This window comes from Bos taurus, chromosome 6 (genome assembly GCF_002263795.3).
Source record: "Bos taurus isolate L1 Dominette 01449 registration number 42190680 breed Hereford chromosome 6, ARS-UCD2.0, whole genome shotgun sequence".
Taxonomy (NCBI): Eukaryota; Metazoa; Chordata; class Mammalia; order Artiodactyla; family Bovidae; genus Bos; species Bos taurus.
The window spans coordinates 110986227-111111773 of NC_037333.1; the positions used below are offsets into that span (position 1 = coordinate 110986227).

The window sequence follows — 125547 nt, forward strand, 5'->3', positions numbered from 1 at the left end:
GAATCTATTTGTCACTTTCACTGTATAATTGTAGGGGTCTTGACTTAGGTCATACCTGAATGGTTTAGTGGTTTTCCCTACTTTTTTCAAGTTAAGTCTGAATTTTGAAATGAGTTCATGATATGAGCCACAGTCAGCTCCGGGTCTTGTTTTTGCTGACTGTATAGAGCTTCTCCATCTTTGGCTGCAAAGAATATAATCCATCAGATCCAGTCCATTTTAGTTCGTTGATTCCTAAAATGTCAATATTCACTCTTGCCATCTAGGAAGTGAACGGCTCTAGGCTTTTTAAGACCTTGAGATCCTTACTAGTCTAGCGATCGCCACTGAGGGACTTCGAAGGAGGGGGGAGGAGTAGGAAAGGAAGCGAGAGAAAAGGCGAGCGAGCGCTAAAGGGGAAGTGCAGTTTGAGAAACGGGCTAGCGCTCTCCTCCCCGGCCGCTCAGACTCCAGCGGCCGCTTCTACAAATTGGTCCGGGAGACCCTCATCGGACCCCATGGCCGACTGCTGCACGCCGAGAAAGAAGCTTTGCTGGTGCGTTCTTCTGTTCTTCCTGGTGGCGGGGATCACCGGGGGGGCGATCGGAATCTACAAGTGGCACTACTCCGGGCTCAACAGGTGGCACGGGGCAGGCAGCACCGCCGATTTTCAGAAAATCATCCAGGAGCGATGCGACACCTACACCCAGACGATCCGGCCGGGTTCCAGGTGAGTGGGAGTCTTAGGCGCCCTACGGGGCCCCACGCGCGGTGGGGACGGCACTCGGCGGGGCGCGCTGGACACAGCTGGGCACAGCTGGATGCCGCGCGCCGCACAGCAGCCGTCTGGATTTGCTGGCAACAAGGCATCTACTGTCCCGAGTCAGCTGAGAGCCCGCCGGGCGGTGCCGAGTAGGCAGTGCAGGCGCGCGTTTGCGCGCGCCACTCGCAAGAGGTGCGGGCGGCCGGTGGTCTCAGGGAGCCCGCCGACAGCGCGCGGCTACTGGCGCGTCCGCTCGGCGGGTGGAAGTTGTCCGAGACGCCCTGGGCTTCCATTTGGGGCCGCAGCTCCCCTGGGCGCCCACCGCCCGGCGACTGGTTCGGAAAGTCAACGGGAGGCCGGTGAGTTGCGCGGGGTTTCTGTTCGCCATGTCTTGCCTCCCAAGTCCCCAGTAGTGTTGCAGATGACACTGGATTAAATGGTTTGCGGAGCCTGGGGTCGGGGAGGACAGTGTCTGGGGGGCCGGATCACCGACATTCATTTCATTCATTAATATACCAGCCTCGAGATTCTTGTGCGCCCTGAAATAAATGTGACCAGAGCTCCCAGTAACGACAGAAAACAAAGTAACAGCAAGGTTAAAAATTAAGATTCTAACAGCCGCAAAAGTGCATCTGCTTTATGAATCTGTAGGGACCCTGGGAACACCCAGTCTATGGAGACTTTTGTGAAGGTTTCTCCGTCCCTATCCCAGCTAGCCACTAATCTCTCCCCAAAGTGAACAGATTTCCTGACTTCCATTACCAGGGCTTAGTTTCACCCGGAAAACTCAGTTTTGAAAGTGTACATGAAGTAGAATAAGTTGGGAAGTGAAAAGGTGCTGGCTGGCTGGCTTGCTGCCTTTTCCAGGCTGCCAAGGGCGGGCAGGCTAGCCGCGATGTTCACCTGTGTGATTCAAATCAGTTCTGCCTCCAAACACACTTGACCCCGGGCTGGGGAGAGAGGAAGTGGGCAGAGAGACTCCCCCCCTTCCTGCCCCCCAGCCTCCCTGCGGGTGCCCATGAGTTCAGGTTCTAGCGCAGCGACTGAAGTTTCTTATTTGCAAATTGTTCTAGTCCAAAGATTGCCATGGTGTCAAATGTTTTGCTTACAATTAGTTAATTGAGAGAAAATGTAGAAGTTGAGCCATTCCTTTAGATTTCAATTAATGTATCAATTAAATCAAGTGATGTGCTGTGCTTAGTCGCTCATTCATGTCCGACCTTTTGCAACCCCATGGACTGTAGCCCACCAGGCTCCCCTGTCCATGGGGATTCTCCAAATAAGAATACTGGAGTGGGTTGCCATGCCCTCCTCCAGAGGATCTTCCCAACCCAGGGATTGAACCCAGGTCTCCCACGTTGCAGGCAGATTCTTTACCATCTGAGCCATCAGGAAAGCCCATGAACACAGGAGGGGGTAGCCTATCCCTTCTCCAGGGGATCTTTCCCACCCAAGAATCAAACGAGGGTCTCCTGCATTGCAGGCAGATTCTTTACCAGCTAAGCTACCCTGGAAGCTCAAATCAAGTGATATGCAATCTGAAATGGTAATGATAAAAGCGATCATTTTATTTTCACTTAATTTAATAGTCTTTAAATTGCTGTTGTTTGATCATCTTTGGGGCGTTCATATCCATATAGCAAGCAAGATGCCATAGAGACCAGGTGGCTTTTTAGTGCTTGTCAGGACACCTAGTCAATGTTAAATACACACTCAGTATTCAAAACACACAATATCAAAAAGACATATCCGTTGGCGAATGTGTATGTGTATATATATATATACTTAAAATATTAATGGGGATATCTCCTGTTACTATTTTTTGAACATCTTTCGAGATATCTCACAATACACATACACTCACACTTTGCATAAACAGGTTAATAATTAATCTGGTACTTCCTGTGTGCCAGGCACTTAAAAAATGGCAAACCATTTAGCCCTTTCACAGCAATCTGAGGCATTACCAGTGCTATCTCCATGTTACATATAAGCAAACTGAACTGGAGAGTTTGAGCAAACTGCCCCAAATTTAGCTCCAGAAACTGAACTCTTAACACTCTGCTACCTATGTACGTTCTGTAGGTAGAGGGACCATAATGCACTGACTGTGTCTGGAACTTTTTGGAAAGAAAGGGGATACTACCACTATGAGGTACCATTTCACGCCAGTCAGAATGGCTGCAATCCATAAGTCTACAAGCAATAAATGCTGGAGAGGGTGTGGAGAAAAGGGAACTCTCTTACACTGTTGGTGGGAATGCAAACTAGTACAGCCACTATGGAGAACAGTGTGGAGATTCCTTAAAAAACTGGAAACAGAACTGCCTTATGATCCAGCAATCCCACTGCTGGGCATACACACTGAGGAAACCAGAAGAGAAAGAGACAAGTGTACCCCAATGTTCATCGCAGCACTGTTTATAATAGCCAGGACATGGAAGCAACCTAGATGCCCATCAGCAGATGAATGGATAAGAAAGCTGTGGTACATATACACAATGGAGTATTACTCAGCCGTTAAAAAGAATACATTTGAATCAGTTCTAATGAGATGGATGAAACTGGAACCTATTATACAGACTGAAGTAAGCCAGAAAGAAAAACACCAATACAGTATACTAACACATATATATGGAATTTAGAAAGATGGTAACAATAACCCTGTGTACGAGACAGCAAAAGAGACACTGATGTATAGAACAGTCTTATGGACTCTATGGGAGAGGGAAAGGGTGGGAAGATTTGGGAGAATGTCATTGAAACATGTATAATATCATGTATGAAAAAGGGGATACTATTAATAATTATGCTGGGCTTAAACAGAACATACGGTCACTTTATCCTTGGGTAGTTTAAGAGCAGGAACTCTGCACACTGGGTTCAAATCCCAGCTCTGTCACAGCGTAACTCTGGGCAAATTACTTTCTTTGAGCTTCAATGTTCTCAGCTGTGGAACGGAATGGCAGTACTTACCACATGGGGGGAATGATGAGAATAAGGAGGAAAGATCCTGAAGTATTCTAAACGTTCAACATGCTATTTTTGAGGGAAGTGCAATATCACAGGCATCTTTCAGTGATAATAAACATGGACCAAGGCCAGCATCAAAACAGATGTTCCTTTGCCGTAATCAGCCTAAAGGTGACCTCTAAAAACCATTTGCTGCTGGTGCAGGACTTGCAGAGCTCATGGTCAGATCAACCCGTACATGAGTTCTCCCGGCCACACTGAGATGATCTTCACTGAAAAAGAACAGATTATTCCTAAATCAGAAGAGGAGGTTGCACGAAAGAAAAAGATATCCCAGAAGAAACAAAAACTTATGGCCTGGGAATAAATGCCGCCAAAAAAAAAATCCAAATAAAAGTAAAAGCAGAAAACAAAAAAAGAGGTGCCTAAGATTACATTTATTTAAATCACAATCCACTAAATCGGTCCTCCAATGATGAAAAAGCTTTTCTACTGTAATTATCATTATTATTATTTTTAATTTATAATTGGTCCTGGAGATCTCTCAGTGTCATTCACTACACAGGTTGTGCAGGTTAAGTCGCTTCAGTCGTATCCGACTCTTTTGAGACCCCGTGGACTGTAGCCCGCCTGGCTCCTTCGTCCATGGGATTCTTCAGGCAAGAATAGTGGAGTGGATTGCCATGCCCTCCTCTAGGGGCTCTTAAGGACACAGGGATCAAACCCCCATCTCTTATGTCTCCTGCATTGGAAGGCAGGTTCTTTACTACTAGCACCATCTAACAGCTAACATCTAACAGCTAACAGTATTCTGTAGAGTGGATGTAAATATTTCCTGTATGTGTGTGTGTGTGTGTGTGTTAGTCACTCAGTTGTGTCTGACTTTGTGACCCCATGGACTATAGCCTGCCAGGCTCCACTGTCCATGGGATTTTCCAGGGAAGAATACTGGAGTGGGTTGCCATTTCCTTCTCCAGGGGATCTTCCCAATCAAGGAATCAAACCTAGGTCTCCTGCATTGCAGGCAGATTCTTTACTCTCTGAGCCACTGGGGAAACCACCCTTCTGTAGGATGGATGTGGATATTTCCTACTGATAGAAAATTAGTTTCCAGTGCTCATTCAATAAATATTTGTTGAGCATCTTCTATGTTTCAGAAAGTGATCTAGTTCTGACAATACAGGATTGAAGGATAAAGTGCCCACTCTCATGAAGCTACCATGCTGGTTGGGGAGAAACATGCTGCAATGAATATTTTTGTCAAATATATAATTTTTGTTTATATATATATATATATATATATATATATATAGTTGTTATATGTATATGTAGCTACCCAGGTGTCTCAGTGATAAAGAATCTATCTGCAATGCAGGAGACACAGGAGACAAAGTTTCGATCCCTGGGTCAGAAAGATCTCTGCGAGGAGAAAATGGCAACCCAATATCTACCTGGAGCATCACAAGAACAGAGGAACCTGGGGCCCTACAGTCCATAGGGTTGTAAAGAGTTGGACACAACTTAGAGACTAAACAACAACATATATTTGTGTACATATGGGAGTGTTTCTATAGGATAGATTTCTACTGGGCCAAAGGGAGAATTAGGCATATTTTAAAATTTGATAAATATTTCTGAATTCTCTCCAAAGTAACTGTATCATTGTATACCCCCATCACCATCCATCAGAGGTCATACTTCCCCACAATCTTGTCATTGCTAACTAGAACAACAATAGCAACTAGAAAAACAATGGCAACTAATTGTTCCCTGACTGTTGATGATTCTCAGCATATTGTGTATGGTTATTGGCCGTTTATATTTTTTCCTGTGAGTTTCCTATTCAGATCCTTGTTAATTTCTACTGAGTTGCTTGTTTATTTCTTTCTGTGAGAATTCTCCATATATTGTAGATTATATATGTGATGTTTTCTTTCTCTCTTCCTGTTGTTCTTGTAGCTCTTCTACCTTCTGTTCCCCCAGAGACTTTAACTTCAAGGTCATGGTTCTTTGATTAATAACTTCCTCCTTCTATGTTGTCGAAAGTCTAGCAGGCTATTTCCCTGGTAGTCATACCCTCTTCTCCCTGATGAAAGCTGAGACCATTTCTGCGATCCTCCTTTGCACCCATCTCTTGCCTAGACTGCTCTCTCCTGCCTTGGTCATTGATAGTGGGCCGAAGCAGCGATTTATGCCAACTGTTCACCTTGGGATTTCTACTCTGATCTAGCTCTTCCTACCCCTGCAGTACTTTATTCAAACTATGTCTAACATACAAAAATGTGATAAGTAATATCATGCAAAACAAAACCATCATAAAAATTATGAGTATAATAATTGCAGCTATGTAAAATTGAGTGTCGAGGAAGAAAGAATGTGGCAGTGCTAGGTAAAGGGACTTGTTAGCCACTGGTAATTATCACTCCACTGCCATCAGTAGGTTTATGGTAGGTCTCTTGCCTTACAACTCTTCAGTTTCAAATGATCTGTAATTGGTATCTTGCTTATCTATTACCATGTAACAAACCACCCCCAAACTTCATGTCTTAAAACATAAGCCATTTTACTATTTTGCATGACTCTGAGGATTGATGGGGCTTAGCTAGGTGGTTCTTCTGTTCCTTGTGATGTCAGCTAGAGCTGAAGTCACTGGGGGGCTTAGCTAAGCTGGAGCACCCCAAACAGCTCAGACATCACTTCCATGAATGGCACAGCGGAGGGGTCAGCTGAAAGGCTGGTGTCACCTGGGATGCTGGAAATGCTGAGTTTCTTCTTCTCCATGACGTCTCAGAGCCTTCCAGTCACACCTCTGACGTCTTGACCCTGTGAAGGTGTTTTATTGGCAGCACCCTGGGCGTGATCATTGCCTTGAGGCCATTTCTTGCTTTGAAATTCTTTTACTAGGAAAGACTGGGAATCAAAGCAGTTTTATTTCAAACCTAACAAATCTTGACTTGGAAATGCTTGCTCTTGAATCTGCTTAGAAATGAACAGTTCTCTTTTGGTTTATTTCTTTCTCCCTGAATCTTTCTCACAGACAGCTAGAAGAAATGAGTTGGCACTTCCAACATTCTGCCTGGAAATCTCCTTAGCCAAAACCCGAAGTTCACTAGGTCTGCTTCTATTAGCTCCATTATGGCAGATGACAGGTCTTCAGAGCACAGATTTCATTTTCCCAGCCTCCAATAACAATTTCTGTCCTGTCTGTTCAGCCTTCACAAATAGTCTTCTTGAGGCCTTTCTATTAATAACTGTAGCTTGTCACCCAGCGCTAAATGCTAAAGCTATGTTGTAATCAGGAAGAGAGAAAGACAGAGATAGAGAGATAGCGACAGAGGGAGAGAAAGAGAGAAAGTGCTCATTTAACCTATTATTGACTGGAGACGTGGCAATGTGCTTTTAAGAGTGATACAATTTACATCACCGTGCAAAGTTGTTAGAGCTAAAAATTGATCAAGGGTTCATCATACACCCTGTGTTTGTTATCATTCACATTTTGCTCCATTAAGCTTTTGTTCCAACCTTATGTATGTCATAAGCAAGTGTATTACCATAAAATTTTAAAAAAAGACACATCATGAAATTTTAAGTGAAGAGGCATTTTTTGGTGAATTTTATGCAGATACTTTCTCTGATTGTCCAAGCAACATAAATACTAGGATCTCAGAAGATGATAGTTCTTCAGAATATACTTCTGATTCAGACGATGTGACTATTAGGCCAACAAAAAAGAATAAAATCCTTCGTGATTCAGTATTCACTTACATAACAAATCGCTGGCCATAGGCATTAGTTTCTGCAAAAATCCTCCAGTCAATAATGTTTGAGGAATTGGCTCACGTGATTTGGCGTCTGACAAGGCAAAATCTTCAGGGTGGGCAGGCAGGCTAGAGATCCAGGGAAGAGTTGATGCTGCAGCTCTAATCTGAAGGCCTCTGCTGGCAGAATTCCCTTTTCCCTGGGGGAAGTCAGTCTTTTTCTTAAGGCTTTCAGCTCACTGAATGAGGCCCACCTAGACCGTGGATGGTCACCTGCTTTACTCAGAGTGCATCCATTTAAATGCAACACATATCCAGATGCATCTGACTCAATCTCTGGGCACCATGGGCTAGCCAAGCTGACACAGAAAAGGAACCATTGTACACATGGTGGACTACAAGGAGGTCCAACCAGTCCATCCTAAAGGAAATCAGTCCCGAATATTCATTGGAAGGACTGATGTTGAAGCTGAAACTCCAATACTTTGGCCACCTCATGTGAAGAGCTGACTCATTTGAAAAGATCCTGATGCTGGGAAAGATTGAAGGTAGGAGAAGGGGATGACAGAGGGTGAGGTGGTTGGATGGCATTACTGACTCAATGGACATGGGTTTGGGTGGACTCTGGGAGTTGGTGATGGACAGGGAGGCCTGGTGAGCTGCAGTTCATGGGGTCGCAAAGAGTCGGACAGACTGAGCGACTGAACTGAACTGAACTGAACGTGTGTTCTAGGTTTCCGTCAGGCCATGCCTCGCTTCCAGGTGCGTTTTCTGTTTTGGTTATCTTTTGCTGCATCAAAAATTACTCTAACACATAGGGGCTTAAAGCCTCAGCCATTTGTTATCTTTCCCAATTGAGTGGCTTGTCTGGGATCAGCTGGATGGCCTGCTTCACACGGTGCCAGCTAGGGCTGTAGTCAGGAGCGACTGACTTGGAGGGAACGTCCAAAACGTGGCGCTTACAAGATGGCGCCATGGCACGTGGTGTTAGCTGGGGTGGTGGCCTCGCTTTCTCTCTCTATTCTTCTCAGGGCCCCTCTTCACCTCGTGGTGTCACCATACGATCTTTTTGTGGTGTGGCTGGAGTTCTTCCAAGTTCCCAAACTTTCAGAAGAGCCCTTCCTAAAGCTTTAGACCTGTAACCAGCACAGCATCACTTCTACATTGGTTAGGTCACCCCTTCAACCCAGATTCGGGAGGCAGAGAAACAACACCGCCCACTCCATGCGAGGAGCGACAGAGGTATTGTGGGCAGCTGCACCCTTTGTGTATCTTTGTGTTAGCTTTTAAATGTTCGTTTCGTTATCATCTTTTTGTTCTTCTGTTACATCTCTTTCTACTTTATTGCTTTTTTTTTAAAAAAAACTAGATTTTAAAATGTTAAAAATCTAGCAGATGCTTCATGAAATATACGGTCATTTAGTCTAGAGACATTCTGTTGAGGGATATATCTCGAGGATCTAAAAGAGTGCCTGTTATATAATAAGCAAAAGTATTTAGCTGGATTAAATGAGTGACGTACAAGCTATCAAGGGCTACTCAGGTGGCTCAGTGGCGAAGAATCTGCCTGGAATGCAGAAGACATAGGTTGGATCCTGGTCCGGGAAGATTCCCCTGGGGAAGAAAATAGCACCCTTTCCAGGATTCCTGCCTGGGAAATCCCATGGACAGAGGAGCCTGGTGGGCTACAGTCCATGGGGTTGCAAAAGAGTCAGACATGACTTAGTGACTAAATAACAACAATATACAAGCCAGTATATTACAAATAATAGAAATGAACAAAATCGTAATAAATGCCTTTTTTTGTCCCTGTCCCGAGACAAGCTAGGGTCCTGGCTGGAGGCTTGTTTGCTTGCTCATGCTGTCGTGTCCAACTTTTTGCAACCCTGTGGACTGTAGCCCACCAGGTTCCTCTGTCCATGGGATTTTTCAGGCAAGAATACTGGAGTGGGTTGCCATTCCCCTTGGATGGAGCTGTTACTGTTAAGTCGCTTCAGTCGTGTCCGACTCTGTGCGACCCCATAGATGGCAGCCCACCAGGCTCCCCCGTCCCTGGGATTCTCCAGGCAAGAACACTGGAGTGGTTTGCCATTTCCTTCTCCAATGCAGGAAAGTGAAAGTGAAGTCGCTCAGTTGTGTCCAAGTCTTCAGGACCCCATGGACTGCAGCCCACCAGGCTCCTCTGCCCATGGGATTTTCCAGGCAAGGGCACTGGAGTGGGGTGCCATTCCCCATGGATGGAGAGGGGCTGTTTAATTCATCTCTGCATTCCCTGTGGTCCAGCACATCCTTCATCCCTTTACAGAGTCTTAGTCCGTGCTTGCTGAATTGAACCTGCTTAAGTCCACACTGTGCTTGTTGATACAGAAGCAATGAGAGCCTTAGTCAGAGAAGATTCTTCTTTGATCTTTTCCCAGCTGCTAATGATCCCTTCTGTGACCGCATCCACTGTCTTTTCTGATACCTTTATCTCTAGTTCATCATTTGTTTTGGCTTCTCTTTCCTTTTCAAAATTTCCAATAAGATTTCTCAGGGCCAGCGCTTCATTTTTACTTCCCCATGCCTCCCATTTTAATGACTTTAGCATTTCTTTAACTTCCACTTCCCATAAAATGTATGACAAAAAATTGTACCCAATAGCAGATTCATACAAACTCTTAGTCAAGGCTTTCATGTATGTGTGTGTATACCTGGGGCGAGACGTGGAGGATTCAGGGAGGAAGAAAACATGGGTCCTGCTCTCTGGGTCCTACAAGGCAGGTTTAGGACGACTGGCCTGGAAACAGTAACGCAAGACAGGTACAGCAGCTAAGAGGATTGTACCCAGACGAGAGGGGCCCTGAGCAGGGAGGGGCCGCTTCTCTGCTATTAGCCATTTGCTGGATTCTCCAGGGCCATGTGGAATGTACTCAGGTGCCCATCAAACGAGAAAATATCAGTACATGAATTGCCATGTACCAAGGGTCACAGCAGCACCACCGAGATTCAGCAAACTGAACCCACCTGGAGCGGCTGAATCGGGAAGGGCTTGATGAAAGAGGTCATGCATGAAGTCTTCCTTCAGTGGTAGGGTTTCCACAAAAGGCTGTTCCCAAGAGTGTGTATCAACCCTGTTGAACAAAGTCTGGGAGATAGATAAGATGCTACTGCTTGCAGCAGATTGGTCAATCCGTGGACCAAAACTCTTTGACGGCTGTGGGCCCTCTGGAGGATCTTGCTGGTTAGAGGGTCATATTGGCCCGTGTACAACCTGAACTTTCTCAGCACACGAGACTGTGAGAGGGTGACCGTCCTTGCATGGGCCAGAATGGCAGTGTGGTTTCCCTTTGCAGTGATGGAATGGCCACCTGCTCATCGTCCCTCTTCCCTCTTCAGGTCCAGTTGGACCCTGAACTTCATCAGCACACCGCAGGGCCTTGGGTTCACCCATGTGCTCTCTGTGATTATCAGGTTTCCTTCACGCCTGTCTTTCTTTCTGGGCTTCTGAGGCCGGGACCAGTGGCCAGAGAGTCTCAGGTGAACCCTACTGAATGTGGAAAGTGGAACAAGGATCCAAGCTGCTGCTATGGTTACGAGGAGGGAAGTCAGACCCTGCAGCTGAGTTATCTGTGGAAGGAAGGGTGGAATGGAGTACATATGCAAATAAGCTGAGTGTGGGGCCTGTGGGGCTTGGGGTGCTCCCAGCATATCTGGGGAAAGGTAGCTGGGGGTGGGTAGAATCTTCTAGAAGGAGGGGTTAATTGGATGCTCTGGGAGCCCATTAGATGGCTGAGTGAGAGAGGACAGGAACAGAGGAGAGAGAGAAGGAGAGAGGTCACTTCCAGGCTCTTTGGCCTCAGGCTTTGCTTCTGTTGTTCTCAGAAAGGTCGGTGCTGTTTGTAGCTGCCTGCCGCCCAAGCTCCCGCCCTGGTATTGTTATTAATAACCCAAGGAAGTGGCCATGAAAAAGGAAACCTTTATTCAGTACCACAGTGAGCGCTCACAGCCTCTCTGCTTCCTCCTTTACTCTTTGGAGGGAAAAACCCTTGGAAAACAGCCCAAAAGCCTGTTTAGAAATTTTGATGGGATAAAGGTTGGGAATCCATGTGTATGGGTTGTCTGCGTGCACTAGGAGCTTTATCTCGGGGGTTCTTTCTCAACTTATCAGCATCCTGTCGGGGAAGTCTCAGGACACACATTATAGGGATGGAGCCAAGACAGTTATTACAAACAATCAAGTGATTTCTGACAGTTAGAGCTTGCAAGGTAACTTGTGGGGTCCTCGTACAAATAAAGATGACTTGCTCGTTGTTCAAAAAGCAGGAGGAAGATTTCCTTTTATTCTGTGGTCTTGAGCTTCCTAGGTGGCACTAGTGGTGAGAACTTCCCATCAATGCAGGAGACATAAGAGACATGGATTCCATCCTGGATGGGGAAGATCCTCTGGAGGAGGGCATGGCGACCCACTCCAGTATTCTTGCCTGGAGAATTCCATGGACAGAGGAGCCTGGCAGGGTGCGGTCCATGGAGTCGCACAGAGTCAGACAAGGTGGTTTATCATTATTATTTTATGTGATTTTTCTGGCTGCGCTGGAAAGTGTAGCTTGGTTGCTACACTTGGGCTTTCTCTAGCTGCGGCCAGAGGAGGCTCCTCTCTAGTTGTGGTGTCAGGGCTTCTCGTTGCAGTGGCTCCTCCTGTCAGGGACCATGAGCTCCAGAGTGCTGGCTCAGGAATTGTGGAAAATGAGTTTAGTTGCCCCCAGCGTGTCGGATCTTCCCAGACCAAGGATGGAAGTCATTTCTTCTGCATTGGCAGGCGGATTCTTAACCACTAGACCACCAGGGAAGCCCTGCCAGGTGGTCTTTGCCTGCTCTTGGAAGTCGGGTTGTTACCGAGTCCAAGCTCACCGTGATGAATCCGAGATAAGGCCCTGCAATCAGGACTTTATCTGGGAGGCAGCTGACCGAGAAGATGGCAGGCTAGCTCCTCAAAAGAACCATATTGTGGGGACTGGAAGCCAGGTTCTTTAATGGATCAGAGATGAAGGGAGGTGAGGAAACTAAATAAAAAGACTATTAGTCCTTACAAATGTCCCCCACAATGGCAAGTCTCAGGCAGGGAGATGTGTTAGTTTCACTTCCTTGCAGACCTTCACAGGTGGGTGGCTCAGCTCATCTCCCTGAGGCCGGTCATTGTGCATGCAGATAATAACAAAATGGGCAAGATGCGGGTTCCAGTCACAGAAACAGATCCAGCAGAAATTCAAAATTAACCTTTCCTGGTTGCAGGGTCCCCTTGAGCATAGGGGTTACTGGCAGGGAGAGTTCAGACCCTCACAGGTGCTGGACTGCTCCCCACAACTTGGTACACAGGGAAGGGGCGCCTGACTCCACTGGACACTCCTGCTGGTGGGCAGAGCGAGGAAGGGTCCTCACAGGCAAGATCCTGCCCCAGGGAGGTGGAGAAGCAGCGGATGGGGAACAATATGTGAGCCAAGGCTTCAAGGCCCTGGCGCCCCTTCCAGTGTCCTATCGGGCTTCTCTTGTAGAAACACGAAAGCAAAGGTAAAGTTTTTAAAAGTTTCCAGACAGTGACTTCAGAGCATTAAACTCTAAGTGCAGTCTTTCTGAGCCCCGGGCTCTCTGTGACTGTATCAGTGCATGAAGACAATCTTGAAGTTAGTCCACGGCAGAGTGGGGATCGAAACTCATCTCTTTCTACCCTTGGAATCATCAGGCCCATTCAAACGAAGAGGAAACAGAGACAGAGAGAGCTTTTCCCATGGTCGGAGCTGGCTAAATGGTAGAACTGCTTTTGAACTGACTGCGTTCCCATTCAATGGTTTCCAAAAGAGGCTGTTCTAAGCAAGTCTGAGGCCAGAGGCAACCCGTTCCCAGTGTGTTAGCATTTCTGCTGTCTCTAGACGGAGGTGTTCTCCTCCGTCATCTCAAGGTGAGTCATTAAGCTGCTGGGTGAGGTCACAGGTCTCCATTTAGTGAGGCAAGGTCCTAATGTTTGTGCTTTGGGACATACTGCAAATTTCTGCAGGAAAGGCAGCAGAGTGCCACGCCTGCGCTAGTTATCAGCCGCAGGCTTTGTGGTTTATTTCACGTCTTGAACCATCACCTCTTGGAACTGGGTCAAGAAGGATGTGGTTCACACCAAGCACTCTAATCCTGGGTACCTGGAAGCCACTGCCGACTGATCACAGCACGTTAGGGCGAGCCTGGGTTCAACCTCAGCCTGCCCTGTAGATAGATAGCAATTGGTTAGAATAGTCCGGAGAGATGACGTCTATTTGTGATTCTGCAGCAGAATCACGTTGCTTATAGGTAGATAAGTATAAAATATTATTTATTTCACCTGGGGATATTCTTCCCCTTCACTTTCAGATATGGACTTTCAGATATGGATGCTTAAGTGCACTAGTGAGTAACAAATGAGAGCGGTCCTGGAGTAGGGGCAGCTGGAGGGGACACAGGATAAAGGGCCTAAAGTTGTGCAGTTAAGACAAATCTGATGGGAGGGACCGTAGGTGACCAGATGTCCTCTACCAGTTGAAAAAGAATCTTGAGTGAATGGACTAGATGTGTGTTGTATAGCTCAGCAAGGCAGAATCAGAGCCTCAAGAGGCAAAAAAAAAAAAAAAAAAAGCCAAGAATATCTGCCAAGATTTGCACAGCTCATCACAACCTTTTTGTTGAGCATTTTTTGTTGTTATTGTTGTTGTAGTTGCTGCTACCACATGGCATGAGGGATCTTAGTTCCCCAAGCAGGAATTGAACCTGTGCCCCCTGTAGTAGAAGCCCACGAGTCTTAACCACTGGACCACCTTGGAAGTCCCACAACTTATTTGAACTGAATAATTTATTTGAATTCATTTGTCAAAGCAGGAGTTTCAAAATGCTTAGAGTATGACTTTTATAATGTACAGAATCAACACATGTCAAAGATTTATTTATTCATTTATGAGGGAATCTGCAAAATGATAAAGTCCACTCAGAGAACACTGGGAAGCACTGGATCACTTATAAGTATTTTAAAGGAAATATTAGAATAGATTGGCAGGTTAGATATAAACTGATCAATGTTCTGCAAGGCAATAAGAAGCCATAACCTTTGGGAATATCTTTTCTATCAGACAGAAATTATTTGCAACTCTAACGGACAAGATCTATAAGTTACCATCAAACTTCATAAGATTTGAGAGTCAGTAGAAAGGACAAAGACACAACCTGCTAGATAATTAACTCATTCTGGAGTAAACGTGTCAAGAAAGAGGAAAGTGAGAAAGCTGGTTCAAAACTCAACATTAATAAATTAAGATCATGGTATCTGGTCCCATCACTTCATGGCAAATAGAAGGGAAAAAAGTAAAAGCAGTGGCAGATTTTATTTTCTTGGGCTCCAAAATCACTGCAGATGGTGACTGCAGCCATGAAATTAAAAGACGCTTGCTCTTTGGAAGGAAAGCTATGACAAACCTAGACAGCCTATTAAAAAGCAGAGACATTACTTTGCCAACAAAGGTCCGTATAGTCAAAGCTGTGGTTTTTCCAGTAGTCATGTACGAATGTGAGATTTGGTCCATTAAGAAGGCTGAGTACTGAAGAAATGATGCTTTCAAATTGTGATGCCAAAGAAGACTCTTCAGAGTCTCTTGGACTGCAAGAGATCAAACCAGTCAATCCTAAAGGATATCAACCCTGAATATTCATTGGAAGGACTGATGCTGAAGCTCCAACACTTTGGCCACCTGATGCAAAAAGCCAATTAATTGGAAAAGACCCTGATGCTGGGAAGGATTGAGGGCAGGGGGAGAAGGGAGAGGCAGAGGATGAGATGGTCGGATAGCATCACCAATGTAATGGATGTGAATTTGAGCAAACTCTGGGAGATGGTGGAAGACAGATGAGCCTGGCTCCAGAGGGTTGCAAAAAGTTGGATATGACTTAGCAACTGAATAACAACAAGCTTGTTGAACAGTGACCCCAAAGGACAATGAAAGGATGTGTGCCCACCTTTTGGCTTTATTTCCAAATTGTGTCTACTTTTCGTAACACAGTTATTCAGTAAGTTTTTATTGAGATTCTGTTATGTCTCATAAACTCTGCTAGGTCCTGGGGATATAGCAGTGAACAAAACAGACTAAATTCTTGCTCAGATGCAACAGATATTGTAGTGGGAGGTGGGGCACAGACTAGAAAGCAAAAAATATGTCGTGGGACGGGTGGTGACAAGTGCTGGAAGGAGTGCTTAGAGTTTTAAGTACGGTAATAAAATAAGGAAGGCTTTGGTGAAAGATGACAGGTTTGTAAAGACCTGAAGAAAGAGGGACAGCAAAAACTAGAAATGTCTGCAGAAGAACATTCTAGGCAAAAGAAAGGACATGTGCAAAGGCACTGAGGCAGCAAGGACATGCATAGGATCAGAACTTTTTGTTACAGAAATCTTTAAACATTTATAAAACTAGAGAAAATAATAATCAACCCCCTTTTGACCATTCAGTTCAGTTCAGTTCAGTCACTCAGTCGTGTCCGACTCTTTGCAACCCCATGAATTGCAGCACACCAGGCCTCCCTGTCCATCACCATCTCCTGGAGTTCACTCAAACTCATGTCCATTGAGTCAGTGATGCCATCCAGCCATCTCTTCCTCTGTCGTCCCCTTCTCCTCCTGCCCCCAATCCCTCCCAGCATCAGGGTCTTTTCCAATGAGCCAACTCTTCGCATGAGGTGGCCAAAGTATTGGAGTTTCAGCTTCACCATCAGTCCTTCCAATGAACACCCAGGACTGATCTCCTTCAGAATGGACTGGTTGGATCTCCTTGCAGTCCAAGGAACTCTCAAGAGTCTTCTCCAACACCACAGTTCAGAAGCATCAATTCTTCGGTGCTCAGCTTTCTTCACAGTCCAACTCCCACATCCATACCTAACCACAGGAAAAACCATAGCCTTGACTAGATGGACCTTTGTTGGCAAAGTAATGTCTCTGCTTTTGAATATGCTGTCTAGGTTGTTCATAACTTTCCTTCAAAGGAGTAAGCGTCTTTTAATTTCATGGCTGCAACCACCCATTACTCAACCTCAAAAATTATCAACATTCTGCTATTCTTCTTTAATCTGTCTTCTCAAATTTTTTTTTCCCCTAAAGCAGAGGTCCTCAACCTCTGGGATCTAATGCCTGATAATCTGAAGTGGAGCTGATGTAATAATAAAAGACAAAGTGCACAATAAATGTAATTCACTCAAATCATCCTGAAACCACCCCACTTCCACCTGTCCATGGAAAAATTGTCTTCCATGAAACCCATCCCAAGTGCTAAAAAGTTTGGGGACTGCAGCCCTAAAACACTTTCTTTAAAGCAAATTCCAGACTTCACATTACTGTGTCTGTAAATACTTCAGTCTGAATCTTGAATGAAAAATAACATTAAAAAAATTCAAACCAATGTAATACCATACTCTCATGTAACAAAATAAAGAGCATTTTTTCAGTGTTATCCAATATCCAACTTGCATTCAGTTTTCTATGATTTTCTTAAAAATCATGTAGTTTATGATTGATTTGTTCAAGTAAGGATTCACTCATTACATTCAGCTATCTGAAGTATCCTCTAAGTATCTTCAAGAATGGATTATTAGTATCCTTTAATTCATAATCATTTTTAAGAGCCTGTTACTGTGTTGAAGAGATTCGGTGATTTGTCTTGTAGAATTTCCTACCTGCTGGATTTGGCTCCTGGTTTCATTTTATGTTTTCCTCTAGTCCCTGTGGGCTTCCCTAGTGGCTCAGATGGTAAAGCATCTGCCTGAAATGCAGGAGACCCTGATTCAATCCCTGGGTCAGGAAGATCCCCTGGAGAAGGAAATGGCACCCACTCCATTATTCTTGCCCGGAAAATTCCATGGACTGAAAAGCCTGGTAGGCTACAGTCCATGAGGTCGCAAAGCGTTGGACACAACTGAGCAACTTCACTTTTCACTAATCCCTGTGGTGAGTGGGCTCAGTCACTTAGCTGTTTCCAGCTCTTTGTGACCCCATGGACTGTAATCAGGCTCCTCCACCCATGGGATTTTCCAGGCAAGAATACTGGAGTGGGTTGCCATGCCCTCCTCTAGGGGATCTTCTGGACTCAGGGATTGAACCCACGCCTCTTACATCTCCTGTCCCTGTATGACCTGCAGACAGAGTGCTAGATTAGAGTCAGATTACATTTGGGAGTGGTCAGGAATGCTTCATAGAGGGAGCTGTAGAATTCCTTGGGCATCACCTCAGGAGACACATAATGTCACGCTGTCTCTCATTTAGGGGCGTTAACAAGATTGGCCATTAACCGCCTAATTCATTCATTATAAAGTTCCACAACAACTTTTCATTGAATTAGTTTAGCAGCATTTGATGAGTGTTGCCAAGATTGATTATTTCCATAGGAGCTGTAAATGGATGTTTCCTTTTGAGAGAGTCAGTTCCTAGGCAGGTTGATAGGGAGTCTAGGGGTCCCCAAAGAGAGAGGGGTCTGGAATTCTCAAGGAGGAAAAAAGGACAAACTTTTTTTCTTTCTCCACATTCCTTAGGATTATATACCAATAATGTATCCTGCCTAAGGACAGTCTTTGGATTCAACCTTCTGTTATTTTAAAATGTTAATTATGGGAGTATACCTGGTCTTTACAAGGATGTATCTTGCCTGAGGACAGTGTTATCTTAAAATGTAAATTATGGGAGTAGGTCGGAGGAGGTCTTTACAACCTCCAGACATTCTTTGGATTATATAACCTCATTATTAACACTAGCAAGCGGGTACTCTTTCTGCCCCCTTCTGATGCCTATGTCAGAAGCTTTCTCTATCTCCTTTATACTTTAATAAAACTTTACTACACAAAAGCTCTGAGCGATCAAGCCTCGTCTCTGGCCCCGGATTGAATTCTTCTCCTCCGGGGGCCAAGAATCCCGGTGTATTCGCGTGATTCAACAACAACCTTTCACTTTCCTTTCTGTCAAAATGCTTTTACTTAGATCCATAGAAAATGTCCTATTTACTGTTCATCAGTTTCTCAACCTTAAAAAACTTAGCAAGTACAAACTAAACAGAAGAGTCTACAATGATGAATGTAATTTGAACAACAAAAACTAGAAATGGACAGAAAAGAAGATGAAAATTATAAATTTGAAAATACAATGTAATTTTTTGAAATTAAAAAATCTTAGGCTAGATATTATGTATACAATCACCAAGTAGCATTAAAAAATAAAAACATGTGCATTTAATAGTGATGAGTAAAATGGATATTATCCAATTGTAAAATTTCTTCTGCACTTATTCTGATTCTTACAAACAGAAGGCTATCTTTCACCAACCATTTGGTTGTCCTGAAATAGAGTCCATGAAAGAAAAACAGGATAGATGTTTGTTTCTTTACCTTTAAAAAAAAATCAATTTATGGAATAACAAATTGGTTAATGCTCTATCAACTTCTAGAGGTGACCTTTGAGTTTTTTAAAGTATCATTTTGAACTCATGATTTCTTATATGTTTAATGAGTATCATGACAGAAAGTGAAGAAGAACTAAAGAGCCTCATGATGAAAGTGAAAGAGGAGAGTGAAAAATTTGGCTTAAAGCTCAACATTCAGAAAACTAAGATCATGGCATCTGGTCCCATCACTTCATGGCAAATAGATGGGGAAACAGTGAAAACAGTGGCTGACTTTATTTTCCTGGGCTCCAAAATCACTGCAGATGGTGACTGCAGCCATGTAATTAAAAGATGCTTACTCCTTGGAAGGAAAGTTGTGACCAACCTAGACAGCATATTAAAAAGCAGAGACATTATTTTGCCAACAAAGGTCCGTCTAGTCAAGGCTATGGTTTTTCCAGTGGTCATGTATGGATGTGAGAGTTGGACTGTAAAGAAAGCTGAATGCTGAAGAATTGATGGTTTTGAACTGTGGTGTTGGAGAAGACTCTTGAGAGTCCCTTGGACTGCAAGGAGATACAAGCAGTCCATCCTAAAGGAGATCAGTCCTGGGTGTTCATTGGAAGGACTGATGTTGAAGCTGAAACTCCAATACTTTGGCCACGTCATGCGAAGAGCTGACTCATTGGAAAAGACCCTGATGCTGGGAAAGATTGAAGGTGGGAGGAGAAGGGGACAACAGAGGATGAGATGGTTGGATGGCATCACCAACTCAATGGACATGGGTTTGGGTGGACTCTGGGAGTTGGTGATGGACAGGGAGGCCTGGTGTGCTGTGGTTCATAGGGTGGCAAAGAGTTGGACACGACTGAGCGACTGAACTGAACTGAATTGAATGAGTATCAGTTACTTAGATCACTATTCAAACTACATCAGAGTGCTAATTGCCACTGGATAATCATTAACTATTTGGCCTTTTTAATAGATGATGCTAGAAAATATATCCTTTTCAAGAAAGAGAAGTTAAGAGCTCATACTGATTATTCCAATGTAAAGGATGCAAGGTTTTTAATCTAATATTTTTAAATTTATGTTTATATCTTTCTCTGATACTAAAAATCTTGGTTCCTAATAGCATTAACATAATCATGTATTTTCTTTCATATGTATATAAGAAATAATTAAATAATTATATGTGTATTATTATTGTTATTAGCAAAATGTGTAAATATCTTTATGATTCTTTTGGTCCTTAGGATACAGGATGCATCCCACTAGTGATGAATAGTGATGTATAGAATGATGAATAGTGGTGTACAAGTGTCTGACACAGTACTAAAGGGATCCCTCTGGTTGCTGGGTTGAGAATAGATGGTAGGAAGAGTCATGGAAGCCATGGAGAAGTTCATGTAGTTGTTGAAGTGAGAAGTGATTGCGGAGTTGGTCTTGATGGATGGGGGTAAGAAGGGGATATATTCTGAAAACAGATTTCGTGTGATTTGCCATGGACTTGAATATAGGATATTAGAAAAAACGAATAAAAAAAAAAAACAAAAAAACCTCTGAGGTTTGTGGGCTGAGTTACCAGAAAAATGCATTTCCCTATATTAACAAGGGAAAGACTCAGGTGAAGCAAGTTGGGCCAGGAACCACCAGCTTGGTTCTGTATGTATTAGCTTTGCATTGTCCGTTGTCACTGAAGTGCAGACATTGAATAGGATGCTGGTTGCTATGAATGAGGGTACTGGGGAGAGGTCTGGGCGAAGATATGAATGTGAAAGTCAACTGTGCATAGAAATTCAAGCTGATGTTTCATGTGGAGGAAGTGTCACTGGTCTTCTTCAAGTAATTCTGACTGGCTAAACAAGATGAAAACTGAAAATTGACCAATGGATCAATGACTTGACAAGATGGGTTTTAGAGGAGTGGTCATGGTGAAAGCCTGTCATACTGGACTGAAGAAGAAGAAGGGAAAAGAGGAATTGGAAATTGTAACTAGACAGCTCTCCCTAGGAGTCTTGCCGGAAAGGAGAGCAGAAGTGACATGGTGCTTGGATGGATAAGGGGGGGATCCAAGATGGGAGAAATTGGGGCTAGTTTGAGAGACAGCTTCTTTGAAGTGGACGGAGAAATTGTCTAGGTAAAGAATGCGTCTAAATTTCTACGGTTTTCTAAGGTCTTTGACAACTGACCTACCGATATCAAACTCAGCAACATTTTTAAAGTGACTCATCTTGGTCGTTTTTACCCAAAACTTCAACTTAGTTTTCACAGGAAAAAAGTTTTTCTTTTTTCATGCATCCAATTTATTTGCGAACAATTTAATGAAAGGGTATAATTAAAGCAAAAAGAATAGGCATACACCTACTTAAGAATAGGTAAATAAAGAACCAAATGAGTAAAAATGGAAGCTCTTGGGTATCCTAGGAAGTAGCCTAGTAATTGTGTAGAAGGCAAGCAACTTGTATAGAGGGAGTGAAAAATGCTGGTGGGTAACGCAGAGACTCAGTTAAATATGGGTCAGTTAAGAGTTTCTTTTTTCATTTTTGCAATGAATGATTTTAGAAATGGTCAGGCATTGCATTTTTTTTTTTTTTTTTTTGCAATTAAATATCTTTTTCTTGCCTCAGTTCAGAAAACTACCAGGACAAACTTTTCCTTAAATGAATTGTGGTGTAAAGATCTGCCTGCAATGCAGGAGACCTGGGTTCGATCCCTGGATCGGGAAGATCCCCTGGAGAAGGCAAAGGCAACCCACTCCAGTACTCTTGCCTGGAAAACCCCAAGGACAGAGGAGCCTGGCGGGCTACAGTCCATGGGGTCACAAAGAGTCAGACACGACTGAGCGACTGTCACACACACACACACTCACGGTGTAAAGAACAGATGCAAGATGGTGAGACTGAAACATGAAACTCAGTGCTAGATGAAATCAAGAATTGCTTCCGTGTGTGCCTGGAAGGGAACGAGTGATTATATTCACAAGTTTTGTAGTTGATCTGAGTGGAGAGTAGTGACAGCTTATGGTGAACGATGCTGGATTCGTGATCTCTGAAGAAGATTTAGCTTCGGGACCAGGGACCAGGCTTGATCACTCAAGAGCTTTTGTGTAGCAGAGTTTTATTCAAGTTAAGAAAAGGCTCGGAGAAAGCTTCTGACATAGACATCAGAAGGGCGTGGAGGATGCCCCCTTGCTGGTGTTTGCAAGGGAGTCGTATATTTTTTAATTAATTATTACAATAAATCAAAAGAATGTCTCAAGGTTGTAAAAATTTTACTAGACCCACTCCCATAATTTACATTTTAAGATAACAGGATTAGCCAGAAGGTTTTCAGGAAGGAGAAACTGTCCTCAAGCAGGATACATTGTTGTTATATAATCCTTAGGACAGAGTTTAAACTGAGTCGTTTGTTGTGTAATCATCAGTTCCAGGCTTAAAGAAAAAATGTTTTATGTGACTAAGACCAAGGAATGTAGAGGAAAAAAAGTTTGTTCTTTCCTCCTCCTTGAGAATTCCAGACTCTTATCTCCTCCTTGGGAACCCTGAACTTCTTATCAACCTGCCTAGGAATTGACTCTCTCAGTAGGAGATCATGGTTTGTTTGTTTGTTTGGTTTAATATCACCAGTAAATACCTGCTCTGAAACTGGGAGGGATCATGAGAAGGTTGTTTTTAAAGATAAAAGAGAACGTGAAACCTGAGGTCAGAAGCTTGAATAAGTGGTGCATGAGAATGACATTCTTTCTCCTTGCAGTGACTTTTCTTCTAATTTTAAAAATAAAACATGCCCTTTTTAGAACACTTGGAAAAAAAAAAATTTTTTAATGTAGAGAAGAATACAAAATCACTTAACCCCCAAGTGAAGTGAAGTGAAGTCGCTCAGTCGTGTTCGACTCTGTGACCCCATGAACTATAGCCTGCCAGGCTCCTCCATCCATGGAATTTTCCCAGGCAAGAATACTGGAGTGGGTTGCCATTTCCTTCTTCAGGGGATCGTCCCAACCCAGGGATTGAACCCAGGTCTCCTGCATTGTAGGCTTTACCGTCTGAGCCACCAGGGAAGCCCCAAAGTGGAATTCTAAATACTAGTGGGGCATACCAGAAAAATTAAGGAGATTCAGAAAAGGAAGCTGTATACCTGCTTAAATGGGTGGCTTCAGCTAAGTAGTTTTATAGATAAAATTCAAATTTCCCCCATAATATGACATTGAAAAAATTGCTAATCTACATTCTACCTGAATGCATTTATATAGCAGAAAGCTATCTACCTCTTGAGTCTCTGGATGTTTTGAAGCAGTTAGGAAAGCTTGATTTGAAGTGATGTTAACAATTCCGCCCATGCTTTTACTTAGCCATGATCCACACTCGCCTTGCCATGGTTAAGATGTTTCTTTTCTCTTATTGTGACTATCAAACAAAGATTATAAAGTGGTTTCTGTCTTTGGCACCCCACAGTTTAAACATTGTAAAATGCATAATAAAATTTCTTCCTTCATTATCTTGGTTTTTCGGAGTAAAAGTCTGTGTATGAATTAGCTTGTCTACAGCAGTAATAAAATCTCCTTGGGGATTCTTTAAGAGTAAAGAAAGATGGAAAACATGCAGTTTTGTATGGAAACTTGGAGAGATTTAAAACTACAGAGGAATGTGTGAGACTGAGATCAAAGGTAACTGTATTTGGGGGATCTGATTTCATGTTTAAAAACTTCTTGGTAAAAATTTTAAAAGGCTTGCATTTTTTTTTTCTTGTCTAGTGTAACTTCTTTGTTCCCACTCATATTTCATTTTGTGCAGCTTTTTGGAGCTCCTTTCTGTCTGCTAAATTGGGTGCTGTTCCATTCATGAATTGTTGATCTTTAAAATAAAAAATAATTTTAAAGGTTCGGAAACCAAGATTATGAACGTATCTGTTTATGCTGAACGTTGTACGTTTTGCATTTGACAGGTCCAGTTTTCTTCATGCTTCTCTTTGTTCAATATTCCTTACTCCTCGGTTCATATATCCTCTCAAGTCTTTTCTTTTAAACACGTTAAATCATGATAATGTTAAACACACTGAAATATCTGTGGAACAAACATGCAGAATTAACTGACAATAAAACTTTTGTCATACTTCCTTCCGATCTTTCCCCCCTAGTTTTCAAAGAAACAACATGTTAGAGATAAAAATCAAAGTACATCTTCCCTCAGTTTTCTTCTTTCTCAGATGCAAGAAATACTTGATTCACCTATATCTTTCTAGAAATATCTTCTGAATATATGAGCGCATATGCATGTATTCTTTTTTTCTGCACACAGTCTTTCATCTGTGTCTCACTTTTTTTTTCACTTAATAGTGTATCTTGATTATCAATGTAGTTCTGTCTCATTCTATAATAGTGTTCCACTTTATAGATTTACCAAATTCTAGGAGAAGGCAATGGCACCCCACTCCAGTACTCTTGCCTGGAAAATCCCATGGATGGAAGAGCCTGGTAGGCTACAGTCCATGGGGTCGCTAAGAGTCGGACACGACTGAGTGACTTCACTTTCACTTTTCACTTTCATGCATTGGAGAAGGAAATGGCAACCCACTCCAGTGTTCTTTCCTGGAGAATCCCAGGGACAGGGGAGCCTGGTGGGATGCCATCTCTGGGGTCGCACAGAGTCGGACATGACTGAAGCGACTTAGCAGCAGCAGCAGCAGCAACAGACTTGTATTGATGGACATTTAGGTTGTTTTAAAACTTCCCTGGTGGCTCAGATGGTAAAGCGTCTGCCTCCAATGCGGGAGACCTGGGTTCAATTCCTGGGTCGGGAAGATCTCCTGGAGAAAGAAATGGCAACCCACTCCAGTATTTTTGCCTGAAAAATCTCATGGACGGAGGAGCCTGGTAGGCTATAGTCCATGGGGTCGCAAAGAGTCGGACACAGCCGAGCGACTTCACTTTAAACTTTTTAAACTTTTGCAATAGATTGCAAACTATGCTGCAATAAAATCCTTGGGTTTGTGAGACAGAATCCTAGAAGTCAAAATATTTACCACGCTACATTTTGAAAACATGGACACACTTCTCTTGATGAAGCAATCCTCTTCATGAGGCAGAAAGCTTTATTTCCCCATATGCCAACTACGCAGGATGTTTTAAAAACTTTCTGATTTTTGTCAATCTGATAAGGCAAGATGATACTACATTTGAAATCTAGTTTGTATTTGTTTTGTGTTTTTGCCCTGTAGAATGAACTCTGCTTTTTTCCACTTACCAATATGTTTTGGTGATTTCAATTACATTATTTTAATGATTTATTCATGTTGCTATATGAACACTAGTTCATTCATTTTAACTGTTGCATAGTAGCCTAGTGAATGACTGTATCCTACATTTATGAATAGATTTCCTTTTTCTAAAGGTATACATTTAATATATTTATTTTAAAATTTTTTCTTTCTTTTTTAACTATCACAGATTGTAATTGTACAGCATTGAGAAGTGTAGAACAAAATACAGTTATTGGAGGAGAGTTGCTCTACGGTGTTTTGTGTTGGTCTCTGCCCCAGATCAACATGAGTCAGCACAGGTACACACACGCCTTCCTCTGAGCCTGCCTCGGACTTCTCTTCCCATCCCGCCGCTCTAGGTGGTCGCAGAACACTGGGTTGAGCGCTCTGTTTTACACAGCAAATTCTCCCTTATTCTCAGTTTTCGCTGACCTAAACCATGCTGAAACACTCACGTCTACTTGTGCCTGTGTTTTTTCTCAGATGTTTAGCTAGAGACAGAGTTCCTAAGCCACAGACTGCCGTTTTCCCCCTTCCTGGGTGCATTAGCTTGCTAGAGCCACCCTAACAAACCACCACAAGCTGGGTGGCTTGAACAATGGGAATTTCTTGCCCCACAGTTCTGGAGGCCAGAAGTCCGAAGTCAGAGTGTTAGAAGGCTTGGCTCTTTCCGAGGACCATGAGGAAGCCTCTGTTCCGGGCTTCTCTCCAGTTTCTAGACGCCTCAGGCATTCCTTGTCTAGCAGATGGCATTCTCCCTGTGTCTCCACATTTTCTTTCTTCTGTGTGTGTCTGTTTCTAGGTCCAAATTTTCCACCCTCTCTGAGGACCCTGGTCATACTGAGTAAAGGATCACCCTTATTCTCACCTCTACTTGATCATCTGCAAAGATCCTATTTCCAAATAAGGTCACCTTCTGAGGGACTGGCAGTTAGAACTTAAACATCTTTTAGGGAACACAGTTTAGCTCATAACAGTGGGTGTATCAGTGAAGATACTTTTGGTGACAAGAAAAAGCATACTCAACTATAAGAGGTCTAAAACAAGAGGTTTTTAATAGACACACATAACAGGACATACAGAAGTGGGGTGGTCCTTGGGTAGGTTCAGCAGCTCACGCATCACTTGGGACCTTCCATTCCTCCATCTCCCTAGGGTGGCTTTCATCCTTGTGCTTCTTGTCACAAGACGGCTGCTGCGGTTCCAGGCATTATGTCCTTATACCATGATGCCCAGGAGAAGAGAGCAGGGGGATGGCAAGTCTGCCTTCCTTGCAAGTCTCCTTATCAAGGAATAGCATCCTTCCCAGAGCCCTCCTTCAATTGCCTCTGTGCTTCCTTCTTGAACTTCATTAGCCAGAATTGGTGTACATGTCTCCCCAAACTGCAGAGGAGGCTTGCAAAGTGAGTGTTTGATATTTGGAATCTCTATGATAGGAGACACGCTTTGTCAGTAGGGAAGAAGAGTGAAGGATATCTATTCGGGTTGGAAAGCAAAGTTGTCTGCTACATCACATATGGTCAAACTGGCCTCCAAATTTGTGGTATCAATTTCCCTTCACAAAAGTAGTGTGAATTTGCTTGTTACCGGTGCATCCTCACCAGCACTTGGAAACTGTCAAAATGTTTTGCTCATCTTTTGTGGCTCTAATTTTTGTTCCCCTGATTACTAACACAATTGATCACTTTCCAATGTGTGTATCAGTCATTCTGGTTTCTTCTGTGAAATGCCTATTTTTATCTTTTGCCTGTTTTTCATATTGAATTTTTCCCTTCATACTGAATGTATAAAGATTCTAAACGTTTATCAGTTATGTGGCTTGCAAATAACTTCTCCCTATCTGTGGTCTGACCTGACTTTATTTATCAGGTCCCTTGTCTTACTGAAGATTTTAATATACTCATATTATCTTTTATGGTTGTGCATTTTTGCATCTTTAAAAAAATGTTCATTTTTGAACAGTATGTTCAAAAGGCCATACTGCAGGGCATGTGGGATCTTAATTCCCTGACCAGGGATCGAACCCATACCCTCTGCATTGGAAGCTTGGAATTTTAACCACTGGACCACCAAGGAGGTCCCTCGTATCTTATTTAAGAACTTATTTTCTACCAGAGGCCCCAAAATGTCACATATAATAAAAAAAATTTAAATATTTGATTTTATTAGTGTTTTATACTTTTGGAATATATTTTTGTGTGTGATATAATGTAGGAACCTAATTCATTTTTTTCCCTATAGTTGGATAGTCAGTTCTGTGAGTTCCATCTATTAAACGATCTATTATTTATGAAGGGCTTTATAATGCCGCTTTGGTTGCATATCAGGTTTATTAGTTCATTTCTGGGCTCTAATATGTTTTATGATCTTTTTATCTCTAAACCACTGCACATTGTTTAAATTACTAATGTCTTGATATGGAGTAGGGTACCTCTACTTTCTGTTAGTTTACTTTTTTTCTTTGAAGTTTATGCATGCAGAATTACATACTCCATATCTTTGTCTCTGGTGTCCTTCGCGGCTGTGGCGTGGTATTTTTTAATTCATCCGTGTTGTACTAATAGTTCCTTCCCTATTATTGCTGCACTGTGGTCGCTTGTGTGGATATACCACACTGTGCTTATCCGTTCATCTGTTGATGGTATTTGACTTGGATTCACTTTTTGGATATTATGAGTAAAATTTCTATGAATATTAGTATACAAGTTACTGTGTAGACATGCGGTTTCATTTTTCTTGGGTAAGTTTCCAGAAATAAAATAGCTGAGCCATTGTGGTTCAGCTGTTTAAGAAACCGCTGCACTGTTTCACAAGGTAATGGCATGGTTTTATGTGTTCACTATCAGGCTGTGAATATTCTTGCTAGCACTCTTATTGTCGGGCTTTTATGTGTTAGCCATTCTAGCGGGCTTGCAGTGGTATTTAAATGGTGGTTTAAATTTGCATTTCCCTCATGACTAGTAACATTGAACATCATCTCATAGACTTATTGAAGTATGTATTCAAGTCTTTTGCCAATTTTTTAAAAATCAGATTTTTGTTCTTACTATTGAGTTGTAGGTGCTTTATTTATACTGAATACAAGTCCATTATCACTTCAGTTCAGTCGATCAGTCGTGTCTGACTGCTTGCAACTCCATGGACTGCAGCACGCCAGGCCTCCCTGTCCATCACCAACTCCCAGAGTTTACTCAAACTCTTGTCCACTGAGTCGGTGATGCCATCCAGCCATCTCATGCTCTGTCGTCCCCTTCTCCTCCTGCCTTCAATCTTTCCCAGCATCAGGGTCTCTTCAAATGAGTCCTTTATCAGATGTGTCCTAAGCATGTTTTCTTTCACTTTGTAACTTGCCTTTTCATCTTCTTTAATGGAGTGTTTTAAGGACCAAAATTTTCTTTAAAAAAACCTTTATAAGATCCAATTTGTTCATTTTCTTTTATACAACTTGTGCTTTAGGTCTTTGATCAATTTCTAGTTAATTTTGTGTATGGTATGAAGTGAGAGTTTTTTTTTTTTTTTTTTTCATATGAAAACTTCTTTGCTAAAGTATCATTTGGGCTTCCCAGGTGGTGCTAGTGGTAAAGAATCTGCCTGCCAAGCAGGAGACTCCGGTTCAATCCCTGGGTCAGGAAGATCCCCTGGAGGAGGGCATGGCTACCCCCTCCAGTATTCTTGCCTGGAGAATCTCCATGGACAGAGGAGCCTGGAAGGCTACAATCCATAGGGATGCAAGAGTCGGACACAACTGTAGTATCATTTATGGAAAAAGCTTTCCCTTGCCTTATTTGACTCCCTTCCTGAAAGTCAGTTGACCGTGTCTTAGTCAATTTCAGAGGCTATAACAGAATAGCATAGACTGGGTGGCTTATGGGCAACAGAAATTTATTTCTCACAGTTCTGGAGGCTGAACATCCAAGACCAAGATGTCAGCAGATTCAGTGTGTGCTGAGAACCCACTTCCTGGTTCAAAAAAGGCCCCTTCTCACTGTGTCCTCACAGGGATTAAGGAGGGAGTTCTCTGGGTGTCTTTTATGAGGATGTTAATTCCATTCAAATGCCCCACTGCCAAATACTATCACCTTGGGAAACAGGTTTAACTTATGAATTTTGGGGGGACACAAACATTCACTCTATAGCATCAAGTATGTATGGGTTTCTTTCTGCCCTCTCTTCTACTTCTTTGATTTATATAAATTCTTTCATGGTTCCTACATTGTCTAGATCATTGAAGCTCTTTAGTAAATCTTGAAATCAAATAATGTAAGTCCTCCAGCTTTTTCCCTTTGATTGGTTTGGCTAGCTTGTATAATAACATTTAGACTCAAGTTGTCAATATTTTTAACAAAACATGCTGAATTTGTTACCAACTTAATATTGAGCCTTCCACCCCATAAATATGGTATATCTATTTCCTTGAAATGTTAATCACTCAGTTGTGTCTGACTCTTTGCAACACCAAGGACTGTAGCCTGCCAGACTCCTCTGTCCATGGGATTCTCCAGGCAAGAATACTGGAGAGGGTAGACAGTCCCTTCTCCAGGGAATCGTCCCTACCCAGGGAACCCAGGTCTTCTGCATTGCAGGCAGATTCTTTAATATCTGAGCTACCAGGGAAGCCCTTAGGCATTTGAAAATTTCTCACAGCAATGTTTTGTTTTCAGAGTACAAGTTGCATGCATATATTTTGTTAAATTTGTTAATATTTCCAATTTTTGCATTCCTATAGTTTAATATACATGTATATGTTCTACTTTGATATAATATGTGGTATATAGTTTTCATAGAGTACATAATGTGTGGTATTTAATATATAGTTTATAGCATAATAGGGGACGACAGGGGATGAGATGGTTGGATGGCATCATTGACTTGATGGAATTGAGTTTGAGCAATCTCCAGGGTTGGTGATGGACAGGGAAGCCTGGCATGCAGTAGTCCATGGGGTCACAAAGAGTCAGACACGACTGAGCGACTGAACTGAACTGAACCGATACAATATATTACATATCCTGATCAATACCACCTCGACCCAAGGACTTCTCCATCCTAGTTCATGGCAACTCCATCCTTCCAGCGTCTCAGGCCCCAGACCCTGGAATTATTGACTCCTACTTCTCTAACACCACTTATCCTATCTGTTAGGAACTCTGCAGTGAATCAAGAATTCATCACGTCTGCCACACTGGTGCAAATCACCATTGGTACTTGTCCAGATTACTGGTCTGGGAGCGCAGCTCAACCCAGAAAGCTGCCAACCTCTCTCTGCCTCTTCCGATTTTCAGACTATATTTAACAGAGCAGTCAGAGAAATGCTGTGAAACCTAAGTAGCGTCACGCGCCTCCTCCCCTGCTCAGCATCCAGTATGCCTCCTCAGTTCAGCATGAGGAGACATACTCATGGCCCAGTGGGATCGCCTTTCTGACCTCGCTTCCGTCCACTGTCCACCTTGCTCGCTGCTCCAGCCACACTGGCTTCTCTGCTGTTTCTGGAACAACCAGGCACCAGGGCTATTGTGAACGCTGTCCCTTTTGCCCAGAGTGTGGTGGGTGTCTGTGCGACTAACTTCCTTTTTTCCTTTGATCTTTTGCTCAAATGTTATCTACTGTCCTCCCTGTTTAACACCCAACACAGACACTTCTTCCCCATGACTTCTGACTCTCTTCTCCTGTTCTATTTTCCCTTTCCCCCCCCATAGAATTTATAAATTGCTAGGATACTCTGTAATACTCATTATCTTTATTGTCTATTATCAGTCTTGCTTTGGTAGAATGGAATTCACCCAGGACAGAGGGTCTTGTCTATTTTGTTCACTGGTGTATTCATAAATGTGCCTGGAACATAGCAGATGCTCAATAAATATTTGCCAGGTGACTGAATGAGTGATTTCTGAGCTTACCTTCCGCCTGAAGAGCCTTCTGATTTTGAGATTCTGCTGAGAAAATCCTCACCACCTCAGTGAATGCGGTCAATCTTTCTCCTCCCAGTAGGTGGCGGTCTTCACCTTCAATGCAGGCTTCCAAAAGCCTCAAATTTGAGAATCCACTGACTCCTGCATTGCAGGCAGGTTCTTTACCATCTGAGCCACCGGATCCTAATTTCTGTTAGGACTCAACTTCATTCTGGGGATAAGTTGTTATTGTTGTTCAGTCACTCAGTCGTGTCCGACTCTTTGCGACCCCATGGACTGCAGCACACCAGGCCTCCCTGTCCATCACCAACTCCCGGAGCTTGCTCAAGCTCATGTCCGTTGAGTCAGTGATGCTGTCCAACCATCTCATCCTCTGTCATCCCCTTCTCATCCTGCCCTCAGTCTTTCCCAGCATCAGGGTCTTTTCCAATGAGTTGTCTCTCCTTGTCAGGTGGCCAAAGTATTGGAGCTTCAGCTTCAGTCCTTCCAATTTCCTTTAGGATTGACTGGGGATAAGTATGGAGAAGGCAATGGCACCCCACTCCAGTACTCTTGCCTGGAAAATCCCATGGATGGAGGAGCCTGGTAGGCTGCAGTCCATGGGGTCGCTAAGAGTCGGACACGACTGAGCGACTTCCCTTTCACTTTTCACTTTCATGCATTGGAGAAGGAAATGGCAACCCACTCCAGTGTTCTTGCCTGGAAATCCCAGGGACGGGGGAGCCTGGTGGGCTTCCTTCTATGGGGTCGCACAGAGTCAGACACGACTGAAGCGACTTAGCAGCAGCAGCAGCAGGGGATAAGTAGGGACATGATTTAAAATTTCCTGAAGGGGGCAGCATTGTTTAGCAGAAAGAGAGAAGTTTGGCGGTAAGGCGCCTGTCCTGCCTGCTGTCTGTTGTTTGGCTTTGGGCAGGTGACTAAGCTCTGAGACTGCTGCTGCTGTCACTACATTCGAGTCCGACTCTGTGCGACACCATAGACGGCAGCCCACCAGGCTCACCCGCCCCTGGGATTCTTCAGGCAAGAACACTGAAGTGGGTTGCCATTTCCTTCTCCAATGCATGAAAGTGAAAAGTAAAAGGGAAGTCGCTCAGTCGTGTCCGACTCCTAGCGACCCCATGGACTGCAGCCTACTAGGCTCCTCCGTCCATGGGATTTTCCAGACAAGAGTACTGGAGTGGGGTGCTGTTGCCTTCTCCTAGGTAGCTCCAAAGCAGGGAAGAGGGTAGTCCCCCCGCCTCCCCCCCGGCCCCCATACACACACAAGGAGGGCTGGTGTAAGAGTTAAATCGGATGCGTCCACGATGAGCAGTGGTGGTGCTGCGGTGTTCACGCCCTCTCCTTGCTCCTTCTAACACTCGCCTGCCTCTGGGCACTGGAGAGACCTGTGTGAGTGGGTCAGAGGTAGGAAGAAGGGGCAAGCGATGAACAGGAGGGAATACTCATGGTGGGAGGGAAGCTGGTGGGAGTCTGTGGGAAGGAGCTGAGTGATACGAAGGAGGAGGACATCTTGGTGACCTTGAATCCTGACATTGGTGCCCAGCCTGCATGCATCAAGACTCCAGGTCAGCAATTAAGGAAGCAAATAGCAAACTGTTATCAGCCTGGGAGCCCAGCTCAACCCAGAAAGTTGCTTATGACAAATCACTTTTTTTAGAAGCTGCTCCTGGAACTTGTCAGGCATGAACACTGATGAAGCATGCTGATTTTTCATAGCCTTCCCTGGTGGCTCAGATGGTAAAGAATCTGCCTGCAGTGCAGGAAACGCAGGTTAGATCCCTGGGTTGGGAAGATCTGGTGAAGGGAATGGCTACCCACTCCAGTATTCTTGCCTGGAGAATCCCATGGACAGAGGAGCCTGGTGGGCTACAGTCCATGGGGTTGTAAAGAGTTGGACACAAATTAGTGACTGAACAACAACAAAAAAATACAGTTCAGATTGCTGGTTACCGTCAGTGCTTGCCCACCTACCCCCATCCCCCAAGAACACCCACACAAGAACACCTGTGTTGAACAAGGTGGGTTTATTGCTCTTTGCAAAACAACTGGACGCTTACCCTAGGGACCCACAGGGCAGGAGAGGGCTCCATCTAAGGATGTTGTGTGTTAGTTGCTTAGTCGTGTCCGACTCTTTGCAACCCCATAAACCACAGCCCATCAGGCCCCTTGGTCCATGGGATTCACCAGGCAAGAACACTGGAGTGGGTTGCCATTTACTTCTCTATCTAAGGATGTTAGAAGGGACTTAAAGGATTCGGACTTGTTTTATGAGATTTTGAGCAAGTTTCAAGGAGGCTGGTTTTCCCTGGATGCTGCCAGGAGGCAAAGGGAATGGGGTTAATCCTTCATGTGCTAAGTCTCTTCAGTCGTGTTCCATTCTTGCAACCCCATGGACTGTTGCCCGCCAGGGTCCTCTGTCCATGAGATTTCCCATGAGGCAAGAATATTGGAGCGGGTTGTCATTTGCTTCGCCAGGGGATCTTCCCAACCCAGGGATCAGACCCACGTCTGTTACATCTTCTGCATTGGCAGGTGGTTTCTTTACCACTGAGCCACCAGGGAAGGCCATAGGGGCTGGGCCTCACTGATATTCCCCGATTCCTGGGCTCATCAGGAGGAATGAGCCACTCGACTTGATATTCCCCGATTCCTGGGCTTATCAGGAGGAACGAGCCACTCGATTTGGCCAGCCTGAGTCAAGAAGGCAGAAGACCCTTGGAATGACTGCTTGGCTAGTGCCCTGCAGGGACAAAGCAGGCTCAGAGGGAATAAGAAACTGGAGGCTCGTCCTCACTCCCCTGGGTCCAGCTGTCTGATCTGATATTATACTTGGGATGCCAAGTCCAAAGGCCAGAGTTTGTCCTAATGACGATAGCTGAGCTCTGCCAATGGAAACCCACTCCCTGCCCCCCTGAAGGGCTCAGGTTCACTTGCAACACAAACTCACAAGGGAAGGTTCAGTTCCGTCTCCTTCAGCAGCAGCCCCCCCTCCATTTCTGCTGCCTTGCCTGCCTGCCTGCTCTCCACCAGGGGCTGTTTGGAGTGGGCCATGGGGTTCGAGTTTCTATTTCAAAGACTTCTCTCCATCTTTGAGGCCAGCACAGATTTTTTTCAAAATGATTTTTCAAAAAAAAAAAAAAGAGTCAGCAGAGGCCACCTCCCTGCTTCCACCTATCCACCATCTTCCCCTAGTAATTAGGCAAGATTCAGAACCGTTTCCTTGGTCTAAAAGGCCTGCATGATCTCCTCTCAATTACTTTTCTGACTTGACTTCTCCCCTCTGCTCCCCTTGTTCTTCGCTTACTTCTCAAAATCAGCAAGTTCTTTTCTGCCTCAGGGCCTTTGCACTTGCAGAGCCCTCTGCCTGGACCACACCCCTTCCCAACATCTAGTCTTAGGGAGCCATCTCCTGACCAGCCTTCCTAAGGTGGTCATTGCACCAAAATTTCCCACTGATTCCCTACACTCCTATCATCACCTGTACTTATTTTGTTAGCTTATTGCTTGTTTGTGTCCGATCTGTCTCTCTGACCAGAGAGGAACCTCATGAGGGCAGGGACCTTGTAGGGCGGGGAGGCTGTTGCTCATCCCAGAAGGATGCTGTACGCATGAGACGCAATGGTGTGGGTGAACCACTTGGCACAGAGTGACTCTCAGTGAAACTTCTTTGGTGTGTGTGTGCGCTCAGTCGTGTCCAACCATTTGTGCCCACCAGGCTTCTCTGTGCATGGGATTCTCCAGGCAAGAATACTGGAGTGGGTTGCCATGCCCTCCTCCAGGGGACCTTCCCTACCCAGGGATGGAACCCGTGCCTCCTGCATCTCTTGCATTCGCAGGCAGATTCATTACCGCTAGTACCACCTGGGAGGCTTTGTGCTCTAAACATATGTTTGAAATCGAATTATTCATCTTTTACTTTGCTTCCTGTCTTATCCCACAGAAGCAGAAACTGCCAAGCGATCAGGCAGGCATTCATGAGTGCCTTCATTTCCAAGGATCCCTGCAAAGCGACAAAGGAAGACTACAACTCCCTGATCAACCTGGCACCTCCCACTGTGCCTTGTGGCCAGGTAACTGGGGCCAAGTTATGGATTTAAAAACTGAGCATAAAAGCCAAAAGGAAGAGGTCATGATCAGGGTGAGGGAAGAGGAAAATTGGACATTAGGATGTAGGCTTGACTGGTGGGGAGGGAGCTTGTGGGCCTTTGGGAGAACAGGATGTCACCGGGATTCAGGACACCCCGGGGGATAAGAGATGAGAGAGAGGATTGGGGATGTAGAAAGAGGAAAGGAAAGTTGGCCAAAAATCAGGCAAAACAAACCTAGCGTAAATCCCAACCCAATCCAAACAAAAGTAATCCACCTGATAAAATTCAAAACTCTCCCTAACCTCTGGTGATAGTGATGATGGTAACAGCAATGCCTTTTTGAATTTTCTGAGTGTCCTTTTTGCTTATAAAGGACTCTCTGAGCCTTATCCTGTTAGGTTTTCACTGTGAACCTGTGAAATAGGCAGGTTAGGCACCAGTATCTCCATTTAACCAGAAAGAATACCGAGACTTCATGAGTTGGGGGACCAGTGATGACTGAGTTTGATGGTCTTGAGAGTGCTCAGCTTAAATGTACAGGGTTCAAGATTTAGAGCCAGACAGGCCTGAATTTTAATACACTAATTATACTGGAAAAGGTCTCTAACGGAGTGCATCTTTTCTTTTTGAAAAACTTTATTTAATTTTAGGATAATTACAGTATTGTGATGGTTTGTGCCATAAATCAATATGACTCGGTCATAGGTATACTTGTGTCCCCTCCATCGTAAACCCCCCGCACCCATGGAGTGTATCTTTTCTACAATCGGCGTTTAAGGTGAAAATTCAGTGTGCCCCAAATCATCTTCATGTAGCCCTGAAGCCTTAAAGCCACAAATTACAGCGTCTCCTCCCATTGCTAGAGCTGCGGTCACTGTGGCACTCTGGCTGGCACAACATGCACGAGGCCTTTCACAGAGTAGATTAGCACCCAGGAGACGCTGGCTGAATTAGTGACGGGGCCGCTGACAGGGACAAGCACTTGGCCTGCATTGTCTCCTTTCATCTCAGCGTCTCAGAGCTTCCTCACCATCATTATGGATGGTGGCTAAGAGGTCAAGAATCCACCTGCCAATGCAAGAGAGGTAAGAGACCAGGGTCTCAGTGCAGGAGATGTAAGAGACCAAGGTCTGATCCCTGGGTTGGGAAGACCCCCTGGAGGAAGGCATGGCAAGTGTTGGTCAGTCAGTCATGTCCAATTCTTTGTGACCCCATGGACTGTAGCCCACCAGGCTCCTCTGTCCATGGGATTCTTCAGGCAAGAATACAGGAGTGGGTTGCCATTCCCTTCTCCAGGGGATCTTCCTGACCCAGGGATCAAACCCGGGTCTCCTGCATCACAGGTGCACTTGTTACCATCTGAGCCACCAGGGAAGCCCCTAAGGCATGGCTGCCCACTCCAGTATTCTTGCCTGGAGAATCCCATGGACAGAGGAGCCTGGTGGACTACAGTCCACGGGGTCACAAAAAGTCAGATACGACTGAAGCGACTAAGTGCACACACACCATTTTACGGATGGGGAATGCGAGGCTTAGAGATACTTTAGTCGCCGGAGGTCAGAGAGCTAGTGAGCAGTGATGTTGGGTTTTATAAAGGCAGTGAGACTCCAGGGCCTGGCTGCAAAGTGCACCCTCCACTGCCTCCTACTGAGAACAAACAGATCCATCGAACAGAAGAAGGTTCTGACACTGAACTTTACAAGCGTCCCTGACAGAGTTCACTGTGTTCTTTACCTTTGTTTGTAAGGGGCTAGGGGAGATTTGAGGGGAAAGGCGGGGATTGTAGAGCTCTTTAAGAACCAACGAACACTTCTCCCAGAAAATGGCATGTAGAAAAATTGTTTTGCCGAGAACTTTAGGAATTTGGAACTTCTTAATGCCTTCCCCAGATGTGTTTGGAGCTTTAAAAATTCTAAGATTTTTAAAACTTTTTTATTTATTTAACTTTGGCTGAACTTTTAAATTTATTTTATTTTTATTTATTTGATTTTGGGTCTTTGTTGCTGAGCTCAGGCTTTTCTCTAGTGCAGTGACTTTTCTTGTTGCAGAGCAGGGAGTCTGGGAGGTGCGGGCTTTAGTAGTCGTGATTCACGGGCTTCATTGTCCCTTGACGTGTGGGATCTTCCCACATCGGGGATCAGACCTGTGTCCCCGGTGTTGGCAGGCAGTTTCTTTACCATTGGACCAGCAGGGAAGTCCTATTATAAGATACCGATTAGTGGCTTTCAGGCTTTTTTCCTGCAGTCCAGAAAAACCACTTCACTTTACATTGTGACCTAGAGAACACACACACACACATGCACACGCACACACGCATACATATGCGCCCTCTCACTCACACACAGAAATTGATGATGCCCGCTGTCCTTATAGAGGTGATTTACGTGATGTTTCCCATGTTTTCTTTAATTTAAAAAAGATGCAGATTTGGTGTTTTTATTCAACTTAGTAAGTTGATCTCAATAATAGATTGTGTTTATTCTTTCCTAGCAAGTCTTCTGGAGCAAAACGAAGGAGCTGGCTCATGAATACGCGAAAAGGCGGCGCCTGATGACTCTGGAGGACACGCTGCTGGGTTACCTTGCGGATGGCCTCAGGTGGTGTGGAGAGCCAGGCTCTTCTGGTGAGATCTGGGGCCGCGTGGGGTGGCCCTGGGGAAGTGCAGGGCACAGGAGCCTGGTGCTCTGTGAGTGCTCCTTGGGCCGATGGAAGACAGCATTCTGTAGGCCAGTTCATGTTTTCTAGGAAAAAAAAATGACTTCAGGATTTGGGACTGTCCAAGCTTCCTGATTCTCTCCTTCCTGAGGGAAGGTGTAGCCTGCTTTGGAATGGTTGGTGGTCTGCTTTCTCTAAGGGCGTCATTCAGGACCAAAGAATTCTTGGGCAGGAGGAGCCTCCAAGAGAACCAGGCAGAAGTCCTTGATTTGCAGAACAGCCCCCAGGGGCCACGTGCTGGGCTTCTCTGTCTCGGGCTGTGTGCAGCTCTGCCAGAGATGAGAGGTCCCTTTATTTCCTAGAAAGACCGAAAACACCTCCTTGTGGGAAGGTATTTCTGCCGAGAAAGTCTGACTGTGCTTTGACTTCTTTTTCTCCTTCTCTTTTTATTTATAATGTGGCCATTTGTACTTTATATCGTTTTATTCTTTTACTTTATATATTTTATTCTTAATATTATTGCTTTTTACTTACAAAAAAAACCACAACTTAGTGTGGTGGCTTCTTCAGCCCAGATGTGGGCTATTTCCAAATACAAAAAGGAAGCACTCTTTTTAAAAAAAAAAGATTTTTTAAATGTATTTATTTTTGGCTGTGCTGGGTCTCTGTTGCTGTGCAGGCTTTTTCCCTCGTTGGGGCACATGGGGGCTACTCTCTAGTTGCCGTGTGCGGGCCTCTCATTGCCATGCCTTCTGCCGTTGCGATCACGGGCTCCTGGGCGCATGGGCTTCCATGGTTGGGGTCCATGGGCTTAGTTGCTCCTTGGCATGTGGGATCTTCTTGGATTGGGCATAGACCCATATCTCCTGCATTGGAGGGTGGATTCTTCACCACTGAGCCACCAGGGAAAAAGTCAGCTTAAAGTTCAACATTCAGAAAACTAAAATCATGGCACCTGGTCCCATCACTTCAAGGCAAATAGATGGGGAAAGAGTGGAAACAGTGACAGACTTTATTTTGGGGGGGGCCTCCAAAATCACTGCAGATGGTGACTTCAGCCATGAAATTAAAAGAGATTTACTCCTTGGAAGAAAAGTTACGACCAACCTAGACAGCATATTAAAAAGCAGAGACATTATTTTGCCAACAAAGGTCTGTCTAGTCAAAGCTGTGGTTTTTCCAGTAGTTGTGTATGGGTGTGAGACTTGGACCATAAAGAAAGCTGAGTGCCGAAGAACTGATGCTTTTGAACTGTGGTTTTGGGGAAGACTCTTGAGAGTCCCTTGGACTGCAAGGAGATCCATCCAGTTCATCCTAAAGGAAATCAGTCCTGAATATTCATTGGAAGGACTGACATTGAAGCTGAAACTCCAATAGTTTGGCCACCTGATGCAGAGAACTGACTCATTTGAAAAGACCTCCATCTGGGAATGACTGAAGGCGAGAGGAGAAGGGGAAGACAGAGGATGAGATGGTTGGATGGCATCACCGACTCAACTGGCATGAGTTTGAGTAAACTCCAGCTGTTGGTGATGGACAGGAAGGCCTGGCGTGCCGCAGTCCATGGGGTCACAAGGAGTCGGACACCACTGAGCGACTGAACTGAACTGGACTGAGCCACCAGGGAAGCTCCTCCAGTTTTTGAAATTGAAGTATCGTTGATTTACAGGGTTCTGCTGGTTTCTGCCGTACAGCAAAGTGACTCATTTAAACTCACATGTGCACTCTTTTCCATTCTGATTGATCCCGGGAGACTGAGTGTGGCCCCCTGTGCTACACTGTAGGACCTTGTTGTTTGCCTAGCTTTGATTTTGAGGCTCAGCATATTTGCGTATTTAATGGTGGACATTTCTATTCCTGTTGTTAACTGACAGCTCATATGTATTAATCCTTTTATTGGGATGTTTATTGCTTTCTTAAAGAAGTTCGATATATGTCAACAGTGATTGCTACTATTTATTGGGACTTACAATAGTCCCAGTCATTGCTCTATGTGCTGTATGAATATTTGCTCATTTAATCCTTCAGGACTCCTTCGATGATCCCATTGTATAGATGAGAAGTCTGAGGCCCAGGGCTGCAGAGTGAGTTGTCAGCTAGTGAGTGGTAGAGCTGGAGAAGACCGAGGATTACTGGCTGAAGGATCTGTATTCTTAACCACGTGACATCCTGCCTGTTTTCTGTCACATATCTGTTTTTCTCAGCTTCTGTTTTTCTTTTAATACTGTTTATATTCTGTGTTTTGTCTACAGAAAGGCAGGGAAGTCTGTCAACCCTGTCCCATCTGGCTACTGGGTTGCCTGTTTTGCTGAGGCTTTCCTCAGGCGAGATTGAAGTCATCTATATTTTCATCTAGTGTTTTTATTTTGTAATTTTCAATTCATTTTTAATCTAGACTTTCCATCCAGAAATATGACATATAAATATGTGTCTCCATTTTTTTTTCTTTTTGGCTATCTTCCAGTTTTTGCCATATTTCTTGCTTTCCTTTTAAAATTTCCTTTATTGTAAGTTGGGCTTCCCAGCAGGACTAGTGGTAGAGTCCACCTGCTTCAGCTTTTGATGGTCATTCATTTAATCCTTTTAGCTTTTAAATGTGTTTCCTTAAAACTTTTTAGCTTTTTTTTTTTTTTTTTCAATTTACCACTTCAATTCTTTCTTAAAGTTAAAGGTATACAAACATCCACTTCTCATCCATTTACCATTTAGAGTTCTTTATTACTGCTTTCTTTTCAATTAAATCCCATATAGGTCATTTTATTTTGTCAGCTTCCTCTTTGGCCTCAGTTTTTACTGATTTTAACCTCTTCCCCTTATTTTGTTTGCTGTCTTTCCATTCCTAAATTTATGTTTCATTGTTCTACAGTCTGGTTTAAATACTTTTTCCTTATTTTTTGCTACATTAATTCCGCCTTGTTGGTTTGGTTTATTATGAAAATGGTAGGCTGCAGTCCATGGGGTTGCTAAGAGTCGGACACGACTGAAGTAACTTAGCAGCAGCAGCAGCAGTTTCCATTGTAACCTTTTAATTCCTTTTTTTTAAAAAAACTTCTAAAAAAAAAAAACTTCTTATTCTGATTTTTAGGTACTTGATTTCTCTTTATTGTAAAATTTCTCTCGTTTTCTTTTTCCATATGACTTTAAACTTTTATCTAATGAGCAGGTGGCAAGGGGGAGATATCCTTGTGGGCAGGAGGTAGGTGACAAACTCAGGAACTTCTCTCTGGATATGGTTGTGAAGATAAAAAAGCTTTATGTTCATGAAACCCTATGAACAGGGGCACAGTTGTAGCACCTTACAAAATGTATATTCACTTCATTATCATCAACATTTCTGTCTCTATTGGAGATGATTCAAATTTATCTTTCGACTCCACAGTATTTATTTACATCTGTACGTGGAAAAGGTTTTGTTCTCATTTGTGTTATTTTGTTTTTAATGCATTTAATTATTATGGAAACCCTCAGGATTACTTCCTGGAAGGTTTCTGATCTAGAGCTTTATTTTCTGTCATTGGCAGTCAAGCCCACATCTGTAGTTACGTTATTTTCCTGAGGATGCCGTAATGAGGAACCACGTTTTTGTTGTTGTTCAGTCACTAAGTCATGTCCAGCTCTTTGTGACCCCATGGACTGAAGCACACCAGGCTCCTCTGTCCTCTACTATCTCCCAGAGCTTGCTCAAATCCATGTTCATTGAGCATGTCCGGTGATGCCATCCAACCGTCTCATCCTCTGCTGCTCCCTTCTCCTCCTGCCTCCAAACTTTCTAGCATCTGGGTCTTTTCTAATGAGTCAGTTCTTCACGTCAGGTGGCTAAATGATTTGAGCTTCAGCACCAGTCCTTCCAATGAATATTCAGGACTGATTTCCTTTAGGATTGACTGGTTTGATCTCCCTTCAGTCCAAGGGATTCTCAAGAGTCTTCTCCAGCACCACAATTCAAAAGCATCAATTCTTCAGCACTCAGCCTTCTTTATAGCCCAACTCTCACACCCATACATGACTACTGGAAAAAAACCATAGCTTTGACTAAATAGACCTTTGTCAGCAAAGTAATGTCTCTGCTTTTTAATATGCTGTCTAGGTTTGTCATAGTTTTCCTTCCAAGGAGCTAGAGTCTATTAATTTTATCTTTGCATTTGCTCTCTGCAGTGATTTAGGAGCCCAAGAAAATAAAGTCTGTCACTGTTTCCACTTTTCCCCTTTCTATTTGCCATGAAGTGATGGGACCAGATGCCATGATCTTAGTTTTTTGAAAGTTGAGATTCACGCCAGCTTTTTCACTCTCCTCTTTCACCCTCATCTAGAGGCTCTTTAGTTTCTCTTCACTTTCTGCCATTAAGAGTGGTATTATCTGCATGTTTGAGGTTGCTGATATTTCTCCTGGCAGGTGGCTCAGTGATAAAGAACCTGACTGCTAATGCAGGAGATGCAAATTTGATCCTTGGGTCAGGAAGATCCCCGGGAGGAGGGCATGGAAACCCACTCCAGTATTATTGCTGAGAAAATCCCATGGACAGAGGGGCCTGGCAGGCTGCATTTCACAGAGTCACAAAGAGTCTGACACAACTGAGCGACTGAGCACACACACACACACACACACATACACACACACACACAATCTCGATTCCAGCTTGATTCATACAGCGTTTCTTATGATGTACTCTGAATATAAATTAAATAAGTAGGGTGAAAATATACAGTCCTGTCATACTCCTTCCCCAATTTGGAACCAGTCCATTGTTCCATGTCCTGCATACAGGTTTCTTAGGAGACAGGTAAGGTGGTCTGATATTCCCATCTCTTTGAGAATTTTCCACAGTTCGGCATGTCCACACAGTCAAAGGCTTTAGCGTAGTCAAGGAAGGAGAAGTAGGTGTTTTTCTGGAACTCCCTTGCTTTCTCTATGATCTAATGAATGTGGCATCAAACAATATAAATTTATTTTCTCACACCTCTAGAGGCTAGAAGTCCTCGATCAAAGTGTCGGCTGGGCCGTGCTCTGTCTGAAGGTTCCAAGGGGAGAGACTCTGATTCTTCCAGCTTCTGGTGTTTGCTGGAAAACCTTGCTCATGGATACATCACTCCACCCTCTGTCTCCATCCCCACTTGGCTGTCTTATTCCTGTGCGTCTCCACAGCGTCTTCTCCCTGTGTTTGCCTCTGTAGCCAAACCTCCCTTCTCGTAAGGACCTCAGCCTTATGGGACTAGGACCCACCCAACCTAGCGGTCTCATTTTAAAAAATTAATTATTTTAATTGAAGTAGCAGTCTCATTGTGACTTGATTACATCTGCAAACACCCTTCAACACATCTTTTGGGGGGTACACGAGTCAACCTATAATGAGAGGGGAGCAGAAAGGTGGGTGTTTTTGTAGGGTTCACTGTGCACATACCTGCAGAGGAGACAGGCGGCTGCTATGTGCCTGACTTCTGGGGCACGAGAAAGGGTTCTGGGCTTTTTCCACACCCCCAGGACCTGCTTGCTGGTGCAAAGCCGTGGTGACACCATGCCAGATTGTGGCTTCACTCTCATTCTGCCCTCTGCTGCCATGCCCAATCAGTCCCCACCTAGTCATTTACCTGGCATTCATCCTTTCCTTCCTGTGTCTGTTACCACTGCCTGAATCCAGCTCACTAACATCCTCTCCTTTATTGCTGGACAGACTGCTTACCCCTGACCCCTTTAGGTCAGCCTCCATCTGGCCATCCCAATGGGATTGCTTCTGTCTCGTACCTAAAACCCAAACAGCTCTCTTTGCCTCTAAGATAAAGTGTGAATTCTGTCTTTCATACACCTGATCATCAGTCCAGCCCTCCCCATCCCTTCTGCTCTGCCAAAATCATTCTAAATCCCACGCCTGTGCACTGCTCTCTCCACTTGGAGCCCCTTTCTCTAGCTCATCTGTCTGAAGACTCTTATTCATCCTTCAAAACCAAGTTCAACATCACCTTCCCTCCTGCTGCTGCATACCACCCCCAACCCAAATTGACTTTTCTCTGATTTATTTGATTATAGCAGATCACTGGGGCCTCTGAAGGCAGAACTTTTATCTAATTCATCTCTCTGTCTCCAGGACAGAGATGCTTGTGTAGTTAAATGCGTTGGATAAAGAAAATGTGATATACACACACACAAAATGGGATATTATTCAGCCTTTGAAAAAAGAAAGTCCCATAATTTGTGACAATACGATGAAGCTGGAGGGTATTGTGCTAAGTGAAATAAACCAGACAGAAAAAGACAGATATAGCATGGTATCAGTTATAAGGGGAATCTTTAAAAAAAAAAAAGGAATTCATAGAAACAGAGACTACATAAGTGGTTTCCAGGGGTTGGAAAGTGGAGGAAATAGGGAAAGAAGGGTAAAATTTTTCATGTATTAGACAGATAAGATCTGAGAATTTAATGTGTAACGTGGTGCCCGTAATTGTTAACTCCATATTATATAATAGAAATTTGATGAGACAGTAGGATTTCAAAGAAAGTGAAAGTCGCTCAGTCATGTCCAACTCTTTGTGACCCCATGGACTATACAGTCTGTGGAATTCTCCAGGCCAGAATACTGGAGCGGGTAGCTGTGCCCTTCTCCAGGAGATCTTCTCAATCCAGGAATCGAACCAGGGTTTCCTGCATTGGGGTGGATTCTTTACCTGCTGAGCCACCACAGAAGCCATCAGTTCAGTTCAGTCGCTCAGTTGTGTCCAACTCTTTGTGACCTCATGAACCACAGCACACCAGGCCTCCCTGTCCATCACCAACTCCCAGAATCCACCCAAACCCATGTCCATTGAGTCCGTGATACCATCCAACCATCTCATCCTCTGCTGTCCCCTTCTCCTCTTGCTCTCAATCTTTCCCAGCATCAGGGTCTTTTCAAATGAGTCAGCTCTTTGCATCAGGTGGCCAAAGTATTGGAGTTTCAGCTTCAACATCAGTCCTTCCAGTGAAAACCCAGGACTGATCTCCTTTAGGATGGACTGGTTGGATCTCCTTGCAGTCCAAGGAACTCTCAAGAGTCTTCTTCAACACCACATTTCAAAAGCATCAATTCTTCTGCACTCAGCTTTTGCCATAAGGACTTCAAAGTTCTCATCCAAAAAAAAAAAAAAAAAAGAATGTGAGGTGATGGATGCACTAATTAACCTGATGGGGGAGAATCTTTCCACAATATGTATGCATATCAAATCATTATATATACCCTTTATATATATATATATATATTATACCCTTTAGGTAGTTTACAATTTTATTTGTCAATTATTTGTTGTTGCAGCTCTTCAGTTGCTAAGTCGTGTCCAACTCTTTGCGACCCAATACAGTGCAGCTTACCAGGCTTCCCTGTCCTGCACTGTCTCCCAGAGTTTGCTCAAATTCATGTCCATCGAGTCGGTCATGCTGGCTAACCAGCTCATCCTCTGCTATACCTCAATAAAAAGCAATACAAATAAATGTCTGTGTTAAAGCAGGTATCCTTGGTAGAAGTAGCACAGAAACTGCGTGTTCCTGCATTATGTCTGTGGTTCCTCGCTGACAGCTGAGCCTGCCTGGATGTGGTGTGTGTAGGAAGACTCTGAGGGTATCTGAGCCTAAGGGTGTGGGGATGAAAGCAGTGAGGGAGGAAATGATCTCAAATTCTTCCTGGAACTGAAAATTCTACTGGGGGCTTGTCTCTGTCAGATGAGGTTTTGCTGCAGTTTCCCAGAATGATGACTCAAAGCTTGTCACTGTGCTCCTGTCTGGGGTGTGGAGGGTAAGCTGAGGACTTGGAAGGGATTCAGGGGTCCCTTAGTTAAATTGGGTCGAGAGGTGTCCATTCTCCGCCCTCCATCTTGGCAGTGATGCCACAGAAAGTGGCTCCACTGTGATCCGACAGCCCACAAAGAGCAGAGATGAATTACGCCTTTTCTCTCCCACTTTAAGTACTTTTCTGCAAACCATGTCTTTTAGATTTGAACATTTGGTCTTGTCCAGACTGGAGGAAAGACTGCAGAACCAACTATCTTTCTGTATTCTGGGAAGTGCTGTCTGAAAGGGTAAGAACCAGGGTGGGATGGGGGCAGAATGGGAAGGAGTTTCTAGAGGGAGGGGATATATGTATATTTGTGGCTGGTTCATGTTTTTTGGACTTCCCTGGTAGCTCAGACGGTATATATTTGTGGCTGGTTCATGTTTTTTGGACTTCCCTGGTAGCTCAGACGGTTAAGTGTCTGCCTGCAATGTGGGAGACCTGGGTTCAATCCCTGGGTTGGGAAGATCCCCTGGAGAAGGAAATGGCAACCCATTCCAGTCCTCTTGCCTAGACAATTCCATGGATGGAGGAGCCTGGTGGGCTACAGTCCATGGGATCTCAGAGTCGGACATGACTGAGCGACTTCACTGGTACTGGCATGTTGTGCTGTGTGAAACCTACCCAACATTGTAAAGCAGTTATCCTCCAGTTAAAAATATTAAAATAAAATAATCCACTTTATGAAGAAAAACAAACAAAAGGGTAAGTACCACACAGGAAATTCTAGAATTTGGAGACTAGAGAGCTTAGGAGGTCATCCGGTCGGTGGTTGGTTTTAATTCACTTGGAGAAGGGAGCATCCCAGATCCTTTTAGAAACAAGTTTAGGGTTTTTAGAAAAAAGTTTAGGGTTCTTTCCTGAGAAAAATGTTCGTAAGCACGTGCCAAAAGATTTTCACATGTACTTTGTGGCCATTCATGGAAGGTCTCAGGCTGTAGATGAAGATTCCCTGCTTCTGCCTTTTTTTGGAGCTTTGGCTGCCAGGCGCCTCTGGCTTGGTTGAATCCTCTGATCCAGGTATTGGCCCATCTTAGATTCCTGGAACTGTCTTAATAATCTACATTTGCAGATCATTCACTGTGTGCTAGGTGTAGTCCTCAGGGTTTTATGTGGATGAAAATCATGCATCTTCACAAGAACTCTGTGAAGCAGGCACCTTGAGTATCATACCCATTTTACAGATGACAAAATGGAGGTGCAGGTAAATAAGCATCCCACTAAAGAGACGCAGCAAGTGGCAAACGTGAGTGTTTTTTCCAAGGTGTCTGACTCCCAAGCCAGAATTCACGATGGGAAATACCATCTTCCTCTCTGTCTATATATTTCTGGCCTCACTCTAAGCTGCTTTTGTGCTTATTTTTAAAATACTTTTATTGATTTATTTATTTTTGGCCATTCTGGGTCGTCGTTGCTGCACCCAGGCTTTCTCTAGTTGCAGTGTGAGGACTTCTCACTGGTGTGGCTTCTTTTGTTGGGGAGCACAGACTCTGGCCTCAGGGGCTTCAGAAGTTGTGGTGCATGGGTTTCATTGCTCTGCAGCATGTGGGATCTTCCCAGACCAGGGATCGAACCTGTGTCTCCTACACTGATAGGCAGATTATTAACCACTGGACCACCACGTCAGCCCTGTCCTGGCCTTTCTGTGTGCACCTGCCCCAATCCCTACCAGGCGAAATCCTATTCATCCTCTAGCACTTGGTTCTGGTCCTCCTCTGTTGTGCCTTTGCTGGTTCCTCGCTGCTCTCCATCACAGGGTGTTTGGGCATCTTGCTCTCCTTCCCTGTTCTCCGTCCATGGACTTTCCTTGGGCGCCCACTCTGGACAATGCCCTGGCTGCAAGGCTCCAGCGCTGTGGAGGTGGGTGGGACGGCCAGGCTCACAACTCTTAGTCCCAGGGTCTAAACCCACGTTAAACTCATCATCACAATGCCCTAGAGCTGGATAATGTGAGAAGAGGATGCAAAGATAGTCCCAGGGGCCTGGGTGGGCCTCCTGGAAGAAATAGTATATTGCATAGTGTTTTAATTTTGTACTAGCATATAGCTGATTAACAAACAATGTTGTCACAGTTTCTGGTGAACAGTGAAGGGACTCAGCCATGCATATACATGTATCCATTCTCCCCTCCCTAGATCACATACTTTTGTTCATCTTATTTTCCCCAGCATCTAGCGAAGATTCCAGCTGAATCTTTGTTGCATGAAGAACTAAAACCCCATGTTCAAAAATATCCACTTGTTCATTCATTCTCCATTCCTCAGCATGCCCATGCATCGTTCAGGGCCACCGTCTGTCACAGTTTCTTTCTCCTTGGCATTTTCTGTTGTCTTTCTTCCTTTCTTACTGCTGAAGGGTCTGCTTCCACTGAATAAGAGGTATGGTGTCTACAGTGCGTGGTGTTAGGAAAGCAGTGTTACCGTCCTTCTCTGGTAATGATGCTGTTCTTACTCATCTGGACTTCTGCCTTCTGAACCGCCAACTTAGCAGCGATGAAGCTGAACTTCCATTGTTCAGACACAGATTGGAACAATGGCTTCCAGAAGTCTGGAGGGAAGCATATGCCCTCCAGTAATTTGGGGTGAACATTACTTAGACCTCACCTGTCCGAGGTAGAACCCTATGGGCAGCTGCTCTTTCACCAGCTGATGTTAAGAGCAGTTGGGGATGGACCTGCTGGGGACAGGCATTAAGTCTGCAAGCTGAGGAATGGTGTTCCTGTTTTTAAGTTTGCAGAAAGTGCCTGTAATACAGTCCGGGTGGTGCTCAATGGATCGTTGGAGAACGCCTTTGATAGCATGAGGTACTTGTCTCTTTGCCTCCGGTGGGTTAGGGCTAACACAGTCTCCTACTGGCTCTTTCGCCTTTAGAAGAATATACTTTTCATGTCGACCTCAGGACTGAAGATGTGGGCTACAAAAGGTAAAGTGTTGTATTCTATGGTGAGATTTTGTCTTTCTAAGTCAACACTTTTGTCCAGTGTCTCCGTTGTTTAAAATTCTCTAAAGGTCCTTGCATGGGGTCCAACGCTTCCTCTTAGCTTTTTGAGGCCTGCTCTCTCTCCTGTAGAGCTTCCCAGGTGGCTCAGTGGTGAAGAATCTGCCTGCCAGTGCAGGAGACACAGGAGACATGGGTTCAATTCCTGGGTTGGGAAGATCCCCTGGAAGAGAAAATGGCCACCCACTCCAGGATTCTTGCCTGAAGAATCCCATGGACAGAGGAGCCTGGCGAGCTACAGTCCATGGGGCCACAAAGAGTTGGACTCAACTGGCTGAGCATGCCCGCTCTCTCTCTCCTAACACCCAGTCCTGCCCATTTCCCTTTTGCTCACCCTGTTTCCCCACATGACCTGTCCCCTCCTTCCTTCTGCCTGTCTAAAGTCTTCTTGTCCACAAACATCTGCCCAGGACTCCTGTCTCCTTCCTGGACAGTATGGATCCCAGTGAATCTGCTGCTGAGAACAGCAGGAGCTCTGCCATGCCTTTGGCCTGCATTCCATCTTTGCAGGCAGTGTCAGCAGTTTATTGTCATGGTTAAAAGCAGGGACTCCAGAGGTCATGACATCTTACCTGGGTGACCTTAGTAGGGCCCCTCTAGTCTCTGTGTACCTGAGGAGGTGCTGGTGATGTGAAGATGGACTGGGAGGGTGTATGAAAAATGCTGAGCCACATGCCAGACAGAGGAAGTGCTGGTTGAGTACCTCCTTTCGCCCACACCAGTGACTCTGGTCTCACCCTTGCTTTCCTTTGCTGACCCCCTTCTGCACTTACAGGTTCTTCCACATTGCTTACCTTTCCAGTCTTGCTTCTCCAACCTTTCCCTGGATAAGGCTGATTGAGATGAGGGAACATATATTAATGTGCCCCAGGGGCTTCCCACGTGGCTCAGCAGTAAAGAATCTGCCTGCCAATGCAGGAGATGTGAGTTTGATCCCTGAGTTGGGAAGATCCCCTGGAGAAGGAAATGGCAACCCGCTCCAGTGTATTCCTCTCCATGGGCAGAGGAGCCTGGTAGGCTACAGTCCATGGGATCACAAGAGCGGGAATAACCGAGTGACTAACGTGCCACCGCCGGGCACTCCAGATGCCCCAGATGGATTTTCCTTCTTTCCTCTTTTTTTTTTTTTTTAAATATTTGGCTACCTCCTGTCTTAGTTGCAGTTGCCCGCATGGCATGCGGGATCTTAGTTCCCCAACCAAGGTTTGAACCCACGTCTCCTGCACTGCAAGCGGATTCTTAACCACTGGATCACCAGAGAAGCCCCCTCTTGTCCTCTGTTAATGTTTGAGTCCACCAGGGAGCCTTTGTCCTCTTGTCTTCTTCTGACCCCAACCTTTCAGGCTTTTGGGTGCAAGTGTGAACAGTCCAGAATTTTGTTATCTGATATTAGGGGCCCAAGTACTTGTAACAGGAGTGGGGGAGCCTAATGAGGAGAGCTTAGGGCTGGGGTCAGAACAGGACATAGGGGTCTTTCAACGACACGCTTCTCAAGCTCACTGTGCGTGGGGATCACCTAAGAATTGTTGGGCTGCTGGCTCTGATTCAGCAGGTGGCGGTGGGCAGAGATTCTGCAATTCTAATGAGTTCCTTACCTTGGTCTAAGCGAGTGTAAGAGAATTGTATCTTCTTGGAATAGCAAGTGTGTAAAGAATCAGCATCAATACACAGATGAAGACCCTTATTTTGAGAATCTTACTTATTTGAGGTCATCCTGAATAAGTAAAGGTGGCTGATTCTGATGCAAATCATGGGTCACTTCCAAACGGTAGGTTCTAACCAGTGACACCCGGCCCGATGACTTTTCACAGGGGCTGTGGGTGCTCCAACAATTCAGTCTGGGGTTAACAATGTTCTGTGTCTCTTCTCTCTTAGCATATTTGGACGAGTGGAAGCCCCTAACTTGAGGCCACAGGTTGAACTAGAGGCTTGGCTGGTACATGACACTGGAAAACCTCCCAGGTATGTGTTACTACTCTGTACTCCTGTATATTCTCAGGCTTATTTCAGGAATCAGCCCATGAAAGAATCCACAGTCACAGGCATGAATGTGCTGAGAAAAGACTGGCTCAGGAAATGAATGGGGCCTTACTCTACCTTTACCCTATCCCAACATAGCTCAGCTGGTAAAGAATCCGCTCAGCAGGAGGCCCAGGTTCAATTCCCGGGTTGGGAAGTTCCGCTGGAGAAGGGATAGGCTACCCACTCCAGTATTCTTGGGCTTCCCTGGTGGTTCAGCTGGTAAAGAATCCGCCTGCAGTGTGGGAGACCTGGGTTCGATCCCTGGGTTGGGAAGATCCCCTAGAGAAAGGAAAGGCCACCCACTCCAGTATTCTGGCCTGGAGAATTCCATGGACTAAGTCCATGGGGTGGCAAAGAGTCGGACACGACTGAGCGACTTTCACTCACTCAACAGTCTCTTAATTGTATCTCCGTGGTAGGTCTCTACCTAGTTCACATCTTTGACTCTGCTGCAGACTTGTGAGCTCTCTGAAGCTCCCTTCACTTCACGTCTTCATCCGATAGCCTTGCCCAGGGCCCGCCTCCTGGAAGAAACCAAGCGACTCCAAGGAAATGCTTGTGAGCTCTTGTTATTTTAACACTTTCTTTTTTTTTATTTCCCTCCAGTGACTCATGCTCTGGCTCCTCTATAAGGAAACTGAAGTCCATCTTAGATGGAAGAAATGTCAAATTTAGATGCATGGATAATCTCAGGTAACTGATGCTTTCCCGCCACGTGCAGACGCTCTTCCCTTGGGCCTTGACGGCGGTCTGGGTGGTGACCTTCAGTGAACTCTGCCCCTCTCCCAGCTTAGCCGAGAAACCATTTACAGCCAGTGGCCTTCTGATGTTCCCCCGCCCTGGTCCTCGTCCTTCCCCACGCAACTCTAGCAGTGATTTGCTTCTAAAGGTGCCCCAGGTTTGAGGGCATCTTTCCTGCTTTCCCATGTGAGAAGCGTGACCCAGAGCTCCTGACTTTCAGGGGTGTAGAAGCACATTTTGCCAAAAGCAAAGGATTTATAAAAGCCTTGTGACTTGCCGTATCTTGCAGGTGAGGTTTCTTTGGTTGGGTTTCAGCTGTAGATGCCTAACACTTTGTGGCTTACATACAGACACAAACAGCTCAGCTCACACCCAGGTCAGCTCCGTGGGTGCCTAGCTCCTCTAGACACCAACACTCAGATCTGCTCAGGGAGGCTTTAAGCAGACACTCACAACAGACAGGAGGCCTGACTTCAAGCCTCCACATTTATTCTCCTTAAAGCCCACCGCCCTTTCCAGGCTTCAATCCATCATCTATAACACTGGAATGGACTGGGTGATTTCTAAGACTTCCTAGCTTGGCCCCCTTGACCCTTGATTTAGAGGGTAGAGGGTAGAGCAGCAGCTGCAGCCATAATCTCAAATCATAAAGAGCAAGCTTTATGGTTTTCTAATTTAAAAAATGTAGAATCCTAAAACTGTTTACCCATAACACATATTCACTGGAGAAAAGTTTAAATTACAGATAGATATATATTTTTATTTTTTTTCCTGGTTTTCAAAAATTTTAGTTATTTGTTTATTTTTGACCATGCTAGTCTTCGTTGCCGTGTGGGCTTGTCTCGAGCTGTGGTGTGTGGGCTTCACACTGCAGTGTCTTCTCTTGCTGTGGCTCCCAGGCCCTAGGGTGTGCAGGGCTCAGCAGTTGGCGACATGAGGACTTATTTGCTCCACGGCATGTGGGATCTTCCCAGACCTGGGATCGAACCCATGTCCCCTGCATTGGCAAATGGATTCTTATCCACTGTACCACCAGGGAAGCCCCAAGTATATGTTTTTTAAAATCACCTGCGACTCTGTTATCATAACTGAGACCCCTCACTATTTTTAAGATGGGTGGTCAATATTTAACTCCAGGCAGAGATCTGTGCCAAAGCATCTTTGGAAATTTTCCCGTATATGACAGATAGATGCAGGACAGACAGTTCCTGTTGAATAGATGCAGAGAGAAACACTTTCTCAAAGAATGCTGAAGCTGAGATGCTTCCCATCACTTCCCTGTCACCACCCTTTCCCACCAGCCATGTCAGAAAGGCAGGGGGACAGATTCAAGGAACATTCGCTGAAGCCTTTGTCTCTCCAATGACCTGAATTCCCCATCAGCCAGCTGGCTTCTCTCTGGAAACTGCCAGAAAATAACACAAGCTTTCTATAGTGGTTAGGTGGGAAAACAGAACAAAGGAACAGCCATAGAAGAGACATGGCAGACATCTGACCAGTCTGAGTTACTCAAAGATCTTTTGCATTGAGAGAATGGAATACGAAAACCCAAGACAAGATTAGGGAATGTAAGTGAGTCATTCACAAAACGCTTTTAATCTCTTTCTTACATTAGCCATTCACCTTTCTTTTTTTTTTTCATGAAGAGCCCAAACTGTAGGTTCTGGGTGAGCTCACTCATCCTTCACCTTGCAAAAATAATTAAGCATACCTTCCCACCTGGACTTGTGGACTGGCCTGCATAGGAGGCCAGCACCTGTCACTCAAGCATCAGTTCATGTGACCTTAAACTTGGGGACCATATTTGAAATCACTGCTGGTTTGCTCCAACCATGAGGTCATGATATATTCAGCATAACCAGACCCTCAGGGTCCCCTGTTGTATCTAACAGTTCCCTATTGTATCGAACTGTTGTATCTAACAATTTGATGACTTTGCAAGAAACTTGCTTGTCTCTGCTGCTGCTGCTGCTAAGTCGCTTCAGTCGTGTCTGACTCTGTGCGACCCCATAGACGGCAGCCCACCAGGCTCCTCCGTCCCTGGGATTCTCCAAGCAAGAATACTGGAGTGGGTTGCCATTTCCTTCTCCAATGCGTGAAAGTGAAAAGTGAAAGTGAAGTCGCTCAGTATGTCCGACTCTTAGCGACCCCATGGACTGCAGCCTATCAAGCTCCTCCGTCCATGGGATTTTCCAGGCAAGAGTACTGGAGTGGGTTGCCATTGCTTGTCTCTAGGGGAGCTCAAAGTGAATGTCATGGATATAGATGTCAACTGTAGACTCCTTCCATAGCATTATTTCCTTGAGGATGAGGATACTTTTCCCACCTAGAATGTATTCATGTGGGTTTTCTGGGTGGTGCTAGTGATAAAGAACCCACCTACTAGTGCAAGAGACATAAGAGATGAGGGTCCAACCCCTGGGTCAGGAAGATCCCCTGGAGTAGGAAATGGCAACCCACTCCAGTATTCTTGTCTGGAATATTCCAGACAAGAATGGACAGAGGAGTCTGGTAGGCTATAAGACATGGGGTCTCAAAGAGTCAGACACGACTGAGCATGCACACACACACACACATGTATTCACGTGGGGGATCCCAGATCACAATGTTGATGAGGATGGATGACTCTACTTAGAGCCAATGTGCCCAGCTGGTCACGACAGAGGGCTAGAGATGAGCCTGAGATGGTCCATCCTAGAATCCCAGGGATGCTGCTAGCTACTTCTAAGGCTCTCTCTCTTTCTTGACTCACATTTAACAAAATCAGATTTGACTGCAATTTAAGGAACCACTTTACCCCCACTAGACAACCCCCTCCACTATGTGCCAGCCACTCCCATTGAACTCCATTGCTTTGTGATTTGATTTTTACGAAAACTACAGTCATTCACCTGCTGATACTGTAGGAGGTATTCTGTGCAAAAAATCGGGGTCCCCTTGCTGATGGCAACCAGCCCTCTTCTAGAGTCTTTGACCTCTTGCTGCCTGATGCTTTGACCCAACACTTCCTCAGGAAGTTTTTGAAGAAGAGAAAACCAATCCTCAATGGAAATATGGGGTCTCTCCTCTTTGGTTGCTGCTTCTGCTGTTTCTTGACCATCAGCTGAGGTTCACAGCAGCTATCTGTGACATGTGTGAGCCAGACAGTTGTTCCTGTCTCCACATATTATCATCAAACATCAGTTATCTATTTCTATGGCTTTGCACATGAAATGAAGCTACATTGGGCTGTAGTTTAAGTCATCCACTCTGGGACTTAACCTTTCTCGGCATTGTCACTGCCGCAGAAGGAACTCGTGTGGGTGCTAAGTGGTCCGTGCATACTTTTGCTGTTAATGAAGGGTCTTCTTTCATTGGCGAGTTGACCAAGGGGTGTATCGTACTGCTTCTTGACCTTTTTTCTTTCTCATCATAGCCGTGACCAGTTTCTTCAAAGATCCTGAGGATTCATCTTGCAGATGAGTCAGTCAGCATGGCTGAGCCCTGGCAGTGCAGATCAACACACACGATTCAGGAGACATGCTGGTGGAAAGTTGGGACTTTGGGGGAAACTTTCGTCATAAAATTAACACCAGAGATGGAAACCTTTTCCTCCGGGATCTTAAAATAACTTATGCTATTGACATAGTTTTTATCTTGATCTAATAGTCAAGAAAAATTCAGTTCAGTTCAGTCGCTCAGTCATGTCCGACTCTTTGTGACCCCATGAATCACAGCACACCAATTATTGTATAAAGTTAGAGTAGAAATTTTTATAGTTTTTTATTTTATTTTTCATATGATTCTTTTATATTGCTAATATGTTGGTAACATCCTCTCTGTTGAAGAATGACCCCTCCAAACCTGTTGGCCGGTCAAGAAAAATAAATGCCCAGACTTTTCAGCAAAGGTCACATATCAAAATGAATGACGTTACGCCCTGGATATATTTTTGTATCTTTCCTACAGATAAACTACAGATGCCGTGGTTATGGGTCATGTTACATTCTGTAGGGTGTAAGTTACTCCTGTGCTTGGTGTTTTATCTCTAATCCTTCCAACAGCCCTGTGAGGTTGATATTACTATCCTCCATTTGTTAAATGAGAAGAATAAGTTCAGAAAGTTTATATAATTTCCTAAAAGTCATACATTTAGGTCAAGGTAGAGAATGAATTAGAACTCAACTTTATTTCAAAAATTCATGTGCTTGCCCTTTCTAGGCAGATAATACTAGATTGATAGTCCTTATGTTCTCTTCTAATGAATGTACGTGGGATTAAATTGAATACAATAGAATCTGAAACGTGATTTTTCTGGATGGCTTCGAAACAGGTACAGTTTTTCATCCTCTCCCTTGCTTCTCCTCATCTCCGTGTCTTATGCAGGAGTCAGTTAAAATGTATTTATTTGTTCTTGATGCTGACAGTTTATTTCTCACTGGAATTTTACTTGATTAGTCTTGCTTGGGAATGATCATTTTTACTACTCTTAAAGAACCAACATTTAACTTTGTTGATTTTCTCATTCTACTTATTTAGGTTTTACTTTTCTCTGTATTATTAGAGATAGAGAGATTCTAATTTCTTTGCGTTTCCTTATGCAGCTTCTTAAGATGGAAGTTGAGATCACTGAGTTTGCAGTACTCAAACTCTGCATTTTAGTACGATAATTTTTCTTCTGAGTGCTGCTTTAGCTGTCGCTCTTAAAATTTTTGATATGTCTCTTTTCCTCATAATTTAAAAATATTTTCTGATTTAATTGTTATTTCAAAACGCGTTACTTAAGTTTTAAACATCTGGATATTTTCTAGTTCTTTGTTGTTCTTGTCAAAACATAAGATGCATTGAGTGGAGAATGAATAAACTCATTTGGAAACCCTTCTGGGAGCCCAGTAGGTTTGTTGAAAACAGCATACATTTTGGAGTCAGACGTTTCTGGGTCCATATTTTGGCATCACTCTGTGATTTAGAATGAAATACCTGATCTCTCTGAACTTCAGCTTCTTTGTCACTTAAGTAAGGATTATAAATGTACCCTCATCAAAGTGTGGTGAAAACTAAAGAAGATGACAGAAAATGACAATCTGACACAGTGAGTCATATGTAAGAAATCACCAGGACATAGTAGCCTCCCCTCTGCCTGCCCTTCGATTGACAATCCAGTTCCCGTCGGGAGTCCTTACAGCTACAGCCACTGCCATCAGAGCAGGGATTCTTCACCAGCCCATTCTCCACTTTCTCGTGGGATGTGGTCTTGGCTGGACATGAAAATACATGCAAGGGACCAGTTGTGGTTAAAGTTCAATCTTGCCTCCTGCCTACCTGCAGAACGTCTTCAGAAATAGGTCCCTGCTAATCCACTGGGTAACCCAGCTGTCTTTCTTCTCAAGACTCTGCCTTCTTGTTGGGCTAGCTTGCTGAGTTCCGGATCCTTTAATGTACCTTCCTTGTTTACCAGGATACCCCATGAGGTGGCTCCCTGTGTCAGGAAAATTTTGTCCTTAACATCTCCTTTCAGTGATGAAATGGATAGAGTAAAAATCAATTTGTGAGAATCTTCCCCTCAAGAAGACTCATTTGAGTGCTTAAGGTCAAAGCTGGTGGAGACCAAAGAGGAGGCTGGTCCCCAGGTAGTCACACCTGCTGCAGAGCGCCCTGAGGACCCTGGAGGTGGCTGGGGGCTGAGGTGCTACCTGCTCCTTACACCACCTTTGAGTCTCCGTTACCGTGATGTTTCATCCGTGACTCCGCTCTCCCTGTAGTTCTGATTTTGCATCTTTGCCATTGACCATGCATCATGGGCCTTCCCTGGTGACTCAGCTGGCAAAGAATCCACATGCAATGCAGGAGATGCTGGTTTGATCCCTGGCTTGGGACGATCCCCTGGAGGAGGAAATGGCAATGCACTCCTGTATTCTTCCCTGGAAAATCCCACGGACAGAGGAGCCTGGAGGGCTACAATCCACAGGGTCAAAAGAGTCAGATATGACTCAGTGACTAAATCATGTGTCTCTAGCCCTAAGGACTTTTTCTGTAAGTAGATCTTCTATATCCCTCTTCTTATAAGTGACATCTCTACCAAATTACTGATTGCTCAGCAAACCTCATATTTTACTCGTAAACCTGCTATGCCTTGTCTCCCCACTTCATTCCTGTGTGCTCTAGAAAAATCCTGTTACTATCTCAAATTTTACACACCACCATATTCACCCAAAGGCTCTGGGAATGAACTATAACCTCATTTCCCTTTTCCAGCTCCTCAAGGATCACTGTTTTCCTTCTGTAATGGTTTATGACCTGATAACATTTGAGGCACACTTTCAAATACAGTTCTGATAGTTGAAAGGATACACGTATGCACATGTGTGTATATGTATATATGTGCACACACGCTTTTCTCAGTTCATAGGGATGCTGCATTTAGTAGGTCTTTCTTAGTCCCATTTGTGTTGGCCTGTTTCGCACCACATCTGTGTCTCTTATATACTTGGCAGACAAAGCCAAGTATATATCAAATATTTTGGCAAAAAACATTCTTTTCGGCTCGACAACTTTCTGTGCCTTTTAACTCTCATTAGAAACAAACTCACCCAAGCCTGCACACTCCCTGCTGGAAGAGATGCCTTAGGAGCCGTGCTGACTGACTTCCTGGCATGCAGTTTCTCCTGAGGACCACTCCCAAGACTGTGACTTGGGCATCTCAGGTAGAATCCACATGGCGCAGAATGACTCTGTGTTTTCGTGGCTTTTTAAAGGGCAAGTGGTTATGTATATGGATACAAGTTTTGTATGGCAAATTGTATGAAGCAAAATGTTAGGATAAACCTACAGCATAACTTTAAAAGGCATTTGTATTTATTTATTTAATTGGAGGATAATTGCTGTATGATGTTGTGTTGATTTCTGCTGTAGGATAGCTTGAATTGGTCATAACTATGTCTCTTCCCTCCTGAGCCTGCCTCCCAACCCCCACCCCCATCCCATCCCCCTAGCTCGTCACAGAGCACCAGGCTGGGTTCCCTGTGTTATATAGCAGCTTCCCATAAATAAAAATAAGATATTAAAAAAGAGGGACTATGTGTGTATGTATGGCTGATTCACTTTGCTCTACAACAGAAATGAATACAATATGTCTAGCAACTGTACACCAATAAAAATTAATCAAAAAATAAAAAGGGACTAGAAAAAGACAGCATTTATAAATGCAATGTTAGCCTAACATTTCCCCACAGTTTGTAAATAATGAAGCAACTAATTTCTTTTTGCTACATTAACCATCATTTTCTAAACTTTTTATTTCCTGTTGGAGTATAGCCGATTAACAATGTTGTGACAGCTTCAGGTGAGCCGTGAAGGGACTCAGCCACATATACGTGTACCCACTCTCCCCCACACCGCCTTCCCACCCGGGCTGGACACACATCAAGCAGAGTTCCCTGTGCTATACACAGGAAGACCTTGTTGGTTATCCATTTTAAATATAGAGGTAGTCTTCCCAAGTGGCTCAGTGGTAAAGAATCTGTCTGCAATGCAGGAGTCATGGGTTCAGTCCATGGGACAGGAAGATTCCCTGGAGAAGGGAATGGCAACCCACTCCAGTGTTCTTGTCTGGAAAATCCCATGGACAGAGGAGCTGGGCAGGCCACCGTCCATAGGGTCCCAAAAGAGTCGAATAAACAACAGGTCAACCCCAAACTCCCTAACTATCCCCCCCCACCTGTCCCCAATAGCACATGATACGCTCTTTCTCTCTGACTTACTTCACACAGTATGACAGATCTCTAGGTCCATCTATGTGGCTGCAAATGGCATTACTTCAGATTCTTTGTAATGGCTGAGTGACATTCCCTTGTATAGACATACCGCATCTTCTGCATCCATTCCTCTGCTGATGGACATTTAGGTTGCTTCTTTGTATTGTCTATTGTAAACAGTGCCAGCCATCATTTGAATATATGTTTTTCATATCAATCCATCAGGGACTCAATTTCTGGGTGCCACCCCAAGAGGCAGTGGTTAGCTGGCCCTTAGATCACACTCACAGAGCACAGAAGGGTTTGAATTGATCCCTAACACAGCATTTATCCTTTAACTTAATTCAAATTTGGCTCATCATGCTTTTTAAAAAAATCATTTACGCAAAGTGCAAACAGCACAAGGTAGAGAAAACAGTGGGATTAAGAGACAAGTGACCCAGTGAGAAAGTTCATTGACATCTGTGACTTGCCAGTTTGGAATATATTTACAACACGTATCAATGAATTATGCAAATCATGAATAATAAAGGACTGTGGAGTTATTCTTTTAAAAACAATTGTGTCTGGAAAAACTGCTTGCCCTCACTTATGTGTGGAATCTAAGAAAGTCAAACTCACAGCAACAGCAAGTGGAAAGGTGGCTATTAGAGCTGGAGGGGTGGGGAACAGGGCAGTGCTGGTCAAAGGGTGTTGTAAACTTCTGGTTATAAGATGAGAAAGTTCTGGAGACGTAGTGACTAGGGAAGCTGAAACTCCAATATTTTGGCCACCTGATGCGAAGAGCCGACTCATTGGAAAAGACGCTGATGCTGGGAAAGATTGAAGGTGGGAGGAGAAGGGGATGGCAGAGGATGAGATGGTTGGATGGCATCACCAACTCAATGGACATGAGTCTGGGCAAGCTCCAGGAGATGGTGGAGAACAGAGAAGCCTGGTGTGCTGCAGTCCACAGGGTCGCAAAGAGTCGGACGTGACTGAGCGTCTGAACAACAACAACAAAATAAATATCAAATTTTCTCACCACACACACACACACACAGAGGTGCCTGTGCAAGATGAAGAATGTGTTGATTAGCTGAATTGTGATCATCGTTGAGCGATGTGCATGTATACCGGAATGTCACATCACACACCTTAAATATATATCAATATTTATTCGTCAATCATACCTCGATAAAGCTGGGGAAAAACATGCCACAATTGTCTATGGGGTTGGAGGAAGAATCAAACAAGCTGGAGATGCTCTTCCAAAGACAGCATGGCCTCGCCAACCCCATCCCAAGGTTAAGTGAGTCGGGCAACTGGAGAGAGGATGGACCTTCATTGTGGATGTCTTGGGGATGGGGGAGGTGGGAATAGATGCTCAGAGGGGTCCACACAGTCTGTTGAAGACCTGATAAGCCCTTACCATTCCTCTGTGCCATCAGGACATCGAAGAACGAAGAGTGCTGTTTGCTTTCCAGCAAGAATCTCAGCTTGGAAGTTTGGAGAATCACGTGATGACACACCTTTGTCCTGTTAAGAAACCTCACTTGAGACCTCCCAGGAGTCGATGTGATGAGATAGTGAAATGTGTGACTATTAATAAGGAACATAACTGTGAAACAATGTTTGGAATCTTGAACCACTGCAGACCTGCAGAGAAGAGAAACCAAGGAAGGTTCGTCAAACCTAGTCATGTGTATCAACTGCTGACCTTAGCTGCAATGCAGCTCTGGCCAGAAATACATTTTCTAGGGAAGCTCAGAGGCTGGCAGACTTTCCAGGAGGGTAGGAGAACAGTTTGGAAGCCACTTAGTCAAGAGCAACCTTCCAGGACTTCCCCGGTGGTCAAGTGGTCAAAACTCCACATTGCAATGCAGGAGATGTGGATTCGATCCCTGGTCTAGGAACTAAGATCCCAAACGCCACGGAGCAATTAAGCCCACACACCACAGCTACTAAGACCGTGAGCCCCAAGTAGAGAATCCGTGCACTGCAACAAAACAATCCCGCATGCCAAACCAAGACCTGCCACAGCCAAATAAATAAATAATATTTTTCAAAAGGGCAACATTGCAAATGACTCCACAGACAGGTCAGGTCGAGGAGTCATCCTTGCCCCAAGGACACTCAGCTGTCACTTTGTCACTGTCAGATGTGGCCACTGTTGCTTCTGGGACTAGAAATAACTGAAGAGGGTGGCGCATGGTGAAGCACACGGAGCGTGGCCCTTGCCTCCCACGCTAGCCTCACGTTCACGGTCGCCCAGATCCATCTGACGTCCGGATCCTGAGGTGTATGAAATGCTTAGAACAGAGCTCAGTTTTTCTACCTGTAAAATGGGGTGATAGTGGTGCCCACCTCTTTGGGTTGTTTTGAGAGAGTCATTTCCTAGGCAGGTTGATAGGGAGTCTAGGGGTCCCCAAAGAGAGAGGGGTCTGGAATTCTCAAGGAGGAAAAAAGGACAAATTTTTTTTCTTTCTCCACATTCCTTAGGATTATATACCAATAATGTATCCTGCCTAAGGACAGTCTTTGGATTCAACCTTCTGTTATTTTAAAATGTTAATTATGGGAGTATACCTGGTCTTTACAAGGATGTATCTTGCCTGAGGACAGTGTTATCTTAAAATGTAAATTATGGGAGTAGGTCGGAGGAGGTCTTTGCAACCTCCAGACATTCTTTGGATTATATAACCTCATTATTAACACTAGCAAGCGGGTACTCTTTCTGCCCCCTTCTGATGCCTATGTCAGAAGCTTTCTCTATCTCCTTTATACTTTAATAAAACTTTACTACACAAAAGCTCTGAGCGATCAAGCCTTGTCTCTGGCCCCGGATTGAATTCTTCTCCTCCGGGGGCCAAGAATCCCGGTGTATTCGCGTGATTCAACAACAACCTTTCAGTTTGAGCTTTAAGCGAGAGAACAGACGCACAGTTCTCAGACTAGCTCTTCAGGTGGTGGTCCAGTGGTTAGGACTTGGAGCTTTCACTGCCATGGCCTGGGTCCAATCCCCTGTCAGGAAGCTAAGATCCTGTAAACGCATGGCTAGGTGTGTGTATATATAAACAGTGCTTGGGCTGGGAGGTGGGAGGGAGGTTCAAGAGGGAGGCTAGGAACATACACCACATATACCTATGGCTGATTCATGTTGATATACGGAAGAATAAATAAAATAAAATATGTTTTTAAAAAAAAACAGTGCTTGACACATAGAGTACCATCAAGTTTAGTTTTTTAAATTCAAAAAATACTGTTGGAACCTGTTTTTATCCTAGAGTAAATTGCTTGACAAGCCTACTTGGTTTGGAAGCTGAGACCCAGAGATCTCATGGACAGTGGGGGAGAGGGTAGGGAATGGCTCTCTTGACAACCAGCTGGGTCAGCCGCACTCATCTTAGGTGGCTTTGAGTCATGCTAGGTGGGTGCTACTTGCCCACCTGAAAGGACTGGCCAGAAATCCTCCTAAGACCTTTCACTAAGAGCTGGCTTCCACTCTTGGAAGATCTTTCTGACCCAGAGACCAAAATTGTGTCTCCTGCATTGGCAGGCGGGTTCTTTACCACTGAGTCACACAGCAAATGATAAATTGATTCACCGATTCATTCAGCAAGCTTTATTAAGCACCCATTATCTACCAGTCAGCTACAAGAGGGCTTCCCTTGTAGCTCAGCTGGTGAAGAATCTGCCTGCAAGCAGGAGACCCAGATTCTATTCCTGGGTCAGGAAGATTCCCTGGAGGAAGGCATGGCAACCCTCTCCAGTATTCTTGCCTGGAGAATCCCATGGGCAGAGGAACCAGGCAGGCTACAGTCCTTGGGGTCACAGAGTCGAACACAACAATGACCAAGCACAGCACACCTACCAGTCAAACCACTACGACCCTTCAAGCCTCCCTCCCTACCTCCAGGACATGGTTTATAATAATGGACTGGCCTTCCTTGATAGCGCTAGTGGCAAAGAACCTGCATGCCAGTGCAAGAGATGTAAGATGCATGGATTTGATCCCTGGGTCAGGAAGATCCCCTGGAGGAGGAAATGGCAACCACTCTAGTCTTCTTGCCTGGAAAATCCCATGGACAGAGGAGCCTGGTGGGCTATAACAGTCTGTGGGATGGCGAAGAGTCGGACACACCAAAGCGACTTAGCATGACTGCTGTTTACACGTGTGTTTCCTCTACCATCTCCACCTCTAAAGTTTGAGAGACAGACAACGCTTTTCCATCACTTTAATTCCATGAGCCTAGTCCTTACGGGTTGAAACAAGTATAGCATATTAAAAACCAAAATTATATCATAAAGGATGAAAGAAAGCAGATCTTAAAATCAATACAAACAAGCAACAACCGACCCTAGTGTGCAGCTCATCGATAACTCAACTACCCAGGTGCAAGAAATTAACTCAAGTCTTGTTCGAACACAATGCACTGACCGTGCACTATTATCGGAATGTATTCTAAGGATGAAAATAACCACAAATCAATCTTTAACTCTACTCAATAGTTTGTTTTGACATGTATCCTGTTTTGCAGGTTAGACCAAATGACTACAAAGAATGAATATATAAACTGAGAGAAGATGAATGGGATGTTGAGTTTGAGTTGATGGGATCACTGTGAACTTATACATATTTGCAGATGCAATATTGTTTAGCTGCATTGCTATTTTGTCATATTTTAATTTCTCTGAGGTCCTAATTCTACAACATATGTTGAATGCTTGCTGTAATCCAGACCCTGTACTCAGCAGTTTACATGAAATATTTCATATAGTTTTCACCATTGCACTTTGTGATTTCTACAACTGTTATGAAAAGGTGACAAATTTGCCCACAAAAATGGAAGAGTTAGGTGTGATCAGACCCCAAATTGTGCTTATACTCACAGAGATGAGTAAGACAAGTCATAATCTACTCCATTTTAAAGGCCAGCATTCATTTTAACACTAAACTTGATCTGGTAACTGAAATAATTGTCTTACAGGAAAAGCTTTGGAATCACCTAATTTGTCAATAAAAGTATTTGTGCTCATTTGGCATAGAGCATATTTTGAGGGGTTTGGGAAGCAAGAACTGGGTTTTAGACCCAGTTCTGAAAAATCCCAGCTCCATGACCTTCTGCAAGTACACCAGACCTTTCTGGGTCTCTGTTTTTGCTTTTCTAATTGAAGGAGCTGGACGACATGTGGAGTCACAGACTCGAACGTCTGCAGATGTCGATGGGGAACATAAATTAGTAAAATGCCCTCAGGACCTGTATCCTGTCTATGCTGGTGGTGACCTCTCGGCTGCAGCCCCAACGTTGCCAGGCAAGAGAGCAGGCCTGCTTCAAGTCCTCTGAACTTCCAATTCCTCAAGAGAAACCAGCAGTCCAGGCTTTTATGACACTTTCCAAATCTTAAACTAATAACTAAAAAAGAAAAAAACAAGAAAACAAACAAAAAACCTTGTGTCAGAAAAACAAAAAAACCAACCCATATTGGCTCTCAGATCAACACCTTGTACATTTGTGGATCAGATAAACTCTGAAGTCCCTTCAGAGGGAGTCTTTGTAGAAAATGAAATGGTCACTCCAGTCATGGAGATGTTCCATGCCTTAAATTGTGAAACCCAAAGTGGATTACCTGGTTGACCTCAGAACTCTGAGGTAGTGGACAAATCCTAGCACCTTTTGGGGCCACCATCTTCCTATGCTGCAATGAAGAGCCTGAGTGTCTCTGGGGATGCAGGGATAAACCCAATACCCACTGAGCCCCTGGTATATGTCAAGGACCTTCATGAATCATACCATTTGTATTAGCTGGGGTTGTGCTGAGAAACAGAACCATGAGTAGATAGATAGAGGAGGAGGTTGTTAGTCGCTCAGTTGTGTCCGACTCTTTGTGACCCCATGGACTGTAGCCTGGAAGGTTCCTCTGTCTATGGGATTTCTTAGGCAAGAATTCTGGAATGGATTGCCATTCCCTTCTCCAGGAGATTTTCCCAACTCAGGGATCGAACCTGGGTCTCCTGCATTGCAGACAGATTCTTCACCATCTGAGCCACATGGGAGATGATTAAATTGATGATAGATAGATAGGAGATGGATAGATGATAAATTAGATAGATGGATAATGATAGATGATTAGATGGATAAGTAGATAAATGATAGATGATAAATAGATCACTAATAGGTAATAAATGGATAGACAGGTAATAGATAGATAGAGGATAGATAGATAGAGATGGATTTTAGGAGGTTGGTTTGTGTGATTATGAAGGCTAGCAAGTTGAAAATCTGCAAGGAGGGCCATCAGGCTGAGACCCAGAAGAGATAATGGTATAGTTCTAGTTTGATGGTCACCTGCTGGCAGAATCCCCTCTTGTTCAGCAGAGGTCAGTCTTTGTTCTACTCCTCAGGCCTTCAACTTTTCAAATGAGGCTCACCCACATTATAAAGGCTAATCTGCTTTACACAGATTTCAATATTAATCTCATCTGGAAAAAAAAAAAAAACAGCCTCTTAGAGACATCAAGATAATGTTTGACCAAAAGGCTGGACAAAGTGACCTGCTCAGTTCAGTTCAGCCACTTAGTTGTGTCCAACTCTTTGCGACCCCATGGACTGCAGCACCCCAGGCTTCCCTGTCCATCACCAACTCCCGGAACTTGCTCAAACTCATGTATATCGAGTCAGTGATGCCATCCAACCATCTCATCCTTAGTCGTCCCCTTCTCCTCCTGCCTTCAATCTGTCCCAGCATCAGAGTCTTTTCCAATGAATCAGTTCTTCACATCAGGTGGCCAAAGTATTGGAGCTTCAACTTCAGCATCAGTCTTTTCAATGAATATTCAGGATTGATTTCCTATAGGATTGACTGGTTTGATCTTGCAGCCCAAGGGACTCTCAAGAGTCTTCTGCAACACCACAGTTCAAAAGCATCAATTTTTTGGTGCTCAGCTTTCTTTATAATCCAATTCTCACATCCATACATGATTACTGGAAAAACCATAGCTTTGACTAGACAAAATTTGTTGCTAAAGTAATGTCTCTGCTTTTTAATATGCTGTCTCAGTTTGTCATATCTTTTTTTCCAAGGAATAAGCGTGTTTTAATTTCATGGCTGCAGTCACCATCTGCAGTGATTTTGGAGCCCAAGAAAATAAAGTTTGTCACTGTTTCCATTGTTTCCCCATCTACTTGCCATGAAGTGATGGGACTGGATGTCATATTTTTTTTTTTTTTTTGAATGCTGAGTTTTAAGACAGCTTTTTCACTCTCCTCTTTCACCTTCATCAAGAGGCTCTTTAGTTCCTCTTTACATGCTGCCATCAGGGTGGTATCATCTGAGTATCTGAGGTTATTGATAATTCTTCCAGAAAACTTAATTCCAGTTTGTCCTTCATCCAGCCAGGCATTTCTCATGATGTACTCTACACATAAGTTAAGTAAGCAGGGTGACAATATACAGCCTTGATGCATTCCTTTCCCAATTTGGAATCAATCCGTTGTTCCACGTCTGGTTCAAACTGTTGCTTCTTGACCTGCATACAGATTTCTCAGGAGGCAGGTAAGGTGGTCTGGTATTCCCATCTCTTTCAGAATTTCCCACAGTTTGTTATAATCCACTCAGCCAAAGGCTTTGGCATAGTCAATGAAGTAGATGTTTTTCTGGAATTCTCTTGCTTTTTTTATGATCCAACGTATGTTGACAGTTTGATCTCTGGTTCCTATGCCTTTTCTAAATCCAGCTTGAACATCTGGAAGTTCACAGTTCACATACTGTTAAAGCCTGGCTTGGAGAATTTAGAGCATTACTTTGCTAGTGTGTGAGATGAGTGCAATTGTGCAGTAGCTTGGGCATTCTTTGACATTGCTTTTCTTTGGGATTGGAATGAAAACTGACCTTTTCCAGTCCTGTGGGCACTGCTGAGTTTTCCAAATTTGCTGGCATATTGAGTGCAGCACTTTCACAGCATCATCCTTTAGGATTTGAACTAGCTCAGCTGGAATTCCATCGCCTGTACTAGCTTTGCCTGTAGGGATGCTCCCTGAGGCCCACTCGACTTCCTACTCCAGGATGTCTGGCTCTCGGTGAGTGATCATAGCATTGTGGTTAGCTGGGTCATGAACACCTTTTTTGTATAATTCTTCTGTGTATTCTTGCCACTTCTCCTTAATATCTTCTGCTTCTGTTAGGTGACCTGCTAAGCTGACACATGAAGTTAACATACCATTTAGCTTTCACCATGATCCATTGCCGGGAGCTGGCGAGAGACATTCCACTCGTGACAAAGGTCATGAGGAAGGAGGCTCGGCATACGCAAAGGCGAGATCGAGCCTCAGGAGTCCCCCCGGATATTCTCGAGCATCTACCCCCCAAAAACCAGAGTCTGCCTACTTTATTGCTTTGTGCTCTCACCTCTGACTTTACTGGGGGCTGTCCCCTACCACCATCTCACTCTCTCTGTCAAAGAGTTAACTTACAGCTCCAGTTAATAAAAGTTCCTGGGCAAATAGGAGTGTTTAAATCCAAACCCCTCAGATGGCTCTCTAACTCGCCTGACAAGTTTACCCGGACTCCTACAGCTATGCATTCGATTGTTTACAGTCTCCCAGCCTCCAGAGGCGCGAGAAGCTTAAGGTATTCAAATAGCTTAGAGCCTCTCAGAGAGTTAGAAACTGTCAGAATAAACTAGTAAAGGATTCATTGATGAGCCAATTTTTTTTGCCAAGTTTCCACATCCCCTGAATTGTATCCTTGAATATGTATTAATTAAAATAGTTGGTATATAGAAAAAATAAGTAGTGGCCTTGGTGTTAGTAACTTTAGACCCTTAAGGTAATAAATTCTTTCCTTTGTTGTAAACCCATTACACATCCGCCCTATAGGAATGCAATTTTATCCTCAGAAGATGGTGCCAAACCTTAAAATAATTACTCTTAGAGAAAATAAGTCTTTGTTGATAAGTCCTTGTCAAGAGTCATAAAATGTTAATAGGCCTTCTGGCCAGAAGATGATGTAAATCACCTAAACCATTTGTATACGATAAATTTGCGGGAAAGAAACCCTGGTTTTTGATAAGGATCAAAAACTGCTGACTTTGCATCCCCTATTATCCTCTATGTGTAACTTAGGGTATAAAAGCCCCTGTTAAAAATAAAGCTACAGGCCTTGCTCACCAGCGCTTGGTCTCCGCATGTCATTCTTTTCACATTCTGGCTGAAGTCTCCATCTGGAGCGCGGATATCCTCTGCGACCATTTATTTGCCTGGGCTTCTAAGACCCACTCGAGAAGGTGTCTAAGGTGGGGCACCTTCTGCTATTCGAGAGGGCGCCTGCGGCCTCCATGGTCAGAGCTAACCTGGTGTCACAGGTTATATTGATTTTCCGCGTAAACCAAGCTACTCAGCCTCTTTTCTCCACTGAATTTTCCTACTGAGCTATCCTCATTCTATTACTCTTTATATCTCTAATTAATATATAAATAGTCGCCTAGGCTGTCTCTCCTTCGAATACCCTGGATCAGCCGGGGCTGGACCCCGGCAATCCATGAAGTAGATTACTATCCCCATTTTACAGATGAGGAAACCAAAGCTCTGAGAAGTTTAATGACTTATAAGCAATTAGGGGCAGAGCTGGCCTTCAAACCTGTATGTCTGACTTCAAAATTCATTTCTTCACCCAGTTCTGTCATGATTCTAGATACTTTTCAGTATTTTGTTGATTTTTGATCGTGCTGGTCTTCGTTGCTGCACAGGCTTCCTCCAGTCGTGGGGAGTAGGGGCTGCTCGCCTAGTTGCTGTGTGTGGCCTTCTCACTGCAGTGGCTTCCCTTGCTGTGAAGCGTGGGCTCTAGGCTCATGGGCTTCAGTAGCTGTGGCACACAGACTTAGTTGCCTCACTGCGTGTAGAATCTTAGTTCCCGTTCCAGGGATCGAACTCATGTTCCCTGCACTCTGGGGCCCTGACCTTTCCCTGGACTTTGTATCCTTGGAGGCTAGCATCCTGTCTGCATATAGTAGGTGCTTAATAAATGCTCACTGAATGTCTCCATGGACAGAGGGGTAAATAGAAATGATCTATTTACATATCTGTGTGCTTCTACCACACAGTTATCTCCTTAAGTGAGTGAAAGTCGCTCAGTCGTGTCTGACTCTTTGCGACCCCATGGACTATACAGTCCACGGAATTCTCCAGGCCAGAATACGGGAGTGGGTAACCTTTCCCTTCTCCAGGGGATCTTCCCAACCCAGGAATCAAACGAGAGTCTCCTGCATTGCAGGCAGATTCTTTACCAACTGGGCCACCAGGGGAAGTCCAAGAATACTGGAGTGGGTAGCCTATCTCTACTCCAGCGGATCTTCCTGACTCAGGAATCTAACCGGGCTCTCCTGAATTGCAGGTGGATTCTTTACCAGCTGAGCTACCAGGAAAGCCCTATCTCTTTAAGGACAGTAGCTAAAAATATGGGCTCAGGACTTGGACCATCTGACTTTAATGTCCAGCCACCCTCTTACTGACCCAGGCTCAATGTCTTTGATTGTGAACTATTGCTAAAAATAACTCTGCTAAAAAAACTCTGTGCGAACCCATCGACTGCAGCAAGCTAGGCTTCCCTGTTCTTCACTATTTCCCAGAGTTTTCACAAACTGCTGCTGCTGCGGCTAAGTCACATCAGTCCTGTCCGACTCTGTGCGACCCCATAGACGGCAGCCCACCAGGCTCTTCTGTCCCTGGGATTCTCCAGGCAAGAACACTGGAGTGGGTTGCCATTTCCTTCTCCAATGCATAAAAGTGAAAAGTGAAAGTGAAATCGCTCAGTCGTGTCCGACTCTTAGCGACCCCATGGACTGCAGCCCACCAGGCTCCTCCATCCATGGGATTTTCCAGGCAAGCGTACTGGAGTGGGCTGCCATTGCCTTTGCAAACTGAGTAGGTGATAAATGATGAATGACTCACTTTATCCTGGGCCACTAGGGGGCGGAGAGGCAGGCAAATCCTCCCTCTCTTTTCTTCTCTGGGTTTTTTCATCTCAGCTCACAGGCATGTTCCCTTTAAATGTCCTGCCAGCCCTTGAAACTTTGGGCACCAGGGCAGTAGAATGTGAGGGTTTGGTGCTGTGAGAATGCAGACCCACAGAACTTTCAGTGATCCTTTTCCTCATGAATTTTCACCTAAATTATTTACACCTAAAATGAGTTGAGAGCGAATGAGGAACTCGAGTTCTTCACAGCTATGCACTTCACACTTCCTAGTAATAGTTGTTATTGTTGTGCTTCAGCTGCTAAGTCCCCCCTGACTCTTTGTGACCCCATGGACTGCAGGATGTCAGGCTTTCCTGTCCTTCACTGTCTTCCTGAGTTTGCTCAAACTCATGTCCATTGAATCGGTGATGCTATCTTAACCATCTCATCCTCTGGGATCCCCTTCTCTCTTTGCCTTCAATCTTCCCAGAATCAGGGTCTTTTCCAATGAGTCGGCTCTTCACATCAGGTGGCCAAAGTATTGGAGCTTCAGCTTCATCAGTCCTTCCAATAAATATTCAGGGTTGATTTCCTTTAGGATTGACTGGTTTGATCTCTTTGTAAAAGGGACTCTTGAGAATCTTCTCCAGCACCACAATTCGAAAGCATCAATTCTTCGGCACTCAGCATTCTTCATGGTCCAACTTTTACCTCTGCACATGACTACTGGAAAAACCATAGCTTTGAATATAAAGACCTTTGTCAGCAAAGTGATATTTCTGCGTTTTAATATGCTACCTAGGTTTGTCAAAGCTTTTCTCCCAAGGAAAACTATGAACACTCTTGTTTTCCCTAAAGTCCTTGCTACACTCTTATTTGTTCCAAGACCAGAGAAAATCGGAAACACTGTTAAAGGGATCTCCATTGTGTCTCTGTGGAGAGATCTGCACTTCCGTCTCTGAGGTTACCCCACGTTAGAGCAGTTCAGATGTGCCTTGGCGTGGAATCACCATAATGGCCAGACTCATAATTTTAGAAAGTGTCACCTTATCTTTGCCTCTTGCCCTTTATTCTGGCCTGGCAGAAACTTATAAACTACTGGAAAAGATTATGTAGCAATATGTCCATATTTCAATTACCCATTAGGTACTCTTGCTTGAATTCAATCAAAAAAATTTTTGCCTGAAAGACATAAATAAAATACACTTATTTGAGTCATGCACAAAAAAAAAAAACAACCAAAACAAATGGATTTTGGAGACTTAATAGTATATTCTATATTATTAATAATAGAATATATTTTAAATTAATAATAACATAGAATAATATTGACATTGGGTTGACCAGAAAGTTTGTTCTGACCAACTCAATAATAATATATGCTGTACTGGAAGGACTATACGATATCACAATATAATATTATTAATATGATAATTATTAATAACATATATCTAAAAATTGCGCCTATATTTTGTCCTTTTAGTCTTAGAGTGAGGATATATTGAATTTTCTCTCTGAACTGAAGACCAAATATTCTCAGTTAAGCATATGTTCTAAATAGACATGTGGCCAAGAAAAACTAGAGGATACAATTTTTGAATGACAAATTAAAGATTGGATTGATAAAGAATATCAGGGCATTTAGGGTGTGGTCCCAAACTCTCAAGTCCAGGCTTTGCCTTTCTTCATGCCCGTAGTATCTTTCTCAAGACTTAGTGCTGGGAAAATTTTATGTTCCTTTTATCATGTATTCAGGAATGTCACATCATGTAATGAGGTCATCAGGAAGTACCTGAAAGTCCCCTTTTCTATCTTCAAAATGCAAATGATTCAGAAAGCACTCAGGCCATTTATTTCAGTATTGGAAAATTAACGACAACTCAGCATATCTCAGATTTTGAAATGTAAAATTTGCTCTTCAACTTCTGTCACATTGACACATTTTATTTTTGAAGGTATTGGGCTTTACAGAGAATAAAGAGAAGATTTGGGGTTACATGTAACATAAAAATTACAGTAAATGTTTATTGAAATACTTGATAAAATGAACCTTTATTTATGTAAGGTTGATATATAGTTTGTATAACTTTGTATTTAATTACAAAACAAAATTTGGGAAATATGCTATTAAGAAAAAGAAGAAGACAATAAAAATGACTTCTAATTCCATCACCCAGGGATAATTACCATTCTCCTATTTTTGGTGTAATGCCAAGCTTCATCCCTGTCAAAAAGAGGTCCTCAAGAAGTTTCAGTTCACTGACTATGTCCTTGATCTTTATTATTATGAATGTGTGTATTTATATATATTTAAATTACAGTCATATCATGGGAACTGTTCTATAATCTGTTTGTTAACACACACTTCCAAATTATAAGCACACACTTATTATAACACACACTTCCAAATGATAAAAAATGAGTTTTCTGCTTCAAAACAGAAAACTCAGAAATACTTTCATGACTTCAAACAAGTTGAACAGGTTATCCTTGGGAAATAGACTCAGAGGAAGAGGATGTGAGAGCAGAAAGTTTATCAGCATGCTCTTGGGATCAACACTTTAGGAGGGGAAGCAAAAGAAGCACTTTTGAGCAGAAGGAGAGATGAATCTGCCATGCAGCCTTAGAAAAGGTCCCTGCTGATCCCAAAGGGAGCTGGGATGGTCCGCCTGGGAGTCCCTCCTGGAGGTAAGGGCTGGAACAATGAATACTGAACAGTCATTAGAGGCAGGTTTCCTTACTTGTGGGTAAACTGGTCGCTTCATCAGAAACAATCCTGGAGCGGACTCAACTGAGAACCATCAGCTTCCAGCACTGACAGAATGCCGGGGAGATGAGTAATGAGGGTCTAGGGTTTGCAGGGCATCTGACCACCCACTGGGCTATGCCACATGTGCCAGGGATGCTGCGGGGCCACCTTAGCTTCTATTTATTTGGGTGTTCTATTTATTCATACCATCTGCATTCTGTCAGTGTATACCAGAAGTGGCATGTGAATAGGTAAGTACTTACCCCCCACCCACTTCAAACCGTCTTCTATTTGTGACTATATGGGCTTCCCAGGTGGCTTAGTGGTAAAGAATCTGCCTGCCAAGCAGGAGACACAGGTTCGATCGCTAGGTTGGGAAGATCCCATAGAGAAGGAAACAGCAACCCACTCCAGTATTCTTGCCTGGGAAATCCCATGGACAGAGGAGCCTCGAGGGCTACAGTCCATGGGATGGCAAAAGAGTCAGATACAACCTAGCAACTAAACAGTAACAAGTTGTGACTATAGCTCAAATGTTACTGGCTAATTCTTTTGAACATTCTTTGTGAGCTTGATTATTCTAAGTTGTTTCACTCCTGGTTTGCTGAAGGAAGGTGACCATATTGGGCTCAAACAAAAAAATGAGATGGAACTTTCATTTCACACCGGTCAGAATGACAACCAACAAAAAATCTGCAAACAGTAAATGCTGGAGAGGATGTGGGGGAAAGGGAACCCTCTTACACTGTGGGTGGGAATGTAAATTGGTATAGCCACTGTGGAGAACAGTGTGGAGATTCCTTAAAAAAACTGAAAACAGAACTATCATATGACCCACCAATCCCACTCCTGGGCATATACCCTGAGAAAAACATAATTTGAAAAGATATATACACCCTAACATTCATTGCAGCACTATTTACAGTAGCCAGGACATGGAAGTAACCTAAATGTCCATCAGCAGAGGACTGAATAAAGAAGACATGGCACGTATATACAATGGAATGTTAGTCAGCCATAAAAGGAAAGAGACGTTGCTATTTGCAGAAACGTGGATGGACCTAGAGACTGCCATACAGAGTGAAGTAAGTCAGGAAGAGAAAAACATGTATCGTGCATTAACACATGTATGTGGAATCTAGAAAAATACTACTGATGAATCTATTTGCCGAGCAGAAATGGAGATAAAGATAGAGAAAAATGTAAGGACACCAAGGAGGGGAAGTGGGTAGCAGGATGAATGGAGAGATTTATATTGATAAATATACACAACTAGGTATAAAGTTGTTGACTACTGAGAAGCTACTGTAAAGCACAGGGAACTCTGTTCAGTGCTCTGTGGTGACCTAAACCGGAAGGAAATCCAGTAAAGAGGGGATATATGTATATGTGGGTTTTCCTGGTAACTCAGCTGGTAGAGAATCTGCCTGCAATGCAGGGGACCCTGGTGTGATTCCTGGGTCAGGAAGATCCCCTGGAGAAGGGATAGGCTACCCACTGCAGTATTCTGGGGCTTCCCTGATGGCTCAGTCAGGGGTGAGCCATCTGCAATGCGGGAGACCTGAGTTCAGTCCCTGGGTTGGGAAGATCCCCTGGAGGAGGGCGTGGCAACCCACTCCAGTATTCTTGCCTGGAGAATCCCCATGGACAGAGGAGCCTGGTGGGCTACAGTCCATGGGGTCACAAGTCGGACACAACTGAGCAACTAAGCACATCACAGTGAATTTTAGGGCAGGACATACGCAGCACTTAGTATACATATGGCTGATACACTTTGCTGTACAGCAGAAACTAATACAACGTTGTGAAGCAATAACATTTTTTTTAATATAAAGGGATATAAATGGCTGACTCTAATGATTTTCTTGGGCTCCAAAATCACTGTGGATGGTGACTGCAGCTATGAAATTAAAAGACGCTTGCTCCTTGGAAGGAAAGTTATGACCAACCTAGACAGCATATTAAAAAGCAGAGACATTACTTTGCAACAAAGGTCCATCTAGTCAAAGCTATGTTTTTTCCAGTAGTCATGTATGAACTGAACTAAACTGAGGGAAAATTATTAAGTTTAAAGGGACCTCAGCTGCATGAGACACAACAAAGAGGGCTTCATGTTTTGGCAAAACTATAGCCACGGTCAAGCCGGCCTGGAAAGGCTAGACCTGCTCCAAGTGGAGAGGTCTCTCTCGTAGCTCCCTTTCAAGGCGAGCTGTGAGATCAAAGTGCTCTTCTACCAGTACAATGCACACACCCACCCACTAGGTTGCCATGCCCTCCTCCAGGGGATCTTCCCCACCCAAGGATCGAGCTCACATCTCTTACATCTCCTGCATCAGCAGGCAGGTTCTTTACCACTAGTGCAGTCTGGAAAGCCCTCTAGTTGTTTACAAGAGAAACATTTAATAGAGGGATTTATTGCACCAGTAATGAAGGAAGCCAGGAAGAGAGACTGGGACTGGAGAAGAATAACAGCTGGAAGCCTTCACTACTGTAAGGCTGGGAAATCAAAGGGAGGAAAACCTATCACTAGATCCTAGGGGCCAGGTCACTTGGCTGGAGATGGGACCAGGCGGGCCTCTTGGGCAAGAAGTAGGGAGTCCCAGAGATGACCAACCTGCTGAGGGAAGGGCTACCTAAGCAGAGAGGGTGGGAGGGTAGCCCTCACGTTGTCCATTTCCTCACCTTCCTGTCTCCATCAACTTCTGCAGCTACTGAATTCATCAAGAGGCCAGAAGACACGGGAGTCCTCAGGGGTCAGCTGCCCTGAATACAGAGAAGAGCAGGACAAAGTAAAGAATAAATCTGAGGGTGAGCAGAAAGTGAAAGTGTTAGTTGCTCAGTTGTATCTGCTTCTTTGCAATCACATGGACTGTAGCAGGCTCCTCTGTCTGTGGGATTTCCCAGGCAAGAATCCTGGCGTGGATTGCCGTTTACTCCTCTAGGGGATCTTTGTGACCCAGAGATCGAACCCGCATCTCTTATGTCTCCTGCATTGCTGTGGGTTCTTTACCATTAGCACCACCCGGGAAGCCTGACGGTGATCAGGCCCAGTGCAGTCTACCAAGAGCAGGAAGGGGAACTTTGATGGAACCGATCTTCTCCCCATCAGTCATCTGAGAATCCCAATGGTCTTCTCTGGGAGGCAGTAACTCCTCAAAGGGATCCAACTCTTTGTCATACTTGGACAACAGGGCCCAGGCTCAGGCCCTCAAGGTGGAAACACTGTTGTTTAAATTTAAATGCTTAACAAGTCCTCAGCAGCATGATCTTGGTCCAAGCATGTTGGTTAAGGTGAGTTCCAGTCTTAGGCACATGCCTAACACAGCGGGCCTCTCCATCACAGGACCTTGGCTTGGAACCCGACATTCCACTTCCTCATTCCGAGTTCTCCACTGGAAGCCTAACCTCAGACAACATCATTGCAACCAACAAATATGTTCTGTTATCGCTGAGCCTCAAACAGGAAGGTTTTCAACTCTTTATCCCTGCTATCCCATGATCTCCCTGGCCTGTGAGAAAATTTCCACCTTTAACCCAGTAATCTTTTTGCCTTCTCATACTGTTCATGGGGTTCTAGGCAAGAATGTTGATGTGGTTTGCCATTCCCTTCTCCAGTGGGCCAGGTTTTGATGGAATCCTAGCTGAGCTATTTCAAATCCTAAAAGATGATGCTGTGAAAATGCTGCACTTAATATGCCAGCAAATCTGGAAGACTCAGCAGTAGCCACAGAACTGGAAAGGTCAGATTTCATTCCAATCCCAAAGAAAGGCAAGGCCAAAGAATGCTCAAACTACCACAATTGTACTAATTTCACATGCTAGCAAAATAATGCTCAAAATCCTTCAAGTTAGGCTTCATCAGTACTTGAACTGAGAACTTCCAGATTTACAAGCTGGATTTAGAAAAGGCAGAGGAACCAGAGGTTAAATTGTCAACATCTGTTGAATTATAGGAAAAGCTGGAGAATTTCAGAAGAACATCTGCTTCATTGACTATGCTAAAGCTTTTGATTGTGTGAATCACAAAAAACTGTGGAAAATTCTTCAAAAGATGGGAACACCAGACCACCTTGCCTGCCTCCTGAGAAACCTGTATGCAGTTTAAGAAACAATGGTTAGACCTAGACATGGAATAATGGACTGGTTCAAAATTGGGAAAGGAGTATTTCAAGGCTGTGTATTGTCACCTGCTTATTTAACTTATATACAGAGTATCTTATGAAAAATGCCAAGTTGGATGAAGCACAAGCTGGAATCAAGACTGCAGGGAGAAATACCAATAACCTCAGATATGCAGATGACACCACCCTTATGGCAGAAAGTGAAGAACTAAAGAGCCTCTTGATGAAAGTGAAAGAGGAGAGTGAAAAAGTTGGCTTAAAACTCAACATTCAGAAAACGAAGATCATGGCATCTGATCCCATCACTTCATGGGAAATAGATGGGGACACAATGGAAACAGTCATAGACTTTATTTTCTTGGGCTCCAAAATCACTGTGGATGGTGACAATGGCCATGAAATTTAAATACGTTTGCTTCTTGGAAGAAAAGCAATGACAAACCTAGACAGCATATTAAAAAGCAGAGACATTACTTTGCTGACAAAGTTTCATACAGTCAAAGCTATGGTTTTTCCAGAAGTCATGCATGGATGTGAGAGCTGGGCAATAAAAAAGGCTGAGCACCGAAGAACTGATGCCTTCAAATTATGATGTTGGAGAAGATTCTTGAGAGTCCCTTGGACAGCAAGGAGAACAAACCAGTCAATCCTAAAGCAAATCAGTCTTGTCTATTCACTGAAAGGACTAATGCTGAAGCTGAAGCTCCAATACACTGGCCACCTGATGCTAAGGACCAAGTCATTGGAAAAGACCCTGATGCTGGGAAAGATTGAGGGCAGGAGGAGAAGGGGGCAACAGAGGATGAGATGATCCGATGGCATCACCGACTCAATGGACTTGAGTCTGAGCAGGGAGATAATGAAGGACAGGGAAGCCTGGCATGCTGCAGTCCACGGGGTTGCAAAGAGTCGGACATGACTCAACGACTTAACAACAACAAAATTCTACCACCCAAGATTCCCCATGTTGTATCACTGGAATTTCAACACTCACTCACACACACACACACACACACACACAGAGTCACACACACACAGAGTCACACACACACACATTTTAGAAATTTCATCAGTTTTGAGGCACCTAGTCTTGTGTTCTACTCTCAGCTGTGCTAGTCCCTCTTTTTGTGACTTAAGCAAAAGTGAAAGTGTTAATCGTTCAGCCGTGTCCAACTCTTTGCAACCCCATGGACTGTAGCCCTGGGTCGGGAAGATCCCCTGGAGATGAGAATGATAACCCACTCCAATATTTTTGCCTGAAAAGTTCCATGGATGGAGGAGCCTGGCGACTAACACTTTCACACTTTTGTGACTTAGGGTAAGGTAATTAACTCATCTGAGCCTTGACTTTCTCAAAATTTAGTGGCTTGCACAATTACCATTTTCTTGTCCCAATTCTGAGCAGCTTCCAGCTGGAACAGCTCATGTCTGCCCCCATGGGGTCTCAGTGTGGCTCCCCAAGACCTCAAGGTTCAAGACGGCCTCAATCACATGGCCAGAGCATTGGCTGGAGTAGCGGGAATGGCTGGGGACAAACCAGTATGAGTGGGCTTCTCTCTTCCTATAGTGTGGGCTGAAATCACTCAAATGTCTGGAACCTATAACCTAGATTTCTCTCTATGGTTGGTTGGATTCCCCTCTGAGTAAAAGAAGAATCCATGTGGCTCCTTAGGGCCGAGGCCCACAAGTCCCAGAACATCACATTGGCTGCATTCTATTTGTCAAATTGTTATAGCAGGCAGGTAGCTAGGGATAGGCAGAGAAATGAGCCAGGGGCCAGGTGGCAGGAAATCACACATCTTACAAATGGTGGGGATTGGGAGAGTTTATAGACAAAGAAAATCAGGAATTTCTAGACTGACAGGAAACCACACATTTTGGGGTGATAAGCGTCCAAGTAGCAGACAAAGAAAGGTGGGGAAAGCTGGGCACCTCCTAAGTCCAATGCAACCTGTTGTTTATTATGCTCTTGAGAGTGAAAGAAAGGGAAAGTCACTCAGTCGTGTCCAACTCTTTGTGGCCCCAAGGACTGTAGCCCACCAGTCTCCTGTGTCCATGGAATTCTCCAAGCAAGAATACTGGAGTGGGTTGTCATTGCCTTCTCCAGGGCATCTTTCCAACCCAGGGATCAAACCCGTGTCTTCTGCATTGCAGGCAGATTCTTTACCACTGTGAACCCCAAGGGAAGCCCACAGACACTAATAATCAACCACAAAGCTTCTAATGAGCTCCTCTTGCATTCGTACCATTTTTCTCAAGACTAGGTTTTAGACAAGAATCATCAATCTAAGTATTTAAAAAAGAAACGATACCCATCTACCACAATGGCTTATTTCCTGAGGGGTAGGAGGGATGTGAATATTTTGAATACACTCCCCAGGTCAATCCTGACATACCCTGTCCTGTCTTGGTGGAGACAACTGCCTTAGCCTTTTCATTTGGCATAGCAGAGTACCCTCAACAGTGACTTTCTAACAGGATCAGATTCTCACATCACATTCTCAAGCAAACAGGATTTGGGTCTCACAACTCAGGGGAAAGAAGATGCAACTGAGACTCAGAGAAGTTGAACAGTCTGTTCAAGTTCCATTAGTGGGTTAGCGGTGGCCCCCGTGTCTTTTTACTTCTCAACTAAAGTCTCAGAATCATAGACCCTGGAAGGTGAAGTGACGCCATCGGGTCTAAGCCCTTTGCTTCATGGATTAAGACACGGAGTCCCAGAAGATTGAGGGTCTTTCTGCTGGTCAGTGCCTTGTTGGCTATGATCTGTGGGGTCACAAAAAGTCAGAGATGACTGAAGCAACTCAGCATGTAGCCACGGGCCATGCCCGACAGCAGAGGTTAACCTCAGTGCTAGAGCCCAGGGTTCCCTGTTTCTAGGGAACTGCCCTTTACTTCCATTTCAGCAGAGCTAAACATTGCCACTTGGCTGACTTTAGACTCTTGGTTCACCCATTTGGCTGCTCTGCCCTTTGAAATTAAGTAAGGAAGGAGGTGAATTCTCACAGATTCAGATCCATAGCCCAAAGCAGTTCCTGTACCTTAAGTTTGTTATCAGATCAGATCAGTTGCTCAGTTGTGTCCGACTCTTTGTGACCCCATGAATTGCAGCACGCCAGGCCTCCCTGTCCATCACCAACTCCCGGAGTTCACTCAGACTCACGTCCATCAAGTCAGTGATGCCATCCAGCCATCTCATCCTCTGTCGTCCCCTCCTCCTCCTGCCCCCAATCCCTCCCAGCATTAGAGTCTTTTCCAATGAGTCAATTCTTCGCATGAGGTGGCCAAAGTACTGGAGTTTCAGCTTTAGCATCATTCCTTCCAAAGAAATCCCAGGGCTGATCTCCTTCAGAATGGACTGGTTGGATCTCCTTGCAGTCCAAGGGACTCTCAAGAGTCTTCTCCAACACCACAGTTCAAAAGCATCAATTCTTCGGTGCTCAGCCTTCTTCACAGTCCAACTCTCACATCCATACATGACCACAGGAAACACCATAGCCTTGACTAGATGAACCTTTGTTGGCAGAGTAATGTCTCTGCTTTTGAATATGCTATCTAGGTTGGTCATAACTTTCCTTCCAAGGAGTAAGCGTCTTTTAATTTTATGGCTGCAGTCACCATCTGCAGTGATCTTGGAGCCCAGAAAAATAAACTCTGACACTGTTTCCACTGTTTCCCCATCTATTTCCCAAGAAGTGGTGGGACCGGATGCCATGATCTTTGTTCTCTGAATGTTGAGCTTTAAGCCAACTGTTTCACTCTCCTCTTTCACTTTCATCAAGAGGCTTTTGAGTTCCTCTTCACTTTCTGCCATAAGGGTGGTGTCATCTGCATATCTGAGGTTATTGGTATTTCTCCCGGCAATCTTGATTCCAGCTTGTGTTTCTTCCAGTCCAAAGTTTCTCATGATGTACTCTGCATAGAAGTTAAATAAACAGGGTGACAATATACAGCCTTGATGTACTCCTTTTCCTATTTGGAACCAGTCTGTTGTTCCATGTCCAGTTCTAACTGTTGCTTCCTGACCTGCATACAAATTTCTCAAGAGGTGGATCAGGTGGTCTGGTATTCCCATCTCTTTCAGAATTTTCCACAGTTTATTGTGATCCACACAGTCAAAGGCTTTGGCATAGTCAACAAAGCAGAAACAGATGTTTTTTCTGGAACTCTCCTGTTTTTTCCATGATCCAGTGATGTTGGCAATTTGATCTCTGGTTCCTCTGCCTTTTCTAAAACCAGCTTGAACATCAGGAAGTTCACGGTTCACATATTGCTGAAGCCTGGCTTGGAGAATTTTGAGCATTACTTTACTAGCGTGTGAGATGAGTTTGTTATAAAAGCTGTGAAATATTTAAACTAGTCTTTATGTTTAGAATTTGCCTGTCAGACAGGATTCTAAAGATTTGGAAATATGCTGGTCTGACAGATTTTGTTATTGCCTTTGATTTAATATTGTCATCGGAGGTATTTCATGCAGAGTCCTGAGATGTTTTGTGGAGTGAAATGTCTAAAAAAAAATCTGATATATTATTTCTGGATAAACCTAGCCTCACTAGCTTCTTGAATTTATCTAATCAATGTACAACCTCTTCACTTAATTAATATATTTTCCTTGCCAGCTCCAGAGCGAGCGAGCTCAGTAGTTGAGATGCATGGGCTTAGTGGCCCCACAGCAGGTGGAACCTTAGTTCTCTGACTAGAAACTGAACCCTTTTCCCTGCACTGGAAGATGGATTCTTAACCACCAGGGAGGTCCCATATGTACATCTTCTTAATAAAGAGATTTCCAGAGCTGGAAATTGTGTCTTAAGAACAATGAGACAAGGAGTTGTCATTTTAAAAAATATATTTTAACTTATTTGGCTACGCCAGGTCTTAGTTGCAGCACATGGGATCTTCAGTCTTCTCTGCTGCATGCAGGGTCTTTAGTTGCGGCATGCAGGATCTACTTCCTCCACCAGGGATCGAATCCTGGCCCCTTGCATTGGGAGCACAGAGTCAGCCACTGGACCACCATCCCAGCTGTCATTTTTTGAGTACAGCTGGGAACCAGAGGCTCACCTATATTCACTCATTCAGCCTCTACAGAGTCTGTGTGAGATGAGCATTGTAAAGTGAAAGTGAAAATGAAGTCACTCAGTCCTTTCCAACTCTTTGCAACCCTAAGGACTGTAGCCCTCCATTCTCCTCTGTCCATGGGATTTTCCAGGTGAGAATACTGGAGTGGGTTGCCATATCTGTCTCCAGTGGATCTTCCTGACCCAGGGATCAAACCCAGGTCTCCTGCATTGCAGGCAGACTCTTAATCATCTGAGAATCTGTGTGAGATGAGCATTGTAAGCCCCAGTTAAGTATGGATGAGGAAGCTGAGACCCAGAGCGGTTTTCCATCTACCAGCATCTGTATTGCACACTCACCATCTGGGCTAATGCCGCAGGTGATATCAGAAGCCGGTCACTTTGTGACCAGCTTCTCAACTCTGCTTGCCTCTTCAAGCACATTTTCCTAGACATTCCCCTCTGTTTTCTACAACCTCAGTTTTTTTGATCTTTGTTACATTATTCTCATCAGCACACAAACACACAGTCACTTCCACCATTTAACAAAAACAGGCATATAAATGTAAAAAAAAAAAAAAAAATGCTCTTTTTTTTCTGCCTGCATTGGTGATTTCATTTCTCAACTCCGCTTTGAAACAAAGTTCTGTGGAAAGATTGATCATATTTATTGATCCTTATTCCTTTCTTCCTGTTCTTTGACCTTACCCCAGTTGCTTTTTCGTCAACACTCTACCAAAATAGGACTCAGTAATTGTGGCATATGGGCTTAGTTGCCCCACGGCATGTGGGATCTTCTTGGACCAGGGATTAAACCCATGTCCCCTGTACTGGCAGGTGGATTTTTCACCACTGAGTCACCAGGAGCCTTCAGGTTTACAGCTTGGGCTTCCCAGGTGGTAGAATCCAAGTGCAATGGAAGAGACCCTAGAAACTCAATTTTGATCCCTGGTCCAGGAAGATCCCCTGGAGGAGGAAATGGCAACCCACTCTGGTATTCTTGTCTGGGAAGTGGACAGGAGGAGCCTGGCAGACTACAGTCCATGGAGTTGCAAAGAGTCAGACACAACCGAGTGACCGAGCACACATGCTCTACCAAGACAGCTCTGGCCACATTCCCAGGGGGTACTAGTGCTAAAGATCCCGCCTGCCAATGTGGGAGGTGTAAGAGACTCGGGTTTGATCCCTGGGTCGGGATGATCCCCTGGAGGGCACAGCAACCCACTCCAATATTCTTGCCTGGAGAATCCCATGGACAGAGGAGCCTGGGGGTACAGTCTATGGGGTTGCAAAGAGTCAGACACAACTGAAGTACCTTAGCACGCATGCATGTTGTTAAACCCCTGGTCCTTCACCTGCGTTCACCTTCCTTGGCATTTGACACAGTCATGTGAGGAGGGTGATGTGGGCACGTGAAGCGCTAGTGGGGCCATGACCGGGGGAGCAGCTGTACTTTACTGCAGTCAGTTGTTGGGTTGTACCCTATGGTGTTGCTAGATCTTCAAGGATTTTCTGAGAAGCAAAGAGGGAAGGCATTTAGATTTTTATACTAAATTTTTAGAATGCTTGTGACTAATTGCAAATGTTAAGAATACTGTGCAGGACTTGAAACCACATATCAGCTGGTCTCTGTTTCTTACCTTTGCACCAAGCTCAAGGACCTGCAGAAAACTCTGTTCTAGTTTCTCTCTAGACTCAAGTCCCAGAGACATGTGTTGGTAGTTTTAATATTCTTTTCTTCTTCCTGGTTTGTATGTATCATGTGTGTGTGTGTGTTCATGTTTCTTTTTTGGAGTTGAGTGGCTTTTTACTACAGTATAACACACATACAGAAAAGCAGTTAATCATAAATATTCACTTGAGGAGTTTTTCACAAAATGAGCATGCTTGTTCAAGAAACAACTCTTTTTACCATCCTAGAAGCTTCCTTCACACAGTTTCCAGTAACTACCCCCTCAGTTCACTTCAGCCACTCAGTCATGTCCAACTCTTGGTGACCCCATGGACTGCAGCACGCCAGGCCTCCCTGTCTATCACCAACTCCCTGACTCTACCCAAACTCATGCCCACTGAGTCGGTGATGCCATTCAACCATCCCATCCTCCGTCGTCCCCTTCTCCTCCTGCCTTCAATCTTTCCCAGCATCAGGGTCTTTTCAAATGAGTCAGCTCTTTGCATCAGGTGGCCAAAGTATTGGAGTTTCAGCTTCAACATCAGTCCTTCCAATGAACACCCCGATGAACTACCCCCTAAGGATAACTATATCTTGCCTGTTGCAATGAATAGGAAAAAAGAGGAAGGAGTTTTTATTTTTCCCTTTTCTAAGAACAAAGAAAATAAAGAGGACAGTGAGCAGGCCTGAACATTCCTTGTTTTGTTTGTTTTTTTTTTTTAACTTTACCTGCTCCTAATTCTGCATGTCTGTAACTAAGTTTGCTTTTCTGCCCCCTAACACTGCAGGAGCTACAATTTACATTTTCTCCTTTGACTCTATACTAAATACATCCCCTCCCTGGTGTTTACCCTTACAACAGCTTTCCCCTTATAGTCGCATATCAGAAAGAATGCCTCAGGGCCACCTAACTGCCAGACTCAATTACTGGATTACTGCTGAAAGTTTATACTGTCTTTGAAACAAGGCAAGTGGAAGAGATCAAGATCCTGTCACCTTTGTTCCTCATCACTGACTCCTGACTAGGAGCCTTTGCCTTATATAAGCGCCTCCCATCACTTCATGGGAAATAGATGGGGAAACAGTGGAAACAGTGTCAGACTTTATTTTTGGGGGCTCCAAAATCACTGTGGATGGTGATTGCAGCTATGAAATTAAAAGACGCTTCCTCCTTGGAAGGAAAGTTATGACCAACCTAGATAACATATTCAAAAGCAGAGACATTACTTTGCCAACAAAGGTCCATCTAGTCAAGGCTATGATTTTTCCAGTGGTCATGTATGGATGTGAGAGTTGGACTGTGAAGAAAGCTGAGCACCAAAGTATTGATGCTTTTGAACTGTGGTGTTGGAGAAGATTCTTGAGAGTCCCTGGGACTGCAAGGAGATCCAACCAGTCCATTCTAAGGGAGATCAGTCCTGGATGTTCATTGGAAGGACTGATGCTGAAGCTGAAACTCCAATACTTTGGCTACCTCATGCGAAGAGTTGACTCATTGGAAAAGACTCTGATGCTGGGAGGGATTGGGGGCAGGAGGAGAAGGGGACGACAGAGGATGAGATGGCTGGATGGCATCACCAACTCAATGGACGTGAGTTTGAGTGAACTCCGGGAGTTGGTGATGGACAGGGAGGCCTGGCATGCTGTGATTCGTGGGGTTGCAAAGAGTTGGACATGACTGAACTACTGAATTGAACTGAGATTCCTCATGGAGGGGGTGAGGAGGCACAGTTCTTCATGCATGAGCCTACAGTGTTCCTGTCTCCGCTGGCTGAAAATAAAAGCCACCTTTCTATTTCCTCCCAACTCTGTCTCCATGTTTTTCATTTGGCTTCAGTGTGCAGAGAAGGCCAATATTTTGGCTGGCAACATGCCTTCCTGCACCATAGAGTCTTTTTGTCTTTTTTTTTTTTTAACTTTATATAAATGGAATTGTAGAACATACTTGCTTTTGTGTTTGGCTTCATCATATCAACTTTGTGAAGGTCATCCGTGTTGTTTCATGTTGTAAATTTCCTCTTTTTAATTAGTGTATAGTATTTCATTGTGTGACTAGACCATCATTTATTTGTGTGTGCTACTCTTGATGAGTAGTATTTGGGTAATTTCCAGTTTGGGGTTGTTGGGAATAATGCTGCTAGCTTCTCACACCTGTCCCTTGGTGGACCTGTGTCTATACTTCCCCTGGTATATATTTAAGGTGGGTAGCCAAGTCATAGGTTAGGCATGTGTTCAGCATTAGTAGTTCCTAACAACAAAGTTTTGCAAAGTGACTGTCACAACAGACACTCTCCCAGTATGTGAGTTCCAGTTGCTCCATGTCCTTGCCAACACTGGGCATTGTCTATTGTTTCCATTTTAGCTATTCTGGTGGGTGCGAAGAGATACTGCATTGTGGTCTTATATCTGTTTTGTCTTCCTTTAAATTTGTGTGCTATGGCTATTACTGTCAGGGGTATCTCTATATAATCTATATACTACTTAAGGAGCCCAATTTATTATAAATTCTTTCAGGGTACAGCTAAAACTCTATAATCTTTTTTTCCCACTATAAATCCTAAGTGCTTTCACTCAAGTCACACTGAGCATCTGTTCATGTTTTTTTCTCTAGGTTTTCCCTCTTTTGTGCTTTTTCCCCAGATTTGATCTTTCCATGTGTTGTTCTCTCTGCTTGGAACCCCATTCTCTGACATCACTGCCTGATTAATAGCTTCTCATCCCTCAGGATTCAGCCCAAACTTTACCTCTTCTAGGAAGCCTCTCCTGACTTTTATAACTGAACTGCTCATACGGTGCCAAAATGGTCAATATGCTTATTAACATCCATCACTTCTTCATGAGTAAAGGCAATTTACATGGTTGTCATAGTGTATGAGCAGCAAGTGTTTATTGATTGAATGAAAGAACAAACAAGAGCATCAGTAAGAGAGATTTAGAAAGGGGAACAAACTTAGAGATTTGATAATGGTATTTATTCAACAGGAACTTCTAATAATAATAATAATTATGTCCTGTGACTCTTTTTTCTTCACTTCACTTAAGCAAAGCATTGGTTCTAGAGAGCAAGGCAACACATTCTTCATTCAATTCAATTCCAGTGTTGAAAAGATGCTTCAGACTTATGCAAAAATGAGTTCCTATGTGAGACTTGGACTGTGAAGAAGGCTGAGCACCGAAGAATTGATGCTTTTGAAGTGTGGTGTTGGAGAAGACTCTTGAGAGTCCATTGGACTGCAAGGAGATCCAACCAGTCCATTCTGAAGGAGATCAGCCGTGGGTGTTCTTTGGAAGGAATGATGCTAAAGCTGAAACTCCAGTACTTTGGCCACCTCATGCGAAGAGTTGACTCATTGGAAAACACTCTGATGCTGGGAGGGATTGGGGGCAAGAGGAGAAGGGGATGACAGAGGATGAGATGGCTGGATGGCATCACTGACTCGATGGGCGTGAGTCTGAGTGAACTCCAGGAGTTGGTGATGGACAGGGAGGCCTGGCGTGCTGCGATTCATGGGGTCGCAAAGAGTCGGACACAACTGAGCGACTGATCTGATCTGATCTGATCTTACTCAAGAAGCCACAGGGAAAGTGATTAAAGCAGATGAGTCACTACTGGGTTTAGTAAGAAGTTGTTTCAAGCCTGCCCTGAAGGTCTGGTGGGTGGGGAGATTTGCTTCCTTTCAGCTGTCTTCAGGCTCAAACATGGTAATACAAGTTTGATCACTTAGTGTATCTTTCCAGATTTCCTGCATAGGGAAGCTCTTATAGTCCAAGAATCACCCATGGGAACAATAGGCAACCAATGCGTCATCTGATTCGTCTTTCAGTGTCATAGCTCTGTGATTCTTAGTGAACAGTAGAACATTGATTAGCTCCAGACTTGAAAAGTATTGATGGACAGGGTATTGACAAATGAGCCAGACTTAAGCATGCTCTTCTGAAGCAGTGAAATAAAAGAGAAAACCTTGAACCCACTGGTTGAGAGAAAATCACCAGCTAGTGGATCTCATTCATTCTTATTTTCTTACTCTCAAAAGTAAGATGGAGAAATTAATGTATAATCCTACAAAAATGCTTCTGTCCTGTGGGAGACAACTCACTCCCACCACATCCCTCCCACTCGTACAAGCTCCACACAGGGAGGGACCATGTCTTCATTTCTGTATTCCCCCAACACTTTTTTACATTCCTTAAGAATTACCACATTAGCATCAGTTGTAGATTTTACTGAAGGGTTTTTAGGAGAAATAGAAAGATTTCCTTACAGAGCCTGTAGCATTTTCTCCCCTAGGTCCCCTTCAAACACATACTTCGAGTCTCTCTCTCTCTCTCTCCTTTTTTTTTTTTTTTTTTTTTTAAATTTTGGGCACTGTATTCTCTCTCCTCAAACCTCCCTCAGGAGTCCATGTCTCCCAAGGAGTAAGGTATGAATCCATAAGAGACACTTTTTGGTTGTATGCGTAATGGTTTTAGACCATTCCCAGAAAGAGCATAGTAGCACATCTTATGATAAGAAAAAGTATTTCCTTTAAATTTTATTCTCAGTCCAATTACATCAAAAAGAATGATTTCAGTTTGCTCTATTGTATCTTCTTTTTTCCCCCTAGAGCCCATCTTCTTTCTTTTATTTTCTTTTATCTGAGAGAAACAGGACTCACTCACATGAGACAGTGGTTTCTTACTAGACACTTTTGTTGTCGTTGCTGTTCTGTGTGGCTTTCAAGATCCTAGTTCACTGACCAGGGATAAAACCTGGGCCCTGGCAATGAGAGCACCAAGTCCTAAGCACTTGACTGCCAGGGAATTCCATCTAGCTCGACTTGAATAACTTGAATTTTTTCACATTATATTTATTTTCATAATCACTTTCTGTATATATAAAGTTATATTAGCTTTTAGTTTAATGCACTGAAAGAAGCCTTCCTTTTAAAATGAACTTAAATTTAAAATTGAATCAATTTAAAGATAATGGTAACCAATAGCTGGTAACTTTAGAAAAGTAGAAAGTAGTAATATTTGGGGCTTGGGAAAATGACATAAATCAAGGTGGATTTGTTGTTATTGTTGTTTAAAACAGAAATTTGGGTTTGTGCTATGGCTAATTTTTTGTGTCAACTTGGTTAGGCCCTAGTACACAGGGAGTTGTTCAAACACTACTCTAGATATTGCTGGGAAGGTATTTTAAACACATGGTTAGGATTTAAATCAGTAGACTCTGAGTAAAGCAGATTACTCTTCACAATGTGGGTGGGCCTCATCCAATCAGTTGACATTTTTGATAGAAAAAGATTGACCTCTCCCAAGAAAGATGCTGTCCTTTGGACTCAAACTGGAACTCCTCTTTGGGCCTCCAGCCTGCATGCCTGCCCTGAGAATTTTGGACCCACTAAGCCTCCACTGTCATGTGAGCCATAATCATTAACCCTTGAGTCAGCATTTTGCTTTAAAAGACAAGGGCATAGGGGCTTATACACACTTTCAGAGGTGGCCTCAGAAAAGATATCTGTAAGTTCAGCTGATCAGGAGAAAGCAGGTAAAAAAATAGGGGAAATGTATGTAGACAAAGAAAGACTCCACTTGGGTGTCAGTTTTCAGAAAGTCCCTGACAGCATGCAAGGGACACACACACACACCCCAAACACATACTCACAGAACCCAGGTCTAAGATTAGTTAGCTATTTGTATTTATTCTCAGGCCTTTCCCTTGCAGCTCAGCTGGTAAAGAATCCGCCTGCAAAGCAGGAGACCTGGGTTTGATCCCTGGATTGGGAAGATCCCCTGGAGAAGGGATGGGCTACCCACTCCAGTATTCTGGCCTGGAAAATTCCATGGACTGTTTTATTTATTCTGAAGTACTTTTTCTTGGAAAATACCACTGAAATAACTGATTGATCGGTCAATCCAAATTTCTACCCTGACAAGGTCTTAATAGAGTCTCAGAGTAGAGAAAGCAAAGTTAGGATATTCAGATATTTATGGGTTTTGGGGTCTGGTTTAAGGTGGATCTTTCAATGCAGGGTCTTGATTAGCCCTGGGCAAGGATCATGTCATAATCACTTAGGCTTAATGGACATAACGAGGCAGGGGTTCCCACGCACAGTTTTAGATGAGTCTTGTTATTTGCTAACCACCTACTGAAATATCAAGCAGTCTGATGTTCTCTTAAATCGATTTGACCTCAGGAAGTTCCTGACCCAAGGAGTAAGATCATTTGCAACTTCTTATCTTCCTGGGAAAACAGATGTCTCCTGGAATAGCAGTCAGATTGCTCAAGATGGTGATGGCACAATTTGTTTTTGCCGCTCAGCAACTTTGAAACCTGACTTAGCAGTTTTTTCCATTCATAAAGAATTTGTTGCTTTGCTGTACAATGATGATTTTAGTGAGAGCTTCTTTTAAGGCACAAAAGAGCAAAAGCTTTATCTTGTAAAGTCATGCTGAGGAAGACAGTAGAATATGAAAGTCAGGTCAAGATTGACAGCTCGTGGGCATACATAAGTTTGGTTCCCATGATCAAGACCCTTGATTACAAATGACCAAAAAAAAAAAAAATCCAAACTGGGTTTTCAGCACAAAGAGATTCCATTGACTCATGAAACTGCAAAGATTCCAAGTCCAGGCTTGGGTAGAAGGAGGGGCTCCCACGATTACATCATATAATATGGATCTATGATTAGAGAAAAGTATTCCACTACTGTATTTCTCTTTATTTCTCAAGTCTGCTGTCCTCTGTGCTGGCTTCATTCTCAAGCTCATAAAGTGAGAAGAAAGTGAAGTCGCTCAGTCCTGTCTGACTCTTTGTGACCCCATGGACTATAGCCTGCCAGGCTTCACTGTCCATGGGATTCTCCAGGCAAGGATACCGGAGTACGTTGCCATTTCCTTCTCCAGGGGATCTTCCTGACCCAGGGATTGAACCCGGGCCTCCCACACTACAGGCAGACTCTTTACCATCTGAGCCATGAGGGAAGCCCTCAAGGTCCTAGGAAGAGAGAAAAGGGATACGGTAGGTGATTAAATAGTTAATCCCACATGGGGATTGTAAGTAGAAAACAATATGGGCGACCCCTGTAAGTTAAGTTCCTCAGGAAGCAGGTTTGCTTAACCACAAAACCAAGCAGGCTCGCTCAGCAACAAAACCATGAGACAGAAGCATGAGACATGCCCCCAAACAGTGAAACAGTGGTGGCATGAGACCCGCATCCAGCCCAGAGAGCTCAGTAGGTAACGATTCCTAGTACCTGCTCTCTGCCCACATAAAACGTGATACTCTGTGGACCCAGCTTGACCACGCTGGGACAAGAAAACTCCCCTGCTCAACCAGGAGGAGGAGCTGATGACGGAAGCATAATATCTATTCAAGAAGGATGCAGGAGGTCCTCTGCGCTCCACTCTTGCTTTGATTATAAAGCTGTTACCAAGTTCCAAGTGCCTTGCACCCTCTCACCTGCCCGCGTTAAGCCTCATAAGCACCCATTCCAATAAATCGTTTCTTATCTATCACGTTGCCTCTTGCTGAATTCTACCTTTGCTGAAACATAAAGGACTGTGGTACTGGAGTTCTTTGGAGCCCCTGAAGTGACACTTAATGGTTTCAAAGCCAATTCTCCCTTCTCAAGGGGAACATGGAAAATGATGGATGGATGTTATTTTAGAGAGAGGGCTCCAGAATGCCTCTAGGAAGAGGTGAGTTAAATCATCCATATGAATATCTAGGGCAGGATTTCTTGGCAGAGGGGAAAGCAAGGAGCAAAGACCCCAAGTGGGGAGTAAGTTTGAGGAGTGTGGAAATGTAAGCAGGCCCATGTGGACTGGAACAGGGGCAGCAAAACAGAGCAAGGAGTCGGAGCTAATAGAGATTAGAGATGAGACCAGAGAGAGAAACAGATTATAGAGGGATTCACAAGCCATGGAGAAGAGGTTGTATTTTATCCTACCTGTAAGGAAGACTGGAGGGTACTGGGCAGGAGAGTAATGGGTTGGTTTTATGTTTTAAACTGTGCTCTGGGTACTAAGAGGAGAATTACTTAGAAGGGAGCAGAAGCAGAAGTCCAGTTAGACAAGGTATGCAGTGATGGTGGTTTGATGGTAGAACCAGCAGGGCCTGCATATGGATTTGATGAAAGACTAAAGGAGAGAAAAGGATCAAAGAGGGTCCTAGGTTACGATCCAAATAAATGGATAATCATGAGAGTCATCTACAGATCTGGGGGCCTGTGGGAAGGAGCCAGTTAGGAGTTAAGGGTTCTTTTTTTTTTTTTTTTTTTAATTTTATTTAACTTTACAATATTGTATTGGTTTTGCCATATATCAAAGTGAATCTGCCACAGGTATACATGTGTTCCCCATCCTGAACCCTCCTCCTTCCTCCCTCCAGTCAAGGGTTCTTGACATGTTTACTTTGAAATACTTACTAGGCACCCATGTCATGTATCAAGTAGACACTTGGGGCCAGAGGACAGAGTGGTCTTGGGAGGCTTTGGGAGGCAGGCGTGTAGATGACAAGAGCAGGGGTCCCAGGACTGATTCTTGGAACACTCCAGGAGAGAGAGGTTGGAAAGAGGAGATGAAGACAGCAAAGATGACACAGAACAAGCAATCTGTAAGGTAAGGCAGACTCAGAGAGCGATGCCCCACAGCCTGGAAAAGGGAGTATTTCCAGAAAGACTGATCCACGTGTCCTGAGTTCCCGAGAGTCTGAGCCATGAGCTCTGAGAACTGACAAATGGAAATGAGTGCTGTACTGCTTAGATCTGCAAAACATCTGTGTTTCCTGTGGACTGAGGGTATTGTGCTTGGAAATCCCTGTTGCCGCTAATAATGGTGGAAGAGGGGCTTAGCAAGGTGGTTAAAGATTGCTTTCTCTTCTGGGATTTTAATTATTCTCTTTGGGGTTGCCTCAACCTCTCTGGGGTAGGAAGTTCAAACATAAGAGTATTCATGAGGTTATTTTCTCCCTCTCTTCAGCGGTTTCCTCACTCCTTAACCTCAAGAAGGCATCTGGGGACAGAAGGCAGTGCGTGGAGCTGGGTGGGGTCCTGGTCCTGGGTCTTTGCTGCCATGTATGGCTCCTGCTGGCTGGTTCCCAGTCCTGGCTCTGTTCCTGACCTCTGGGCCCTGTCACCGTCATCCCTGTCTGCATCCGTCACCCACCAGCTCTCTCAGCATTTTGCAGTCCTCTTCCTCAGGATGGGGGACCACAGGAACAGAGGTGACGGCTATCTCTGCCCTCACATGCCCCTCAGCCATGGGCCCTGGGAGGCAGGTACCAGGCTCAACACAGGCATTGTCTTGGAGTCTCGTGATTTGCCTGAGTGATGGCAGCCCCTGCTTAGATTAGCTCCAAACCTATGCAGATACTTCTACTCTCCTTCACTCCCCTCTGCCCTCGGGGCTTTACCCCCGGGGCGGGGGCAGCCGGGATACTTGGTTATGACACCTTTGTCCCATTCCTCCTGTACTGCTTCCTCCTTCACGGGGGCACATCACTCACATCAGATCTGGGGTCTTTCCTCTGGCAGGTGGTGTGATCCTTGAAGGTCCAGGTTAGATAAGTAACAGGGAACATTTCCAATACAGAAAAGCCCTTCTGAGCTTTTTTTTTTTTTTTAAGTTTGGTATTTAACACAACTGTCTTCCTAGGAACACTAGAAAGACAACTTGGAGAGTCAAGGCTAAGAAATGATTTCTAATAGGCTAGGATTCCAAACCAGATCAGATCAGATTAGTCGCTCAGTCGTGTCTGACTCTTTGCGACCCCATGAATCGCAGTACACCAGGCCTCCCTGTCCATCACCAACTCCTGGAGTTCACTCAGACTCACGTCCATCAAGTCAGTGATGCCATCCAGCCATCTCATCCTCTGCCATCCCCTTCTCCTCCTGCCCCCAATCCCTCCCAGCATTAGAGTCTTTTCCAATGACTCAGCTCTTGGCATGAGGTGGCCAAAGTACTGGAGTTTCAGCTTTAACATCAGTCCTTCCAAAGAACACCCATGGCTGATCTCCTTCAGAATGGACTGGTTGGATCTCCTTGCAGTCCAAGGGACTCTCAAGAGTCTTCTCCAACACCATAGTTCAAAAGCATCAATTCTTTGGCGCTCAGCCTTCTTCACAGTCCAACTCTCACATCCATACATGACCACAGGAAAAACCATAGCCTTGACTAGACGAACCTTTGTTGGCAAAGTAATGCCTCTGCTTTTGAATATGCTATCTAGGTTGGTCATAACTTTCCTTCCAAGGAGTAAGCGTCTTTTAATTTCATGGCTGCAGTCACCATCTGCAGTGATTTTGGAGCCCAGAAAAATAAAGTCTGACACTGTTTCCACTGTTTCCCCATCTATTTCCCATGAAGTGGTGGGACCGGATGCCATGATCTTCGTTTTCTGAATGTTGAGCTTTAAGCCAACTTTTTCACTCTCCTCTTTCACTTTCATCAAGAGGCTTTTGAGTTCCTCTTCACTTTCTGCCATAAAGATTCCAAACCAGTCACTCCTAAAGGAATTTCTAATAAGCTAGGATTCCAAACCAGTCCATCCTAAAGGAAACCAGCCGTGAATATTCATTGGAAGGACGGACATGAAAGTTGAACTCAAATACTTTGGCCACCTGATGCAAAGAGACAACTCCTTAGAAAAGACGCTGATGCTGGGAAAGATTGAAGGCAGGAGGAGAAGGGGATGCCAGAGGATGGGATGGTTGGATGGCATCACCGACTCAATGGACATGAGTTTGAGCAAACTCCAGGAGACATGAAGGACAGGGAAGCCTGGCGTGCTGCAGTCCATGGGATTGCAAAGAGTTGGACACGAGTGAGCAACTGAATAACAGCAAGGAATTCAAAGCAGAGGGATCCATCTGTCCAGTGTTGTGTGGAGCCACAGGCATCATGCTCTAAAAGGGATGAAAAATACAACGATTTATCAGGCATGCTATTTTGTTTTTGGTTGTGCTGGCTCTTCACTGCTGTGTGAAGATCCTGTGCTGTGCTTTTCTCTAGTTGCCTTGAGCGGGGGTGCAGGGTGCAGGCTTCTCATTGCAATGGCTTCTCATGGGCTCTAAGGCATGTGGGCTTCAGGCGTGGTGGCTCCCAGGCTCTAGAGCACAGGTTCAACAGCTGTGGTGCACAAACTTAGCTGCCCTGAGGCACGTGGGATCTTCCCAGGTCAGGGATTGAGCACAGGCAGACTATTTTCATAACGTTTTTGTCTGTCCGCTTCCAACACCCCTTGGTTTAATCTCACGAATTGCATTGCTTTCCCTTCTCATGTGACTTTCAGCCATGTATGAGCAGTTTGTCTCTTGCTTAAACTTCTCCAAGTGTCCATTCCAGTTCTGCCACTCAGAGAATTCTTGGACAGTTGGGGGGACCTCGAAGCTCTCATATGCACAGATTATAGGACTCAGAACATGGACATCTTTGGGGGATGCAGCATTCTGCCAACTAGAAGTCCACGGCTACGTGGCATCCTATCAACAGTCCTGTTAGGATACAGTTGGAGGAAGGGTGGTGGTTTAGGACAGGAGTTAGGACAACGGTCCCTCTACTAGTTTCAGGGGGTATAAATTCGAATTGGAGAGGGAAGCCATTGCCAAACCTCTGTGTCTTCCTGGGTGTGTGTGCCAGGATGGGAGGGGTGGGGGAAGCAGATAAGAAATGTAGCTGCAGGGCCCCACCCCAGTGATTCTGATTGATTACATAAGAGTTGGTGGTGCTGTATTAGATCCCCCTTCCTGGTGCAGAAGGGTGTGAATTATACTTCCCCAAGCTTGTGACCCGCCTGTGAGAGACCACGGGTGGATGCTCCTTTTCTTATTCCCTTGCTGAAGTCTGGCCTCGCAAGGACACCCAAGTGGCTGAGTCATTTCCCGGTTGGTCAGCAGTCACCACCAAGAACGAGGATGCTGGGGAGGGTCAAAATGGATGAGCCTCCTCAGGTGTATGTTCCTGACAGATTTCCTTCCTTTAGGGAACAGTGGTATTATTCATCCAGGTCACCTGCCCCAAAAGGGGAGAGCTTCTCTGGTGGCCCAGTGGCTGGGACTCCACGCTGCTAGTGCAGGGGACCTGGGTTCGATTCCTGATCAGGGAAGTGGATCCCGCATGTTGCAATTAAAGATCTCACATACCACAGCTAAGACTCAGCACAGCCAAATAAATAAATGAAAGTTTTAAAAGAGAGGATGACAACAAGGGCTCCCTGCAAATCATTTTTGGGCAACATATAGTACTTCAATTATAGGAATATATTTCATTAAATTTTTAGTTGAAAAGGTAATAGAAATTGAAAAAATGCAAATGTATATAAAGTAAAAAGATAAACCTCCCTCCCTAGTTTTTCTCTCCCCTCAAACATTTGCTGTCAGTTTTTTGGTCCAGAAATATACACAAACATATTTATGTAGGCATGTCCTTTTTTCTCTTATGCAAATGTAACAATCTTGTGCACACACCATTCCCTATTGTGCCTTTCCCCCTTGGACCTGATTTCATATTCAGTTCAGTTCAGTTCATTTCAGTCACTCAGTCGTGTATGACTCTTCACAACCCCATTGACCACAGCACTCCAGGCCTCCCTGTCCATCACCTACTCCCTGAGTTTACTCAAACTCAAGTCCATTGAGTCAATGATGCCATCCAATCACCTCATCCTCCGTCGTCCCCTTCTCCTCCTGCCTTCAATCTTTCCCAGCATCAGGGTCTTTTCCAATGAGTCAGCTCTTCACATCAGGTGGCCAAAGTATTGGAGTTTCAGCTTCAACATCAGTCCTTCCAATGAACACTCAGGACAGATCTCCTTTAGGATGGACTGGTTGGATCTCCTTGCAGTCCAAGGGACTCTCAAGAATCTTCTCCAACACCAGAGTTCAAAAGCATCAATTCTTCGGCGATCAGCTTTCTTTATAGTCCAACTCTTACATCCACATTAGCGCGTGAAATCGGCTGCATGAGATCAACTCCTTTTCAGAACTGTATCCCTTACAGGGATGACTGTGACTGATCTTGACTCTTCCTTATTAATGCCTTTTTAGATTGTTTCCAGATTTTGCTACTACAAACACTGCTGTAATAGCTAGACTTGCATACATGTCATTTCCTGACCATCCGAGTCTATTTTAGGGCAAATATCTAGATTTGGATTTGCTGGGTTAAAGGGTTTGTTCATTTCCAAGTCTGATTCGATACTGGCAAAGTGCTTTACGAAGAGCCTTTGGAGATTTACTACCAGCAACAGACTGTGAGAGTGTCTGTTTCAAAACGCTCTGGTTTGTGCCTGCTCTGAGGCAATTGGAGTCTCATTTTGGAGTCTCCTTTAGAAGACGCCAGTTGTCCTAGCTCCAGCTGTATGAGGGTGGGGGAAAGGGCACCAGTCTAAAAACTGGAGCAACTAGATCCTAGTCCTGCCTCTGTAGTTCCCTAAAAGATCTCTGACCAGTTACTTATTTTCCCTGGGATCCAGGCTTCTCATCTGATGACAGGTCTCTGAAATAGACAAGTGCTGACACCATGATCTCAAATCTGACTGCCAGGTGACACAGCCACACACCATGTCAGTGGTCATTCACCACCATGTCCAAGAGCAGCTCAGTCAATAAGCTCTGATCAAGTCCCACTAAGAGCCAAGCTTGTATGTCACATACCCTGTCAAATACAAGCCATAAGACATGCAACTGCTGCTGCTAAGTCACTTCAGTTGTGTCCGACTCAGTGCGACCCCATAGACGGCAGCCCACCAGGCTCCCCCATCCCCGGGATTCTCCAGGCAAGAACACTGGACAGAGTTGCCATTTCCTTCTCCAATGCATGAAAGTGAAAAGTGAAAGTGAAGTCGCTCAGTAGTGTTCAACTCTTAGGGACCCCATGGACTTCAGCCTACCAGGCTCCTCTGTCCATGGGATTTTCCAGGCAAGAGTACCAGAGTGGGTTGCCATTGCCTTCTCCAGATAAGGCATGAGCACTCACCTTTTGAGAAAGATGGCTATCAAACCTCAAAGAAGTGGTGAATCACAAATGATGGCATGTGGTCAAGTGTCACACTGGGTGGCATAGATAATAAGGGTCAAGAGATTGATATCAGGCACTTAGTGTCAACAAAATGTACTTTGAAATGTGCCATTTACCTAAGATATAAAGATAAGTAGAAATTTACCTGGCAGTGGTGGTGGGAAGGAAGCTGGGGCATAAGGTGGTGAAAGCACCCGCCCTCGACATAATGAAACATCATGCTGGAGCACAGGCAAAGCTCCCACACCAAGTGTGGTTGTGCCTTATCTGTTGTTTGCACAGTGGCTGAAAAACAAGAGTGAACTCCTTGTCCCCACCACCAACATGTCTTCATAGTATCTCCTGTCTCAGGTGGAGTAACTCTACTCTTTCAGTTTGGTAAAACCTTCAGTTGCCTTTGACTCCTCTATTTCATGACTCACGTCCAGTCGGTCACCACATCCTACTGAGTCTATCTTCAAAGCGGATCCAGAATCAAGGTCCTTCTGTCCAGCTTCACTGCCCCCACCTTGGTCGTGGGCCACCATCATCTCTCAACTGCACAGCTATGAACGCCTCTTACCTGGTATGTTGCTTCCACCTGACTCCTCACACATTACTCTGGGGTAGAATGACCCTGTTCAAATGAAAGTCAAACCATGTGATACCTTGGATGGCCTCCGATGGCACCCAGGGTGAAAATCAGGCTTTATAATGACCTACAAGATCCTACATGATGTGACAAGTGCCCCCTCTTCCAGACCTCCTACCATCCCCTCCTCATTTCTCACTCCTTTCCCTGTTTCCAGCCCTACTAGCTTCCCAGTTGCTCCAGTTACACGCCAATCTCAGAACTATTGTGCAGTTTACACCCCCTGGCTAGAAAACGCTTTCCTAACACAGCAATAAGCTCACACCTCTGCTATCTTCTCAATGAATCCTACCCCGTGAGAAATGGAGTATTTCTTGCCATATCAGAAAACAGGAATGATACAGTCATCAGCAACTCCAGCCCTCCAGTGTGAGCTGGTGAGCCCTAAGGGAACTCAGGAAGAAGAGGAATACCTCTGATCCAGCAACAATCAGACTGCAGCCACTCCTACGGTAAGCCCAAGGGAGCCCAGGAAGTGAAACACATGGGATACTGGCCCCGATAGCTAAGATGCACATGAAGGGAATGAGTTCAGTGAGCCCAGACTCTTGCATCTTCCCATACATAGAAAAGTGCTAAAGGCCTTAACTTGGGATATCTGGTTTTCTTTAATTCACAGAAATATTTTTGACATTCATACTACCTGCCCTTTGTTACAAACTTCTATATAACCTCTCCCTGCCCCACTTCCTCTGGATCGGTTCTCTCAGGGTTACTTGAGATGCTGCCTCCCAAGCTTAAGTCCTAAAAATTCCCACCGGATAAAACATAACACTTAACTGCTCAGTTCAGCGGCTCAGTCATGTCCAACTCTTTGCAACCCCATGGACTGCAGCACGCCAGGTCTCCCTGTCCATCACCAACTCCCGGAGTTTACCCAAACTCACGTCCATTGAGTTGGTGATGCCATTCAACCATCTCATCCTCTGTCGTCCCCTTCTCCTCCTGCCTTCAATCTTTCCCAGCATCAGGATCTTTTCCAATGAGTCAGCTCTTCACATCAGGTGGCCAAAGTATTGGAGTTTCAGCTTCAACATCAGTCCTTCCAAAGAACTGTTAGCTTGTGGATATTTTTAAGTCAACATCCAAAAGCCCTATTTATAATTGCAAACTGCTCCCACTTCTTTGGCACTTTCAATCCCCTTATGCTCCACTTTTTCTCATAGCACTGATTTTACTGTACAATTAAATTATTATTTTCTTACTTTTATTGTTTATTGCCTATGTCTTCCCACCCCTCACTAAAATGTCAGCTCCACGAGGGCAAGGCTATATGTCTGATTCTTAGGACAGTGCCTGGCTCATAGAAGGGCTCAATGGATGTTTGTTAACTGAATGCCTAAATGAATCAGATGATTTTTGGATGTGCTGCTACAAAGGCCAAATGCTCTGGGCAGTTATCAACAAAATGGTATTTTTCTTTGTCTTGTCTTTTGTCCCCTGAAGGAAAAAATGTTGTCTGCCATATCAGCAAACAAAGAATGATGCAATCATCAAGCCAGCACTTCACAACCTCTCCGACACTGGGCACTGAGGGAACTCAGGACAGAAACAGGATGTCTGCCATCCAGCTGTCAGCCACTGCAGTCACCACCACCCCCTCAACAACACATCTTGAGGAGACTCAAGATGAGAAAACACAGTATACAGGCCTCAGATGGCTGAGATGTGTATCAAAGGAATGATTTCAGTAAGCCCAGACTCTCGCATTTTTCCACACATAGCAAAGCACTAAATTCCTTGACTTGAGATATCTTTCATTAATAATCTTGGTTTATTAGTAATTAAGGGCTTCCTTGGGAAGATCCCTTGGAGAAGGAAATGGCAACCCACTCCAGTATTCTTGCCTGGAGGATCCCATGGAGGGAGGAGCCTGGCGAGCTACAGTCCACAGGGTCGCAAAGGACTTCCTTGGTGGCTCAGATGGTTAAGAATTGCCTGCAATGCAGGCAACCTAAATGTCCATCAAGTTCAAGACCTGAGTCAATCCCTGGGTCAGAAAATCTCCTGGAGAAGGGAATGGCTACTCACTCCACTATTCTTGCCTGGAGAATTCTGTGGACAGAGGAGTCTGGTGGGCTACAGTCCATGGGGTCACACATTGTTGGACATGATTGAGGGACAAACACATTAATAATTAATACTCTTAGTTAATAATCTTTTGATGTTCTATCTGGTCTTTGTTGCAAAAACTCCTCTATACCCTATCTTCTCCCTTACCTCTTCAGAGTGGTCACTCAGAGAGATCTGAGACTCCTGTCTCCCAGGCTTGAAGTTCTCAGAAAGTCTGCTAAATAAGACATAATTCTCAACTTTTAAGCTCTGCAATTCTTTTCAGTCCACAGTCCTCTGCCCACCAAGCTGGTGTGTTCAATGACGGCTCCCTGCTGGATGTTAGCTGATCCATCACCGAGTAAAAGAGGTGGAAAGGTGGAGTGTTTGCACCAAGAGCTTTGCCCTCTGGCTTTGTCGCTTACTACTTAAACCATCATCCCGGGAGCTCAATTTCCTCATCTGCAAACTGGAGGCAATGATACAAATCTCTTCTAACTGTGGTGCTGGAAAAGACTCTTGAGAGTCCCTTGGACTGCAAGGAGGTCAAATCAGTCAATCCTAAAGGAAATCAGCCCTGAATATTCACTGAAAGGACTGATGCTGAAGCTGAAGCTCCAATACTTCGGCCACCTGATGCGAAGAGTCGACTCATTGGAAAAGACCCTGATGCTGGGAAAGATTGAAGGCAAAAGGAGAAGGGGACGACAGAGGATGAGATGGTTGGGTGGCATCACCTACTCGATGGACATGAGTTTGAGCAAACTCCGGGAGAGAGTGAAGGACAGGAAAGCCTGGCGTGCTGCAGTCCATGGGGTCACATGACTTAGGGACTGAAAAACAACAAGCAAGAAGATTAAATGGGATAAAAATGTAAAAAACATTTCTGCAGGACACCTGATGTTTAGTAAGTACTCAAGAGAACACCCAACAGGGACTTCATATCTTCCCTAGCTCTAAGGGGGAATTAGGTGGGGGTGGCCTGGCAGTCACACACTCCTTCCATTGTCTCCACATCCAGGTGATTTCCCCCAGGTTTCCAGTTCCTTCTCCGTGCAGTCACCTCCCCTTGACAATCTTTGCCAGCCAAGGGGGAAAAGCCAGTTTTGGTCTCGAGGGGGAGGGGGGGAGGAAAAAAATTAAAAGTTGGCTCAAGGCCAACCTTTCAAGAAATGCCCTGGCGAGGGTGGCTCTCTGCTCATTCCGCGAGCCCCACGCCCACCGGCTGACCCTGGCTGCTAAGGAATTAAGGATCCTGCCTTTTAAAGGAAGGGGGCCTTTAAAAGGAATGGGTTGGGCGAGAGCACACCAAAGGTGAGAGTCTAAGCCTCCCGAGAAGGTTGGCAGCCTTTAGGTTTGGGAGGGGCCGGAAGAGCGCTCCAGAGCATCCCAGCGGTTCGCTGCCAGGTGCTGGCGGGGTACCTGGCCAGCACTGCGGCTGCGCTGATTGGCCCCCGCGCGTGGGGCGACATCGGGCGATGGGGTGGGGCAGGGTGGGCCGCTCAGCTGGGTGTGTCCAGCCCCGCCCGTGTTCCTTTCCCAGGGTGTGTGTTTAGGTAAATGTGTGAGCCACCAAGGTCCCCACTGCTGCCAAGTGGGTGACTAAGTCAGCCCTGGGTGGGAAAAAGAATGTGCATTTAGAATGGTGCAAGTTTCCTAACAAAGAGAAGTTCGCCTCCAAAGACCCAACGCTCCCCACAGCCTCGCCCCTTAACAAGAGGCGGTTTACTGACCACCGTCTTGAGTACTTTCCCTGCCCTGGGGCTCACTGGATTTTCACAACAGCCCTGAGTAGGAGATGTTTTAATTCCCATTTTACAGATGGGGAAACTGAGGACCAGAAAGGCTCAGAACTGCACACCCACCGCAGTCAGTCAGTAGCAAAGTCAGGTTTATAATCCATAGCCCTTTGCCTTCAAGGGGACTAACTATTATCCTGCCCTTTCTATTTATTTTTAAAATAGCACAGTTTTTTGTGTTTTGTTTGTTTGTTTTTACCATACCGGATCTTAGTTGTGCAACGTGGGATCTAGCTCCTGCACCAGAGATTGAACTCCAACCCCCTGCACTCAGAGAGCGGAGTCTTAGCCACTGGACCAGCAGAGAACTCCTTGTCCTTTATTTTTAAGAGAATGGTAAGTTTCTACTAATAAAGCATCTTCTCTTCTTCAGTGAAATATAGTTGACACAGAAAATCATATTAGTTTCAGGTGTATAACATAATGAGTAGATATGTGTCTATTGCAAAATCATTACCGCAATAAGTCTGGTTAACATACATCACCACCCGTAGTTCGGAATTTTTTCTTTGTGATGAGAACTTTTAAGAGCTACTTTCTTAAGCATGGTCTTGTTAATCCGACTGGCTTGGGGGCTTGAAACCATTTTTCCACATCGTAGGTGGTTACAAGAAGACCACACGCCTCAGCCTCCACCTTCTGAAACCCAGACTTATCCTTCTATCCAAACTTGCTTTTCGAGAATTCCTTAGGTCACTGGAATCAGCAAGTCAGAAATTCAGAAACAGTCTTCACTGCCCACCCCTCCTGACTGCTCTGAGGGTGGAGAAAGTAGGCTCTCTAAGTGCCTTGTCAGCTGGCTCACCCTTCATTATGTCTTGGGCAGGGAATGGGGGCTTCCCTTGGTGGCCTGGGCGACCCTCCTAAGCCCTCTGCCCACCCCCCACTGCTGCCCCCAGCCCAGGCTGCAGCCCCGCCAGGCCTATCTAGTCCTTGTCACGTCCCTCTGGGTGGGCTTTGACCCTGCTCTCTTGACTGTCAAGCTCAGTGGTCAGAATATCTGATCTCAGGACCTCTTCACAATCTTCAAGATTATGGAGACATCCCAACAACTTCTGTTTCTGTGAGTCATAGCTGTTAATATTTACTGTATTAGAAATTAAAAATAAGATTTGAAACCATTATTTTTTTTTAAAGTATTTATTCATTTGGCTACATTGGGTCCTAGCTTGCAGTACATAAGATCTTTCAACTGAGGTGCATGGGCTTCTCTGGTTATAGGCTCAGTAGTTTTGGCGAGTGGGTTTAGTTGCCCTGTAGCATGTGGGATCTTAGTTACCTGACCAGGGATTGAACTCTCATCCTCTGCACTGGAAGACAGATTCTTAACCGTTGGACCACCAGGGAAGTCCCCTAAACCATTGTTTTGAACAATAATAAACCCACAACATGTTAATAGAAACATTTCTGTGAAAAATAATGATATTTTCCAAAACAAAAGATAATTAGAAGAATGGCATTGTTTTATACTTTAAGCCAGCAGGCTCCCCCATCTGCATTCAGTCTGTCACAATATTACTGCATCCTCTGGAAACCCCAGCTGTCCACTCCTTAGGGGTGTGTGAAAGGCAATGACATCTTAGTGTAGTAGGGCAGTAGCTTTGACTTTGTGAGCCCCTGAAAGCATCCCAGGGAATTCCCAGAAGTCTCTGGACCACGGTAAAGGCAGCTGACCACTTTAAGAATTCTTTGCCTTGTTTTGCTTTGTCCTGTACTGGTTGTTTTTCATTTCAAATTCATTTTCTGCCAGTTATTTCTGCTTGATGCCAAAAGCTATAGATACAGGCTGCCAGTGACCTAGATAGATATCCAATAATAGAACCAGGCAACTTCCTACACTGAACCAAATGGAGCCATTAAAAATTATTTTTTCTTATTGTAATTCAGTATCTTTTCAATCACAATGAAATCAGGTGATAGTGATTACCCACAACCTTATATGTCCAAAGACAATCATTGTTAATACTTGTATAGACACATTGACTTTAGACCCTAGACCCAGGAGGGGTCCCTGCCTGTGGCAGGCAGAATAACACCCCCCACATCTCAATATATTCTCATCCTCATGCCTGGAACCTGAAAATATGTCACCTTACCTGGCAAAAGGGACTTTGCAGATGTGGTTAATGTCAAGAATCTTGAAATCAGGAGAATATCCTAGATTATCCAGTTATTGTTGTGCAGTCGCTGCTGCTACTGCTGCTAAGTCGCTTCAGTCATGTCCAACTCTGTGTGACCCCATAGACAACAGCCCACCAGGCTCCCCTGTCCCTGGGATTCTCCAGGCAAGAACACTGGAGTGGGTTGTCATTTCCTTCTCCAATGCATGAAAGTGAAAAGTGAAAGTGAAGTCGCTCAGTCGTGTCCAACTCTTCGCAACCCCATGGACTGCAGCCTACCAGGCTCCTTCGTCCATGGGATTCTCTAGGCAAGAGTACTGGAGTGGATTGCCATTGCCTTCTCTGTGTTCAGTCACTAAGTCTGTCCAACTCTTTGTGTCCCCATGGACTGCAACACATCAGGCTTCTCTGTCCTTCACTATCTCCTGGAGTTTGCTCAAACTCATGTCCATTGAGTTGGTGATGCCATCCAACCATCTCATCCCCTGTTGTCCCCTTCTCCTCCTGCCCTCACTCTTCCCCAGCATCAGGGTCTTTTCCAATGACTCGCTCTTCTCATCAGGTGGCCAAAGTATTGGAGCTTCAGCTTTAGTATCAGTCCTTCCAATGAAGTACTGATAATTTCCTTTAGGGTTGACCTCCATGCAGTCTAAGGGACTCTAAAGAGTCTTCTCCAGGACCACAATTTGAAAGCACCAGTTCTTCAGTACTCAGCCTTCTTTATAATCCAGCTGTCATGTAGAAAGGAAGTTACATTTGTAGAACCTCTCTAAAGGCAGAGCTAAGACTCTTGCCTCTTGTCCTCAAGCAAAGCTATATCGATGTCTGTGCAACTCCAGAAGATGCTGGGAAGAGGAAAATGCACATTGATGATTTCCAAGCTCTTTCTCAAAAAAAAAAAAAAAAAAAAAATGTTTGGACAATGCTGGTTTGCTTTCTTCCAAGGTTTTAGTAGCGAACTTCACAAGAATTTCCCCACAATATCTTGAATGAAATAAGACAGTAATGACTGCAGTTCAGCCTAGGTGGGTATTTTCTACCCAGGAAAGTCATAAAAGGGCAGCACACCTTCTCCCTTATTGTCACTCTATGAAAGAGTCACCTGGTCGACCCCGTAGCACTTGGCCATGGACCATCAGCAAAGTGGGGATCTTGATAGCTCAGGGCTCAGAACACCTCCAAATCTCCAACAATATCACTTTCAGCAGAAAGGTAGAAGTGGTGCAGGTAAGATCGAATGTTACTTAGAGGTGTACTAGATGGGAAATAAAGGCACAGTAGACATCTCCATAAGTATCTTGAAATTTTAAAGTTTCTACCATTAAAAAGATCACAGTTCTGGCTGGCCAAGTGAGGGATACCATCTCAACTTTTTAATAAAATTAATTTATTTGGCTGCACCAGGTTATGTGCACACCATACCAAGTTCTATCTTTGTGGCAGCATCTTTAGTTGTCCTACGTGGAATTTAGTTCCTTGACCAGAGATCGAACCCAAGCCCTTTACTTTGGGAGCTCAGAGTCTTAGCCACTGGACCACCAGGGAAGTCTCTTAACATTTGATGGAGGCTGAAATAACAGAGTGGCAGCCCCCTCTGCTCCGAGGTCTTATCTACTCTGATGGCCCAGATGGGCTAGATGCCAGTCCATCACATTGAGGCCACCTGTATTCCATGACCACCCTCTGAGTGACTGTTTCCCAAGACAACCTGGGACTTGGCTTGAGCACCCCCCCACCCCCCCTGCTGCACACAGACCTCTGCTCCTTGGCCATCACTGTGTCCCTCTGGAAGTAGGCTCCCCAGACATGATAGTGCCTCTGCCATCAGGCCACCCGCCACACCTCACCTGCCTTCTCTGCAGCTTTAGCTCTCTTCCCCACCTCTCCCCTCTCCCTCCTCTCTGCCTCTCCATCTCCCTCTCCAACACCCTCCAACCTTCCCTACCTCCCTCTCTCCCTCCTTCCTGCTCCTCCCTCTTCCCTTCCCCCTCCTTCCTTCACTCATCCTCTCTCCATCTGCCTCAAGGGGCGGAGGGGATAGATTTGAAAACTAGCAGCTAGCCCATCATGGTTGGCCTGGCTTCTTGGGAATGTGCCGCTCTCTAGAACTCTTTCTTGAACACCTGCCCATGTTAGGTACTATGCTCAGGCCTAGAGAAACACAGGTGAATAAAACACTGTTCCAGCTTAAACTTACAGGATTTGTCAGATCAGAAGGGACTCCAAGGAGCCAATAAAGGAGCACCTGCCGTGATCAAGACACTGGGTGCACAGAGGTGAAGCCAGCTTTCCTCTGCCTTTGGGAAATTATAGCTAAATAAATCCTTGCAGGAAGCTGTCATAACAGAGACAGAAGGGCACTTGGGGATCTTCAATTCACCCGGGGAGTCAGGAGTCAGCAGAGGAATTACAAAGAGTTTGAAGCTCTGTTTCTAAAATGAGCTAACACCCATGAGAGTAGGCTCTCTCATCCACTCCAGTTAGGAGCATATATTGGGGTGCTTTTCAGAAGTGGAGATTTGGCACAGCCCACCAGTGTGCTTCCCAGATGGCTTAGTGGTAGAAGGATCCACCTGACAATGCGAGAGGTGCAGGTTCAATCCCTGGGTTGGGAAGACCCCCTGGAGTAGGAAATGGAACCTGTTCCAGTATTCTTGCTGGGAAATTCCATGGAAAAGGAGCCTGGCAAGCTACATACAGTCCATGGGGTAGCAAAGAATTGGACACGACTGAGCAACTGAGCACACACGCACACACATATGTGCACTGGTGTGCAAGCTACAAGTATCCTCTGACTCAGGAATCCACCAGATAGGAATTGAGCCTAGGAATTCACTGGCAAAAGTTTGCTCACATTCAAGTGTGATGGTGTTCCCTGCAGCCTTTGTTTGTAACAGTGAAATGTACCAACCAAGAGAAAGCTGATGTCTCATCACTGTCGCTGTTGTTCAGTGGCTAAGTCATATTCAACTCTTTGCCACCCCACGAAAAGCAGCATGCCAGGCTTTCCTGTCCTTCACTATCTCCCAGAGTTTGCTCCAACTCATGTCTATTGAGTCGGTGATGCCATCTAACCGTCTAATCCTGTCACCCCCTTCTCCTTCTGCCCTTAGTCTTTTCCAGCATCAGAATCTGGTTTCATTCCTTTTCATGTCTGTTAATTACCAAGAAGATGCTTCTCTGCTTTCTGGTTGGGGAGTCTTCCTCACCTCCTTCCCCACTAAGGGTAATAAGGTTCTAGGATGAGTTCTGTCCTGAGATGACATGAAACATACCTGCTTTGTTGTTGTTATTCAGTTGCTAAGTCATGTCCGACTCTTTGTGACCCCATGGACTACAGCACATTAGGATTCCCTGTTCTTAAATATCTTGAAGAGTTTTCTCGGACTCATGTCCATTGAGTTGATGACGCCATCCAACCATCTCATCCTTTGTCATTTGCTTCTCCTCCTGTCCTTAGTCTTTTCCAGCATCAGGGTCTTTTCCAATGACTCAGCTTTTCACATCAGGTGGTCAAAGTATTGGAGCTTCAGCTTCAGCATCAGTCTTTCCAATGGATATTCAGGGTTGATTTCCTTTACATAGACTTGTGTTATTGTTGTTTAGTTGCTAAGTCATGTCCAACTCTTCTGATCCCACTCCTCTGTCCATGAGATTTCCCAGGCAAAGATACTGGAGTGGGTTACATTTCCTTCTCCAGAGTATCTTCCTGACCCGGGGATCAAACCCACGTCTCCTGCACTGGCAGGTGGATTCTTTACCCTGAGCCACCTGAGAAGGCTTTGGGTTCTGACAAACTTCATAGCAAAATGAGGACACACGGAAACCCGTACTAATTCTCTGTTTCGGGACCTGTCAGATTGTCAGTGACTCACCTCTCTGCCCTATGACTTATTTGGATTTTGTTAATCCAGTAAGACAGAAGTTTCAGGATGCCCAGAGACAGACACTAGTCACTGACCCTTTTTCCCCATCCAAGATAAAGCTATGCAACCTTTAGATACTGCCAACATCACTTCCAGCCCTCTGCCCATGGTGGATGTCTGAAAGTGTAAGTTTCATTGTTATTCAGAAATAGTAAGGTACACAGACCAGGAGATGACTGCTATTGAAAATTACCTGCCAGCCACAGTTCCCAGGGGAAGGGGACACATCACACCATGTAGGGCCACAGGGGGAAGCACCAGGGCTGGTCAGGAGGCAGACAGTGTGAGGAGAACACGGCAAGAGCCTGTACCAGGGTTCTGTGAGAAGCTATGGGCAAGGCAGCCTTAGCATTGGCTGCTCTGACTAATTTCATCAGGTTCTGCGGAGTAGAGACTGTCCTGGGTTGTCTGGTACCCAGCTCTTCCTGGGGGGGCAGAGATCAGGGTAGGAGAATGTTGGCCTGGAGTGTAAGAGTCCTGTGTGAGCCCAATAAGGGAGATGTTTGTGGTGTAGGCTTCAGGTTGGTAGGTTTGCATTTGAAAGGAAGACTTGCAGCTGGATTTTTTCCCTCCTTTTTCTTTTTTCAAATTAATTTTTATTGGAGTATAGCTACTTTACAATGTTGTGTTAGTTTCTGCTATACAGCAAAATGAATCCACTATCTTATACAGATAGGCTTCCCTTTTGGACTTCCTTCTCATTCAGGTCACCACACAGGGCATTAAGTAGAGTTCCGGTGCTATACTGTATGTTTGCTTTAGTTATCCATTCTATACATAATATCCACCGTGTACTAAGTATGGCGATCCCAATCTCTCAATTCCTCCCACCCCCATGTCCCACCTTGGTGTCCATACGTTTGTTCTCTATGTCTGTGTCTCTCTTTATGCATTGGAAATAGGATCACCTATACCACTTTTCTAGATTCCACATGTATGTGTTAATATATGATACTTGGTTTTGTCTTTCTGACTTACTTCACTGTTATGACACTCTCTAAGTCCATCAACTTAGATCCATCTCTAAGTCTCTATGAAGGACCCAGTTTTGTTCCTTTTTTATGGCCAAGTAATATTCCATTGTATATATGTACCATATTTTCTTTATCCATTCCTCTGTCTATGGATATTTAAGTTACTTCTATGTCCTGCCTATTGCAAATAGCGCTGCAGTGAATATTAGGGGTATGAATTTCTTTTTGATTATGGTTTCCTCAGGGTATATGGCCAGGGGTGAGATTGCTGGGTCATATATTAGTTCTATTTTTAGTTTTTAAGGAACCTCCATACTGTTTTCCACAGTGGCTATACCAATTCACGTTCCGACGATCAGTGCAGGAAGATTCCCCTTTCTTCACACCCTCCCCAGCATTTCCTGTTTGTAGATTTTTTTCATCTCTAGAAATTGGCTGGTCCTGGGAGTAGAAGTATCTTTTGGGGGCCCAAGATATCAAAACGTTAGGAAATACAGAAAATAATAAAACATGATTAAACAGTGGGTGGTATCTAATCATCCACTGTTTGCTCAAGAATGGACTCAGGGCAATTTGGTCTGCAATGGCCAGCAAAGCTCGTGACCTCAGGCCGGTGGTCACCTTTAAGGTGCGAGGTGTCCTGAGCCCTGTAATGCCCTCTGTGGACCAGAGTCCCAACTTCCCCATGTCATCTGCACCAGAGAAGCTTGGTTGGGTTTTCGTTTTGTCTCTAAGAGAAACACAGCACTCAGCCAGCACTGTCTCCTCAACAAGAGGGCTTTGTGTAGGAACTTCTGCACACGGCGCATTTTCTCCTTCCTCTTAGCCATCCTGGTTTTTGTTCATTTATTTTCCAGGAAAAGGACACACAGAGGCTGGTGGACTTGCTTCAAGCTTCTTTAGTTCTACTTGCTTCCCAAGAAGAGGAAGGACTTTGTCACAGGCCCTTCTCTAGGATCTGGGGAAACTTTAGAGACCCGACTGAGGTGAAGACAGGAGCCCTCTTCAAGGCTTTAGAGATGTGGGCCTTCTACATCCCCAGGACATGCTGGGGATGAGGCAGAGTCCAGCCAGCAGCTGTGAATCAGGACAAGGTGGAGGAAGTGATCCCAACATCATTTGGTGAATGGACACTGGTCATTGATACATTAGGTCACTCATTCAACATGGCTTTGGTTTTTTATATATTTAAAAACATGGGGACGTCCCTGGTGGTCCAGTGGCTAAGACTCCATGCTCCCATTGCATGGGGCCCAGGTTCAACCTCTGGACAGGGAACCAGATCCCATATGATGTAACTAAGAGTTCACATGCTGCAATGAAAGATCCCGCATGCTGCCAGGAGGATCAAAGATCCCACGTGCCACAACTAAGACCTGGCACAGCTAAATAAACAGATGTTAAAAACAAAAATCCCCTAGAAAAACAAAAACCACGAGCGTTATTTGTTAGTTGCTTAAACATTCTAGGAAGAATATTACTTTGCCAACAAAGGTCCATCTAGTCAAGTCTATGGTTTTTCCAGTAGTCATGGATGGATGTGAGAGTTGGACTATAAAGAAAGCTGAGTGCCAAAGAATTGATGCTTTTGAACTGTGGTGTTGGAGAAGACTCTTGAGAGTCCCTTGGACTGCAAGGAGATCCAACCAGTCCATCCTAAAGGAGATCAGTCCTGGGTGTTCATTGGAAGGACTGATGTTGAAGCTGAAACTCCAATACTTTGGCCACCTGATATGAAGAGCTAACTCATTTGAAAAGTGCCTGATGCTGGGAAAGATTGAAGGCAGGAGGAGAAGGGGATGACAGAGGATCAGATGTTTGGATGGTGTCACTGACTCAATGGACATGAGTTTGGGTAGGCTCTGGGAGTTGGCAATGGCCAGGGAGGCCAGGTGTGCTACAGTCCATGTGGTCACAAAGAGTCAGACAAGACTGAGCAACTGAACTGAACTGAACATATTCATCATTTAGTTTTATTTGGAATGCTAATTCTACTTATATGGCTGTGACGTTGGGAGCTGAATTTCCCTTTCTATGAGGGAGAAAGATCCATAGGAGACCCAGCAGGGACATCCATCCTCTTCCCCAAGTGCCTGGAATCCTAGCACTGCGGTGGAGAACCGGAGAGAGTTACAAATCCCCCGGCCATCAAGTTCAGTGGATTCTCCCATGGATCCAGGCCAACATGTTTCTGTCCTAAGTGACAAGGCAGAGCCAAAATGAAGAGGGAAGGTGTCTGCCAAGAAGCAAGAGGAGTCCCAGCAGAGGTGGAAGGCCTGCTGTGTCTTCTCAGAGTTCTCCAAGAAAAGATTGAGTCATAGATTAGCTGAAGCCACAGTTCTCTGCTCTGTAAAGGGTGTCAGGAAAAGAGATGGACTGAGGTGGAGAAAGCTGATGGTTGTCTTCACCACCTGTTTCCCCTTCTAAAGAGGAGGAGTTCCAAGGAGGGCTGATCCTCTGCTAGGATGGTGATGGAGACTCTGAGAGGCTGATGGGGAACACTAACTTGCTTTGCAAAAAGAAAAGAAAGAACATTACGGATATTGGAGGGGGTGTTAGTAACCCGGGACAAGAAAGTGAAGCAGCTTGTGGTAAGGGCACAAATGCGGGAAGAAGAGCTTTGGAGAATGGGGCTTGGTAACCTTGGTAGCCGTATTTTTTGTGTGTGTGCGTTGGAGGACTCTTCCCAGATGCCCCGTGATATCTTCCGTAGAATGTGGACCTTTCACTAAAGGGTTGCATCTTTCTCTGAGGTGGGCACAGGGGTGAGAACAGAAACAAACAAGTGGCTCACTCATTTCCACTTCTTTGGCCAAAGCAAGTCCAGTGGCCACATCCAAGGTCAAGTTTCATTAACTCCATTTGTTTCCTAAAAGGAAGAGTTGTTCATGTCTGTCCCACCCACCACGACTGGAAGTGTCTCTGCAGTCACTCTTGTCCATCTCTGTGCCTCCAGAGCCTTGCACAGTGCTTACACAGAGTAGATACTCCGTGAGTGTTTACTGCATAAAATGTCTCTGTAGAATTGCCTCCTCTTTCCATCAGCACCATCTGAAGTCCAGGCTGCCCCTGGATTGTTCCAGAATCTTTTCCATGGCTGCCATCTTTTCAGGTTCTCCCACTGCAAATACACCCTGCACTCCATCCCCTTTGTCTTTGCTCCAACACTGCTTCCATTGTTGTCTCCATTGACTTGTGGAGCTTTAGCATTTCCAACCTTTCTTCTTAGGAGGTTTTTTCTCTTTTAAATTAATTTATTTTTAATTGAAGGATAATTGCTTTACAGTATTGTGTTGGTTTCTACCAAACATCAAAATGAATCAGCCATAGGTTTACCCATGTCCCCTCCCATTTGTCAGGAAATCTTAAAGGCTCCCAATTATTAGAATCATGTCTGCATTCTTCATCCTGAGGTTTAAAATCACACTGGGAGTTCTAAGTATGGAGAGGATTCAGGAATAGAAAGAGTTCTTATAGAACATTCAGAGTGATACAGTTATTATTTTTTGTGGGAGTCATTATTTGCAATTTTCTCCCATGCAGATATGTTGTAAGATGACATTTTCTACCCCCTTAAACTTGGGTGTGACCACTGGACTTGCCTTGACCAAAAAAGTGGAGGTGAGCATGTCCCTGAGCGGAAGCTCTAATAGCCACGCCTGGTTTATCACGCTCCTATTTTCCCATGAGGAAAGGGACCATGGCACCCCCTCGACCCATGTCCTGGGAGAGAATCTCACAGAAGATACTCCCTGAACTGATCTGTGACAAGCATATGGGAGGAACTACTATTTCCATTTATAAAACGAGAGCCGTTCCTATCTTGTTTGATAGAGGAGGAGAGGAAGGTAAAGGCTGAATCACTTGCTCATTTCACTTAGCTATTCAGGGGTAGAACAAAGAGCTCCCCAGTTCTAGTGCGAGAGCTCACCTCTTGCCCCCCCTCCCCCACCATGAAGATGCATAACTGGGGGTAAAGCACAAAGGCTTGTTATTAGGCAGACCTGGTTCAAAAATCAGTTTTGTCATATACCAAGGAGTCCTGCAGATGGTGACTGCAGCCATCAAATTAAAAGATGCTTGCTCCTTGGGAAAAAAAGCTATAACAGCTTTCCTATACAGCTAGATAGTGTATTAAAACCAGAGACATCACTTTGCCAACTAAGGCCCAAATAGTCAAAACTATGTTTTTCCAGTAGCCACGTATGGATTTGCGAGTTGGACCATAAAGAAGGCTGAGTGCCAAAGAATTGATGTCTTTGAATTGTGGTGCTGGAGAAGACTCTTGAGACTCCATAGGATTGCAAGGAGATGAAATCAGTCAATCCTAGAGGAAATCAACTCTGAATATTCATTGGAAGGACTGATGCTGATGCTGAAGCTCTAATACTTTGGCCACCTGATGTGAAGAGACAACTTATTGGAAAAGATCCTGATGCTGGGAAAGATTGAAGGCAAAAAGAGAAGGGGGTGGCAGAGGATGAGATGGTTAGACAGTGTCACCAACTCAATGAACATGAATTTGAGCACACTCCGGGAGATAGTGGAGGACAGAGAAGGCTGATGTGCTGCAGTCCATGGGGTTGCAAGAAGTCACACGTGACTTAGCAACTGAACAACAATGACAACAAAGGAGTCCTGGTTTCCAGCTGTAAAAGGGCAACAACAATCTGTCTCATAATTCTGTGGGAGGATGATGAGAAATGGGATTTCCTGCCATATCAGTAAACAAAGGATATCACAGCCATCAGCAATTAGTCACCACAGATGGTGAGTTGGTGAGCCCTGAGGGAACTCTGAAGGAAAGAGTATCTGCTGTCTGGCAACCATAAGATGCAGCCACTCCCTATGGTGAGCCCTGAGGAACTCAGGATATGAAAATACAGGATACTGGCTCCAGATAGCTGAGATCCAATATCAAAGGGATGATTTCAATGAGCCCAGACTCTAGCATCTTCCCATACATAAAAGAGCTCTAAATTCCTTAACTTGAAATGTCTAGCTTTTCTTTTATTAACAATAATCTTTTGATGTTCAGATTGCCTGCCCTTTGTTGCAAAACTTCTATATAACCTGGCTCCTCCCACTTCTCCTCCTTGGAGCAGTTCCTCAGGATTATGTGAGATGCTGCCTCCCAGGCTTGAAGTCCTAAAAATTCCCATCAAATAAAATATAATTCTCAGCTTTTAGGTTGCAAATATGTTTTTAAGTCGACAGTGAAATAAACTAGGGTGGAGACCCTTGACAGGCATGCAAGAGGTCATGGAAGACATGGAAGAGGTCAGTTAGCCTTGTCTCCTTCCCATGACCTGACTCTCCTCTTTGTCTTGTGGATTGACCACAGCCGTCCTCACCTCTGAGGTCTGGCTCATTCTGTTCCCTCCCCATTGCCTCCTTTCTCCCCTCCAGAAGCCCAGTTGAAGTCCCACTTTCCCCATGCTGCCTCCCTCCATATTCCTGCTCACACTCTCCTCCCCAACCATAGGACTTCTGATGTTTAATCAGCCATATGTATTTAACTGTTTCACAGATGAGTGGGTTTTCTCCCTAGTGACAGCAGACACACCCTGAGGCATTGACCAGCTTTGCACCTCTTGCATCTTAGCCCTGCCGCAGCTCAGTCTGTTATTGGGTGAGTGGTTTGGGGCACATCCCTCCACATCCCTGAGCTTAATTCCTCCCGTGTGCACATGGGGAGTCGCTGGAGGAGCACTAAAGGCACTCCTGCTCAGGGACAACACAGTTCAACTGGGCTGAGCCCTCAAACAGGAAGTGATCCACAGGAATCATTGGGTCCTGAGCATCTCCATGGAGCAGGCATTGAAGCCGTGCCTTGCACTTTCTTAATTGTCAGCAGGACCTTACGTCTTGGGATGTTGACAGATGGAGAGCACAAAATTTGAAGACATTCTGTAACTTAACTGGCAACAGTCAGTTGAGAATGATTTCTTATTAATAACTAAATATTTATGTGTGAAAGTCTGTGCTAGGGATTCAGAGAGGTGAATAAGGCAGAAGGGGTATCTGGATCCAGGCTTCCCAGGTGGCACTAGTGGTAAAGAACCCGCCTGCCAATGCAGGAGACATGAGACCTGGGTTCGATACTGGGGTAGGGAAGATCCCCTGGAGGAGGGCGTGGCAACCCACTCCAGTATTCTTGCCCAGAGAATCCCATGGACAGAGGAGCCTTGGGGATACAATCCATAGCTTCGCACAGGGTTGGACAGGACTGAAGCAACTTAGCAGGCATGCATGCACGGTATCTGGATTCATGGAGCATACAACCCAGCAGACAAATAAGATGTTCAACTCAACGACCATTCCATTAACCCTCCTCCATCCATCACATCCCTGTATTATTATATTCCATGTATGAGAAGCACCATCATCATTGTACTGACCTTTAAGTCAGCACCTTCCATGAATGGTCACCAGGAAATTCTATATATACTGTCTCATTTACTCCCAAAAGCATTCTGAAGAAGGTGTATTATTATTGTCTTTTGATGTTCTTTACGTACATAGAATAGTGCAGAGGCCAATCAAATTTCACAGGAATAAATTGCCATGTTAGAGGAGCTTCATGAAGGTTTTTCTGTCCAAATGGGAAATGTGAAGAAGCCAGAACCCAAGCAGTGAGTGAGTTTTGAGCCTTCCTATTACTTCTCAAAAGAAATACAAATTCTTTATTTTCCCTATTTACCTTCACTTTTCCCCCCTAAATGATCACAATTCTTGTTTTGGTTTTCAGCATCTTTTCAGCCAGCCCCCATGTAGGTGACTTCTCTGGTTGATCCAGCCAACTGCAAGCCCAAGAAGTTACTATTTCCAGAGAGAAGGCATGAATAATGGAGACCACAGTTCACAGAGACCTTGATCAGAGACGAGAACCCCTTCTTCAACTCTCTCTGTGAGTGACCAGGCCCTTAGTCACTCTGGGAGAGAAATCCAACTGAAAACCTAAAGAAATGTCTTGAGAAGAAATCTGACTATATCTCCCAACCAAGAGACAAAGCAAGACACACAACCACAGTAGCCTCTTATAAGTCAAAGTAAATGAGCTAATAAAAATCAGTGCTATTAAGATGTCCAATTAATTTAAACACAAAGATCATTGGTTTCTAACCTCTCTGATTCTAAGCCAGCAACTCTCACCAGAGGGGCCTTTATCCAGCATATTGTGGTTGGGGTTTGGTTTTTAAGTGTGTAGCTGTGAAGTCAGTCTTGGAGATTTCCTTACTGCTGATCATTGTCTTGCTCAGGAGATCTGGAGCTCTGTTGGATGAGTTCATGTTTCAAACCTTGGCCATCTCATGCAGATTGCTCTGATCTTATATATTTATGGCACCCAGCCATCCATGCACTCATTCCTTTACTCAGCAATGAGCACACCCATGTATCAGGCACTATCAGATATGAGCTCCCAGCTAACTAGTGGGGTTTGAGGGGATGGATACACATTTGGGCAATTAGAGTTCAAAGGCTGTTTGACTTTGTTCCCTCCTGGTCTCTCTGCTCTGGACTCCATCAGTGATCTTCCCTCTTCTGAAGAATCATCAGTTTCTCTCTCTTCTCTGCTTCTTCTCTACCAGTTCTTTCTCAAACTTCCTTCATATCATAAAATTCCACTGAGCTGGAGATCCTCCAAGGTGTCATCTTATCCATCTCTCCCATCCAAACCTCTAAGTAATCTGCATTCTCTGTGTGTCTTTCACCTTCACCTCATTCCTCAACCCCTGACAACACATCCACCAATTTCAGTTATAACTGCTCTTTCAAAAGTCACCTGTTGCTGTTGTTCAGTCACCCAGTCGTGTCTGACTCTTTGTGACCCCATGGACTGCAGCACACCAGGCCCCCTGTCCCTCACCATCTCTCAAAGTTTGCCCAAGTTCATGTCCACTGCATTGGTGATGCCATCCAGCCATCTCACCCTCTGACTCCCTCTTCTTCTTCTGCCTTCAATCTCTCCCAGCATCAGGGACTTTGCCAATGAGTTGGCTGTTTGCATCAGATGACCAAAATACTGGAGCTTCAGCTTCAGCATCAGTCCTTCCAATGAGTATTCAGGGTTGATTTCCCTTAAGATTGACCGGTTTGATCTCCTTGCTGGCCAAGGGACTCTCAGGAGTCTTCTCCAGCACCACAGTTTGAAGGAGACATCAGTCCTTTGGTGCTCTGCCTTCTTTACCATCCAGCTCTTACCACCATGTATGACTGCTGGGAAGACCAGAGCCTTGACTATATGGACTTTTGTCGGCAGAGTAATGTCTCTGCTTTTCAACACCCTGTCTAGTTTGTCATAACTTTCCTGCCAAGAAGCAATCATCTTCTGATTTCATGGCTGCAGTCACCATCTGTTGTCATTTTAGAGCCCAAGAAGAGGAAATCTGTCACTGTTTCCGCCGTTTCCCCTTCTATTTGCCATGAAGTAATGGGACCGGATGCCAAGATCTCAGTTTTTTAAAATTTAGTTTTAAGCTGGCTCTTTCATTCTCCTTCTTCACCCTCATCAAGAGGCTCCAACAACCTCCTAATCCAACCAGCAGACATGCTTGTCTTTTTCTTTCTATTGTGTCTAATGCTGCTGATCACTCCAAGAAGCTGCATTCTCCTGGCTCTTGTCTTCTCCAATCTTCCTCCTTGTCTGTCTCCCCGGTAGGTGGCTTTTCCTCTTCTCACCTCTTAGAGCCCACGCTCCTCTGACAACTTGGCCCCCTTCTCCAGACACCCCTATCTCCCTGGAACTTCTTATTTACCCTCATCAATTTAACTGGAATTTGCCTACTGATGGCCTTAGAACCTAAACCTCTGGGCAGAGACTGCTCAATGTGCTGTGCTGTGCTTAGTTGCTCAGCCATGTCCAACTCTTTGCAACCCCATGGACTGTAGCCTACCAGGCTTCTCCACGGGATCTTCCCAACCCAGGGATCGAACCCAGGTCTCCTGCATTGCAGGTGGATTCTTTACCAGCTGAGCTACCAGGGAAGTCTGACCACTCAATATTTGGACTCAAATTAGAGTGTAAGCTAGATATCTACACTCTGATATTCCATAAAGAGTTTACATTCAACGTGTTTCAAAGAAAGCTCATTTGTTACCATTCTCTAAACTTGTTTGTTGTTCCTTCTATATATATATTTAAATCTCAGTTGCTGGTCCAAGTATTCAGTTGGTCATTCAAATATGAGTCCTGGTTTTTGTCTTCACTGAGACCCATCAGTTTCTTTCACCATCAAAACAACTTAAACGTCTAATGACAGATGAATGGATAAAGAAGATGTGGTAAATATATACAGTGGAATATTCACTTCAGTTCAGGTCAGTCACTCAGTCATGTCCGACTCTTTGCAACCCCATGAATCGTAGCACGCCAGGCCTCCCTGTCCATCACCAACTCCTGGACTTTACTCAAACTCATGTCCATCAAGTCGGTGATGCCATCCAGCCATCTCATCCTCTGTCGTCCCCTTCTCCTCCTGCCCCCAATCCCTCCCAGCATCAGGGTCTTTTCCAATGAATCAACTCTTCTCATGAGGTGGCCAAAGTATTGGAGTTTCAGCTTTAGCATCAGTCCTTCCAATGAACATCCAGGACTGATCTCCTTTAAAATGGACTGGTTGGATCTCCTTGCAGTCCAAGGGACTCTCAAGAGTCTTTTCCAACACCGCAGTTCAAAAGCATCAATTCTTTGGTGCTCAGCTTTCTTCACAGTCCAACTCTCACATCCATACATGACCACTGGAAAAACCATAGCCTTGACTAGATGGACCTTTGTTGGCAAGGTAATATCTCTGCTCTTCAATATACTATCTAGGTTGGTCATAACTTTCCTTCCAAAGAGTAAGCGTCTTAATTTCATGGCTGCAATCACCATCTGCAGTGATTTTGGAGCCCGAAAATATAAAGTCCGACTTGGCCATAAAAATGAATGAAAGTGGGTCATTTGTAAAGATGTGGATGGACCTGGGGACTGTTTTGCCTTACAGGGTGAAGTAAGTCAGAAAAAGAAAAACAAAGATTGCATATTAATGCATGTATGTGGAATCTTGAAAAACGGTACAGATGAACTTATTTCCAGGGCAGGAATAGAGACACAGACATAGAGAATGGGCATGCAGACACAGCGTGGGTAGAGGAAGATGGGATGAACTGGGAGATTAGGATTGACATATATACACTACCATGTGTAAAATAGGTGGCTAGTGGGAACCTGCTGTATAACACAGGGAGCTCAGCGCAGTGCTCTGCGGTGACCTAGAGGGGTGGGATGGGGGGTGGGAGGGAGGTTCATAGGGAGAAGCTATATGTGTACATACAGCTGATTCACTTCGTGTACAACAGAAAGTAATGCAATATTGTAAAGCAATTATCCTCCTAATGAAAATGGATAACCAATAAGGACCTGCTTAGTATTATATAACAACCTAAATGGAGAGAAGGTTTTGATGAAGAATAAATACATGTACATGTATAACTGAATCACTTTGCTGTACAACTGAAACTAACACAACATTGTCAATCAACTATGCTCCAGAGTCACAGCCATCAGCAATTTCTGGCGTCCAGATGTGGATGAGGGCTCCCCAAACTATGATCCAATAGATGCCACCCCCCACCCCCCACCCCACAATGGTGATTGCTGAGGAGCTGAGGGAATGCAAGAGGGAGCCATTTGCCACTCCTTAAGGTGAACAAGAAAAGATAAGAAAGCCTTCCTCAGAGATCAATGCAAAGAAATAGAGGAAAACAATAGAATGGGAAAGACTAGAGATCTCTTCAAGAAAATTAGGGATACCAAGGGAACATTTCATGCAAAGATGGGCTCGATAAAGGACAAAAATGGTATGGACCTAACAGAAGCAGAAGATATTAAGAAGAGATGGCAAGAATACACAGAAGAACTGTACAAAAAAGATCTTCACGACCCAGATAATCACGATGATGTGATCACTGACCTAGAGCCAGACATGCTGGAATGTGAAGTCAAGTGGGCCTTAGAAAGCATCACTACGAACAAAGCTAGTGGAGGTGATGGAATTCCAGGAATTTCCAAATCCTGAAAGATGATGCTGTGAAAGTGCTGCACTCAATATGCCAGCAAATTTGGAAAACTCAGCAGTGGCCACAGGACTAGAAAAGGTAAGTTTTCATTCCAATCCCAAAGAAAGGTAATGCCAAAGAATGCTCAAACTACCGCACAATTGCATTCATCTCACACACTAGTAAAGTAATGCTCAAAATTCTCCAAGCCAGGCTTCAGCAATATGTGAACCGTGAACTTCCTGATGTTCAAGCTGGTTTTAGAAAAGGCAGAGGAACCAGAGATCAAATTGCCAACATCTGCTAGATCATGGAAAAAGCAAGAGAGTTCCAGAAAAACATCTATTTCTGCTTTATTGACTATGCCAAAGCCTTTGACTGTGTGGATCACAATAAACTGTGGAAAATTCTGAAAGAGATGGGAATACCTGACCACCTGACCTGCCTCTTGAGAAATCTGTATGCAAGTCAGGAAGCAACAGTTAGAACTGGACATGGAACAACAGACTGGTTCCAAATAGGAAAAGGAGTCCGTCAAGGCTGTATATTGTCATCCTGCTTATTTAACTTCTATGCAGAGTACATCATGAGAAACACTGGGCTGGAAGAAGCACAAGCTGGAATCAAGATTGCCGGGAGAAATATCAATAACCTCAGATATGCAGACGACACCACACTTATGGCAGAAAGTGAAGAGGAACTCAAAAGCCTCTTGATGAAAGTGAAAGTGGAGAGTGAAAAAGTTGGCTTAAAGCTCAACATTTAGAAAACGAAGATCATGGCATCTGGTCCCATCACTTCATGGGAAATAGATGGAGAAGCAGTGGAAACAGTGTCAGACTTTATTTTTCTGGGCTCCAAAATCACTGCAGATGGTGACTGCAGCCATGAAATTAAAAGATACTTACTCCTTGGATAGAAAGCTATGACCAACCTAGATAGCATATTGAAAAGCAGAGACATTACTTGGCCAACAAAGGTTCGTCTAGTCAAGGCTAAGGTTTTTCCTGTGGTCGTGTATGGATGTGAGTGTTGGACTGTGAAGAAGGCTGAGCACCAAAGAATTGATGCTTTTGCACTGTGGTGTTGGAGAAGACTCTTGAGAGTCCCTTGGACTGCAAGGAGATCCAACCAGTCCATTCTGAAGGAGATCAGTCCTGGGTGTTCTTTGGAAGGAATGATGCTAAAGCTGAAACTGCACTACTTTGGCCACCTCATGTGAAGAGTTGACTCATTGGAAAAGACTCTGATGTTGGGAGGGATTGGGGGTAGGAGGAGAAGGGGAGGACAGAGGATGAGGTGGCTGGATGGCATCACTGACTCGATGGACATGCGTTTGCGTGGACTCCGGGAGATGGTGATGGACAGGGAGGCCTGGTGTGCTGCGATTCATGGGGTCACAAAGAGTCGGACACGACTGAGCGACTGAACTGAACTGAAGCTGAACAAGGAAACAGGATTTGGCCCCGGAGAGCTGAGGTGCACAGGAAAGGAATGAATTCAGTGAGCCCAGAGGCTTGCTTCTTCCAATACACAGAATGCTAAATTTCTTAACTTGATACCCGATCTTTGATGTTCAGACTCCCTGCCCCTTTGTTGCAAACTTGGAACCAAGTTTCTATAGCCTGACTCGCGGTCCTGCCTCCTTGGAGCAGTTTCCTCAGAGCTACTGAGATGCTGTCTCCTGGGCTCAGAGTCCTAAACATTCCCACCAAATTAAAAACTCTCTACTTTCAGGCTGTGACTATATTTTTTTCAGTTGACAATTTAAAGCAAGTTGATACTGTCTTGATCATCACACAGGCATCCTTGTGTGACTCTTTCTTCTGAAAGCACCGAGTTCATGAGACGCCAGTCTGGTTTTTCTAACTGAATTCTGAGAACTGTGAGATCCATCCTGGTGCTGGGTGGGGTGACATTATCAATGGCCCCCCTATCGTACCGAAAGTGTCATCTCCAAATTCACATACCAAGGTCACAGCTCTTACTGCTGATATTTTAAAAATTAGTTACTTGTTTCACATTAGCCTGGGTCATGAGGAAGTGCTGTTTTGTGGGTCAAAAATGACACCACGTTGGCAATTTCACAAGATTCCGTCTCATACAAAACACAGCAAACCAATTTTGAGAGTATAAAGGGTCCAAAGGTCTCTCTCCCATTCTAATCCCTGCTTCCTCTCCCCAAGGGCAACAACAGCTGCAGAATAATTGCAGACAATTTGAGAACTATTTTACTTGCATATTAATTTATCAGCATGTGGAAGCATGGCCTGCACCCTTTTTTAAAATTTTATTTTTAATCGAAGGATACTTGCTTTAAAATATTGTGTTGATTTCTGATGTACCTCAACATGAAAACATCATTTCTTTAGCTGAATCTCTTGAAATCATCCAACCAACTTGTTCATGTTTTTAATCAGATACCTATGGCTATGTCAGTTCTTTCCAGTGTTGTGCTATTATGAACAATACCAAAATGAACACACACAGACACTCACACACACACACACACACACACTCCTTTATTATTTGCAAGTATATGAGGCCTGTATCTCTATGCGTTAATCACTCAGTCATGTCTGACTCATTGTCACCCCATGGACTGTCACCTGCCAGGTTCTTTTGTCCATTAGATTTTCCACGGAAAAATACTGGCGTGGGTTGCCACTCGCTTCTCCAGAGGATCTTCCTGACCTAAGGTTCAAATCTGGGTCTCCTACATTGCAGGCAGATTCTTTACCATCTGAGCCACCAGGGAAGCCTACATCTCTGGAAGGGAAATTTCTACGCTAAAGGGCTGGTGTTTTTAAATATTGAGAGGTATTGACAAATTCCCCCCCAAATGGGTCGAACTAATATGCCTTCTTCCCAACAGCATGTGTCTGTGGTCTACACTTTACGCTAGTCAATCTCATGCCTTCCCTCATGATGTGCAGATTATTTTAAAAATCGATTGGATATTATTATTCCTCTTGTTTATTTATTTTTTTGGCCTCTCTGTGAGGCATGCAGGATCCTAGTTCCCCAATCAGGGATCCAACCTGAGCCCTCTGCAGCAGAAGCACAGAGTCCTAACCACAGGACCCCCAGGAAGTCCCTTGCAGATATTTTTGATGCACACAGAGCTTGTGTTCATTAAGAAACTTCAACTAAAATGGCGATGCTCGGAGTGCTGGTCATTGGCCTATTGGCTCTCAGACGAGCTCCCGTATCAGTGATTGACGTGGGGGAAGGATGCGGTGTGAGAGCTGAAGCAAATTCATAGCCCAGACTCTCCTGTCCACTGACCTCAGGTTAGGAGTGGCTGGTGGAGCAGAGGGGCGGAGTCGGGAAACTGGGGCCTTGCTCACTGTTGGGGGCAGTGGAAAGGGAAGAAGAGGAATGAGTTTTTCTCTTTCCCTTTCCTGAAAACAAAGAAGATAAAGAGAACAATAGCAGGCCTGAACATTCCTAGTTTCTTTTTGTTTGTTTTTTCACTTTAACTGCTCCTATCTCTGAATGTCTGGAACTGAGTTTGCTTTTCTGCCCCCTTACTCTGCAGGAGCTGTAATTCACATGTTTTCCTTTGACGCTATGCTAAACACACCCCTATCTGGTGTTTACTCTCACAACACCCTTCGCCTTATAGTCATATATCAGAAAGGAGGCCACCGAACTGCAGACTCAGTTACTGGCTAACGGATGCCAGTCTATAGCTGTTTTTGGAACAATGCAAGAGGAAGACACCCAGCTCCTAACGCCTTTGTCCTTACCACCGACTCCTGACGGCAAAGTGAAGTCTCTCAGTCGCGTCCGAGTCTTCGCGCCCCTGTGGACTTCAGCCCACCAGGCTCCTCTGTCCATGGGATTCTCCAGGCAGGAATACGGGAGCAGGTTGTCATTTCCTTCTCCAGGGGATCTTCCTGACCCAGGGATCGAAACTGGGTCTCCCATATTGCAGGCAGATGCTTTACCCTCTGAGCCTAAACCGCGCCAAAACCTGACTGCCACCCCTCATCTTATATAAGCCCCTAGGCTCCTCACGGGGTTTGGGGGGCACAGTTTTTGAGCCCCTGTGTTGCCTACAACACGAGCCTACTGTGTTGCCCTCTCCTCTGGCTGAAGATTAAAGCCACCTTTTTATTTCCATACACTCTGTCTCGTATTTTTTAATTCGGCTTCAGTGGGCAGAGAAGGCCAAGATGTTGGCCAGCAACACTCTGTCTGCTTCTGATGCATCTCCTGCAGGCACTGACTCTATCTCTCGGGTGGGGCGGGGGTGTTCTGGCTCCAGGTGGGTGTCCTGGCCCTTGGGCTTTGCTTGCTTCACCTGTTCCCTTTATCCCTCCATCCCACGGCTGCTCGTGGGAAGCTTCTGGCTCTCGGACTGTGTCACTCTACTTTGTTCGTCCTTGCAGCTTTTCCACTCTCCTTGTCACTGGCTCCCTATTCAAAATCACCTTTATTGAACTCTCTGCTTTGGCTTTGTGTGTTCCATATTTTTCCCCTGCAGGGGACACCGGTTGACAAAAGTGAGAAATCGCCACCTTCTTAAGCTGATGGTGGGAATGAAAATTATTGCAGAATTTGTTTTTGGCAGGCAGCTTGGTAATATCGCCCAGGAGCTTTAAAAACGAGACTGCTCTTGCCTCATGTTTCGGAGATACGTGTTGAAATATTTATGAATGGAATGATGTATGTCTGGGATTTGCTTCAAAACATGCCAAGGGAGAGGATAAAAGGAGATTAGCCCTGAGCTGACAGTTGTTTAATCTGGGTGAAGGGTGCTTACATGTCCGTGACACTCCTTGCTTTACTTGTGAGTGTTTGCATATTTCAATAAGAAAGGGTCTTTCCAAAGCAAAATCTTGGACTTTGCGATCTACTTTCTAAGAATTTATCCTAAAGAAAAAACCTTCTAAATGTTAAAAAGGAAAGATAAGGAAAAACTTCTAAATGTTAAAAAGAAAAGATTCATCATTAAAGATGGTTTCTAAGAGCATTGTTTATAATAACAAACAGTTGGCAACAATCTGATCTTCTGACAGTGGGTTGGTCCTATCCTAAGTTATACCCCACACTGGAAGTGGTTCAAGCTTAGGAAAAGTTGTGTTTCAGAAACAAGCATATTGTCAAAGATCTTCATAACTATTTTTTTTTGTTCATGATGATTTAAGTGAAAAAACAAGTTATAAGCATGTGATAATATAATTGAATTAAAATTATTTTTACACGTGTCTAAAGGAGGAGGTGAGGGGTATGCACACAAGTACAAACAGTGTCATGTGGATAGGGTTGTGTTCTTTCTTTCTTTTACTTGTTCACATGTTTTGGTTGGTTTGTTGTGTAATAGTTCTTATTATCATGTACAAGTATCAAAAAGTAGGACTTGTGACCTACTAAACACACAAGT

General features: G+C 44.5%; 1 protein-coding gene across 2 annotated transcripts; it reads left to right on the forward strand.

Annotated features, from left to right (window-relative positions):
* Window positions 1-368: 368 nt before the first annotated feature.
* On the forward strand, window positions 369-68227 carry CD38 (CD38 molecule). Of its 2 annotated transcripts, none has more exon segments than NM_175798.3 (8): window positions 369-709; window positions 34986-35115; window positions 37624-37756; window positions 45743-45828; window positions 48311-48384; window positions 50454-50540; window positions 51207-51293; window positions 54757-56199. In NM_175798.3, coding segments are annotated over 8 exon segments (837 nt in total). In that variant the 5' UTR covers window positions 369-497; the 3' UTR covers window positions 54785-56199.
* The last annotated feature ends 57320 nt before the right edge of the window (window positions 68228-125547 follow it).

Excerpts from the sequence above, each read along its gene's own strand:
- CD38 (XM_005208310.5), top strand. The coding sequence starts at position 498 with ATGGCCGACTGCTGCACGCCGAGAAAGAAGCTTTGCTGGTGCGTTCTT. Across the intron at positions 37,757-45,742 it reads TGGAGAGCCAGGCTCTTCTG|ATTTGAACATTTGGTCTTGT; the intron begins GTGAGATCTGGG and ends CATGTCTTTTAG. Across the intron at positions 50,541-51,206 it reads GACACTGGAAAACCTCCCAG|TGACTCATGCTCTGGCTCCT; the intron begins GTATGTGTTACT and ends ATTTCCCTCCAG.